This window comes from Macaca thibetana, chromosome 6 (assembly GCF_024542745.1).
Source record: "Macaca thibetana thibetana isolate TM-01 chromosome 6, ASM2454274v1, whole genome shotgun sequence".
Lineage (NCBI taxonomy): Eukaryota > Metazoa > Chordata > Mammalia > Primates > Cercopithecidae > Macaca > Macaca thibetana.
In genome coordinates, this window is record NC_065583.1 from 135,244,737 (window position 1) to 135,388,915 (window position 144,179).

At 41.2% G+C, this 144,179-nt stretch overlaps 4 protein-coding genes and 1 pseudogene across 9 annotated transcripts; 2 read left to right on the top strand and 3 right to left on the bottom strand.

Moving 5' to 3' along the window:
- The first annotated feature begins 5,464 nt into the window (after positions 1-5,464).
- RXFP3 (relaxin family peptide receptor 3) lies at positions 5,465-7,994 on the top strand. Its single transcript, XM_050793848.1, has one exon. It carries the CDS (start codon positions 5,802-5,804, stop codon positions 7,209-7,211), a length of 1,410 nt encoding a protein of 469 aa, XP_050649805.1. The 5' UTR covers positions 5,465-5,801; the 3' UTR covers positions 7,212-7,994.
- Positions 7,995-13,962: 5,968 nt separating this feature from the next.
- On the bottom strand, positions 13,963-53,704 carry SLC45A2 (solute carrier family 45 member 2). Of its 3 annotated transcripts, XM_050793851.1 has the most exons (7): positions 53,213-53,597; positions 51,242-51,418; positions 32,369-32,694; positions 22,196-22,339; positions 21,169-21,292; positions 16,764-16,975; positions 13,963-14,420 (listed from the first exon to the last, which is right to left on the bottom strand). In XM_050793851.1, the coding sequence occupies exons 1-7, from the start codon at positions 53,595-53,597 to the stop codon at positions 14,196-14,198; spliced, it is 1,593 nt and encodes a 530-aa protein (XP_050649808.1). In that variant the 3' UTR covers positions 13,963-14,195. The 3 variants fall into 3 exon arrangements, with proteins under 3 accessions (XP_050649808.1, XP_050649806.1, XP_050649807.1); XM_050793849.1 differs by lacking the exon at positions 13,963-14,420 and having other exon boundaries at positions 15,471-16,975; positions 53,213-53,704; XM_050793850.1 differs by lacking the exons at positions 13,963-14,420; positions 16,764-16,975; positions 32,369-32,694 and having other exon boundaries at positions 21,024-21,292; positions 53,213-53,704.
- On the top strand, positions 39,206-40,988 carry LOC126956703 (26S proteasome regulatory subunit 10B-like; annotated as a pseudogene).
- A 2,512-nt stretch (positions 53,705-56,216) lies between the features above and the next one.
- On the bottom strand, positions 56,217-79,672 carry AMACR (alpha-methylacyl-CoA racemase). Of its 2 annotated transcripts, XM_050793853.1 has the most exons (6): positions 79,283-79,672; positions 77,398-77,541; positions 76,235-76,395; positions 70,104-70,290; positions 60,571-60,962; positions 56,217-57,598 (listed from the first exon to the last, which is right to left on the bottom strand). In XM_050793853.1, the coding sequence occupies exons 1-6, from the start codon at positions 79,527-79,529 to the stop codon at positions 57,524-57,526; spliced, it is 1,206 nt and encodes a 401-aa protein (XP_050649810.1). In that variant the 5' UTR covers positions 79,530-79,672; the 3' UTR covers positions 56,217-57,523. The 2 variants fall into 2 exon arrangements, with proteins under 2 accessions (XP_050649810.1, XP_050649811.1); XM_050793854.1 differs by lacking the exons at positions 56,217-57,598; positions 76,235-76,395 and having other exon boundaries at positions 60,332-60,962; positions 79,283-79,612.
- A 12,381-nt stretch (positions 79,673-92,053) lies between these two features.
- C1QTNF3 (C1q and TNF related 3) lies at positions 92,054-115,736 on the bottom strand. 3 transcript variants are annotated; one of them, XM_050793855.1, is made up of 6 exons: positions 115,099-115,736; positions 107,881-107,992; positions 105,506-105,660; positions 100,861-100,990; positions 96,260-96,359; positions 92,054-93,100 (listed from the first exon to the last, which is right to left on the bottom strand). In XM_050793855.1, the coding sequence occupies exons 1-6, from the start codon at positions 115,600-115,602 to the stop codon at positions 92,941-92,943; spliced, it is 1,161 nt and encodes a 386-aa protein (XP_050649812.1). In that variant the 5' UTR covers positions 115,603-115,736; the 3' UTR covers positions 92,054-92,940. The 3 variants fall into 3 exon arrangements, with proteins under 3 accessions (XP_050649812.1, XP_050649813.1, XP_050649814.1); XM_050793856.1 differs by having other exon boundaries at positions 115,318-115,725; XM_050793857.1 differs by having other exon boundaries at positions 105,607-105,660; positions 115,138-115,234.
- Between the last annotated feature and the right edge of the window lie 28,443 nt (positions 115,737-144,179).

Sequence of the window (144,179 nt, forward strand, 5' to 3'; positions counted from 1 at the left end):
TACAGCCCCTGCTTTTTTTCCCCTACATTTCTTTTATTTCTTGGCTTCTATGTGTGAAAGGAAAGTACCTTGGGCCCCCAAAGTCACTAAGGAAAACTCAAGCTGGAAACTGCTTAGAGCAAATCTGCCTCCCTTTCTATTCAAAGTCACCCCTCTGCTCACTGAGATAGATGCATACCTGATTTGCCTCCTTTGGAAAGGCTAATCAGAAACTCAAAATAATGCAATCCTTCCTGTATCACCTGTCTGTGACCTGCAAGCTCCCTCCCCACTTTGAGTCTTCCTGCCTTTGCTTCAAGTTGTCCCGCCTTTCCAGAATGAACCAATGTACTTCTTATATATATTGATTGATGTCTCAAGTCTCCCTAAAATGTATATAACCAAGCTGTGCCCCCACCACCTTGGGCATATGTCATCAGGACTTCCTGAGGCTGTGTCATGGGCTCGTGTCCTCAACCCTGGCAAAATAAACTTTCTAAATTAACGGAGACCTGTCTCGGATTTTCAGGGTTCACATGTCACAGGCTCCTAGTTTTCCTCCTTTCTAGCTCTAATTCTCATTGTCGGAAACAGTGAGACTAGTCATTAAATATACATGTAGCAATGATCATCAACAGGCCTTCCATCCTCTGCCAGACAGTCCAGTCTCAGAGTTCCCCCAGGTTTAACAAGAGATTCCTTCTCACTCTACACTTTTTCTCTAGACAGTCTCATCAATGTTAAAGTTTCAATTATAATCTATATGCTGTGGACCCACATATTTTTATCTTCTCTGAATCACTGATTCACGTATTCAACTGTCTTTTTGACATCTGAATTTGATTGGGGCGTTCACACTCTCCTATGTCCAGTCTGAATGTGTCATCTTCCCCCACCTCACTTGCTCTGCGTATCTACCTACCCACATGCTCAGGGTAAAAACTTGAAAGCTTTTAATTTCTCCTTACCTTCACCCTTTCTTTGTATGCAGTCCACCTCCAAGTACTGTCAAGTCAGTCTCTTAAATGCCTATTTAAATCTTACTCTGCCCCGCATCCCTGTAGACTGAAGTACAATCATCTCTCTCCTGAACTATTGCTATAGCTTCCTAATTGTCTTGATTTACATCAGCTCTGCCCCTTCCAGTCTACTCATCACACTACATCTAGAGTGATGGTTTGATGCAAAACTGATTGCATTGCTCCCCTGCTTAAAATTTTCCAATGTCCTCCATTACTCCAAAGTCATAGATCAAAATTCTGCAGTTGGAAATTTTTTGACACCTGCCCATGTCACCAGACTATCTAGTACTATTTACTTTGTCTCCCTGTGTTGTAGGCACTTCATCTTCTTTCTGTCCTACAAAAGCATCGTGCTCCTTCCTGCCCAGTGCCTTCACTCAGGCTGTTCCTTCTGCCCAGAGTCCTCTTTCTTCCCCTTTCCTTACCCTCACCCCACCCCCATTTAACCTTTTGTTTACAGCTTTCTAGAGAAAAAAAATATTATTAATTAAATATACATATAGCAATTGGAAATCCATATTGATCTTAAAAATCTTTAATTTGAAAAGACGTGAATCTTATAATTAGGTAAATATGCTTGTAAATAGTTGAAAGTTAGTTGCTTGCACATGGTTTTATAACTTTCTATTTTACTCTGTTTTCCTTCTTATAGTAATTATAATCATAAAATTTATTTGAATTTTTTTTAAATTTTTTGATATGGAGTCTTGCTCTGTTGCCCAGGCTGGAGTCCAGAGGTATGATCTCAGCTCACTGCAACCCCCACCTCCTAGGCTCAAGCAAGTCTCCTTGCTCATCATCCAGAGTAGCTTGGACTACAGGCGTGTGCCCCCACACACAGCTAATTTTTGTATTTTTAGTAGAGATGGGGTTTCACCATGTTGACTAGTCTAGTCTTGAACTCCTGACCTTAAGTGATCTGCCTGCCTCAACACCCCAAAGTGCTGAAATTACAGACATGAGACAGTGTGCCCAACCCAGAATTCAAAATTTTAATATGTGTCTCTCATCTGTTAGAATGTGAGTTCTGGTAGATAGTATTTACCACTAAATCTCTAGTACATGACATAGTATCTAGCACAAAGTTGGTGTTAAGATTAACCAACATGTTCAAATCAGAATTGCTCCATTTCCCATTAGGTAATGTTCAAACCAGACTTGTGTGCCCACCCTGTGCTAGCTTCCATTGCTATTATAACACATGACCGCAAATGTCATGGCTTAAAAGAAGGCACATTTATCCTCTCACAGTTCTGGAGATCAGAGGTTCAAAATCAGTTTCACTAGAGTAAAGCCAAGATGTCAGAAGAGGTGGTCCCTTCTTGAGGCTTTAGGAGACAATCCATCTTTTTGCTTAGTTTAGCTTCTAGTGGCTGCAAAGTTCCTTTGGCTGTATAAAGTAACATCCAAGGGCTTGGGAAATGGGATGTGGACATATTTGTGTGTGTGTGGGGAGGCATTATTCAGCCTACAACCCACCCCTTTGTCGAAAAACAAAAATGTAGAAGACTTAGATCCAAACTGGGAAATGGAGCATGGATCAAGAGACATCGCATAAGAGTCGAGACCATGTTTTAGACCTGGTATGGCTCCTTCCTAGTGGTGAGATCCTTGGTAAACTCCTTCATTTCTTCAAGCCTCCTCTGCAAAATGCTGGACCAAAGCAGGTGATTTCTTCCCTTCTCATGGGCTCCCAGTGGTTACATGCTACAGTATGATTTTATGCTATCCTCATGGCTTCCCATGGCCCACATGGCTTCAGGAACACAAAAGAAGCCCAGGAAAAGGTTTCAGGATCCCATACTCTTCCACTGTGAATGAGAGACAATTTCTTGCTGCTGATTTTCCTCCAGGCCCCCATCACAGTCTGGTTTCAATTTTGGTAAGAAGAGGGACAGAGAAACAGACCACATATGTAACATAACAAGCTCTGCACCCTTCCTCCTTTATGGTTTCTTTAAATACCAACATAGAAAACCCCCTCCCAAAACACCTAAAACTGGAATATCCCATAAAAGTATAACGATTTATTACCTATCCACTCCTTAAAAAATATAAAAGGGAAATAGTAAAAGAGCTAAAATTATTGTCCACTCATCTGGCATGAATCATTACATTCTAGACAACTTAGTCATCACAAAACTAAACAAAAAAATACGGTCCTAGACACTTGTAGATTGCACACTCATCTAGATTAAGAATCCCAGAGAGGATCAAAATAGAGGATTTATGTCTTTCAGCCTGTCTCAGTGCCTGGCAAGAGTAAGTGGCCAATGAATGTGAGATGAATTGAATCAGGCCCCTATAATTTTTTCACAAAGTATGAATGTGTACATGTGATTTGGAGCAGATCAAGTAGATATATTCCTGGATGTGTCTAGAAGCACTGAGAAGCTGTGTATGTGTGGGATGGAGGTCATTGGTGTGAACATACCAAAAACTTAACAGCAGAGAGCTTTCAGGGTATGCCCCAGCTTTTCTTGTGTTTCAGTAGCCCCTTGAAATATTAGAAAAGAGAAACAGAGACAGAGGTGAAGAGAGAGATAAATTTTATGGAGAAATAACTAGTTAAAAATAAAGTCAAAACTGAGTGTGAAAGTGAGACTTAAAATCAGGGTAATAGTCACCCAAATAACTTGTGCTTCGGGAGGAATCCTCAGGGAAGGGGTCATCTCCAGATAAGAACTGATCAAAGGAGATAGTTTTCGTTTGGTTAGGTTTTTACTAAAGCCCTGACTCCCTCTAGTGGGCGGACAGAGCAGTGCAGCATCCGTAGCAAGGTGTGTGCTCTTTTCAGGGCTAAACGTCCTTTGGAATCAAGATTCCTTTTTTCTTTTTCTTTCTTTCTTTCTTTCTTTCTTTCTTTCTTTCTTTCTTTCTTTCTTTCTTTCTTTCTTTCTTTCTTTCTTTCTTTCTTTCTTTCTTTCTTTCTTTCTTTCTTTCTTTCTTTCCTTCTTTCTTTCTTTCCTTCTTTCTTTCTTTCTTTCTTTCTTTCTTTCCTTCTTCCTTCCTTTCCTTCCTTCCTTCTTCCTTCCTTCCTTCTTCCTTCCTTCTTTCTTTTCTCTTCTTTCTTTCTTTCCTTCTTTCCTTCCTTCCTTCCTTCTTTCTTTCTCTCTTTCTTTCCTTCCTTCCTTCTTTCCTTTCCTTTCTTTCTTTTCTTTTCTTTCTTTTTCTGTTTCTTATCTCCTCAGCTTGAAGGTTGCATCCTCTTTATCTCCTTAAGTAAAGCTGGGAGTTCTGTAGGACTCCAGGAGTGAGGACAATTATGCTTAAGACACTTTGGTTTCAGTTTAGTCCCAGACCAAGGGAAAACATTTCAAAATTTTAAAGTAAATCCTTAAAAGTGTAATTTACACCAGAGCGATTGACCTGGCATTTATGTAGACTGTAGTTTGAGAAATAATTCAAATGGTTTCCACTCATTCCCTCGGAAGAGTCCTTAGAATGTACTTCCATTAGTCTGAAAAATGTCTGAAAAAGAATCCTGATGCTAACAGTACTGGAAATAGGAGGGCTGGTGGTTCACGATCAGCCCGGTGGTATCCTCCATTCTATTTGCATCTAGGTAGAGAGACTGTGGGCAGTATGTGATCAGACAATTTGCTGAAGCGCTTTGGGCCTAGGGCATTTAATTTCTGTGAAGTAGGCTCATCAGTTATTCGCTCTGTTTTTGTGTCACCTCTCAGAATACATTAATGTAGGGGCAACCCTTGAACCCAGACTTCTGCCATGTGAAGACCCTTTGAAAATCCTGACAAACACAGACACTGCATAAGTGGTCAGCTAATTAAAGCTGGGAGGTGGAGCTGTCCTTTGTGTATCCAATAAGTACCCATCATCTCATTTGAGCATGAAAAGAGGCCACTGTTATTACTTTAAAGAAGGAAAGTAAGCAGGATAGCTCATATTTTTGGAACCATTTCTCACCAAATGGAATAATTCCAGTGATAAAGTGGGAGTGAGGAAGAAAGAAAAAAAAACTTCTAATCATAATGTTTGGGAATAAGAAAGAGGAAACTCACGTCAAAATCGACTTTCTCCTGCGGGTGCAAAATAAAGGCTTAAGACTGCTCCTGCTGAAACTTTGGGGAGGAAAACGGGAGCTGGCGGGTGGGCTTTGCCTGCCACTCAGCTCTCCCTCGCGGCGCGGGCGCGGCTGGGTTCAGCACCTCGGAAAGCGCCGCTCGCGGCGCCCCCGGATTACGCATGCTCCTTGGGGCCCGCCGCCTCGGCCATGCAAGTGCCACTGCAACTGGTGAGCACCGCTGGCAACTCACCCGGAGTTGACAACCGCAGAAAGACGCAGACACCCACTGACCTCCAGGCAACAGAGCGAGGTGGATGGAACTCTACGATCTCTTTCCCTCCAAGGACGGAAACCTCATCCAAGCAGTCCCAGAGGAAACCGACAAAGGTATTTGAAAGGGAGCAAGCGGCCCCAAATCGCAAAATTGAGCGACTGTGGGAGTTATGCGCCAATGCCCCAGTGACAGCGGGACACGGAGAGGGGAAGTCTGCGTTGTACATAAGGACCTAGGGACTCCGAGCTTGGCCTGAGAACCCTTGGACGCCGAGTGCTTCCCTTATGGGCTGCGCTCCTCAACTCTGCTCCAAAGCAGCCGCTGAGCTCAACTCCTGCGTCCAGGGCGGTTCGCTGCGCGGCAGGACGCGCTTAGTACCCAGTTCCTGGGCTCTCTCTTCAGCAGCTACTTTGAAAGCTCCCACGCACGTCCCGCAGGCTAGCCTGGGAACAACACCGAGGTAAACCGTCCCCAGAACGTGACCTAGAGGTACCTGCGCATGCAGATGGCCGATGCAACCGCGATAGCTACCATGAATAAGACAGCAGGCGGGGACAAGCTAGCAGAACTCTTCAGTCTGGTCCCGGACCTTCTGGAGGCTGCCAACACGAGTGGTAACGCGTCGCTGCAGCTTCCGGACTTGTGGTGGGAGCTGGGGCTGGAGTTGCCGGACGGCGCGCCGCCAGGACATCCTCCGGGCAGCGGCGGGGCAGAGAGCGTGGACACCGAGTCCCGGGTGCGGATTCTTATCAGCGTAGTGTACTGGGTGGTGTGCGCCCTGGGGTTGGCGGGCAACCTGCTGGTGCTCTACCTGATGAAGAACATGCAGGGCTGGCGCAAGTCCTCTATCAACCTTTTCATCACCAACCTGGCACTGACGGACTTTCAGTTTGTGCTCACCCTGCCCTTCTGGGCGGTGGAGAACGCTCTTGACTTCAAATGGCCCTTCGGCAAGGCCATGTGTAAGATCGTGTCCATGGTAACGTCCATGAACATGTACGCCAGCGTCTTCTTCCTCACTGCCATGAGTGTGACACGCTACCACTCGGTGGCCTCGGCTCTGAAGAGCCACCGGACGCGAGGACACGGCCAGGGCGACTGCTGCGGCCGGAGCCTGGGGGACAGCTGCTGCTTCTCGGCCAAGGCGCTGTGTGTGTGCATCTGGGCTTTGGCCACGCTGTCCTCGCTGCCCAATGCCATTTTCTCCACCACGGTCAAGGTGATGGGCGAGGAGCTGTGCCTGGTGCGCTTCCCGGACAAGTTGCTGGGCCGCGACAGGCAGTTCTGGCTGGGCATCTACCACTTGCAGAAGGTGCTGTTGGGCTTCGTGCTGCCGCTGGGCATCATTAGCTTGTGCTACCTGCTGCTGGTGCGCTTCATCTCCGACCGCCGCGTAGCAGGGCCGGAAGGAGGGGACGCGGTAGCCAGAGGAGGCCCGGTCGGAGCCAGCGCCCGGAGACTGTCGAAGGTGACCAAATCAGTGACCATCGTTGTCCTGTCCTTCTTCTTGTGTTGGCTGCCCAACCAGGCGCTCACCACCTGGAGCATCCTCATCAAGTTCAATGCAGTGCCCTTCAGCCAGGAGTATTTCTTGTGCCAGGTATACGCGTTCCCTGTGAGCGTGTGCCTGGCACACTCCAACAGCTGCCTCAACCCCATCCTCTACTGCCTCGTGCGCCGCGAGTTCCGCAAGGCGCTCGAGAGCCTGCTGTGGCGCATCGCGTCTCCTTCGCTTACCAGCATGCGCCCCTTCACCGCCACTACCAAGCCGGAGCCCGAGGATCAGGGGCTGCAGGCCCTGGCGCCGCTCCGAGCGGCCACGGAGCCGGACCTGCTCTACTACCCACCTGGCGTCGTGGTCTACAGCGGGGGGCGCTACGACCTGCTGCCCAGCAGCTCTGCCTACTGACGCGGGCCTCAGGCCCAGGGCACGCCGTCGCGGCAAGGTGGCCTTCCCTGGGCGGTGAAGGAGGGGAACGGATTAAGGAGGGTTTGGGGCAGAGTCGGGCGGGGGGGAAGCATTTAAGAAGTAGGTGAGAGGAGAATGGACAGAGCATGGAGGAGGAGCCTGTGGATAGGCTGGAGGACCTTCTCTGGAGAGGGGATGCTTCGAAATCAGGTGGAGAGAGGAAGCTGGCAAAGGGGCAGAGATGAGCTCTACTGGCCAGACCGCCAACCTCCGCTCCGCACCCCACAGCCTTTCCTTACTCTTCCCACGCTGGGCAGTGTGAAGGCGCCCAGAAGCGGAGAGAAGCAGCAAAAATGTAGATAAATTGGCACACCGAGCAGGGCTTAGCCAAATGATGCGCAGACAATTGTGCCCGTTTATTCCTGCGACTTCTGCGGAGAGTGCAGCCGCCGCCACAAAGTCTCCTTTGCGCCTTGGCTAACGAGACTGCAGCAACACCAAGGTCCTACTTGCTGCGGGGCTGCCCCAGGAATCTAGAGCTAGGAGGCAAGAAACGTTTTTGGAGTTAAGAAAGAGAACTGACCATCCTGATGCGTCCCCAGGAGAAACGGCAAAGGAAAGCCACCTCCCATGGAGTCATTATGACGATTATCATTCCGGACTGGGCCAGCGGGAACACACTGAGCCCGACCTAGCTGCACAGCCCCGGAGCTCAGACGTTAGCAGGGGGATAACACCTGTCACCAGCTTGGGAGAGCGATTCTCTGGGGAGTGGCGTCACTGAGGGAGGGAGCGGACGCAGTGTAATTAGAAGGGCTGGTTAAGGAAATTTATTCAGGTTGCTGCCCCAAAAGGTAAAAGGGGGCTCATATGCTCACTTGGTAGCAGAATTGGAAGTGGAGTGCTGGAGCGTTGCGAGGAGGAAGCCCAGGCGCTCCAGTTCCTCTGAGAGCAGGCTGGGTGCCTGCAGGTACTCTGGTCTGCGTGCTGCCGGTGAGCTGGGCCCAGAGGCATCTTGAAGAGCTCTACTGGGAAGAGTGGGGGCACTTCTGTATTTCCTCCCTTCCCACGCTTTGGGAATCAAGCTGTTCCTTTGATTGAGGCCCTGGACCAGCGAGTAGAGGGATGGTTCAGTATTTTTTTTTTTTCTAGTAGGCTTAGATAGAAGAGCAAGAAATGCCGCAGAAATGTGCAAGGGGAATTGGGGCGGGGGGGCAGGGGAAGCGGAATCTTGGAAACCAAATTCCTAGAAGCTGGGTGGGATCTCTCAAACGGAGGTGTGGGGTAGGAAAGAAAATAGTAGGTTCAGGTACTATGTTCTAAAGGGAACAGACTACTGGAGAAACTGTTCTGAGGGTATCACCAGAATTTCAGATGTAGGTTTCTTTATTACTTATATTATTGACAAGAGAAGGTAGGAAATAGGAATTCCCATCGGACAAAACCATCACCAATTTTCATTTATTCTAAAGAGTGCTTTACATATTGAGCATGCATGACAAATTCTTTTCCCAGCCTCCAGACAGTTTATGGAGCTGTCTTTAAAGATTGCCTCACATGTCTCATGTCAACTCTGTTCTGATCACAGGAGCTTAAGATGTTAAACCCTCACAAAGTCCTTTCTTGAGGCTCTTCTGAGAACTGGGATCAAACATCAGTCTGCCCACCCATCTGCTGGCTTTGATAGAGGTACTGCTACTCTCTTTGGCAACCTGGTTTGGGGTCAAGAAACCAATGATGCAGGCACCCACTGGGGTGGTTGTTTTAATATAATAAATAGCCATTCATAAAAACAGGTCTGTTTAAAGAGCCTCTTGAACAGTAGAATTGTTTAGTAGTGTTGTGAAAAGTTTTTCTGCAGTATCTGAGATTCAGGGCTCAAAATGTGAGATCTACAACTCCCACTTTCCCTGATCTGCTTTTTGTGATTGCAAAACACACTGAAATGACTAGACATTCATGGCTTCTCACAAAAGCAGAAGGTGCCAGTCTGGATTCTGAGCAGTCTTGTGAAGTCAGCTCGTTTAGAAAACTGAACGGTGTGTTTGTTTTGAAGTAGTCCATTTTCTTTTTCACCCTTTGGGAAGAACATTTATTGATATAGACATTGAATAGCAATTGGGCTAACAAAGACTGAAATGTAAGTTCCACAAAAGTCCCCCAAATACAAAATACATGAAAAAGTAAACACGGGAAAAAACTAACATTTGCATAGTAGGAGATCCTTCTATAACACGGATAATAGACTCTTAATGAGAGATTCTTATCAAAGCAAATTGCCATTTCAATTTTAACAATAGAATAATATGTGGGTAGCTCAGAATTCTTAGGAAAGGGTGTTGAAGTATGTGCATCTGCCACTAAGAGCACTAGAAAAACAGAAGAGAAGGAGCTGGAGGAATAGAAAAAAAAATAACCTCTATAAAAAGGGTCACTTTGTCCAAATCTCAAACACGGGGCTTCTGAGAACGTGGCAGGAGGGATCATAGATCATGACTTTGATCTACCACAAGGACAAAAGGGTCACCAAGGAAATGGTCAGATCAATTGTAATCAACAATTAGTTTTTGAGTGGCTGTTGTGTGCCAGCCCCTGTGCAGGGTGCTGAGGTGATATGCATGAACCAGACATGTTTCTGACTTCCACATGTAAAAGGACAGACAGCCGTGAGCACAAGCAAGATAAGACAGGGAATGACGAGCTGAATGTCAAAGTAAGGCTGAAAAAAAGAAAGACAAAAGGAAGGAAAGGTTGATCCTGCTGGGAGATCAGACTTTCCGGTCAAAATAATATTTGAGATAGGTCTAGATATATGGGCATAGTTTAGGCAGAATGGCAGTGGTGGGTTCGGAGGCAGAGAGGATATTCAACGCTAATAAAATGTGACTAAAAGCTTTAATGTTGGAATGTCAGATGCTTGGTTGGAAACATCAGAAGCAGGAAACAAAGTAGTAGGTATTCTCTTCTCTTGCAGGATTTCCCAGGATTTCTGTTGAGAGTATGCGTCCTTGTACTAGTTTTATTTGTCTGGGGAAAGGAAATTTCTCTTGCCAGAAAGAATATGTCATTGGTATACTGAGAACAAATACTTAGATTCCCAAATGTGGTTAAAGGCTTTGAAAATTGGATTATATTTACTTATTCAAACCTCAAGGGAGCTGAGTTCAATGAGTATTTGCATATTTGTGTGTGTGTGTGTGTGCGCACGCGTGCGCGCGTGCATGTATGCCCTGTGGTTGGTTAGGGATGACTACATTTGACTTCTTGGGGGTTCAATAAGATGGCCCTCAGCTATGGATCACCTTTCCAGCTGGCCCATCTATTCATTTCAAATCTTCACACATCAGAACAGTTTTTGGAGAAATGGGCAGGAAATAAACACCGAACCCCGGAGAGGATTCCATTTCTAAACCTTGCAGAGGCCAAGTACAAGTAGGGAAAGTAAGAGAGGTGGCTTGTCGCTGTTTCTTTCCTAATGCTAAGAGCTATGTGCCGTGAGGTTCCCTGAGCATTTACTTACCCTCATCCAACACTATGGGGTTGGGAGCAGGCGTTTTCCCTGATGGCCTAAGTGAGTCATGAACTTATTTCTCCAGGATGGATGATGGCCGGGGGATGGGAGGGTGGAGTAAGAAGAAGTGGTAGTTTTGTATATATTCTATAAAAGGAATGAGATTATTTCATTTGGGAGTGAATGTACTAATACAATACAGGAGGACTTGATTGGGAAGCAAAAAATGAGAAGGGAGCAAGGCTTGGAGGGTGATAAGTAAAAGAGTATGCTCAAGCCAGAGAAGACAGCCTAGTTGGGTCTGGAAGGCACCAGCGATCTGGAGAGAATGGGACAGACACACTGCAGGAGCCTGGATAAGGAAGCCGTATGTCCTGCAGGTGACGAAGTTGAGCAGGGGGCAGGAAGAAGTGGCCACTTTAACATAAACCCCTGCCCTCCATTGTTCTCCCAACATATACACCAGAAGTGGCCAGATCCACAGGGGTGTTTCAGATACCTTGCTCCACACCACTAGCACTGCCTCAGTCACAGGTATAAGAACCAGGTAGCTGCAGAGAGTGGGTTCTTCAAACACAAAGGAGGCATTGGTAGAATTGCAGCAACAAAGTGGAAGCCCAAGTAGCAGAAGGAGAAAGAGAGTGCGTGTGAAATATCAGGGATACCACTGCCTTTTGAGACCCTTGGGGAGGCTGGGAAGGAGAAGGAGGCTGCAGCACAGAATGACAACAAATGGCTCTGTGCTCCTAGGCTGGCTGACTTCGGTAGATACTGTCCTTAGACCTGGGCAGCCAGGGCCCCTGGTCTGGGTGTCATCATTAGAGGACCCTGCTCTGCCCCTTCACCTCCCCACATGGCAAGGAACCCACAGGGCCTTCTGGAGTTTGTGCCCCACCAGTCCTCCCACCTGCTCGATTATGCTTGGGTATCTGAGACCTTGAAATTTCTTGTCCAAATGGCCCTGAGTCTATTTACAAGGAATCCATGGGTTCTTTCTTGAGTCTATCCTCCAGAGGGAATTCCATGCCACTGAGTCTGTCCACCCTTAGGTGACTAAGGGTTGCCATTTGCAGGAGCGGTAGAGGGTGGCGGCAGGTGGGAGACTGTGGATGTGCTGATGCTAGCATGCACACAAGGACTCTACACTGCCTAGGTAGAGAGAAGAGTGGGGGAAGCAGTGAAGAGGGATGGGCTGTGGATCATGTGTCTCCATTCTTGCTCTTGCCCTGGACCCTGCAAGGGCAGTAAATGTACTAGTATAATACAGGAGGACCTGACTGGGAAGCAGAAAATGAGAAGGGCTCCTTATCCAGGCTCCTGCAGAGTGTCTGTCCCATTCTCTCCAGATCGCTGGTGCTTTCCAGACACAACTAGGCTGTCTTCTCTGGCTTGAGCATGCTCTTTTACTTATCACCCTCGAAGCCTTGCTCCCTTCTCATTTTCTGCTTTCCAATCAGGTCCTCCTGTATTATATTAGTACATTCACTCCCAAATTTTCCCTGTGAGAAGCTGTGTGAAGGAAGACCCAAAGCCCAGCAAAGAAACAACCAGAGCAGGCCTACTCTTCTCAGGATGGCTACAAATAAGCTGACACTGCAGGGGCCTGGCCATGCTACTGAATCCACTCATTCTCCTAGGCACGGGACGCACAGAAGCAACACACCAAGTCCCAAATTTCCCATTTCTCAAAAACAGCTCATTTCCCTTCTCCAAATTCCCTTCCAGCACCAAAGATTTTGGTCAGTTACAAGTTGAGCTGAGGCAATGACTACTCTACTAGACCCTAGATCAAGTAGGAAGAGGAACCACACAATTCTTCTAACTTATAAAAACATGTGGGCAGATCTGTATTCTGCACTGGTCAGGTACATCCAGGGTTGTGTAGGCAAATACTTAAGACTGGGGAACAGGACAATGAGCTTTTAACACTAGTGACAATCGCTAGCTCCGATCAAGTGCCAGACACCAGGCTAAGTGCTGTCCATACAGGAAGCAGCAGAACCAAAGTGGCAGGGTTCAAAGCCCAGCTCTGTCACTTAATAATTATGTGGTTTCAGATAAGTTATATCTTTCTGCCTCCATTTCTTTATCTAAAAACTGGAGAGCGGTAACAGCACCCACTCCCACAATTGCTGTGTTAACGTTAAAACATTTAGAATAGTGGTAAAGACTCCATAAATGTCATGGTTTGTGTTTTGATGTTTGTTTGTCTGTTTGTTTTGAGTCCAAAACTCACTTTGTCTCCCAGGGTGGAGTGTAGTGACACAATCACAGCTCACTACAGCCTCGATCACCCAGGCTCAAGCAATTCTCCCACCTCACCTTCCCCAAAAGTTGGGACTATAGGCATGCACCACCATGCCCAGCTAATTTTTAAAGTATTTTTTGTAGAGAGAGGGTCTCCCTATGTTTTTCAGGCTCGTCTCAAACTCCTGGCCTCAAGGGATCCCCCTGCCTCGATCTCCTAAAGTGCTGGGATTACAGGTATGAGCCACCATGCCTGAACCAATGTTATGTATTATTAATCATCACAACTCTCTGAGATAGCAATTCTTATCCCAAATGTATAGATGAGCAAGTGTGCCTTGGGGAGATTACATAGTTTGCTGCTGAGTGGCAAAGCCAGGATTCAAAACCAGCTGATTCCAAAACATGATTTTTATTAAACCATGCTGCCTCTCAAGGCTGTTGAAAACCTCATCATGGGGAAAGCAGTCGAAGGGGTATGATTAGAGAAAAACTGCTTAGCTTGGAGAAGAGAAGATCACAGGAGAAACAGGGGGCTGTTTTTTGAAAGACTTTTATGTCAAATCCAGAGGACAAAACAAAGGTGCAGACTAGAGAGAAATATTTTTACTGTGTCAATGAAATGAACTACTTTAAAGCGATGAATCCTCCAGCATGGATGTTGAGTAGACTTGTCAGGGGTATCATAAAGTAATAGGAATTAATTATGAGCAAATTAAATATGAATAAATTAATATCAGAGAATAGATCACTAACAATATTTTGAATATCTGTGAATTTGATGAAATATATGACTCCCCAATATATATGAACCCTTGGCTAAAAATAAATCAAATCACTTCATAGAACACATCCAAGCATCATATGTGGAATTTGTCTGCTTCTCAGGTCTCAGAAAGACCTGCAATGCCCTCTGAAAAGCAGCTCCTGCCTCTCCCCTACCCCTGCACTGAGACGCAATGAGAAAGGCGTGTATAGGCGCTACCACCCACACTTACCCCTTGCCGCCAATGCATGGAGGCATAGTCCAGACAAACGTTGTCTGAAATATGGGGACCGTTGTGCAGAGGATTGGTTTAAAGTGAGAGGTGGGCAGATTCTATGGCTGAAATCACAATACTGGGCGTCCAATGGGCAGACCCTAAGATTCGGAGCTGCAGGAAATGTTAACTTCCTGCCATGTGCTTCTCTGTGTCTGAGGTTAGGGTCATTGTCTCTTTATTGACCTAATTCACGTATCTAACAAAGAGAGCCACAAAGCAACAGCCTATCAGTGCCACCGCAGATGCTGTGATCACCACAATGACGACGCTCCCAGCTGTGTTGACCAGAAAGCCCAGGCCACCTCCGACTAGGATCTGAGCCAGCTGCACCATGCAGGTGAGGGTGGCGCAGTCCATGCCCTTCCCTCTCACGCTGTTGTCTGGATGCCCTCCTGGAGCCCGCTGCCTCTGCAAAGGAAGCACAGAAACACCATTTGACCTACAAAGAACTGTCATTTAAGGGCACAAGTCAGCAAAACTTTTCTGTGACCAACCAGTTAGTAAATACCTTTCGCTTTGTGGATTATACAGCCCTGGTCATAACTACTCAACTCTACTCTTGTAGTGCAAAAGCAGGGGCAATGTGGAGCTGAGTTGCCTTTCCAATATAGATTAATGGACATTATTAGCATTTGATTTCAGGGAATTTTCATGAATTGGTGATGTGGAACTGAACTGAATATTGATGGCTATTAGCATTTGATTTTATGCAATTTTCATGAATTGGTGATGTGGAACTGAACTGAATACTGATGGGTATTAGCATTTGATTTCAAGTAATTTTCACTTGTTACAAGATATTAAGCTTCTTTTGAATGTTTTTTCAATCATTTAAACAATTAAAAGGAATTCTTAGCTCACAGACTGTACAAAAACAAGTGGTGGGCCATAATCAATACAATGTAGTGGATACTTAATAAATATCTTATTCTTTTCCTTTCTTAGTGTTAAAAATTCAAAGATTTTAAGAAGGATGTTGAATTGCTGATGTCCTTAAGAGAAGCAACTTTAAAAGGCATTTCAATCTTTTAAAATATGGTTGCTACTTGATTAATATAATGTTTGGTTAATATTTGATATTTGGTCTGAACTGGTTGATAACTTTGTCATTTGTGGCATATCTCTTATGTGCTGGGCCTGGGTTTTTTTTACTTGTTACTTTATTTCAACCTCAACACCTCCCTAGATGCACATGTTATTATCATTCCCCCCATGGTAACAATTATAATACTAGCTATCATATTTTGAGTCTTTGTCAGGTGCTAGGGGGCACCACACTAAGCTTATCCACTATCTTGTTTGCTTTTCTCTAAGGTAAATAACATTCTTTCCATTTGCCTCATGAGGAAACTGAGGATCTGCAAGCTTAAATGATGATTTCCTACACTATTAGGCAAAAAAAAGCATTATGCTGAAAAACTCTCATCTTCGAATAAGAAAGGAAAATAAGAAAACAGATTTACATTTGCTTGGTTTTTATTTTAAAATGCTGGAAAGATTAACAAAAAACCTAGTAAGAGTGGTAACACATTGAGGTTGGAGGGAGATAGTAAATGGTAAAGGGAGCACGCAGTGTGCAGTTTTGTATATCATTGTGAATATATTATCTCACTTAAAAATGAACTCATTCTAAGTGCTACCTAATAAACAAATAAATAACATCTCCAGTGTAACGCAGCTTCCAAGTGAAAGAGGCAGGATTTGAATCCAGGTGTCTCTGAGCTTGAAGCATAGGTTTTCTTCCCCCAGTACCATGTAACACTCTCCTTGGAGGGACAGTTTTTTATGATAACTATCCCATTAGCAGCAACATCCCTGTCATGCACTAAAACCTTGGTGACAATGTTTGCCAGGGGATGAGGAAAGCCACAACTCTTTTTTGAAATGTTTTTACTCCTGGTGTGGCTCTGCCCTGCTGCCAGATCAAATGATGAAAAACATGGTCAGAATTATAGTCTCATGTTTACGTGTTCAGTGTTTTTGCAGTTTCATGCTGAGCTGGATTAAACTTGGAGTTATCTCTGTAGCTTTTATATCATTGCTCCAGTTAAGGAACTATAAGCCTATTTTCATGGGAAGAGAGTTGCAATTTTGATAAGAAGAGGTGGTAATTTTAGAGTGGAAATACCAACTCTGTTATAGGCATTGATTGCTTAGGTGCTTGTTCACTAGTTGAGTTCCAAGGTTTAAACGGCGCAGGTTCTGCTCAGGGCAGCAAAGTGGGGATTACCACCCATGATTCCAGCTTTCCTTCTCGCACAAGGGGTCTGACTTACTAAAATCTGGAATCTATTGCCTAGGACTTTCCTACCCTCAACAAATAATGCCGAGAAATTCTACCATGCACCTCTGCAGGTAGGAAGACCCTTATTGTGGGTATCCAGAAATGCTGCAGGTGCACCAGGGAGACCTATGAAGTGGTTATAGAAGACCTGGGTCCCTCTTTTTTGTCTCTGTGTAATTGTAGGCTGGTTTCCCCACCTCACCAAGCCTTCTTTTTCTAATCAGAAAAATGGGAGTAACACTCCTTGCCCTACAGCTCCCTAAGTGAGCAGGGATTGAGAGTAAGGACCAGAGAGCTGGGCTGCCCTGGGCATGCCTGTACCAGATCATGATTGCAATTGGTTGGGCTTTTGACTGCTGCCGTTTCAAGAACCCTTATTTTCCAGCTCTGCTCTACACATTGAAATCCTCCCCAGCCTTCAGATGAGTCTGGATGTTACCCAAGGCAGAGGTTCAATGACAGCACACCTCCTTTTCTTCCTCGCGGTGGTACTCAGTAATGAGGTTAAAGGGCACGGTGTACAGGGTGCTGGACATCACACCAAACAGGCTGCACAGGACCAGCGTGGAGTAGACATTGGGGAAGAGCCCAATAAATCCTGTCCCCAGGCCAAACAGCAAATATCCCGTGAAGTAAAGACCCTTTAATCCAATGTAAGATACCAAAAATTTCTGAAAGTCTGTGGGAAGAAGAGAGGGAGAAATTACAGCTGGCAGTGCCTCACAACATTTAACAATTTCAGACAATCCTTTATTCTGAAGATTCACTTTTTTGGACGTCCCTTGATACTGAGCCAGGAACAAAAGAATCCCCTTATCTGTGGGTTGAAAACAGCTGGCTTTTGGAACCATTTTAAAGACCTTTGCATAAAGGACAGCTTGAAATTGCCTTGCTAGGCTGATTTTTTTTCTACAAAGAAGAGTCTGGCACTGTTTAGCAGACAGCTGGATAGCAAAAAGAAGTCAGAAAGGTGGTAGAAAAGCTGACCTAACTATGGGAACCTGGGGCTGCAAGAAAAGTGTGGGTTATTCTGAATCAGTTGGGCTGTGGCCCCATAGGACCAAAATAATAACACAGGCCTATCTTGGCCCTATGACCCAATGTCAGGTTGGGGAAAATTGAAACAACCAAAATTTACAGAATGATCTAAGCCCCCACCTGAATGGACTCTGCACACCTGAGAAGGAGGTAAAGGATGTGCAATTATCTGAAGACACTTTCCCTGACTTGCCAATCCTTCCCAGGCTGGTAAGGGGCTCCCACAGCACCCAGCATTTCCTCATTGCTGGCTCCCTAACTCTTCGTAAGCAAGTTCCTTGACTTCTCAAAACCCCAGCTTCCTCATCTGAAAACTGGGAATAATAAAACCATCTTTTGGAGTTGTTGCCAGGATCAAGTGAGATGAAGTGTCCATGAAATCACCCAGCCTAATGCCTAGCATGTAGAAAACATGCAATTAATGTGGCTATGGCTATTGCAACAAAGACAGGCTGAGCTGGAGATAGCTGACTCTTAACTGGATTTCTCTTCTAGCAGGTCAGCTTGGCTTGCTTGTATCAGTATAGTGGTAGAGCTAATTTTTAAAAGTGAAAAATTCTGCTTTAAAACATTTTACAAGGTTTTCCACAATGGCAAGAAAAATCCCTAAATTGCTTTTATCTTCCTTTCTTAATCGGTTGTTTTTAATTCACACATTCCTCATCTCTCCCCTGCGCCATTCTCCTGGAACACAAGAATCAGGGGATAAATAACAGATACTTGAAATGTGGCTATTCAAGAATGAAACTTTCCATATCTATTCATATAATTATTGGACTTACAGCTTGTAGACAAGCAACCTTGTTTGCAGTACATTCGAATCAATTATGAAACTAAACACTATCTCACATTGATTGAAGACAAAGCTCTGAAAATGACAAGTGGGCAACATTGCTTCCTCTATTAAACTTATACCACGCCTGGAGGACTGTTGTTAAGGTTGAGAATAAAAAAATGAGAATAAAGCTAGATAAGTTTCTGCTTGCTTAATAATTATATTTATATAGAAAATGTAATCTAAGGTGTCTCAATACCTAAAAGATACCATCAACACCCATTAGGGAAATGCTCTTATCCAAGTGTGTATGCCAGCAGAGGAGAAGGCAAAGTAGGATAAAGAGGTACTTGGAAACATAAATAACTTCAATACAAAGACTGAAAGTCTGGCAAAGAATACTTTATTCACAAAGATAATCCAATGAACTTCAGGGCCAAGCTTGCATTGCCCTCTGATGGTTCTGATACCCAGTGGTAGTCATATCATCACACAATGCCTCTCTTCAGGACTGGGGGGAAATTATAGATTTAAGCACCAGCTATGACTAGTAATGTATATTATGGTATGAACAATTGGCCATGTCTTAGTACCTAGTGTTGTTACTCTAATTGGTATACGTGTACCTACTGTCTACAAAAGGAGCTTGGAAACAAGTCCCTATCATCTTTCTCCACCTTAGCAGCCAGATTGTCCTGCCAACCTCCACATGGATAGAAACTGAATCTGCTCCTGATGTTATGTGATGAGTCCAAAATAGGGGGTAATATCATGAGCTCTGGAAGGAGAGGAAAGGATTGATTCTGCCCAGAGTGGGTTGAGGTGCAGGGAGAAGAAAACTTGAATGATTTCACTGAGGAAGTAATATTTAAGTTGGGTTTAAAACCATTATTGGAAGTTGTCTAGTTGGGGAAGTAGGAAGAGCAGTTCAGGTAGAAGAAACTAAAAGCAGCAGCAAATACACAGAAATGAGAAAGTCTGCATAGTGGGTCACTGACGGTAGTTAATTGACATGGGAATGAAAGAGGGCAAAGTATGAACTAGGCCGAACTGTGAAAAGCTCAGGAATTTGACTTTATCCTTTGGGTATGGAGAGCCCCTAAAATCCTTGAGCAGAGTTGGCTTGTATTTTATAAATAAAATGTTGATTTGAATTTACAATGGTAGGGATCCAATAGATTTATACATTAATACAACTCTGGAAAACTATTCAACTAATAATTTCTTTTGTAACTAGAAAGCCTTTTAACTAGAAGTGACCTAAAAATAACAGGCTTTAAAGTTTCAAATGGCATAAAATTTATGTAGACAAGACTGATGGAATGTAATCTAGTAGGGATTCCTTGAGGAAAAAGAAGTTTAGATTGACACATTTTTTTGTGTGTCAAAAAAAAAATTACAAAGATGAAGGTAGGGCTGGATGTAGTGCCTCATGCCTGTAATCCCAGCACTTTGGGAGGCTGAGGTGGAGGATCACTTGAGTCCAGGATATCGAGACTAGCCTGGGCAATGTAGACCTTGTCTCTCAAAAAAAAACAAAAAAAAATAAGTTAATAAGCCAGGCACAGTGGCATGTGCTTGTGGTCCTGGGTACTCAGAGGGCTGGGACTTGCTTGAGCCCAGAAGGTTGAGGCTTCAGTGAGCCATGATCACGCCATACACTCCAGCCCAGGTGGCAGAGTAAGACTTTGTCTTAAAAAAAGAAGAAAAACAGACCAAAAAAAAAAAAAGGATGAGGGTAGTAGTAAATAGTCCCCTCAGTCCTTGAAATCATGAAGGACGTAAGATGGAAAATTTACCAAACCCTTTTAGTCTAGCATTCTTTCATTCTATTTTAAGTGCTTGAAATCTTCCTCCTGGAATTTTTCTTAGTTTGCATACTCCAAGAGGAAGAAAAGAGTTTGCTAAATAAATGTAAGCTTTAAGCACTACTATTTGAGTATCATAAATTTTAACATAATGAAGGTTGTGGTTATGTGATTATTGGGCTCATCAACTTCTTGCATGTTTATATGAGGTCCCCTTTTCCCAATTGTGCTCACTGTTTAAGAGATCTTGAGGCAGGTTTCCTGCTGTGCTATGGCTGGGTAAACGGAAGGGGAAGGGGCCTTCACATACATCCGCCCTTTCTCCCCACAAGAAGCAGGCTGACGGTGACAGAGTGAGTCCCCCTGAGAATGGTAACAGGGATTCTCCCCATCTCTTCTCACTTCCTTCACCCAGGCCATATCCTTGCTGTCCCCTGGACCTGTCCAAAGCCCAGAGCCCTGAGTTGGGGGTCAGTTATTCTTACAATCTTGCAGAAGAAGAGCTCTTTATAATTAGGAGAACTGCATATGTTTTTCAGGCCAGACTTTTCACTTAATTCAATGTATACAGAACTTGGAGATATCCACACACAGTAACAAGTACAATGCAGCCTATGAGATGCCGTGGAGTTGTAGCCCAGCCACTTGGACTTATGCAAAGACAGTAGCAGAAATCCCTTTGTTCAGTGTCTTTATAGCTGCAACTTAGGTGAGTGGAGGTTAAGAGGCTCAGAAAAGCTGGCACCTGGGAAGGAAAGCCAGATGTCCCCAATCCTGGTGTGGTGCTCCTATAACCTACCCAGCTACACATCTGAGCTAAGGTCATTTGCATGCTGACTTTGTCACCTGTCATGTTAACATCGCTTCTCTTCTGTGTCATCTACAAATCTGATATGCCTGTCTATGAAATGCCACCAACGATCTTGCTCCAGTAGAACATGAACCTGCTGGGACTCATCCATCCAACACTTCATCTTGTAAAGATTCCCTTTTATTTCCCAGAGAAACTTGATCAGGAACCCACTGATTCCAAGTGCAAAGTAATCAGTGAGGAAAATGACCCCTAGAATTCATGATGATAAAAGGATGCTTCCTATGGTCCTTTCTAAGGTAATAGTTTTCCCTGACGTCCATAGATTTATTAAGAATCTGGTATTTTAAACAGTAGAGAATACACATAGAAATATCAAATCCAAGTTGTGCTAGACCAGAAACTTTTAGAAGACATCCTTAGGAGAGAGAGAGCCTTACAAGAATAAAGTGAGGAAAACACGGAGTTGATGCACAAGCCCCAACATCCAACCTCGACTCCTCTTTCGTAGATGAGAAACTCTGTGGAGTTGTGGGCACTATAGGGATCCCCACCGTACACAATCTGAAAGAGAGGTTGGAGGCTGTTGAGGTACAAATGCAATGTAGTAAGAACCCATTCTCATGCACTCTGCTTCTCCACCCCTGGGGAGCAAATGTCCCTGCCTGAGGGACCCTTTCTAGAGTACAGAGCTGATGCTGTCATGACCAAGTCGCCCCTTCCATCCTATCACATCTTCAGTCAAGGACCTATCAGAAATCTAATGCTTGCTGCATCAGGTCTCAGCAACACTCTCTCGCATCCTTAACATTCCTCCTTCCATCTGACAGCTGGTCCCACCTTACTTAGGTAATCCCACCACTCATCTTCTGCTACAGTCAATCGGCTTCTGACTCACCTCCACATGGGCCATTCCTGTTCCTGCTTGGAATGTTTTCTCCCTCTCTCATACTCCTCTAACTCCTACTAACCCTTCAAGGCCCAGACCATACTGCACTTTTTTATTTGTATTTCTTATTATATTTTATTTTTTAAGAGACAGGGTCTTGCTCTGTCACTCACAATGGAGTACAGCAGCACAATCATAGGTCACTGCATGCTTAAACTCCTGGCCTCAAATGATTCTTCCACCTTGGACTCCGAAAGTACTGAGATTACAGGCATGATCCACCATGCCCAGCCTGAGCCCTGCCCCTCCTTCTTGAAGCCTGCCATGATTGGTACGGCTCACATCAATTTGCCCTATTTGTTGCATTTGATTAAATACTGGCAGGCTTCGTAGTGTCCTCTAGTTGTCCAGGGTATAGTGGCATGTTTCTAGACCTGTCTGTAAGCCAGCTTCTTGATGGTACTCTTTCCTACATTCTTACTGTGCCAATCTTAGAGGATAACCCAGAAGAACCTCAACAGGTATTAATGGAGTAAATGATGTGTAACAGTGAGTGTGTGCACAGACACGTTCATTACCTGGCCCATGAAATCTGTGAAGAAAAGCATGTTGGACAGGAAGGCCGTCCATCCAATGAGGTGGCTGATGCAAAGGTAGCGGTAGTGAGAAGGCATGCTCACCAGTGCTCTCAGCAGTGACTTTAATGTCATTTCCCTGCAAGTCTGAAATAAAACATGAAACAGAGGTGTGACCTTCACTGCAGAAACTCAGCCTGCTAAGGCAGCCAGAGCGCACAGCCATATTATGTATTTGTCAGTCAGCCATCACACAAAGTGTCACTTTTCCTGGACATGGAACTAGGTTTCCCTGGAGTAGACTCACAGGAGGTATTCTGTTAACTGTGAGTGACGGCTTAGCAGTTTCAGGCCCAGAATGAGGCTTTGGACCCAAAGGCAAAGAGAATGAGAATGACGCTAGCTTCAGGCCAAGGTGTAGGAGACATTGAGCATCCTATCTCTGAATGACAGAACTGCTACACAAGGACAAAGCTCACAGTCATAAGCCAGCTCTTAGATGATTATAATTCTTGGGTCTCTTAACTATGAGAGCACAGTAGGCAAATCCAAGATGTCTGTCATGATCTTGGTCCCCTAATGTCATCTCTGTGATTATGTGCTGTTACATGGCAAAGGGATTTGCAGATATATTAATAATTAAGGTAACTAGTCAGCTGACCTTAAGTTAATTGAAAGGGAGATTATCTGGGTGATCCTAACCAAATCCCATGATCCCTTGAAAAGTACAGAATTTTCTCCAGTTGGTAGTAGAAGGGAAAGTCAGAGCAACTCAAAGCATAAGAAATGCCTGCTTTGAAGGTGGAGGAAGCCACATGAAAAGGACCTGAGAGTGACATTTAGGGGCTGAGAACAACTCCAGGCCAACAGTCCACAAGAAAGCAGGGACCTCAGTCCTAAAACCACAGGGAACTGCATTCTGCCAACATCCTGAATGTGCTTAGAGGCAGGCTTCTCCCACTGAGCTTCCAAATGAGAATACAGCTCTGCTAACACTTCGACTTCACACTTGTAAGACCTTGTGCAGAAAACCTAGTGCAGCTCACCCAGGCCTCTGATCTACGGAACTGTGAGATAATAAACTGATGTTGTTTTAAGCAGCTAAGTTTGTGAAAATTTTTTATTTACTAGAGCATTAATACAGAGAGCCAGTCAGCTCCCTGTTCTTAGCCAGCTGTCTCCACCCGGGTTATTTCTCTGGATTCTAATGATAGCAGAAATGTGTTAATGAGCCCTAATTGAGTTAGAAGTAAGAACAATGTAGAACTCAAATATATATATTTATACACACACACACATGCGTGCGCACACACACACACACACACACATGAGGGGTCTTCAATATGTTAACGGAAAATGCATACTATGAAAAAATTATGTACGGATTTCAAAAATATTTTTGAAGCAAAATAAACTCATACTAACTTGCTATAGTATGTCTGAAGAAGATTTAGTTTGAGGCACCAAGAAGGATAAGACATCAGTTTGAAAACAGCCCCTAACAGAGCCACGTGAATTCTACCAAAATTGAAGCTGGAATAAACATCACTTATGGTGAAGCTTTGGTGGAAGAATGGTGAAATCACATATTTTTTTTTAAGTTTATGAAGACAATGTCCCAAAGAAATCAGCAGTTTACAAATGGATAACTCATTTTAGGAAGGAACCAGATGGTGTTAAAGATGAAGTCCTCAGGGGCAGACCATCCACATCAATTTGCAAATAAAAAAGTTAATCTTGTTTATGCCCTAATTGAAAAGGACTGACAATTACTGGCAGAAACAATAGTCAACACCATAGACATCTCAGTTGGTTCAGTTTACATAATTGTGACTGAAAAGTTAAGGTTCAGCAAACCTTCCACTCAATGAGTACCAAAAGTATCGTGCCCAGATCAACTTCAGACAAGAGCAGAGCTTTCAGTGAAAATTTTAAACATGTAGGATCAAGATCCTGAAACTTTTCTTCAAAAAGTTGTAACAGGAGATGAAACATGGCTTTATCAGTATGATCCTGAAAACAAAGCACAATCAAAGCAATGGCTACCAAGAGATAGAAATCGTCCAGTCAAAGCAAAAGCAGACAGGTCAAGAGAAAAGACCATGACAACAGTTTTTTGGGGATGCTCAGGCATTTTGCTTGTTGACTTTCTGAAAGGCCAAAGATTGATACTATCTACTTACTATGAGAGTGTCTTGAGAAAGTTAGCCAAAGCTTTAGCAGAAAAACACCCATAAAAGCTTCGCCAGAAAGTCTTTGTCCACCATAACAATGCTCCTGCTCATTCCTCTCATCAAACAAGGGCAATGTTGTGATAGTTTTGATGGAATGTCTTTAGGCATCAACTCTACAGTCCTGATTTAGCTCCTTCTGACTTCTGTTTCATAATCTTAAAAAATCTGTGAAGGGCACCCATGATTTTTCAGTTAATTATGTAAAAAAGACTGCATTGACATGGCTAAATCTCCAGGACCCCCAGTTCTTTAGGGATGGGCTAAATGCCTGGTATCATTGCTTACAAAAGAAAGCAATGAACTCAATGGAGCTTATATTAAGAAGTAAAGTTTATTCTTTTTAAGTTTTATCTTCTCATTTGATTTTTCCATTGACTTTAGGAAGGCCCATTCCACACACATATATGTAAAAAATGAATATATAGGCCCCTGATTATTTAATTTAGATTTAAATTAGGTTAAAACCAGAAGCTATAGTTTTTTTGGTTTCAGAAACATGGAGAGAATGAGAAACTTTAAACTATTGATACAATTGTTTTGAAATACCAAGAATGATAATAGCCTTTAGCATCTTGTCATATAAGAGAAGAAAGAAACCTTGGGAATATTAAGTGATTAGCTTCCCTGAAGACACTGATACCATAAACATCAGATGAAATTTGGTAATGGGTCTTTCTTGTCATATTTTTATTTATTCTGAATCATGACATTGAGTACTGGCTAGTTTATAAGACAGTCTACTGAGATTTTCTATTTTAACTGTAACAGCATATTTTTTATACTTCTTAACCTTATACAATCATGCATTTTACTTCTTTGTTGTGGAAAATTATATTCACCCATTTTAGTTCTGTTGTGTAAGTTGATTTTTTCAAATTCATCAGTCTTGCAGTATCTAGCCCACTGACCATAACTATAGTCATTTTCTGATAATAAGTGTTAAACACTACAGGCATGTCCCTGGATTGAAGGAAAATAACTGTTTTTCTGCAAGTAGAATATGGTACCTGTAAAAATAAATGATTATAACAGAAATGAAGTTCAGAATTACTACTTTTTCCTCAACCACAGAAAGAAGCAGCTAACAACATAGCCCAAGAAACAACAGCCTGGTTTTCATGCCTCCAACTAGATGGTTTGTCTTCACTTTCCTTCCTCTCTTTCCAAAAATGCAAAACTGAGAAAGTGAATCTGGCCAACAAGTATTCAGCCTCATTCTAAATATTAATATATGCTTCTGACTTATACATAATTTTCAGCCTGCTTTCATTGTTAGCCTAATTTGTCCTTTCTTCTAAAAATAAATATGAGCTTTCAAAATGTGCCTAGTGTTTCTGTAAAAGCTGGGAGTGTAAATATTCAAAGCCCCTTTGTATATTGTAACTCAGAATAAAAACTCAGCTGGCATATTATTCCTGACTCATCAATTCCCTTGTAAAACCCTTTTAATCATTCTGAAACCTTGGGAGTTGTTTTACTGCATTTATTTTGTACCACTGTCAGCTGTAGACTGGGTGGTGATGAATTTACAAGCAAAAAAGGTACAGAGTCTATCAGGGAGAAAGAAAACTTCACAAATGTGCCCTCAAAAGGAGACTATTTAAATGTTAAAGGGAGCAACTGATGGCATGGAGGAATTGGAGATAGATTTTATGAGATCTGGTTTAAACTTGTGAAATAATTCAGCCCTCTTGCCATTAAAAAAAAAAAAATTTTGTTCTTAAATTACACAGCCACCCTTATTTTGGAAAGCAATGTCTTTGGCAAGCAATAACAGCCCTGCAGCCTTGGCCCTGACCCTGGAAACATGCAGACTTCTTTTGCTTGACTGGAGACCTCCCAGGGCACACATTTGGAAGAGAAGTGCAAATCCATGGCTTTGAGAGTAAGATGTATTACTCTGTGCTTTATTCTTACTTTATCTTTTTGTCTTATTTTATTTGCTTATTTATTTATATTTTTAGAGGTGGGGTCTCACTCTGTTGCTCCGATAAGTGTGCAGTGGCATGATCACAGCTCACTGCAGCATCAAACACTTGGGCTCAATGCATCCTCCCACCTCGGCCTCATGAGTTGCTGGGACTACAGGAATGAACCACTGCATTGGTATCAATTTGTTTTTTAAACCAAATAATGAAATCATTCAGAGCCTGCAACATTTTTTATGTGGCCCCTACTAGAAAGTTCGTAGTATCTGTTGTATTTATTTTTGTACTCGTGTGGGAGTTCCATGCCTTTCAAAAGGCTTCCACTCAGTTGATTTCATTTGATCCTCACAGTAGCCTCTGAATGGGTGAGACAACCCCTGTTTATGCAACTCTTGGAGGGGGAGTCCCAGTCTATCTAAGGGGACATCAAAGAGGCAGATAACCTATCAGGGTGTTATCTGTTATCACGTATATACTTACCTTTAGTAAAACTCCATCTTGTTTTGTTCCCCAAACCACCACATTATTTTAAAATTTTTGCTTTCACATTATTTGATTACTTTTTTCCTTATTTTTTATCTATTATAGAAATTTTGGATGTATTGCAGAATTTAAAAATAGAAAATTAGAGCTTCCTGTGAGCCTATCATCCAGACTTTTCATTTTTGGTATTATTTCCTTTCCATTTTTCCTCTATGTATACAGCTTTGTTTTCTCCCAAAATAAAGATTGTTTTGTGTATGTAATGTATATTTTACCTGATACATTTTTATTAAACCTTCAGAAACATATATTTTTAATGACTGCATGAATTTTATCATATAGATATTCCATGATTCTCTGGCTGTCCTGCATAAATGCACAAAGGGCTCCAGTCCAACTAGGAATATTAGAGTTCTGGTTTGTTGGTGAAGGAGGGGCAAGGAGTATAGGTATTATCCACCAAGCAGCCTGGTGTCAGGAAAGAGGGTTGAGTCCAGGCATTAGGACACCTAAAATCTCATATTTTCTCCACTTGTGTGATCGAGATAAAATGAAGGCTTTATCCCAATGACCTCATAGTTCCTCCTTGCACTCTTATAGTTATGGAAAACACTGCACTCATCCTAAAATAGGAGCTACTGTTGGAATCAGATGAATAGATTACTCTCTTCAACTGCATTCTCCTATCAAGTGGCATGGGGAGAGGCAGGTTGATGTGCTGTGGCAACTCAATTCCAAGGCAGTCACGGTGATAGAATGAGGCCTTCTTTCAGCAGATCATACTCAACCATTTTGCCAATTCAAACATAAGCAGTGTCGAAGTTTACTTTTGCATTTATTTTGGAAAAATGCTAAGCAAATGAACAGAGTAAACAATACTGGAGGAAGCGCTTGATCTCAAGGAAAAACTACTTACAGAATTTTATAACTAACAGCTAAGATGTATTGCTTTTATTCATATACATAACTGAATACAAAAAAATGAGGTTTTCTACTGCTATACATAGCAAAAAAAAAAAAAAAATCCTTAAAATACCATTAAAATAAAGTACAGTTTTTAGTTTTGTAAACCACTTAGCTAAATGTAATGTGGTATCCTAGATTGGATCAGAAAAAGGATATTACCAGAAATGGGATAGCTGGATCAAATGGTAGTTCTACTTTCAGTTCTTTTTCTTTTTTTATTGTACTTTAAGTTCTAGGGTACATGTTCACAACGTGCAGGTTTGTTACATATGTATACGTGTGCCATGCTGGTGTGCTGCACCCATTAACTCGACATTTACATTAGGTATATCTCCTAATGCTATCCCTCCCCCAACCCCCCACCCCACAATAGGCCCTGGTGTGTGATGTTCCCCTTCCTGTGTCCAAGTGTTCTCATTGTTCAATTCCCAGGTGAGAACATGCAGTGTTTGGTTTTCTGTTCTTGCAATAGTTTGCTGAGAATGATGGTTTCCAGCTTCATCCATGTCCCTACAAAGGACATGAACTCATCCTTTCTTATGACTGCATAGTATTCCATGGTGTATATGTGCCACATTTTCTTTATCCAGGCTATCATTGATGGGCATTTGGGTTGTTCCAAGTCTTTGCTATTGTGGATAGTGCCGCAATAAACATACATGTGCATGTGTTTTTATAGAGCACGATTTGTAATCCTTTGGGTATATACCCAGTAATGGGATGGCTGGGTCAAATGGTATTTGTAGTTCTAGATCCTTGAGGAAATGCCACACTGTCCTCCACAATGGCTGAACTAGTTTACAGTCCCACCAACAGTGTAAAAGTGTTCCTACTTCTCCAAATCCTCTCCAGCACCTGTTGTTTCCTGACTTTTTAATGATTGCCATTCTGACTGATGTGAGATGGCCATCAGGGAAATGCAAATCAAAACCACAATGAGATACCTTTCAGTTCTTTAAGGAATTGCCACACTGTTTTCCATAGTGGTTGTACAAGTTTACATCCCCACCAGCAGTGTAGAAGTGTCCCCTGTTCACTGCATCCACATCAACATCTATTTTTGTATTATTGCCATTCTTGTGACATATATATATGTGTGTATATATATACACACACACACATATATATACATATATATATATCACAGTTTTTTATTCACTCTTTGATTGATGGGTATTTAGGTTGGTTCCACGTTTTTGCAATTGCGAACTGTGCTGCTGTAAACATGAATGTGCAAGTATTTTTTATATATATGATGGAATAGTACTCAGCCATAAAAGGAATGAATTAATGGCATTCACAGTGACCTAGATGAGATTGAAGAATATTATTCTAAGTGAAGTAACTCAGGAATGGAAAACCAAACATTGTATGTTCTTAGTCAAAAGTGGGAGCTAAGCTATGAGGATGCAAAGGCATAAGAGTGACACAATGGATGTTGGGGACTCAGGGGGTAAGTGTGGAAAGGGGATGAGGGATAAAAGATTACAAATTGGGTGCAGTGTGTACTGCTTAGGTGATGGGTGCACCAAAATCTCACAAATCACCACTAAAGAACTTACTCATGTAACCAACCGCGACCTGTTCCCCCATAACCTATGGAAATATTTTTTTTTTAAAAAAAGGACATTAGTAGAAAAACGGTGAAATTCAAATAAGTCTGCTGTTTACCTAACAGTACTGAAGCAGTGTTAATTTCTTAGTTTTAACAAATGTACATGGTTGTCTATGACGTTAACATAAGAGAGAAGCTGGTAAAGCATAGATAGGAACTCTCTCTACTATCTGCAACTTTTTTGTAAATCTAAAATTATTCAAAAATTAAACTTTGATTAAGAAAACAAAATAACACATAGGCACGCTTTGCTAGGTGACAACTCCATGGGGTAGAACAAGGGCTCTGGTGTTCACTACAGTCTTCTGATGCTCAGCATTGGGTCTGGCAGGGGTAACTAATAACTATTGAATGAATAAAATAATGTACAAGTGAATGAACCATGCACACAGTGCAACCCATTCCAAGAAATCTTATTGTTCACCCAAATACACCCTCCTCTTTATTCCCTGTAGTCAGTAGTCAGCAGCCAGATTAATATCAAAAACAAAAAAGACCAAAAAAAAAAAAAAAAAAGCTAACATCAGTGAGTCCTCTGCCCCACTAGTTTTGATGGACCTCCATCATCTACCTAATAAAATTTTAGTTCTTATGCTGGCATTCAAAAGCATCCAAAATCTGTCTCCAATTTGCTTTCCTAACTTTAGTTCTAAAGTTACAAACTCTATGATCTACAGTACCACTTACACTTTCTGCAAATATGCTTCACGCTTTTAAAATATTTTTTTTTAATATCTGTGGCTTTGCTGATGCTCTTCTGTCAGAATTATTTTTCCCCCAAAATATCTATTCAAATCCTAACTATCATTCAAGGCAGAACTCAGGGGCGATCACCTCCATGACCCCTCTCTCCATTTATTTAGGCACAATCCTTCCCTCTTTAAAACTAAAAGCAATTGTTATTATGCCATTTGTGGCCACCTTGGAAATGTGCCATTTGGGTCACCTACTGGAGAAAACACAGTTGATCGACAGCTCCGAATTCTGCCTTTCTGGATCCATTGCTCCTGTTCCTGCCAAGGAACTCTGTTCCTGTACCTGTTCCTCCCAAGGTCACCCTTTTCCTGGCTGTTCCCAGATAGTGACTAAGCAAGACGGCGGGTATTAGTGCTAGCCTGTTCCTACAAGAGTTGGGACTCCTCTAAGGAGCAACTTTGGCTGGAGGACTCCCATTTGGCCTGGGTGAAGTTTTCTTGGAACTTCACTGCATCTGAGAGGCTTCCTACCCTATCCTCTTTCCTTTCCTTTCTCCTTTCACAGGTGTTTGACTTACATCAAGATAAGAAGACTTTCCCTTCCTATTTCTACTTTCTCCACCTTATCTTTCATGCTGTTTTCTCCAATGAATCTCTTACATGTCAAATCCTATCTTGGTGCCTTTTTAAAAGATCTGAACTGATACATTGTTTCTATAGAATTTACCATGTTCTATCATGGATTATGAGTCATGATATAAACGACTTATTCCACCTGTTTGGCTATAAATTCTTGGGCATATAGACTGGACATTTGTCAGTTTTATGGTCCCCAAATATCTAGTACAGCACTTTGCACATACTCAGTACCCCAAGCTGTTTGTTAAATGAATAATGATTATAATGTGTTGATATACTTACGTGAAGTTTGAAAAAGTGTCTTTGCATGCTTTTTCTTAGTTGAACATCCTAACAATCCTAGAAAATAGACTGGCCAAATCAACAAGAGAAGCTGACCTCACAGGAAGGTGAGATTTACTGAGCTTGTCTGAAAGTTGTTGGAGTCCAGATTTGTGTCCCCTGTTTGTGTTTAAAGCACTCAGTGTTCTGTCCGGGTCATAATAACAAGACCTAAACCCAACAGCTTACTATGTGGTAGCAAACACTCTAAGTAACTTTACATGGATTAGCCCCTGCGACCTGCACAAAACCCTTGTAGGTAGATGGAATCATTTTCTCATTTAACAGAAATGTAAATGCCCAAAGTCATGCAATCCAGAGATGGTATAGCCAGGATTTAAGCACTGCGCTCTTTATCTTTAGGTTCCCCTACAGTAAGTAGTTATTTGTGATTCATTGAATGAATAACACAGGTCAGCAGCTAGAGGAACCAAGATTTGAACTTAAGTCTTCTACAACCTTTTGTCAATCAAGGAATCCTTTGTTCTATATCCCTGAGGTTTTAGCATTCAATTTTAGATTGAAGGTAAATGCAATTACTTCCTCTGTGTTGTCCAATAGAACTTTCTACAATGATGAGAATGTCTTACATCTGCACCGTCCTATATTTTAGCTATAAGCCTATGGGGCCTTTGAACATTTGAAACGTAGCTAAAGCAACTGAAGAAATGAAGTTCTAATTTTATTTTTATTTTAATTTAAATAGTCCCATGGGATTATTAGCTACTATATTGCTCAGCTTCATTCTAGTCTCTTCTCTGATCATTTCATCTGAACGTGGTCTCATTTCTCTGGCAGTTAGTTGAGTTTTATTTCAGATTTTAAGCTGATGAATTCTCTGTGCAGTTCACTTAAAATGAACTAAAATATCCAGTCAACTCATGACAGGTAAATTCAATATGCCCAACTCAGTCACCAACCCAAGGATGCTACCATTTGGAGGAAAAAATTTCTAATTTATGATCCTAATCTAAGAGGATATTTCTTCTGGCCTAAGGATGATTTTAGCCTTCTCTTGTGGCCTAACCTTTCTTAATTGGCTTCATCTTCCTTGGTTGGATGCTCTAAGAGGAGTAAGAGACAGGATGACCAGAGGAAAATGCAGACATTTTTCTTTGACATATAAAACTTTAATTCCAAGGGATGATAGCTACTGGGAATTTGGGAATTCAGTTAGACTCCACAAAACTCTTCACATCAAACAAACACACAAAACAAAGAATTTTTTTAAAAAAGAAGAGAACAAAGAGCAAGAATATTTTTCCCATGTAAAGAAAAAAATGTTGCATCTTTACCTGTTCAGCATGATTTTTGTTTTTTGCTCCCTGCATTGCCAGCTCTCGATTTACATAACCATTTTTAACTTTCTCGATAGAACCATACTCGTACATTCCATCTGATGACAATGGAGGGTCCTGAGGGGTTTGCTGTGGGGGAATGCCCTTTGCAACATCTGTAAGTGGGGCTTCAGAGATACTGCACAGATGAACAATAAAACACAAAGTGAGCACCAATGCAGAGAAGAAGAACATGACCTGGAATTCTGTACCCAGCAGTCTTCCCAGTTCCAGATGGGCCCAGTCTATAGCACCCGAAAGGTAACCCAGGGCACCTCCGAAACCTGGAAAGCAAAAAAAGCTGTGTTAGCATATTTAGCAAATTATTGTTCATTTTCCTCATGCATAGACACTCCCCTTCAGTGGGAAAACTCCCTAAAGACAGCAGAGGCAGCCTGGAGATGATTGGAAAAGCAATACAGCAAGAGGCTGAAAAACACACAGCCAGGCAATTTGGATTCAAGTTTTGGCTCTAGCATTTACTTGGTGAGACCTTGGGCTTCCTCACCCAGAACATGGAGGTAATAGTAGAAGAGTAACCTACTCTTAGGGTCATGGTTTGAAAATAGAAAGTGTTCAGGATGGGGCCAGACACATAGCAAGGACTTACTAAGTATTGCTACCATCAGAGATACTGTGACCTTTCCAAAGTGCATTCTCTAGACTGTTTTTGAACTTAAATTTCTCACCAGAAAAAGCCCCAAAGAAAACCAATTTATGGCAGCAATAAAATTAAATGACTTGTAGTTTCTCTATTATTAAGCTTCCTGGGATGACGTAAGCTTGCAAAGTTCAAACACCCTCAAAAGCTGTCTTTCTTCCTCTATTAGAAGCTAAAGGTACTTGTTCCCAGTTGATAGCTGGGAACAGGAAATAATGAGAACAAAAGTTTACACACGAATTTTTAAAACTCCTATTCTCATTTCACAGGACTCCAACCTGAGGTCTTTTTGGTGCTTGTTTTATCTTCTCAGGCTTAAACATAGTGTCACTTGAGGGATACTGAGGAAAGGCTCCTCAAAATCTATCCCACCCTAATTATCTGATATTTAAAATCCAATTATTAGTTATTCCTTTTTTGAGTTTCTGTTTTAAAATACACGTGTTCCTGGTATGGGCAAGAAATTACTCAGCACCAGAGTAGTAACTGTTCCTCAGATGTTCCTTCTGGTGCAGACATTAGTGACTTCTGATAAAGGTGGGAAGATAGCATGGTGGGGGAGGGGACAGTGGACATACTACAGGATGTCAAGGGAATTAAAGAGTTGAGTGCCGGACATATCCTCTACATATGTCACAAACTTATGTAGGGCTGATCCTCCTGTCAAAATTCTTTAAACATCAAACTCCCATCATGCCTACCAACCACAATTTATCTAGCTGAACAGATCAGCTTTCATTTTTGTTTTTGATTTTTTTTGTGTGTGTATGAGTGAAGTCTCTATGTTATTTCTCAGATAAGTACAATATCTTCACAAGCTAGAGAATCAAGGAAGAAAACAGAACTAAAGGAGTTCCTCTCTAATCCTAAACATCTAAAGTTACATAAACCCTGACCTCAAGAACACAAACCTGAATGCCAAGTACCATGAATCCTAGTTTGTTCAAATTAGTGAAAGAGTAGACGATTTTGGTCACTTCATATTCTGGTTAGTTTCAATTTAACATAGAGACTATTTATGGAGGATCAACAATCTAATCATTGCATTCCAAAAATAAATCATCCTTAGCATGTCCTGAATGCTGACGTGTTTTAAGGCAGAATTATAAGAAATTGTGGCCCATGGGGCACAGTGAAGTAAGACATATAGTCTCTGGAATCAAGAAATTTATGGTCTAGTTATGTGTGATGAGCATATACATAAACAGAAAATTGACAGATGACGGTGAAGTGCCCAGAATTTGAGAGAAAAAGAAGGTCCTGAAACAGCCATACTCTATGACTGATTCAGAAGAATGTTCTGGGATTTGCGGTGCCTCTGGTTATTATTAGACAATGACTATTCAATTGTGGAGATGCAGAAGGTATCAGAAGTCATGCATCAAGCCAGGCAATCAACCAATAAGAATGTATTAAGTCTGCTCCTCAACCCATTATGACAACAAAAATGTCTCTAGATATTGCCAAATATCTCTGAGGGAAGGAGGTTGAAAAGTGGCCCTTAGTTTAGAACCCCTGACCTAAGTCAACCCTATGACAGACACATTCCTTTTTTGAAACTATCATTTGTAAGCAGATCAAGGGTTTCATATTGCCATTCAATTCTCTTATCACTTATGCCTCTATCCTTCAAATTTTTGTTCAGCTGAGCATTACTGGTTGCCTCAGTTGGAAGAATGTAGAGCAGAAGACCCTGCTCATTTGAAAGAATTGATATGTGAAATAAATCCTCCACTGTGCAATGGAATGGTAGTTTTATTTTATGGAAAAAAAATAAGGATACGCATATAATGATGGATTTATATTAGAGGTTAATTTGGACAATTGAGTCCTATAATTGGGAAGTTTCCTGATGCAATTGCATGTCTACTGGTTTAGTTTAGTTCAATAAACATGCATCAAGCACTAAATATATGTAAATGACTCTACTAACTTCAGGGGATATAAACATAAACAAGACACAGTTTCCCATTTTTTCCCCAGAAGGTGGTTTCAAGTGGGAGAAGCAGATAATGGGAGAAGCTACTTTCAAAATGGTAATAAATGATAAGCTAGAACTCAGAGCTGCGTACTCAGAGTACAAAGGAGTTTCGAAGAGTCGATTATTGGTGCTAGTTAATGGTATCAAAATAATGTCGATTATTAGTAAATCTGACAGGATTTCTCTTCATTAGCAATGAAGGTTATAAGAGTTCAATATATCAATGAATTAAAAAATTTTGGAGGTAAAAGGAGATTGGAAGAATTAGATCAGAAAGCTATGAGTTCTAGTGGCTCTGTGATGGAAGACCACACAGAGGGAAGAAGGGATTTGGAATCGTGCCTGATTTCCATTCCCATTTTTGTGCTTTCTAGTCACATGCTCTTGGGCACTTCTCTGAGAAACGAGGGTGGTGCTGCCTCTCCTCATCTGAATTTAGTGAGGATTAATGCAAATAATCCATGTCAAGCCCTAGTACATACCATGGCAGAACCAGGTCCCAAACTGAGCTCCCTGCTGACTTCCTACAGTAACCCTAATTCCAGAGCCTCCCCTAGAAGCAGGAGAAGATACCTACTGCACTGAACTGGCTGAAGACAGCCTGCCTGGAGCTTGCTGAAAAGACTTAGTCATTTTAGGACTGGTGATTAGAACTAGTGGATCATTCTGAGGGCTGAGACCTGGGCTTACCCCTGACCCTATTGTGGCATGTGGCAAGTATCAAGAAAGTAAAATATATCTCAAACATGGAAAGTGTAAAAAATTGCAACTGCTTGATTTTTAAAATATTCCCCTAGAGCAGCCTTCTTAAACTTTAATGCATCACTCTTTGAGTGGCCAGGTGACAGCAGTTTCCAACTAGTTTCCTTTCTTGAGAAATGGTACTTTGTTGTCACAGGATATTTGACCCACAGTTCATAACTGATAAAGCACAGTGATTTGCAGTCCTGTAAAAGTAAGGTAGTTTGCAGATATGAATAGGGTTTTTGTAGCCTGGTAGGGAAATTACTCCAAAAGTATTACAGAGGGGTTATACTTTTATTGTCTTGTAGAAGATGAACCAGGTTCATATTTAGTCTAACATTTTTTATTTTGCTAGTCACACACACACACACACACACACACACACACACACACACATTTCCTGCAAGAACCTGGGGGAACTCTTCTTATATCTTCCCCATTGGTCCCTTTATTAATATGTTAATTTAAAACCTTGACATATGCTATAACTTAGAGAATTATTAGCACTCTCTTATCTTAGGGAAGGAGGTAAAAAAAAAATACAGGAAAATCTGTCTTATTTGTCCCAAAGCTACTGTTTTGAAGTACTTGTAGCTGCAAGTTACAATAGTACAACAGGACATGCCAGGAAAGCAAAGTGGGCCACTGGGGAATTATCCTAACAGAATATTAAGACAATGGAAAAAAAATATTTAAACTTTATCTATTTGCTGCCTCAGATATGATGAGGGCCAGTAGAGGGCTGTAGGAATTCATTAAAGGCCTTTCTTTTGCTGCTTCTGCTTAAGCCAAGGGTTTTATCTTCAAAGACAATCTCCCCAACAAAACCTAATTGTCTGTGCTATGATAAAGGCTGATAGTTTTACCATTTTACCACCTCCCACACCTACATCCAGACAGTATTTACCTCTGCTGCCAAAATCAGCCTCTTTGAGGCCCCTGGAAGCAATCACCAGGCTATTGGGCAAGCCATAAGCCAGAGCGTTTGGAGGACATCTGTTGCGACATTAGACAACGAGCTTTTACAAAGAAGGGCCGGAAGTCATCCAGCTGGCTCCTTTCTCACAAAGCCAGGCTGTATTGTCAAACTCAGGAGAATAAATGGCTTTAGAAGACAGATGTCATATTTCATAACTAATGATGCAACTTGAACAATGGCACATCCTGGAAGAAGTCCAAATATATAGAAATATGTAAAAAATTTTCTTTAGTCCACAACTATGATAGGTAAAATGGGAAACTGGGAAACTGTCAGTACCAAGAAATCTAAAGGACGAAAGGAAACTCAAGAAAGTCCATCTAGATCAAACTCTGCACCTACCATCTGCCTGTAACTGCCTGCAGGCATCAGTGTGTGGCTTAGCAAGCTCAGCACAGGGCTGGCACAGCTCAAGTCGTGAGAGCTAGTTATGTGCTGTTTGCTACTTCCCTCTGAAGGAGGACAGACTACAGAACTCCCATCTTCCCATGGGGTTCATGAGAAAGTCGTTCTGATTCTTTTCTACATGTTGAAAAAAATAGCAGTGAAAGTATCAGATTAGGTTCATGCTTCCTACCTATTCCCAGCAGGTACATACTAAATCCTGGACAGTTAACATAAGTACCAGCTACTCTCTCTCTCTCATTCTGTGTGTGTGTGTGTGTGTGTGTGTGTGTGTGTGTGTGTTGTCCTTGACCCATTTGTTTATCAATAGAAATTGTTGGAGCACCTAACTTCACCAGGAACTGTGCTAGACACTTGAGATACATCAATGAGCAAGACAGACATGACCTCTGCCCTCTTGGAGGCTGAGTACAGGAAAATCAGTCAAAATGATACATGTGTTGTGTTCCCAATGAAAAGAAAAAATAATTAAAACTAAAAAAATTTTAAAATTAAAATTAAAAAAAAAAAAAAGATACATATGCTCTGGTCAAAGACAAGAGCTTGACCAGACAAGCTGATCTGATATTTCTTTAGGTTTACAAAGCAACTTTTCTCTTCAAAGATGCTAAGATAATATGTTTAAAATATTGTCCACTGTTTCCATCCCCCTGCCTCTAAACCTGGTTCCCTTTCTCTCATTGGGCCCTTCCTTCACATTTAAGCTGGGCCAGGATGCCTCATTGCTTTGAGGACAGGATGTAACAGTACAGAGCAGAGAAACAAGAATGGTTTGTCTTGCTTCTGAGTTCCAAAAGTCCTTAGGCTGCAAAGGCATAGAGAGTAGATTCATTAGGAAATGTGCTTTAAGCACCAGGCTTCCCAGGCTAGACAGAGAATTCATGATGGGTGCATACATATTGGTAAATCCCTTAGGCAGTGTTGGTCTTGCTGCCTGCTTGACGGGCCTAGCTAGAGTTGGAGCCTTCCCCTGGAAGGCTTGGGGGATCCAAGAGCAGAGAAGATAGGTGCCTCATTTCCTGGTCAGACCCCATGGAAGCATTAAGAACTCCAGGAAGAAAAGGCTGTGCAGGAGGTCAGGCATTAATTGGTCTCGTTCTGGAACCATTTATGGCTGTCTTGAGCTTTCTTAAAGTCTACAGAACTAATATTTCCAGTTCTGAGTTATAATGGCTCAGCACACTGTGAAGTATTTTGCAAAATGCTTTAACTCCTCCTAGTGGTGACCAGGGAGCACGGAGCACAAATGCTAAAATGAAAAAGCTCAGGACTAGAAGTCATCAGTTGAGTCAGACAGCTCCTGTGAGCCACAGCAAATCTTCTCGGTCCCCACCTGACTCCCTTGCTCCAGCAGCTGCTGCAGTGACCAAATCTAAGCCAGCTCTGGCCAGCTTTGCACTGGACAAATGCATCTAGATGGTGCCTAACCTGAGGGAAGACAGAAACAGCTGGGGTTCAGGACTTACAAAACCCATGGTACCACCCTTAGTCAGTCAGTACAGACTGGATTAATCTTCCCTCATTCATCCCCTACATGGAGAGTTCTTTGGTGCCCTTCCTGAGCCTTCTCAGAGCCAGCTCTGTAATGCTTATTGTTTGGCTTGTTCCTCTCCACCATTTCCTTACTCTTGCTCTCTAGAATCCCTTCCCAAATAAACCATCTGTATACAAACCTCTGGGGTTCAACTTTTAGAGGAATTCAGACTAACTCATGAACCACATCTTTGGTTAGCTGGTTGGTTGGCTGGCTTGTTGGTTGGTTGATTTTGCCCCTAGTCTATTACTAACCAGCTGTGTGACCTTGGGTTAGACACTTTACCTCTCAACAACACAGCTTAATCATTGATAAAATGAGAATGTTAAAATTGAATATCCATCCCACCAATAGTTTTTGACCGCCTTCTATATTTCAAGTACTATTCAAGATAGTGGTCAATGAACAGGAAACACAATGTTCTTGTACTTGAGGAGCTTATATGATGGTTAGAGAGACAGACAACAAACAATAAAGAAATGGCGCTTCTCATCATGGCAGACCCTAGAGATAAGATGTTTCAGGACTACTGCAAGAAGCTGCCGGAGTGCATGGAGATGGACGGCCATCTTAAGGAGCTAAGGAAACAATTCAAAGAATTTACCAAGCCATATGAAAAGCCTGAAAATGATCTGAAGGCCCTAAAAAGTGTTGGGCAGATTGTGAGTAATGTGCTTAAACAATTAACAGAAGAACAATTCATTGTTAAAGCTGTAGAGGGACCAAGACATGTTGAGAGTTGTTGTCGACAGCTTCACAAAAGTAGCTGAAGCCAGGAACAAGAGTTGCTTTGGATAGGACTATACTAACTATCATGAGATATTTACCAAGAGAGGTGGAGCCACTGATTTATAACCTGTCTCATGAGGATCCTGGGATGTTTCTTATTCTGAGATTGGAGGGCTATCAGAAAAGATGCAGGAATTGAGGGGTTACCACTTAAAAACCCAGTTATTCCAGCATGTAGGAATAATACCTTTAAAAGGCTGTTTGTCATGTGGACCACCATAAACAGGAAAAACACTCTTGGCACACAAGCTATTGTTAGCCAGCTGAACTGCAATTTTTTTCCTTTTTTTTTTTTTTTTGGAGACAGGGTCTCACTCTATTGTCCAGGCTGGAGTGCAGTACTGCAATCTTGGCTCACTGCAACCTCCACCTCCCCAGCTCAAGTTATCCTCCCACCTCAGCCTCCAGAGTGGCTCAGACCACAGGTGTGCACCACCACGCCCAGCTAATTTTTCATTAATTAATTAATTAATTTTTATTTATTTATTTTGAGACGGAGTCTCATCTGTTGCCCAGGCTGGAGTGCAGTGGCATGATCTTGGTTCACTGTAACCTATGCCTTCTGGGTTCAAGCGATTCTCCTGACTCAGCCTCCTGAGTAGCTGGGATTACAGGCATGCACCCCCACGCCTGGCTAATTTTCGTATTTTTAGTACAGACAGAATTTCACCACGTTGGCCAGGCTGGTCTCAAACTCCTGACCTCAGGTAATCCACCCACCTTGGCCTCCCAAAGTGCTGGAATTACAGGTGTGAGCCACCACACCCAGTTTCCCAGCTAATTTTTATATCTTCTGTAGAAATGGGGTTTCACCATGGTATCCAGGTCCACCTACCTTGGCTTCCCACAGTGTTGGGATTACAGGTGTGAGCCACCATGCCTGGCCAGGACTGCAATTTCTTAAAGGTTGTATCTAGTCCTATTGTAGACAAGTACGCTGGTGAAAGTGCTCATTGGATCAGAGAAATGTTTAATTATGCTAGGGACCATCCACCATGCATCATTTTTATGGATGCAATAGATGCTATTGATGGTTGTCAGTTTTCCAAGGGTACTTCAGCTGACAAAGAGATTCGGATAACTTTTTGGAGTTACTGAATCAAATGGATGGATTTGATACTCTGTATAGAGTTAAAGTAATCATGGCTACCAACAGACCAAATACACTGGATCTTGCTTTGCTGCATCCAGGAAGATTAGATAGAAAAAAAAATACATATTGATTTGCCAAACGAACAAGCAAGGTTAGACATATTGAAAATCCATGCAAGTCCCATTACAAAGCATGGTGAAATTGATTATGGAGCAATTGTGAAGTTTTCAGATGACTTTAGTGGAGGAGACCTGAGAAATGTTTGTACTGAAGCAGGTATGTTTGCAATTCATGCTGATCACGGTTTTGCAAAACAGGAAGGCTTCATGAAAGGTTAGAAAGTGACTGATTCTAAGACGCTAGAGCTTAAATTGGACTATAAACCTGTGTAATTTACTTTTTGATGGCTATATAACAGACGTTGGCTTAATGTGAAAATAAAGTTAAAGAAAATAATATATGTATTGCCAATGATCTCATTAAAAGTGTATGAATAAAAATATGAGTAACATCATACAAGTTAATATAGTAATTCAGTAATCCAACTTTTATGGTTGATAAGGAAGAAGTTTGTATGTTTGCTAATATCTCATTTATTGCAGCAGAAGTTACAAAAGAAGAATGTGTTGAAGCTTTTCATATTTGCTAGGTGAGCATTTTATAAGACATTGAAAATGGTTTGAGGTAGTAGGATAAGAAAGTATTTTTTATGACTTATTTTATATCATTTGTTTTCCTCATTCTAAAAAGTTGAATAAGATCTGTTTGATTCAGATCTACAAAAATAAATAAATGAAAAAATAATACCATGTCAGGTAATGATGGGTACCTCTGTGACGGGAGTCAGGGCTGGGGGTGTGTGTTTGTAATCAGAGTAACAAAGCAAGGAGGCCAAAAGTCAATTGCCGATTGGTACCTGGGAAAGCACTTTTGAGCAGAGGAAAGAGGAGGACAAAGTCCCCCAGATTCCCGCTTCTCTAATCTGACTTTGAGATTCTTTGAGAGTTGTGTTGATCACATTTGAATGGAAAAGAGATGGCAATTTGGAGACTCTATCACCCTAAATTGCATAAATCACCCTTATTATCCACAAGCTGAAATCCCTGTATCCTTGGTTTCTGCCCTGGCCACATCCTTTCCAAGTTGCCCGAATGAGGAGATGTGAAACTCTACCATGGGTGGAACTTCAAAGGTTTTGTTTGATGAAACAAAACCACTCATCTAGAGATGATTCATAAATGAGAAAAGATTAAAACAGTCTCACACATGAAATGGCTCCTTTTCACTGTGTAAAAAGTTTAGTCCAAGAGTCCCATGTTTCAATTTCATTTTTAAGACTATTTTCTTAGCCCTTAATCATTTGCTATTTAGAGCATTTGTTGCATGTTCACATTTTTTCTGCATACTTTGAAGTATTAAAAAACAAAAGTTAAAAGAAGCTGATACCTGACAAGTTACCCATTCTTTTTCCAAAGATGTAGTGCGGCAAGTTTCTCACTGAGTCATTACAAATAAAATGTTTGCAGCCGTAGTGGAGATAGTGGAAATCAAGTGAATATAAACATTTGGTGTTTCATCTCTTTAGGAACCCTCTTTATACCTTTTAGAGGGTTCCTTGTGCTGTACCTGTGACCCTTGCAAGGCAGTTAATAACTGACATGGTGTAGAGATTTGCAAGCCTGTGAATGAACGAAAGTTCAGAAATGCTGAGGCTACTCTGCAGTGAATAGGAGGAACCAGGAACTGAACAGGGCTGGCCTTTCCTGTTATGCCTGATCCCAGCCTCCCGCCAAGCAAGAAAGCCCACTGCTAAGAACAGTAAAGTCTTGGGTTCAAGCAGCAGAAATATGCTTGGTTAGACTCCCTGCGTATAAAAGAATTTCCAGCCTTCCCTGGTGAGTACCACTCTGTTAGCTCACTGGATTCCACAGCCTCAGGGGCACCCAGCAGTGAAGGATCTGTGTGGTGAGAAGATGCGGGTGGACCCACCAAACCTACCATGGCTACCACATATGCCAGGGATGGAGGAGGGTAGAGTTGCCTTTAAATATGAAAGACAGAAGCTAAAGGAATTAAATGTCTCCCTAGGAGCCAGTACAGTCTTTTCTCTAGAAAATCTCAAAAAATGTCAGAAATATGCTGGGAAATATTTTGGTAATGAACCCTTGGACGCTTATTTATGAAGCATTTGGAAATGCTGGGCCAGAACTACAGTCCTGAAACAAACAAAAAGAATTTCAATTTACTGGGATGATTGGATTCCTTGGGTGAATAATATTTTGCTGTTGATGAAAAATCAAAATGGGACCTGACACTGAATATGCCTTTGCCAGAAAATGTTTGTTTCAAGTGGAATGCTGTAGTTATCTCTTTGCCAAGGGCGTGTAAATTCAGGAAGTTTGGCGTGTATGCAAAGACAGGGCAGAGTGACAAGGCCCTGCTTGTTATTTTCACTCATCTTTTAATGCAGTTTTTAGTTCAGAGTGAGGATATCACAGTGGGGTCACATATCCCACATTTGACTCATCGGAATTCAACTATTCACACTTTGAACACAGGGAGGAAGAGAGAGATTACAAGAAAGACAAGAGTAACATTTTAAATAGTATGGGTAATTCTATTAATTTCAGGAGTAAACATTAAAGGAGAGATAAATCTGCATATATATATATATATATATATATATGCAGGTTTGTACACACAAAACAAAGCATATTGTATTTTAGGAGTAATCTGAGAGATATTTACGAATAATGTCGACGGTCACTGTCACTGAGTCAGGGACTTTAGAATCAGCCTTAAACAAAGTGAGAGACTCCATGCACTGTCCTACAAGAGGAAGATGTTTTTAAGTTGTTTTTCTAGTCGGGGAAAGAAGTTGCTTTGAGCCATCCACACAACCTCAGCTGTTCCCATATGACCAAAGACATGCACTGGCTGAGGTTTGGGCTTCAGTGCTGGTTATGAGACAAAGGAACGTAATTAAATAAGCATATTTGTCTAATTGGTGCAATTTGTCGTGTCATGTAAAACCATGAATTATAAACAGGGTTATGTAACCCTGGGGTCTCCTTTTACACAATTAACATATTTAAGTGCCTGCTAACAGCAAGGCAATGAATTAGAAGCCATGGGGAATTTGCAGGTAAACCCTCATGGGGGAGTTTACGAATCTTGTAGGAGGGGGAGATAAATACATTGTAAATTACAATACAGGGGAGAGAGTGAACAAATGTGCAGATCAGGTAAAACTGTGAGAAGTGAAGTATATCACTTCAAAATATAATTATCCTTTCATTATTTACTCATATATGGGACTTTAAAAGCTCTGATTCATTTTCTTATAATAGTCTTGGTCTTTAATTATTCTTATTAAGCTAACATTCAACTGTGTTTGTATTTTATGTGATAGGTACCACCTTTGACTATTCAACAGTAATTACTCCTTCCTTCTTGCTAATAGAACCTCAATGTGGTTTAGGGAGATACATGACCAACTCCCCGAAAAACCCTCACTTCAACCTCTTTAGGCCACTGAATGCTCACATAACCCAATTCTGCCTAATGAGAAACAAGCAGAACTATGGGGGAGGGGAGGTTTCTAGGGCAGATTTGCTTTCTTCATTTAAAGAGCTAATGTAGGCTCTTTCCCCTTCCCCATTCCTTCTCCCTGACCCTCCTCTCTGCTCCTCCTGTCTTTAAACAAACAAGAACTATGGACTCGCATCAACTGTGTTGTATCCAGGAGGCAACATATCCATAAAGCAGCCAAGGAAACGTGAAATTGTTGGCTCTGACATCTAACAGCTGACTGAAAGCCAGCAGACACCTGCTTCCAGACTTTTTGTTACATAAGAAAAATAAGCCTCTGTCTTTAAGCCACTGTTTTGTTGGCTTTAGTGACTTGCGACCAACCCCTTCCTAATCATTCTATTCCTTCAGCATATACCAAGTGCTGATAGGGAAGGGGGCAAGAACACGGGGAAGGGCTGAAGGAAATCAACCTGGATTTTAGGGTGGCAGTACCAGTCCCCCCAAAAGATCGTTAAAGTGCACATAACATTGTCTCTCATTCACACGTCCCTTATCCTTTCACTCATTCACATGTATGTTACCGCTGGATAGTCCCCTTCCCTCAAGAAGTTTATGGTGTAATGAGTGTGACTAGAAATGTATTCAAATAACTAACATGGAAGGTGGAAAATGGCAAAGGCCAAGAAAGAGACTATAAGAAAGTAGCCCTTTGGAGCTGAGCTGTTTATTTAAGCTGGGAGGTGGTAAAATGTTTTCCTCAGGGTGTGAGCCAAATTTCCCTTTGCCACCAACTGCCCCTCCCTCCAAGGATGGGGTGGAGGTCGGAGGCGTGAGGGGGGTGGGAGAGATTTTCTTCTCCTCCCTGCAGGAAGATCTTAAAAGGAGCATTCTGCATGAGAACCTGAGAACAGCTAGATTGGAACACAATACTCCAGTTCCATAACTGCTCTTATGAACACAAAAAGACCTTTTGTGTTTTTCTTGTTTATTTCAAAATTCTAGAATATCTTCATTATGCAAAGAAGGAAAAGAAAAGGGATTGGGGAGGAGGGAAGGGAGAGAAAAGCACGTGTGCTCCCTCTACATCCCATCCAAGCTTCAGGAGCTGGACTCAGTGGCAACAAGGGTAAAAGTGAAAGGGCTCAATTATGGACTCAATTGTGTCCCTCTACTCCCCAGATTCCTGTGTTGATGCCCTAACCCTCAATGGGACTGAATTTGTAGACAAGGCCTTTAAAGAGGTAATTAAGGTTAAATGAGATCGTAAGGGTGGAGCCCTAATTCAAATCCAATAGGACTGGTGTTCACATAAGAATAGGAAGAGACAGTGAGGGTGCAGGTGCACAGAAGAAAGGCCATGTGAGGACACAGCAAGAAGGAGGCTGTCTGCCAGCCAGGAAGAGAGGCCTAACCAGAAACCAAGCCTGACAGCTCTTGATCTTGGATTTCCATACTCCAGAACTGTAAGAAAATGAATTTCTGTTGTTGAAGCCACCCAGTCAGTGATATCCTGGCATGGCAGCCCAAACAGACCATAAAGGCCCCAGGAGGAGATGAAAATTCATGATGTATGTGTGATCAACTGCAGCCTCAATGGTCTCTCCCTGATGGAGTTATCTACCTCACTGGCACCTTTATGTTCATCTACTCAATAAACTTTTGTGCTTTGATTATTTTGTGGATCTAGTCCCCGACCAAGTTAGAAATTAAGTATACCTGCAATTTGGAAGAGAATGAGGGCCTTTGTTCCTAGAAAATGAGTGAGCATTTCCAAGCAGATCTCCACAGGTAGAAAAGGGGAAAGAAACCTTCAGTGTGAGCAAAGACCCAGAACCTGAGGAAGGAAAGGCTGGCTCCTTCATTTGTACCACTGGTATTTATTTTGAACACCTACAATATGCCAGGCAGTGGTAGAGGAGTGAGGGATGCAGGGAATAAAACCGACCTGCCTGCTGCTCCTTGGAACATGATGAAAAAGTATTCAGAGCACAGAGAATGTGGAAAGAGTAATGGGAAGTAAAGCTTGGAGAGTAGGATGGGAACAGATTGTGGCAGCTTTGAACCTCTGTCTAGGAAAATATTATTCACCCAGGAGGCACATAAGGAGCCATTGCAGCTCATCAAGCAAGAAAGTGTCCTAGTCACGTTTGGCTTTTAAAAATATGAATCTGGAAGCTATCAGTTGGCTCAATTGGAGTGGGAAGAAACTGGAGACTAGAGAACAGTTAAAGGATGAGTACTGCAAACCAATAATAAAATTCTAAGGCCTCCAACTGACTGAGTGGACACCCCTTCTTGGCCAAGGGGATCCCAAAGAAACCTGAAAACCTAGTTCAGGCCATGATGGGAAGGGAGGTGTTGGACATACCCTGTTATAACCCCTCCCTTTGGAGTTTAGACACAACTAACCAGCATTAACATTAAAACAGAGATCATAAGACTGCCATACAAAACAGACTCTTTGTAGCAATAGGATGCCAAATTCCAACCTGACTCTGGTATACCATCACATGACAGATAACAAACCCTAAAGAAAATTAATGTGTTTTACCCAAAATATATTTATTTGATATATTTTTGAATGCCCCTGTAAAGCCATCTTTTGTGGAGGAAATTTTTTTCCTGTAGAGAACCTCTTTCCCTTAATAGTTTGGTTTTTTTTTTTTTTTTTTTTTTTTAGAGAGCCTGACACCTTCTAAGACTCAAAAAGAGACATTTACCATCTCTTCTCTCTGAAACTTGCTATCTGGAGACTTCATCTACATAACAAGAACCTTGGTTTCCACAATCCTCCTTAACTCAAGCATTTCTTTCTGTTGACTTCAACTCTTTAGGCAAAGCTTAACTCTTTGAATCAATTGCCAATTGAAAGTTTTGACTCTACCTATAACCTGTGAGCCCCTCTCCTCAAGATGCCCCACCTTTCTGGGCTGAACCAATGTATTCCTTACGTTTATTGATTTATATTTTTGCCTGTAACTTCTAGCTCCCTAAAATATATAAAACCAAGCTATAACTCTACCAGCTTGGGCAACTGTTCTGAGGACGTCTTGAGGTTGTGTTCCAAGCCATAGTCATTCATATTTGCCTCAGAATAAACTTCTTCAAATATTTTAATTTTTTTCCGTCAACAGTACTAAAGCTCAGATGAGATGTAGTAAGAGCCTGAATGAAGGTAACATTAAAATTATTGATGTTTGCTGGCACCATACCGTATACTAATATCAACAGAAAATCTCAAGTGTTTATTGTCTTAAACTCATAAAAATACTGTTGATGAAAAGAGTCAAACTCTGTAAAATATTTGAAGAGATATATTCTGAGCCAAATATGAAGACCATGGCCTGTGACGCAGCTCTAGGAGATCCTGAAACATGCGCCTAAGGCAGTAGGGCTACAGATTGCTTGGTTTTATACATTTTAGGGAGACATCAGACATCAATCAGTACATGTAAGATGTACATTGGTTTGGTCTGGAAAGATAGGACAAATCAAAGTGGGGACTCCCAGGTCATAGGAAGATTCAAAGATTTCCTTATTGGCAATTGGTTAAAAGACTTTATCTATAGACTTGGAAGCAATAGAAGAGAGTGTCTAGGTTAATATAAGGGGTTGTGGAAACCAAAGTTCTTATTATACGGATGAAGACTCCATGTCACAGGCTTCAGAGAGAATAGATTGTAAATGTTTCTCATCAGACTTAAAAAGGTGTCAGACACTTTAGTTAATTCTATCCTAAATCAGGAAAATAACTGGAAAGGGAAGAGTGAGGAGTACAGAAGGTAGATTTTCCCCACAAGAGACAGCTTTTCACGGCCATTTCAAAATATATCAAAGAAATGTACTTTGGGGTGTGGGGAAAGAAAGAGAGATCAGCCTCTTACTGTGTCTATATAGAAAGAAGTAGACATAAGAGACTCCATTTTGTTCTGTATTTGAGATGCTGTTAATCTGTGACCCTACCCCCAACCTTGTCCTTGCAAGAGACATGTGCTGTGGTGACTCAAGGTTTAAAGGATTTTGGGCTGTGCAGGGTGTGCTTTGTTAAACAAGTGCCTGGAGGCAGCTTGCTGGTTGCGCAATGTTGCTCTTTATGCACTAAAAAGGTTTATGGAGATGTTTACATATGCATATCAAGGCACAGCACTTTTCCTTAAACTTATTCATGTCACAGAGAACTTTATTCATATGTGTTACTGCTGACTTTCTCCCTATAATGATCCTATTACCCTGCCACTTCCTTTTCTTTAAGATGGTAAAGATAATTATCAATAAATACTAAAGGAACTCAGAGACCGGTGCCGGCATGGGTCCTCTGTATGCTGAGCGCCAGTCCCCTGGGCCCACTTTTTCTTTCTCTATACTTTGTCTCTGTGTCTCATTTATTTTCTAAAGTCTCTCGTTCCACCTAACAAGAAACGCCCACAGGTGTGGAGGGGCAGGCCACCCCTTCATTGGGGTAAAATACTTCTATTTCTTTCAGGGCCCACTTTGTTGTCATGTTGATACCTAATTGCTACAAACAGTCCGTTTTGTCAGTTTTAAAGTTTCTGCTTTAATGTTAATGCTGATCAACTGTGCTTGAACTCCAAAGGGACAGAGGTACAATGAGGCATGTCCAACCAGCCATTCCCATCATGGCCTAAACTAGTATTTCAGATTTACTTTAGGATGCCCTTGGCCGAGAGGAAGGATCTTTCAGTTAGCTGGGGGTTAGAATTTTAATTCTGGTTTACAATACTATCATGTATTAGCCTTGGAAAAGTTTCCCTAACACAGAGTTTTGTTTTCTAATATCAAGGCAACAAAGCATAGGTCTTTTAGCCACATCTAATACAGTTGTAATCTGGGAAGTGGTGGCCACATTGTCCAATGTCCTATAGATCAATAAACTCTTAATATCCAGTTCAGAAGCCAGAAAGGCTCCTATGACTTTGTAATTAATTTCAGCAAATTATAATAAAACAGAAGACATTGTCAGATTCAGGTTAGGGAAACGAAGTTGGAATCTGTTCTGAGATATTCTGGCTATGGACCATGGGCAAGTGACTTAATCACTGAACTTCCCCCCCCTACTCCAATTGGTGGACTTTGGGTAAATATTTAACAACTGGCTCTCCAAGAAAAAAAAAGCCATGATTTATAGCTTTGCCAATTTCTAGAGTTTTAATACTCCCATCACGGCCAGTTTCAAGCCAGCAATGTGATGTCAACAAGTTCACTGAGTTCCTAAAATTTAACAATTGATTCTCAACAAGCCAGCATGAGCCAGCTCTAGCACACCACTGCTTCCAAGGATCAGCTTCCACATATGAAAAATGGGAATCACACCACCTCCACATGGCCGTTGTCAGGACTGAGATAATGTAAGTGAAAATACCTAATACAGGGTTGTTAGCATACATGGGGTATTTGAGAAATGTTTGTTTAGTATTTACTGAGCACCTACTATGTAGCAGACACTTCCAGGAACTGAAGATTCATCAGAGAACAAAACAAGAGGTCTGCTCAGCTAGGATTGATGTTCTAAATGGGAGAGACAACCAGAAAGAAAAAAGAGAAGGAGAGAGAGAGACAGAGGATATAGAAAAAAATAGCCAGTCAGTTAGTCTGGCAGTGATAAGCACTAGAAAGAAAAATCAAATCCAATAAGGATGAGGAGAAAAAGGAGTGGTATGGTAGGTAGGGTATGTCAGGTATGGTAGCCAAGAAAGACCTCACTGGTGAGAGACATCTGATGAGGAATCCGAGTGGAATAAAGGCATGACTATGGGATTATATGGGGAAGGGTGTCCCAGGCAGGGCAAGAGCTCATGCCAAACCCTGGGGCAGGTATGATGGGCTGGGCCAACTCCAGAGACAGAAGGAGGCCAGTGGGGTGGGAGAACCTGAGTGAGAAGATACAGGTGGAAAGTGCAATGGGAAGGGAAGAAAAGAGCAAAGGTGAGGCGGGGGAAGTCTCAAGCCCTAGACATGTCTTAGGTGCCTTTAAGCATCTGGAGACATAGTGGGCAGGGGCCAGTGACAGACAGGGCTGCACTCCTGTCCCTCTGCCTTCCCTACACAGAGGAGGATCTACCAACTGTGCTCCAATGGCCTCACTCCTTCATGTTTTCAACTACTCAAATGTTTGCTCAAATGACAAATATTGACTCCAATGGCTTCCACGGGCAGGCAGCAGTCTTAGCTCTAGAGACAGAAACTGTGAGCAAAACTTGAGCTCTTGCTTTTCATGGACCTACCTGGCCATGGAAGAAGACAGAATACATCAAAACATAAATAAATGCATTGGCTGGGCTACGAAGACAATCAAACAAGGTGGGCTGACAGAGTCCCCCTCTTAGATATAAAAATCATCTTGAGCCAGGATCCTCTTGTCACCTTATATTTCAATGCCTAGTTCTAGCACAGTACTAACTGGTGCTCTGAGTAGCATTGCTCTAAACAATTGACAAACAGTAACCAAAGTAGGCTGGCAACAGCCCCAAGAGATCAAGAGAGCCCCCATTTTCCTCCTGGCATGAACTTTTTCAAACCACAAGGCTGAGGAAATGCCAACCCTTTATATAACTAAGAAATCTCTAAGACATGGAGCTTTTTGTTTGCTTGGTTTGTTTCTCTTTTTGTTTTTTAAAATGTGGTTCTTAGGACACCTGCCACAAAATCATCGGGGATCTTTATTAAATAAAATACAAATGTCTGGGCCCTGCATCAGACCCACTGAATCAGAATAACTGGAGAAGGAGCCCAGGCAACTGTATTTTCAATGACCTCCTAAGGAATGTGGATGCTACATTGCTGATGCTTGAGATCCACTGCTCTAATGCAAATGCGCAATCCACAAGGCTTCTTTTCATTTCAGTTGTAATTGTCTCCACAAAGCATTCTTAAGAAAGCTCTTCTGTAAACTTCCTTTGCAGAAACTGCAGCACCAGTCACAAGCTGATTGTTCAGAGAAATGCACAGGGAGACAGGGCCCGCGTGACGGGAGCAGCCCATCAACTGACCCATTCATTCGAAAAACTCCACGTGTAGAGACACTGGATGGCTTTAGTGGAAGCACCTCATTGTCTGGGGAGCTGAAGGAGAGACTTTCTGGAATATTCCCTACCTGTGAAGAGGGCATGGTAGTGGAGACCCTTCTCCTTGTCCTGATGGGAGCAGACATCAAATAAGTAGGCTTTGATGGGCCCATCAATGAAGTCAGCAGCAAAATCAAAGAGAACCACACCTATCATGGTGACACTTACGGCCCAAACCAGCTTCCTCCTTGGGTTAGCAATCAAAGCTAAAAGAAAAATAAACATTGGTCTCCTAAATCCTGTTTTAGAATCCTCCGTGTTTTGTAATTTCCACCTAAACTTCTTGCCATGAAATCATCTTCCTTGCTTTTGTTTTGCTTTTTTTCCCAAATAAAAATACCTTTTTTTTTTTCAGGTTTTAAAAATTATGCAACAAAAGTCCGTAAAACACAAATCTATGGAGACAGAAAGTAAATTAGTACTTGCCTAGGGCTGGTGCATAGGAGAAAAGCTGACGTGACTGTTGATGGTAATGGGTTTCTTTTTGGGGTGATGAAAATATTCTAGAATTAGAGAGTGGTGATGGTTGCACAACCTTGTGAATATACTAAAAGTCACTGCATTGTACACTTTTAATTAGTGAAATTTCTGGTGTATAAAATATCTCTTTAAATAAAAAAGTATGCATGCTTATCGCAAACAATTCCGATTATATAAAAAAAGCTGAGGGAGATGCTTCCAATCCCAGCCCCACTGAAGGTCAGGCTTTGAGGCCTCCTTTTACTCACTTCTGCACATGCAGACACAGGTGTACAATGGTAGTCGAATGCAGTGCTTCTCAAAGTTTGGCATGTTGAACTATCACTTGTATGTCTTGTTAAAATACAGATTGCTGGCCCCATTCCCAAGACTCTGATTCAATTCGTGGGCCTGAAGTGGGCCTGAGAAACTACATGTCTAACAGCCCCTGCTGATGCTGAGGGGCAGGTCAGCGGCCACATCTTTGAACAGCACTGACGCAGTAACCAACTTTCTTCATATAATTTCAGCTCCTCACAATTTTTAATAGCTGGATTTTCATTCTATGGATACCCTGTAATTCATTTACCCAATCTCCTATAAAAGATACATTGTTGTTTCTCTTGTTTCAGGTTGTTTTTTAAACTTAAGAATAGCATAGATTATCTACACGTTTTAAAAATTACAGTATAAAATTAAATGAACAATAAGACTACCCGCCGCTTCTCACCTCCAGTCCTTTAGTAATCCTCCTTACAGTCAATAGCACTTGCCAGCTTTTTGTTCATTCTCCCGGAAATAGCCTACATTTGTACATTTACGCTTTCTTTGAAGTATGTACAAATCATAATTGATTATCCTGCCTCATAATCATCTATTCTGCTGGCTTGAGAGTTAATGGTCTAAAAATGTGTGCTATTTTTAGCGATCCTTTTTGCAATGCAACTTTATTGTACTACCATCAACTACTGATTAATTGGTAGCTGATTAATGGCTAGAAAAAATGCCTACCCTCAGGTTTGATTTTGTCCAGAATTCACAATGCCAGAAAGGTCCTCTTGAGCTGATGGGCTTATGCCCTCTGCCTATTAAAATGCTCTACATAAAACTATGAACAGAATTAACTCATTTGGATACACAGGTGATTTATTGTAAATATTTATGGAGCTATTTGGCAGCTGGTCAATTTGATAAGAGTATTAAATAGAGCATAATGGGCTCAAAAAGTAACTCGATTGATAAATATGTAAAAATATTCAATTTGATAAAATAGATACAGATTTGATAAAATAGATACAAATTTAATCCTATTTTTAAATCTTCACAACAATGAAAGATATTTATTTAGATATTTCTAGAAGTAAAGGCTCCCCTACCACAGAATCTGGGCCAAATTTGTCAAAGGGGAAGTTCATTGTAACCTAGGAGAGATCGATTGTATCAAATTTCTAGGAAAGGTCAAACAAATTAATATTCTCCTCCTGCAGAGGTACACAGTAGGACACATATCCCTGCCTGCCCACCTTGTGCAGCCGACTTACCTGCTACAACAGTGTCCCCATTGAGGTACAGAGCCATGCCCACGAGCATCATGACTCCCAGGGTGAGGATGTAGGGTCTCCGGCGGCCCCACCTGGACCGGCAGTGGTCGCTGGCCGATCCGACCACGGGCTGCAGCAGGAATCCCAGGATGGGGCTGAGGAACCACACAATGCTGTACAGACTATTGGGCAGACCCACGCTGAGCAGGACTGGGGTCACATACGCTGCCTCCACTGCGTAGCAGAACTCTCGTCCGAACATGGCCATGCTGTGCATAATGAGTCTGCTGGTGGGTCTTTTAGGTGGCTCCACAGAGTCAAAGGGGCCATCATCAGCCAGGGATTTATAGATGTGGCCACCAGCCTGCCCACTGTTGCCACCCATGGCCACTGGGAGAGGAACCTTCCTGCGAACCCACCACCTCCTGTGTGGTGCTAGGGTCTGTGCTTCAAACTGGGTTTGCGGAGCCTGGCTGAGCAACCAACAGAGATGGTCAGGCTGGGGGAGGGGCTCAAATTCTTTCCTGCCTCTAAGATCACAAGTTATGATGAGAGGGAGGGGGTGGTGCTGGAAAGCATGACAGAGATTAGCAGCTGTGAATGAGCCCTCTGGCTCCTTAAGACGTTGGAATATTTTTCTAAAGGGATCCTCCTTTGTACTGTTCCCTCTCTTTCTTTCTCTCTCTCTCTCTCACACACACATACACAATTACACATGATCACACACGGCTTCTCTCCCTCTCACACACACGTTATTACACGTGATCACACACACGGTTATCTCAGATGGTATTACACATAATCACAAACACGGTTTCTCACACACATTATTGCACATGGTCACACACATGGCTTCTTTCAGACGCTATTACACATGATCACACACATGGCCTCTCTCACACACACATGCTATTACACATGATCACACACATGGCCTCTCACACACATGATATTACACATGATCACACTCATGGCTTCTCTCTTACACACATGCTATTACACATGATCACACACATGGCTTCTCTCACACACACATGCTATTACACATGATCACACACATGCCTCTCTCACACACACGTTATTACACATCACACACATGGCTTCTCTCTTACACACATGCTATTACACATGATCACACACATGGCTTCTCTCTCACACACATGCTATTACACATGATCACAATATGGCTTCTCACACACACACATTATTACACATGATCACAGACATGGCTTCTCTCTCACACACATGCTATTACACATGATCACACACATGGCATCTCTCACACATATGCTATTACACATGATCACACATGACCTCTCTCTCACACCCATTATTACACATGATCACACACATGGCTTCTCACACACATGCTATGACACGATCACACATGGCTTCTCACACACACATGCTATTACACATGATCACACACGTGGCTTCTCTCACACACACATTATTACACATTATTACACACATGGCTTCTCTCACACACATGCTATTACACATGATCACGTGGCTTCTCTCACACATTATTACACATGATCAAACACATGACTTCTCTCTCACACATGCTATTACACACGGCTTCTCTCACAAACACATGCTATTACACATGATCACACACATGACTTTTCTCACACACACGTCATTACACATGCTCAAACACGGCTTCTCGCTCTTGTACACACGTTATTATACATGATCACACACATGGCTTCTCTCTCTCATACACTATTACACATGATCACACATGGGACTTCTCTCACACATTACTACACATGATCGGACACATGGCTTCTGTCACACACACATGCTATTACACATTATCACACGGCTTCTCTCTCACACTCATGCTATTACACATGATCAAACACACAGCTTCTCTCTCTCACACCCGTGTTATTACACATCACACAAGGCTTCTCACACACACTTTTTTTACATGATCACAAACATGGTTTCTCTCATGAACACACAATTACACATCACACATGGCTTCTCTCACACACATGTTATTTTACATGATTACACATGGCTTCTCTCACACATGTTATTACACATGATTACACACATGGCTTCTCTCACACACACACGCTATTACACATGATCACACACATGGCTGTGAGGTAATAAAGCCTTATTACATAGAGGTTATGTCAAAATGTAAATAAATTGATATCTTTTTATAAACTTCTTTTTATAAATACAGACATTCTATTTTTCCCTGACTACAAGTTTTCTACACACATAGCTCAGGAGTGAAATAACTAGATTTAAAATGGTAGTAGGTCACACCCTTCTTCAAATCATTAGCTGTCAGATCGCCCTGATATTTCTCCTCAATGTACTTAATACATTCTACAATAAGATAATTCTGAGTTTATTCCATATCCTGTGTTTGTCTTTGATTTCCTCAAGAGCAGAGAACAGGTCTGTTTTGTTCATTATGTCATCCCCAGGAAGTATCATGATACCTGGCACCTAGTAGATCCTCAATAAATATTTTCTAAAGGAATTACTGAGTGAATAAAACATACACACTACATTTTGTGCTGCCTGTCTGCTCAGATCTATTTCCTTTGGTGGTCTTTATCTTATGGGGCTACATTTCCAGGGTTCCCTTGTTTTCTGGCTTCTAGGTAGATTTGGCTAATAGGATGCACTGGTAGGAAGACTAGGGGAGAGAGAGCAGGAAAGAAGCCAGGATATTTCCCTAGATTTCTTTCTTCTCCCTGAGGTATTACTGGCAATGTCTGTGTCTCCAAGGTGGGTGCAGCAACTTTGGCTTCTGGGTCCAGGTAACACCAGCTTTCCCATCACCCCTGCATTCATAGGAGTAGTCCTGGCTTCCTAGTTTTGTTCATATCAGGGTTGCCTCGATATCTCCTGGGCTTCTCTGCTCTTTAATCACCAGTGGAATTCTTTATATTAAATTTCCTCCGTTTTAAAGATTTTGAGTGGGTTATATTTTCCTTACTGGACCCTGAGTTCAAATGAAAAGTCTGAGTTGTAGGGAAAGCAATCTTTTTATTATTTAGTTATTTATTTATTTAGAGACAGGGTATTGTTCTGTTGCCTGGGCTAGAGTGCAGTGGCGCAATCCTAATTCACTGTGGCCTCAAACTCCTGGGCTCAAGTGATCCTCCTGCCCCACCCTTAAGTAGCTAGGACTACAGGCACACAGCTCCATACCTGGATAATTTTTTTATTTTTATTTTGTAGAAATGGAGGTCCAGCTATATTCCCCAGGCTGGTCTTGAACTCTTGACCTCAAGTGATCCTCCATGCCTGGGCTGGAAAACATAACCTTATGGGAAAGTTCCTAAAAATGGTTGACGAACAAGACGGAAGGCCAGAATATGAAAGCTTAAACTCTGATTCTGCCTCTTCCTAGTTGCATATTCCTGAGCAAATAATTTCTAAAACTGTGCCAAGGCACCCAGGGCATTAGAGTGACCTCACAAGAGTATCTCAGAATATTTAAAAATTTGAACACATTAACATAATGAAACTCAACATCTGTCAGACATCACATGAACTATTAATGAGGTAGTTCATGCCTTCAACAGAAGATTGCACTATAATCCTTCTGATAATTTCATATTCTTGTGAGACTGGGTTTCCCAGTCAGTCTGATAGAAAAGCAAGTACTATATGGACATTAACATGTAGCAGAAAGTGATGGCAGCAGTGTCCAATCCCATTCCAGGTGAGGAGTTGCACACTGTCCAATAGGTGCATACATCTCCTTAGTAAGTAGTTGTGATTAACAATGAAACAGAAATGAAAAATATAGTTTCTTTTATGTGTATTATATATTTAAACAGCTAATAAGTTGGTAGGACATAAATATTTAATTTGTTGGGACCTAATTATTTATAAATTGAATGGTTACATATTTAATTTGGCCTAAGCCACCATGAAAAAATTACCGAGGCGCTAAGGGAAACATGAATTAAGAAACCCTTCTGAGTCTCTGTTTTCTCATCTGTAAAATGAAGAAAACTGCCCCACCTTCCCCTTACAATTGATTGCTGAAGGACAGTTGAGATCCTGCGCATAATGAACCTTATTGATGGCCTACGCAACATCCATTCTCTACTCCCTCTACTCTGATGGCACCTGGATTCGATTGTGGAATCTTCCCCTTCATCACATTGCCTTTAGGAAGTTGAATCCAGGGAAGCTCCGGGAGCAGGCTGGTTTTATGTAAAGACATAAAACTAGGTGCTCATTGTTAGCTTGTCTTCTTTTTCAAAGATTGGTATAAGAAAGGCTTCTAACTTAACTCAGTCCAAGGAGACACAAGACGACTCACTGGGGGCTCCTGAGATCTTTATTTCTGGATATTGCTGTGTGTGGGTATAAGATCCAGAACTTGCTACTAGCCTGAGGAGAAATCAAACACATGGAGAATGGAAAGCTGACAGCCCAGAAAACCGCAGGGAAACAGGCCCGAGTGACTAGACACAGGCAACCCTAAAACTGACCGTCCCTCTGGACTCTAGGTAGTGAGCCAACACGTTTCCTCATTATTTTGGATATTGTGTTTTGCAGTTGAGGGCATTCTGATTCAATATAGGTGAAACTATTTTGCAAATTACATAGTGTGATGCAATTGTTGCTAAAGTTCGAATGTGCTTACAGGGATATCATGAACACCAAGACTAAAGGCCTGGATGCAGCCTATCACCCTGTTTCATGTGACTTTTATTTATCACCATACAGTTTGTGGCATTTCACCATTTCCTACATTGTAGAATCAAGAATGTAAATAAGCGTATATCAATGTCTTCAAGAATATATCATTCTTTCACTAGAATTTGCCACCTTCAACTGCCTCCTTCTCTTCCACTCTCCTTAAAACTTCCTATTTTCTCCTTACCTGTCCCCTTTACTTATTTCTAAATCTACAGCTTGTCAAAAGTTAACTGAAAAATAGAGGTGTAACATTTTTTTGCACAGGGTCTTAGACTCTTCAGAAAAAGAAAGTATGGGTCACTAACAAAAGCTACTAACCTTGCTTTTATATATTCACCCTTTAAAAGTTCACAACCTACAAAAACCAATTTTTCATTTGAACATTTTGTGTAAAGTCAACTAATTACAGAAATCAATGCTCTAAGCTAGCCTGTTTATTTACAGATTTTTTGCCAACTTGCTTTTATCCTTTCCCTCACTGGTCGATTGAACAGCTATTTTTTTGAGCACCTATTATAAAAGTAACCAAGGTTAAAAGATTTGGTTAATATCCATTAGGATAGTGCTACTCAAAGTGTAGTCATTGAACCAGAATCATAATCACCTGGAAGCTTGGTGGAAATGCACATTCACGGTTCTTACCCTAGACCCATTGCTGTAGAATCTCTGGAAAGGGGCTCAGGAATCTGTTTTAACAGTATCTCCAAGTAATTATTTTGCCTGCTAGAGCCATTACTCTGGGAACATATGGCCTAGTGAATAATTTTGTAAAGTATAGTAAAGGCAATTACTATCCTTGCAGATGTGTATGAAGTGAGATGGAAACATAGGAAGGGCCTTAACAATACAAGCTAACACTGAGCACCTAGGATGTTTAGGCACTTCACAGGCATTGTCTTAGACATCACAATGATACAGTGAGATTTGAACCCAAGGCCCTTCTGACTCTGCAACTCATAATCACTGTACAAAACTACCCTAGGGCTGAGAAGCACAGGAAGTTTCACAAAGAAGGCTGTATTCCAGCCCAGTCTGAGTTTGCTAGATCAACAGACTGGAGCAAAGGGGTCTTGATAGTCCTGGAAAATAATGGTGCAGTATATAGAAAGGAATGGAAACAAGAGAGACCATAGCATAGTTAGGAATTTCAGGTAGTCCAATGTAAGTCCTGGGGAACAGGAGGACAGGGATGGGCCTGGACAGCTAGATAGAAGTCTTGTTGTAAGTAAAGGTTTGATATGCTACGTAAACGAGTTTATATTCTACTTTGTAGGAAAAAAGACCACCAAAAGATTTTTGCAGGACTGAAAATTCAGTGTGGTATCAAAAACATACCCAGTGGAGTAACATGATAATAATAATAAGGCAATGATACTAGAGGTCAAGGCTGATAGGGCAACTGAACTGGAGTCTTGGGAAGAGATAAGAGGGGCCTGAATGAAAAGTGCAGTGGGGGATAGGCAGAGGGAATGGATTCAAGTGCTGTTAAAGTAGAATTGACAGCACTTCATTCTTGAGATGTATTCATTTAATACATATTTACTAAGTTTCTGCTATGCACTTGGCACTATTCTAGGAACTAGGGATTTTACAATGAACGAAACATACAAAATCCCTCATAAAGCTCCCATTCTAGTGTGTGTTGGTGGGCGGGCGGGGGTGGGAGGGGAGACTGGGGTTAATAAGCATATATGTCAGTAGTGATATATGGTACAAAGAAAAACAACATAGGGAGAGGGGATGGCAAGTGATTAGGTGGCTGCCATTTTAGACAGAGGCTAGGAAAGGACTCTCTGCAGGGGGGCAATTGGGCAGTGGCCTCAGTGAAGTAAGGATAAGCTGAGGACCTATGAGGGCAGAGATAGGCATGGTGGGAATGGAAGCAGGAGACTTGTGAGAGAGAAAGACTTGCCTGGCAGGACGCAGATGATGGCACAATGTGAGAAAAAGAGGCATGTCAGTGAGGCTGACAGGCAGCTGCACAGAGAAGGCCGGCTCTCAGCAGAGAGGGTTAGACAGAGGGGTGGGAGTTATCTGCCAGAAACCCGGAGATCATCTGCCAACATTCCCATTCAAAGACACTGACTGAATGATTTCCTGTCAAATGAAAATGGTCAGACTTCTCTATTTAAGGACATTCATTTTGGTAAACAATAGAGCCAAAGATATTTCAAAGATTCACAAAATGCTATTTAAATGGTATTTAAAGGGTTTTCTTAGAAGCGTTACAAAATCCTATTTAAATGGTATTTAAAGGGTTTTCTTAGCGTTGTACAAACTTAAAAGGACAAGTACACTTTAGGGAAAAAGAAAGCTTTATTTCATAAATTACGATATATTAACTCATTCAAAATATAAGTCAAGAATCTTAATATCAATAGATTATATCAAGCAAACTGGAAGGCAGAATAACTACCACAGTTTAGTATAAATACCCAAAGTATTTATAAATCAAAAGCCCTAATGATAACCATTTTTAGAATTCAATCATCACTGTAGAATCAGGGTCTGTAATTCTTTTCTTGATTAGAGTGGTAGGACACTGCAATACTGTTCCTCCATGTTTCTATGCATACAATGTTATGTGTTACTCTACACTTTAAATGCAGTATTCAAATTCACTTGAGCTGTGGGCCTGGAAGTTAGAGGCTAGCTTTTACCTTATTACTTTCAATGATTTTATCTGACTTAAGCTGATCAATCTCTTCGCGGCTGAATCCAAATTCGTCAAGTATCTCCTCAGTGTGTTCTCCTACAAAAGGATCCCTTTTGAAAGAAGGGATGGCTGGGGTGTTTGACAGCAGAGGTGCAGGGCGGGGGCTCATGCTCTGCTCCTCATTGGTGATAAACGAGCCCCGTTCCTTGCTGTGATCATGATGAACCACCTCCTCTAAAGTCAGAACCGGAGTCACACAGGCATCTGTGCCATCAAAGATTTGACACCACTCTGCCTTTGTCTTCTTTGCAAATACAGCTGCAAACTTCTTCTTCATTTCTGGCCAATCACCCATGCTCATCTGATTGGGAAGTTCATCAGACTTTAGTCCAAGTCCTGAGGAAAAATACAATTTCTTAAATTATCATGCTTTGAACAGAGCTATTATCATCAATAAAAATGAATGCTGAGCCCACTGTACTATGCAAAATAAAATGTTCTATAAGGGCTTCTCAAATGAGTCAAGAGAAAAAAATGTAAAGTCAGTTTAAGGTTGGAGTCAAAGGCTGGAGAGGGCAGAGGTAGTCAGACTTGTCACCACCAAGATTTTATTATTCATATTTCATCAGAAGTGGTCTGTTCTCAATGGTCTGGTTTCCAGAAATTGATTTCCTACCTCTGAGTAGATTTTGAAAAAAAATTTCCCCAGGATGTTATTAGCCAGTCATACTGAGTTAAAATAACTCCCTATTCTCTATAATGTATTCAAACCTTATAAAAAATATGAACAATTTTATACATGACCATCTCAGTTTCCAAGGAAGAAGCCTGAAGACAAATTATTTAATTCAGGATTGCAATTTTATAAATACATTCATTTATCTTCATTTTGTTAAAATAAAAGAGCTAGAATGGCCAGGAGTGATGGCATGAGTATAGTGAAAGCTACTCAAGAGGCTGAGGCTGGAGGATTGCTTGAGCCCAGGAGTTCAAGGCCTAGCCTGGGCAACACAGCAAGACCCCCATCATCCATCATCCATCCACCAATCCATCCATCCATCCATCCATCCATATATACATACATATATACATATATACATACATTTTTAAAATAAAAGAGCCCCAAAGGGCTTTGTACTAGGATAAAGGACTTGTAAGGTAACCAAAGACTCATGCAAATTGTTCCTATAACAAACAAAACAGAAACTTATTAGCCAGCCAGTCAACAGTGGGGCATGCAGACTCCTCTCCGGCATGAAAGGAACTTGAAGGGCCCATCAAGACCACAGTGCAGAGATCATGACAGCAGCTACCTGGGGATTTAACAGGAAAAGTGGCCTCTCTAGCTCTTGACCCCGTCTGTGTTTCCTTTACTGACTATGTGGGCCTACCCCTGCAGACATGCCCAAACTCTAGTGCTGATTAAATTATACCCAAAGAGCAGGGCCACTTTACAATAGTTGGTGCAAATGTCCCTTTTCTTCTATAAGCAGGTTTTTAAAAGTGCATGGCTAAGTGTCAAATGATAACGAAAGGCCCTTTCTTTATGCATAACACTGTGTGTAAGTTTAGCCAAGTTAATTGAATAATCCTCACCTATAGAATACCTTCCTTCTCTAGCATGTTGACAATCAAGGCTAATTTTAAGTTGCTCTGAAGATGGTAAAGTCCCTATAGAGGTAAGAAGACATAAATACTGAAGCCTCTTCTTAAGGTTTTGAGGACTATGAGGAAATAAGAAGAACTAACACAGTTCCAGATTTTTGTAAGCAGTCTCCTGTGGAATATATAAGTACATTTTCTTCTGTAACCACCAGTCCCATTCAAATACCAGGATGGATAGGAGGCCATAGTTTCAGGTTATCACTATAATCTACAGGATATCTTTCACTTGATGTTCTTTCTTGATTGCCCTGAACTCTGTGAGTGAAAGGCACATAAAATGAGCAACGAGCAAAAAGTAGTGATCTTCACATGCTTTTAAAACAGTTGCTTTTTATCAGACTGTGATCAGAATCATAACACTGAGTAAAGCTGCAGCCAATATGTTCTCTCTTTAACTTTATAGTTGAGACTACACAGGTCATAGTTTGTATGCTAGAAAAATACTAGAAATCAAAAGTCCCCAGATACTACCCTACCTCTAACACCCCAATTCTCCCATTGTCTACCATGGCTTCGCAGCCCACCATCTCCCATCCTGCCCATGACCCTGACCAAGGCCACAGGATTGAACACCAGTGGTTTAGGTGAGCTGTTTGCTGTGCTCCTGACACTCCAATATGGAACTTGGAATCCAGTCCCAAGTCTCAGAATCCATAATTGTATAAATACAGTTATAGATTGTGGCTAGTTGTTATGGTAAAATCACTATGAAATTTCTGGTATTTTAAGTCAAATAGATTTTCAGGAACTAGCCTGGGGATTCAGACACCATTTAAAACTTGGGAAAGCATGTTTTGATTTCAAAAAATCTACCCCCCGCCCCCGACACACGACTACAAAAAATGCTTATTCTTTTAAGTACATGCCATAAACTTTACTGCTTTATAATATTAAGTATATAGTAAGCAGTCAAACTTCATGTTGTAAGTATTCAATGATATATGTCCAGGATGGCAATTGTAAACATTATTTTATAATAATTATTATTATTTTTGAGACGGAGTTTCACTCTGTCACCCAGGCTGGAGTGCAGTGGCGCGATCTCGGCTTACTCGAAGCTCCGCCTCCCGTGTTCACGTCATTCTCCCACCTCAGCCTCCCTATTAATTATTTATTTAAGACGGAGTCTCCCACTATTGCCCGGGCTGGAGTGCAATGGCACAATCTCGGCTCACTGCAATCTCTGCCTCCCGGGTTCAAGCGATTCTCCTGCCTCAGCCTCCCAAGTAGCTGGGATTACAGGTGCCTGTCACCATGCCTGGCTAATTTTTTTGTATTTTTTAGTAGAGATGGGGTTTCACTATGTTGGCCGGGCTGGTCTCAAACTCCTGACCTCGTGATCTGCCTGCCTCGGCCTCCCAGAGTGTTGGGATTACAGGTGTGAGCCACTGCATCCAGCCATAAACATTATTTTTATAACGAAAAATTGGAAAAAAATGTAAATGAACTTGCATAGGGAATTGGTTATATAAATTTTAGTACAGGCAGATAAAAAATATGATATGGCTGCTATAGAAAATGGGTGAGGGTAAAGATCTTTTGTACTGACATGAAAGAACGTCTTTGCTATATTGTTGTATAAAAAGCTATAAACTATAAATTTATATAATTATATATATATAAATTATAAATTGTAAAACAGAAAATAATTGCTGGGTGTTGTGGCTCATGCCTGTAATCCCAGCACTTTGGAAGGCTGAGGCAGGAAGATCACTTGAGCCCAGGAGTTCAAGACCAACCTGGGCAACACAGTAAGACCCTGTCTCTACAAAAAAATCAAAAAGTTAGCCAGGCATGGTGGCACAGGCCTGTGGTCGTAGCTACACGGGAGGCTGAAGCAGGAGGATTGCTTAAGCCCAGGAGGTCAAGACTGCAGTGAGCCATGTTTGTGCCACTGCACTCAAGCCTAGGCAACAGTGTAAGAGCCTGTCTCAAAAAATAAAATAGAATAGAATAATTGTGCATTTGTATATGTACAATAAAAATTCTTGAAGGCCACATCCCAAATTTTCCCGAAGTGGAAGAACAAAGGAAAATTTTCCCTTCTTACTTTTTAAAATCTGTACTGCTTATTTTTTTCCTAGCAAACATATAATTTTAAATTTTTATTTCATTTTTGAAAATTGTGGTAAAATATACATAGAGTTTACCATTTCAGCCATTTTTTGGTGCACAGTACTAGGGCATTAAGTACACTCATACTGCTTTATAGATATCACCACCGTCCATCTGTACCACACAACTCCTGAACTTTTTCATCTTTTCAAACAGAAACTTTGAACCTATTAAACATTAACTCCCGCTCCTACCTCCCCACAGCCCCTGGCAACCACCATTCATTCTACTTTCTGTCTCTATGAATTTGACCACTTTAGATAGTTCACATAGTGGAATCATATAGTATTTGCCCTTTGGTGACTGACTTATTTCACTCAGCATAATGTCTTCAAGATTCATCTCTGTTGTAACGTGTTGAAATTTTCTTGTTTTTTTTCAGGCTGAAACACATTCCATTTTATGTCTGTACCACATTTTATTCACCCATTCATCTGTTGATGGACACTTGAGTTGCTTCTACCTCTTGGCTATTGTGAATAATGTCACTATGAACACAGATATACAAATATCTGTTTGAGTCACTGCCTCCAATTCTTTTGGTTATATACTTAGAAGTGGAATTGCTAGATCATACAATTCTATGTATAATTTTCTGAGGAAATGCCATGCTGTTTTTGACAGTGGCTACACCACTTTACATTCTCATTGGTAGTACACAAGTGTTTCGTTTCCTCATACCCTTGCCAACAATTGTTATTTTGTATTTTTTAGAAATAATAATTTGAAGGCCAGGAGTGGTGGCTCACACCTCTAATCCCAGCCCTATGGGAAGCTAAGGGGGAGCAGATCACTTGAGGTCAGGAGTTCAAGACCAGCCTGGTCAACATGGTGAAACTCCATCTCTACTAAAAATACAAAAATTAGCCGGGCATGGTGATGGGCACCTGTAATTCCAGCTACTCAGGAGGCTGAGGCAGGAGAATCACTTGAACCCAGGAGGCAAAGGTTGCAGTGAGCCGAGATCATGCCACTGCCCTCCAGCCTGGGTGACAGAGATCACCCAGCTTTTGAAAACTATCTCCTGATAAAACAGCTTTTGAAAATTATCTATTGCTTACCTGATTGTACTATAAGAACCTTGCTATCTCAAAATGTCATAAAATTCTCAGTGTTTTCAGATTTTTTTGTCCTAGAAAATAGCAGGGATGCAGCAGAGTATGTACTTTAAAAAGACTTTGCATACTTATGTTCAGAAACTGAAGATATAAATTAAAGTATGGTCTCAAAGATCTAAAACACAAAGGGAAGTAAATTAGGTATGTAATTAGTACTACCTCAAAAATTATTATTATTATTGTTGTTGTTGTTCTGATACATAGTCTCGCTCTGTCACCCAGGCTGGAGGGCAGTGATGCGACCTCAGTGTACTGCAACCTCCCCCTCCCAGGTTCAAGTGATTCTCGTGCCTCAGCCTCCCGAGCAGCTGGGATTACAGACATGTGCCACTACACCTGGCTAATTTTGTATTTCTAGTAAAGACGGGGTTTCACCATGTTGCCCAGGCTGATCTTGAACTCCTGACCTCAAGTGATCCACCTGCCTCAGCCTCCAAAAGTGCTGGAATTACAGGCATAGCCATCGCACCCGGCCCTCAAAAAATTATTACAGATGTGGGGGTTTGTCCAGTAGGACTTGAGAGAGAAGAAATGCATATGTGATTAGTAAAAGTAGTATTTTTGTAAATAAATCTTATAAAAGAGAGATAATGCTGAGGCATTTTGGCATGGACTAGGTAGATAAAGTGCAAGGTGATTTAACATGCTATCTCCTAGAGCACAAGCCATCTGTCAGCTAAGGATCCTACGTAAACTTTGAAGGGAGATGAGGGTTAAGGATACCATAAAAGGCTATGGATGCAAAAAGAGGGGGCTGTAAAAATATCAGGGGAGTTACAAAGTTTAAACTCAGCAGAAGAACACCCAGGAGAAGGTGATCAGGAGTTAAGGCGTTGGCACGATGACCTTGCTAGAAAAATGTCTTGTTTCATTTTCAGTGTTTCCAGAAAGGCTTATTCATTGAGGTGAAGTGTGGATGTGAAAAACGAGTCTGCTCCACACATACAGCAGTCCTTCTTCATCTGAGGTTTGGCTTTCTGTGGTTTCAGTTACCCACAGTCAACCGTGGTCTGAAAATATTGAATGAAAAATTCCAGAAATAAACAATTCATAAATTTAAACTGCATGCTGTTCTGAGTAGCATGATGCATGATGAAACCTCGCAGCGTTCTGCTCTATCCTGCCCTGGACATGAATCACGTCCATCCTATCCACACTGTGGGGCTACCAATCCATTAGTCACTTAGTAGCCAACTAGGTTATCAGGTTGACTGCTGCAATATTGCAGTGCTTGTGTTCAAGTAACCCTTATTTCACTTCCTAAGGGCCGCAAAGGTTGTAGGTGAAGGTGATGCTAGAAATGTGGATATGCCAAAGAGAAGTCTAAAGTGCTTCCCTTAGGTGAAAAGGTGAAAGCTCTCAGCTTAGGGGAAGAATAAAACTTGTAAGCTGAGGTTGCTAAAATTGATGGTTAAGAATGAATCATATTCATGAGATTATGAAGAAGGGGAGAAGGAAAAATAAATTCATGCTAGTTTTGCTGTCACAACTCAAACTGAAAAGTTATAGCTATAGTACATGGTAAGTGCTTAATACAGATGGAAAATGCATTAATTTTGTGGGTAGAAGACATAAATAGAAACATCTTCCAATTGACAGCAATCAGGTTTAGTACTATCTGCAGTTTCAGGCATCCACTGGGGATCTTGCAATGCATCCCCTAAAGATAAGAGAGGACTACCGTATATGTTTTAAAATAACAGGATACATCAAGGAAGGGAGTTAACTTCCAGAGTGGCAGAATGAGAGCCTTCAAAAACCTGTGTTAAAGCAATGAGAACGCTAACAACAACTGTGAGAATTAACTTTTTCATAATTCTGGAAATTAAAAGCTTGTAGCAATCCAAGGAGCATTTATTCAAGAAAAACAGCTGAATCTCAGTAAGACCAGTGAGCTTTGTGGTGTTAGAACTTGTGCCAATTTCATCCCTCTCCCTGTGGTAGCCTTGAAAAGCAACTTCCCCTCAACTCTGGTCAGTTCTGAAAACCAGCAGGAGAAGAGACCCGAGAGGAGGAAAATAAGTTTGGAGCTTCCCCCAAAAACACCATCCCCAGAGAACTGTCATTATTTAGCCTGTCGGGCAGGTCCCTGAAAGGCTCCATTCTCAGGGCTTGTCTTTCTGTGATCTAACTCAGAGCTCACTTTGCTCTAGCCCTAAAATGCTGATTAAAAAAAAAAAAAGGGCATTATTTTATCACAGCTGTCTTAGGTGGTATTACTTATTGCAGCTAATGAGATGCTGACCAAAAAACTTAAAAGGAAAAAACTGGGGAATGGTATATCCATAGGGGGCTTTGAAAAGCTCCAACATATTCCTGAGAATTTTTTTTACACCTCCTGAGAAGGCCACACACATGCCCACGTGCAAGACACTGTGAATGCCCGGGAGAGATCTGAAAAGGCCCTCCTCTCTCACCTCTGGCTGACCTTGAGGCTCTTCACAAGCAAGAAGTTAAGGCACGTAGCGCTTCAGAAAAAGATGGGAGATTTATTGGTTCAAGGCATTTAAGGGCCACAGTGGCTCGTGCCTGAAATCCCAGTACTTTGGGAGGCTGAGGCAGGAGGATCGCTTGAGATCAGGAGTTCAAGATCAGCCTGAGCAAAATAGCAAGATTCTGTTTCTACAAAAAATAAAAAATTAGCCAGGTGTGGTCATGTGTGCCTGTAGTCCCAGCTACTTGGGAGACTGAAGCAGGAGGATCGCTTGCACCCTGGAGTTCAAGGCTGCAGTTGGCTATGATCACACCACTGCATTCCAGCCTGGGCAACAAAGCGAGATCCTGTCCCCCAGATTAAAACAAACAAGCAAACAAAAAAAAGGCATTTAAGGACATTTCTGTCCAATCATTAGCTGAAGCTAACACAGTTGACTTCGGTGGCTGCACACGCCAAAGAATATAGATTTAATTTAAGAAAATCATTAAACAAACAGCAACAATAACAAGTCCAGGACTGAGGTCCTGAGGAGTCCTGGGAGGTTGTCACATTGAATTATTTAAAATGTGCAGTACTGTTTTAAAATTTTACATATTTATTTTCATTAAAACTTATTTAAGTCACTTTGGACCCAGCATGTCCTTAGGTTTTACCCATTCATCCAACTTCTCTGCTGTGAGACAGCCAAGTTCAACGGCAGTCTCCTTTATGGTCGATCCATTTTGGGGTGTTGTCTTAGCAATCTCTGCTGCTTTGTCATACTCTATATGAGGGTTGAGAGCTGTCACCAACATTAGCGACTTCTTCATTAGCTTCTTGATCCTTTCTGTATTGGTCTGGATTCCCTCTATGCAGTTTTCTGTGAAGGAAACTGAAGCATCCCCCAGCAGCCTGAGTGTAACACTAAGTTTTTAATCATCATTGGCTTGCAAACATCCAACTCAATATGGCCACTGCTACCTCCAACAGTTACAGCCACACCGTACCCCATGACTTGGGCTGCAACGATGGTCATCGCTTCACACTGAGTAGGGTTTGCCTCGCCTGGCACGATACTGCTTCCTGTTGCATTTTCAGCAAGGTCAGTTCTCCCAGACCTGGCCAAGGACCAGAACTGGTCTGCTGTCTTCGTCAGACTGCAGTTGGTAGTGTTCATGGCTCCACAGAGCTCCGCCAGAGCATCATGAGCAGCCAGAGCTTCCAATTTATTTGGAGCAGTGACGAAAGGCAAGCTTTTTAATTTCTGGACAGAGAGGTACCCTTTTTGATCTAGATAAACCATTCTGTTCTTCTATAGTTTTTCCAACTATATTTGAATAGATGAAGTTAGTATGTTTAATCATAAAATGCTTTCAGTTGCTTGCAAACACAATTATTCCATCAGATGAGAACACATCAAAAATTTGAAAAATTAAAAAAAATCATTCCAGCTATATACAAATAACTTTTAGTATATGCATCTGAAAAGCTACCAAACATAACAATGAAACCTGAAACTTGTAGTAGAAAGGTAAATGCACTGTGATCAGCTTTCACACCACTTCAGAGTATATTCTGAAACTTCTTAGATTCTACATTATTTATAGAGCGAATTTTAAATTCAAACATTTCTCAGGAACAAAATGACTCCCATCCAATTACTTAATTAGAGAAGAAGAGATCCCAAATTTTCTTGCTAATTTATGGCAACTTGCCAAGAAGGCAAGAATCTGCAAGACAGGTAATCTGCAAAGGCATAGTGATATAGTAACATATTCTAACAGAATCTCTTTTGCCAAAATCTTTCCATGCTCTGGTGACTTCTGACATTGAAGTGCCATAAGGGACATCTACCAAGGAATAACAGCTGGTAGAATATTGAATGGAAAGCAACCAATGTGGGCAGATCATTTCTAGGGAAGAGTAAGATCTGGGCACACACGGGCAAGATTATCCAACACAAGCAGTGAAATGAAAGCACCGAACATCCTACAAAAGGGGTTATTATTTTTAAAACCCTCAGCCATTTTATAGACTAGTAAGACTGCTGGTCAATTTAAAAGCCATGGAAAATGCCCCACATTATACTGATGGCTATAATTAGATTAATTTGAAAGTGGCTATATAATAAAAGATATCATAGATTCCAAAAGTCTTTAAAATAGAACCAAAGAACATCTACAGCAAAAGGGGAGCTGAGGGAGACACATGAAGTTTACTTACCTTTGATCAGCAGCTCGTAGAACTGGGGTTCTATTGCTCCAACAGCCATGAATTCCCCATCTGCTGTCCTGTAAGTCGTATAGAAAGGTGCTCCACCATCCAATATGTTCTGTCCTCGAGGTGCTTCCCACAGACTTGATTTCTGAGTTTTCCACAGAAAAGAACTTAAATATGCTGTTCCTTCCACCTTTGAGAAAACAGAATACAAAACAAATCCAGATAACTCAAGTGTCAAAGCATGAACAATTTCTCCTATTCAAGTTAAAAAAAATATTTGCATAAAAATTCTTATCTTAGAGCATACGAAGATTCTACTTAATTATACAACTTCTCTGGTATTTCCAGAAAGTGAGTTAGAGCAGTTTGTATTAGAATAGCAATTGGCTGCACTATTCAGTTCTGAAAATACTGTAAGACTTAGAAGGAATGACTTTTGTTCTCCATTTCTAATAAGATTGGCAAAATGCTGGTAATTTTTAGCTAGGTGAGGGTACATGGAAGATCACTGTACTATTCTCTCTACTTTTTACAATGTTAAAAACTGCCAAGATAAAAAGTTAAAAATTAAAAGAGCTTTTTAAAATGCATCTCCTGATCTCCATACCTATAAACACACACAGATATAAGAACCATAGCACATTTTAAAGGTAAATCTCATAACAGTAAAATTTGGCTTGTTCTAGCTCCATTCCAATCCCAAGAAAACTGTATTTGAGTATTTAATATATGTTATATTTCATAATCACTAGAAAGTTATAAAATAAACTAACAATACGGATGGCAGGCATGTGCATTTTCTGAGTCCAGGTAAACCGGTTTGGGAATGCCACCTTCCCACTGAGTCCTGAAGCAATTACACGGTAAAGTACAATTACCACAAGGCTCAAACTCAAAGGCTGGAGGCACTGGTCTATTTGAAGAGGACCATGTTCTGATCTTTATGTCTTTTATAAGCCTAATGTCTCCAGCATCCAAGGGAGAAGGCCCTCAAAACATCCTTGTCTCCAAAGTTACCAACAGAGGAGACCTCGTTCCAGCTGCTAGCAATTTCTCAGTTACTGGCTGTGAAACAACCACAAAATGTATCTTTGGATATATCCAATTTTCCCTTTTAACTTGAAACTTCATACACAACTGAATTTATGGCTATGACACTTATTATCACCAAATAGCTGAGTTCATGTAAGTGGCCTACGGCAGTGCCTTTCTTTGAGGCTGGATTACAGAGATTAATTAGAGTTCCACATTTATACACATACACACACACATATATACACATATGCATATATATGTGCATTATTTTAAATATATTTTATGTTTGTTATTTAAGCACATATTTAAATGTATCCTATACCAAATTCTGACTCATCAGAGCCTCAACTCATTAACATTTGTTGCTAGACTTTAAAATACAGCTTTTCGGCCGGGCGCGGTGGCTCAAGCCTGTAATCCCAGCACTTTGGGAGGCCGAGACGGGAGGATCACGAGGTCATGAGATCAAGACCATCCTGGCTAACACGGTGAAACCCCGTCTCTACTAAAAAGTACAAAAAACTAGCCGGGCGAGGTGGCGAGCGCCTGTAGTCCCAGCTACCCGGGAGGCTGAGCCAGGAGAATGGCGTAAACCCGGCAGGCGGAGCTTGCAGTGAGCAGAGATCCGGCCACCGCACTCCAGCCTGGGTGACAGAGCGAGACTCCGTCTCAAAAAAATAAATAAATAAATAAATAAAAAATAAAATACAGCTTTTCCTTCCAATTTTGCATAAATATTACCTTGTATTTGAAACACTATTAAGGAAAACTTTTGCTCTGCATGGTTCTCCTCCCCTCTTAATTTGTGCTTACTCATACAAAACCAACAAGTTAGCACCTTCAACAAGCAAGTGCCTGCTTTCCGCTCAAGCTTTGTTTCTCTCAGAGCCTAATGCCAAATCAATAGGGCAATAACAGATGAACTGGAAGTGAGCTAGCTTGTCATACAGTGCAAGAGAGAGTTTCAGCAGAGAGTTCTGAATACTGTTTATTTGACTTTCATGTTCAGGCCAAAGAATGTGAGAAGTTTTTAGACACTGTAGTGAGTTGACCTGGAAAGAAAACGTTTTTGTTTTGCTTCATCATAAATGAAATGCAATCTGAAATTTTAAGCAAGTTTTTAAAAATGTACGTTTTTTTTTTTTTCTTTTTTTAAATGGAGTATCACTCTTTTGCCCAGGTTGGAGTGCAGTGGCACAATCTCAGCTCACTGCAACCTCCGCCTCCAGGGTTCAAGCGATTCTCCTGCCTCAGACTCCCGGTCAAAACGAAATATAGTAATAAACTGAATACTGAAAGTGATGAGACAATCACCCATAAACTCTAACTTCCAGTGCTCGTGTTCAGAACAGCTTCACTGGTCTGACAAAACAATATATAAATATTGAGTACGTAAACATAAAATGTTTTATGCTAATAAAATACCCCTTTAATCTCTTTTATATGTTGAATGTCCTAATGAGATTGCTGAAAAATAGACGTGTTAACAGTTACAGGTCCAGTTGGGCCTACTCAGGACACAAACAAGCTCTGGTCCAATCCTTAGCATCAGCGTCGGGTACAGGCCAAGAAATACAGCAGGAACTCTCCTCGTCTCATCCTAAGGCCTGGCAGTGGCTACCCTGGCACACGGCTTCTCTTGCCCCATTACTCATACACCATGCAGGCCACAGTCGAGAGCCCCCTGACACAGGGAAACTGCAGCCTCAATTTGCCACCAACCTTTGATACTGTTAAAAGAAAAACTTTAGATAAATTAATTGAAGAGTTTGAGCAAAGAATGACTCACGAATTGGGCAGTCTGTGGAACCAGACTAGGTTCAGAGTGACTAGTGTAGTCCTGTGGCCAGAGAGGACTTATGGACAGAAAATGGAAAGCAATGTAGAGAAAACAGAAGTGAGGTACAGAAACAGCCAGCCAGACTGGTTACAACTGGGCCTTTGCCTTGTTTGAACACGGTTTGAACAGCTGGCCGCCTGTGATGGGTTGAAGTACGGCAGCTGTGATTGGCTGAGACTTGCTGTTTATTACAAAAGTAGGTTACAGTCTGTTTACACATCCAGTTAGGTCACAGCTCACTATGTAAGAGAAACCTTTAGGTGGAACTTAAAATATGTAAGGGGGCAGCTTTATGCTACAGTTAATTTAACAACAATGTGCTCATCATGTGGGCCCAGATCGACTGTAAATACAGCAAAACACACTCCATATTCCAGAGTTATCTTAACCACAGTTTCCAAGGAAGCAGCACTACAATAAGGCAGACTCCAGCTCTTCACAGGCAGGCCCAGGTCTGGAATTGTGCTGCTAAACAATGTGAAAACTTCCGGCCTATTAGAAGGTATCTGCCTCTCCCAATCAGCTTCTACCATTGCCTGTGCCACAACGGTTCCTAGTGATGAAGTAATGACTATGATTTACTGATTCTTTTAGCCTTAAGTAATTAGCAAATACTTGCTATCCCCTAATGGAAATATGAGCCCAGAAGAAAGATGCCAACATTTTCACATACCCTAAAACCTTACTAACTTCTTTATATTATTTATTTATTTTGAGGCAGGGTCTTGCTCTGTTACCCAGGCTGGAGTGCAGTGATGTGATCTCGGCTCACTGCAACCTCTGCCTCCTGGGTTCAAGCAATTCTCATGCCTCAGCCTTCCAGGTAGTGGGACTACAGATGCGTACCACCAAGCCCAGCTAATTTTTTGTATTTTAATAGAGATGGGGTTTCACCATGTTGGCCAGGCTGGTCTCAAACTCCTGACCTCAGGTGATCCGCCCACCTCGGCCTCCCAAAGTGCTGCGATTACAGGTGTGAGCCACCATGCCCAGCCAACCTTACCATCTTCTAATCATTATATAATTCTGATTAGCTACATTCTGCTGAAAGCAGCAATCACCTTTTATTTATATTTGATGATACTCAATTGCATCTCTTCAGTAAATTATTCAAATTATTACTAGAGAAGTATCTAGCCTGAAATTCTCCTTAACACTCCCAAGGTTCCATTTCTGCTCTTAGTTCATTCCTTTTGGACCCCAGGGACCATGCCCATGGGGCAGCAGGGGAAGTTGTTGAAAGCAGTGGCTTTAGGGTCCAGCCGCCTCAGGCAGTGCTTTGGACCCTTTCCCGTCATCTGCTTTAGAGGAAGGCAGTTAACCTCTCCAAGCCTTCAAGTCTTCAATGCCAATGACAGTAGCACGTCTCCCTCAGGAAGTTGTGTGGATCACAGAAGCCCTGTGGAAGGTACCAGTCTTGAGTTTGGCGGGTACTGGTATAAAGCCGGTGCTGCTATCTCATGCAGCGACTAGGCCATGACTACGCCAAGAGCTGGCCCACAAAAGATAAACCACGCTCCCCTGCCGCTGGTATACACTTCAGAGAGGGCACACAGGAAAGTGTGAGATGTGCCCTGATGACAGTGTCCCAGAGGTACACATTCAGTACAGGGCGGGTCATGATTCACCATGAAGAGAAGGAAGTGCAGGCTGAAGCTTTGGAGATGAGGGGTTTCTGGTAGAAAATGGATTTTGTGAAGATCATCAAGGACCCAATTCAGTTGACACTCTCAGTCTCTAAACTCTTGAGGTATCCACCAACATCTGACCCTCTGACCATTCCTTTCTTTGGTTTCCAAGACAACACTCCATTCTGCTTCTCTCCTTAGCTGTCCTCAGCCCTTGCTTCTCTTCTCTGCCTACGCATTCCTTAAATGCCAGTGTTCTGTCCCCTTTCCTAGTGGATCACATAGTCTCATATGGCTCCCAAATGACTCTGAAATCTGTTTCCAGTCCCTAACCTCAAGTATCCCACCTGGATATCTCAAAGGCACTTCAAAATTGAAATGACCAAAACTGAGTTCGTTTTCTTCTAGTGAAAATAATCACAATGACAAACTTTAACAGAGGGCCCACTGTACGCCAAGCACTGTTCCCATACTGAACAATGGATGAACTCATTGAATTCTCTAGCATCTAACAATGCTATGAGGAGGATGTCATTATTATCTCATTTTACAAAGGAAACTACAGCACAGAGAGGTTAAATAACTTGCCCAAGATCACAGAGCTAGTAAATGGCAGAGCTCGGATGGAGGTAGTCAGCTGCCACTCTATGCTCTGACCACTGTGTCCAGCAGTCCTCCTTCAGGACACTAGCAGGTCATCCAAGCCAGAAACCTGGGAGCCAGCCTTAACTTCTCCCTCTTCGCTCGCTGTCAGTCCACTACCAATTCCCAGCAATTTTACATCTCAAATGTCCCTTCAATGCAAACCAACTCTACTATTAACTGCTTTAGTACTTGCCCTGATCTCTTCAGCAATAACCCAGTAATTGGTCTCTCTACCTCCAGTCTTGTCTCCTCAAATCTATTCTCCGTCCTACCTCCAAATTTCTGTGAAAATGCAAACATGCAGTGGTGGTGCTGGAGTGGGCTCTCTTACCCACTAGCTGTGAAATCTTGAGCAAATGGCTATGCTTCCGTTCCCTCCTCTTTAAAACAACAATGCATTACAAATGCAGTTTTGAGAAGAAGAAGAAATCACACAGGGAATGTGCTCAGCAGAACATGAGGCAAGCACTCAGTGGATGACAGTGAACAAACAGAAGCGCTATGATATCAGAGCATCCCCTGCAAAACACAGCAGGAACGTTTAGACGGGGAGGTCCATTTCACCTCAGCATCACTAAGAATTTTCTCTACCTGTTGAGGGAGACTTCTTGAACTTTGTTTGAATGATGACTGCTTGAAAATGATATACTAAGCACAAGAGATACTTGGGGAAAATTGCTGAAATATTTAGGTTGGCAAATACTTGGCAAAACCTGCAAGTACTTTTGCACCAACCTAAAACAACATAGGAATCAGATGAGTCGCAGAAAGTTTACAGAACTGACTCCTAGATGATCAAAATATGACATTCTAACAGATACATAAAGGACACGAGGCTATTTTAAAAAGAAAAGGATATCTTGGTAACTTGGATTGAAACTTCAAATGTCATTTATCTCTTGTCTTCTTAAAAAAAAAAAGATTTTAAGCATCCATATCTTAAACTTAGGGACAAGTGGCAGGCATCTACCCCAATTAATACTTACCATATTTGCATCAATGACCTGACCCTTGCCAGAGCGTGTGCGTTCAAAGAGAGCCATCATGATGCCCAACACGCACATAAGACCACCACCAGCAAAATCAGCCAGGAGATTCAGCGGGGCATACGGATTCTCACCATTTCTGCCAATTTTTGAGAGAACACCTACATCATTAAAAACAAATTGAATGTCTCTTTTAAATTTAATCTCTTCTTAAAATAAATATGTGAGCATCTTAGAGGAATAAGCAATCTCTCCAGTAGATAATCTAAGTGAAAGCTAGTATACATCACTTTTCCAAGAGCTTAGTCAGTAAACTTATAAACAGGCTTTCCCTCAAGACGGGATCCTTGCTTTGTTGTTTTCCTTTCTAAAACCTCTTCCAACCAAAATTTTCAAATATTGCTAAGTTTTCACTCACTCACTTTTGGAAAAGAAAATGCTTATTTATTTTGTGGTTTTAAACCAGTAAATGCACTTTCATTCTTATTAGAAAGAAATGCAAGAAAATACTTGTACACAAGAAAAGGAATTTAATTTTTAAATAGATGTGAAAAGCCAATTCTATTACCCATTTCTTTCCTCAACTTTTAAATGTGTACTCACAGAAAGTCTGAAACGTCCTATAGTCAACAACACACAGTTCTTAGAATTCTGGAATCAGGCCTATCTCACATGTTGTCATAGGCAAACACACTAATAAAGTGATACTAGGACCTGAAAACCATGGGCTTCTTCTAGCACTCATAGAAGTCTGAAACAATGACTCAGGCAATGATTCTCAAAATGGTGGGTAGAGATTTTGGGGTGGGGCGAAGTAGCTGTCAGAATCGCACTATGTCAACACTTTCAAACTACAGAGCAACCATCCCTAGTACCCAGTAAGCCTCTTAATTCCTAGCCGGGGCTTGTCTGAGAACTGACTCAACAAATGTAGTAAATAAATGATGGTAGCGGGCATGTATTATCCTTCAAATATGTTAAGGGGTGGAGTGAGGGAAGGTTGAGAATGATCGTTTCAAGACCCAAACCAATCCATTTTAAACACCCATGCTCTCCTGATTCTGATAAATATTTAAATCTTCACCTTTAAAAATTATTGTTAATCAACATACCTGTAGATCTTGATGGAATAAAAGTATAGACTAAATTTTTTTTCAACATACCTGACAAAGCCAAATAGTTGATATCATGGCCAGCTAACCCGGAGAAGCTTCCTGACTGGCCAAATCCAGTCAGCCTGGCATAAATAAGCTTTGGATTATCCCGCTGCAGAATCTCTGGGCCGAGTTGGAGTTTCTCCATCACACCTTAAGAGAAAAGTAACAATCTTCTTAAGAGAGTATGAATTGAGGATGGAGATAATCCCTTCTCTGAGACAAACAAAATAGCACTATTGCAAGTAATATTAATAACATTTGCTGTGGGCTAATGGCATGTTTACAGCAGTTAAGGCCCCAAAGACTGAAGCCACCATTTCTGGAATGTGTGGCTTCTTTCCAGGATGTAATTTCTCCCGGTACATCCCTGTTTCCCTCTAGGTTTATCCAAGCCTATTTATTCAATCCCCAGAGCAGGGTCTCATGCCTTTAGTAAATCCCTTTTCTCTCTTTCTATACCACATCAGTGTTTACCACATCCCACCTCAGCTGCACTTGCTTGTACATCCATACACTTATCTTCCCTATCAGCTCATGATCTCCTCCTGCAGAATTCACACCTGATCTGTTTCCACAGGCGCTAAAGTTCCTAGCATTAGTACCTTCACGAAAAAGTTTAGCACCCATCTGTAGAAAGAGAGGTTAGTGACAATAAGACCTGAGAGTTTTTAAGCTATCAAGTATAATATTTATAGCACAAACCCCAGGTAACCTGCACCTGAAGGTTCCTGGAATTAAAAGTAATCAAAATTACATAATAAACTCACTGTCTTTACCTTCCTAAGGCTAAAATGAATCACAGAAAACCTCTGGTCATCTACCTAGATAAACACCAGTCACAATCCCTCACCCAGAGGCTATATCCATAGTCCCAGCCAACCTTCCTCCTAATAACAAGACCTTGGACAAGCCTCCTTCATCTTGAATGGAGCATTCTTAAATTATTACATAATCTTAATTATTAAATCATTATTGTTACAAGCCTCAAATATGGCTATGAGGGTTAAATGAGTTAACGCATTTAAATAAGCCTGGTGTCCCGTATGTCAAGGCAGTTGCAGCAGGGATGGAGAGAAATAGTCCGAGTGGGCTAAAGAGCAAAATGACTGTATCGATAATCATTGAAATTGGATGTGGTGAAAGGAAAACTGGAGTCCATGATGAAGTACAAGTTTCGGATTCAGGCATTCACTGAAATAAATAATACAGAAGGTGGAGATGCTGTTTTAGAAGGAAGAAGGAAAGGCTCAGTTTGGGATTTGTAGAAGCTGCCTGGCGGACAGCCTTGACGGCGATGCCCAGGACCTGTGTATGCCAGTGTCTGCGGTTCTGAAAGGGAAAGTCTACAAAAAGGTGAAAATGATGGGAATGGGTAACGGGGCTCCAGGTAGCAGATGCTGCGACTTAGAACGCCAGCGTTTCAGGCAGGGAGCGTAAGCCTGGGTCCGTGGAAGGCTTGAGGGTACAGCACTCCAAAACTGTAGCCGAAAAACCGCCTATATGCAGTTTTCCAGGAGGGGAATCCTATGGCTTTCATTAGATTCTTCCAGGGTTCAAGACCCTCAATTAATTAAGAAAGGCAAATACAGAGCGTTTCTTAGCAAAAAAAAAAAAAAAAAAAAAAAAAAAAGGAACTTGGGAAGGAGTCAGAGAGGCCAAAGGAGAAACCCAGCAACAGCAGTATCTCAGAACTCAAGTTTTGGACAATCAAGTTGGGGATGAATGATCACTAACAATACCCTAGGAGGCAAAAACATCTAGAAGGCTGGGGCCGACAAGGGTTCTTGCGGCAACAGGGCAAAGGTGTGGCGGGTGCAGCCTGGATCGAATGGCCAGGCCCCCTCCCCTCCGCGGGAACTTCCACAGAGCAGCCCGCGGGGCCCGGGCTCACCGCTGCGGAAGGGCTCCAGCAGCACGTCCGACCGCGCGCACAGACGCCGCAGCACAGCGGCTCCCCGCGGCTGCTTCAGGTCCAGCGCCAGCGAGCGCTTGCCCCGGCCCAAGCGGCTCACGTCGTAATGGGAGCCCGGCCGCTCCACGCGCACCACCCGCGCCCCGAAGTCCGCCAGGACCATAGCACAGAACGGGCCCGGGGCCAGGCCGGCCAGTTCCAAGACCAAGATGCCCTGCAGTGCCATGGCGCTCCTCAGTACGCCCTGAATGAGACCGAGCAGCCCCTTGCTCCCACCCAGCAGCCTACAGGAAGCCCTCTCCAGGCGGGGCGCCCCGCCCCCAGCCCCGGCGCCGCGCCCCAAATGCGCCACCCCTGCCCCTCTTTTGTGCGCCTGTGCGAGCCCGCGGAGTCTGCGCACTGGCGCGCTTCCCGCCCCGTCTCCCGGTACTGCCAGTGGCAAATACGCTAGGTTACTTTTCTTTTTCTGCAACCTAAATTGCTGAGTCCTAAATTGCAGGGACTGACCTTTGGAGTTCCTGCCTGTTACCGTCCTCTCTGGACGCTTTTATTGCCACCATGGCGATCCCCAGCCGTTGTACCATTTGAGCCCCAAGTCCTGCCGTGCTCTAGGGAAATATATAACGTAAACACATAAGAACAAGGCAAAAGCGTTTTCTTCCCTAGGCTGCAGATTGTCTTTTTCACCGCCCCTGCTTAGCTAGCTAGCTAGCTGGCAATTTAATCCAGAAACGGCTTGCGATCCCTCGTAGATGCACTCATTTTGAGTTACAAACTCTGGATTACGTGTCTTTTTAAAAAAGTTTAGACTACACTAGGAAAATTATTTTAGTATCAGAAGAACATCAGGGGTGTGGTGCTCATCAGAGCTAAATGAGAACGCTTTAAAAATGTTAGTTTGTCTTCTGCCATTTCTACAGAAAGCTGCAATTGCAGGTTTTCAACCTAATACGTGATATTTAAGAAAAAAAAAAAAAAGCAATTGCACATAGCCCCACTGCTTTCACAAATCATTTTCTCTCTACTAGATACAGCCTGTCAGGTGGCCTAACGTAATTTTTGACATCTCTAGGAATTTGAATAGAATCAGAAATAGGTGCCAGAGACATGCCTGCACTAGTCTTGAGTATGGGTTTATGTATTTCTCAAGCAAGTGATTAAATCAAAAGCAAAACTTGGCATGATTGTAATCAAGATCTTTTAGGCAAGAAAGTCATGATGAGTTTCAGAATTATTTTAGGACTCTGTGGCTTTCTCTTCATAGAAATAGAAAAAAAAAATCCTGAAATTTGTATAAAACCACAAAAGATCCTCAATAGCCAAAGCAACACTGAACAAAAAGAACAGAGCAGGAAGCAACACACTACCAGAATTCAAATTATGCTACCAAGGTGTAGTAACCAAAACAGCGTACTATTGGCATAAAACAGATGCAAAGACCAATGGAACAGAATAAAGAACTCCAACGTGTATTTACAGCCAGCTGATTATCAGTAAAAACACCAAGAACATACATTAAGGAAAGGACATTCTATTCAATAAGTAGTGCTGGAAAAACTGGAAATCCATATGCAGAAGAATGAAACTAGACCCCTATCCCGCACCACATACAAAAATCAACTCAGAATGGATTAAAAGACTTAGATGTACAACCCAAAACTATAAAACTACTATAAGAAAACAGATAAAACACTTCAGGACATTGACCTAGGCACAGATTTCATGACTAAGATTTCAAAAGCATAGGCAACAAAAACAAAAAATAGACAAATGGGACTATGTTAAACCAAAAAGTTTCTGCACAACAGAGGAAACAACAGAATAAAGAAGCAACTTATTGAATAGGAGAAAATATTTTGCAAATTATTTGTCAAACAAGTGACTAATATGCAGAATATACAAGAAACTCAACTCAACAGCAAAAAATCAAATAATCTCATTAAAAAGTGGGCAAAGGATCTGAACAGACATTTCTCAAAAGACATACAAATGGCCAACAAGTATATGAAAAAATACTCAACATCACTTATCATCAGGGAAATGAACATCAAAACCACAATGAGATATCATCTTACTTCAGTTAGACTGGCTATTATCGAAAAGACAAAAAATAACAAATGCTGGCAAAGATGCAGAGAAGAGGAGCTTACATACACTGTTGGTGGGAATGTAAATTAGTTTAGCTATTATGGAAAACACTGTGGAGGTTTGTGAGAAAACTAAAAATAGAACTACTATATGATCCAGCAATCCCACTACTGGATATATGTCCAAAAGTATCAGGGGAACCTGCCCTCAATATTTCAACATAGGTTCTTTTTATTTTCCCTAAGTGTCGGCCAGTCTGAGAAATAAAGGGAAAGAGTACAAAGAGAGGAATTTTACAACTGGGCCACCGGAGGTGACATCACATATCGGTAGGTCCGTGATGTCCACCTTAGCCGCAAAACCAGCAAGTTTTTATTAAGGATTTCAAAAGGGGTGGGGGGTGTAAGAACAGGGAGTAGGTCACAAAGATCACATGCTTCAAAGGGCAAAAAAGAAGAACAAAGATCACATGTTTCTGAGGCCAATAAAGATCACAAGGCAAAGGGCAAAGCAAAGATCACAAGGCAAAAGGCAAAATCAAAAACTCTTGATAAGGGTCTATGTTCGGCTGTGCATGTATTGTCTTGATAAACATCTTAACAGAAAACAGGATTCGAGAGCAGAGAACTGGTCTGATAAAAATTTACCAGGCTGGAATTTCCTAATCCTAGTAAGCCTGAGGGTACTGCAGGAGACCAGGGCCTATCAGTCCTTATCTCAACTGCATAACACGAACACTCCCAGAACGGCCATTTATAGACCTCCCCCGAGGAATGCATTCCTTTCCCAGGGTCTTAATTATTAATATTCCTTGCTAGGAAAAGAATTCAGCAATATCTTCCCTACTTGCATGTCCGTTTATAGGCTGTCTGCAAGAAGAAAAATATGGCTCTCTTCTGCTTGACCCCACGGGCAGTCAGACCTTATGGTTGTCTTCCCTTGTTCCCTGAAAATCGCTGTTATTCTGTTCTTTTTCAAGGTGCACTGATTTCATATTGTTCAAACACACGTTTTACAATCAATTTGTACAATAGTGGTCCTCAGGTGCCATACATTCTCAGCTTATGAAGATAACAGGATTAAGAGGTTAAAGTAAAGACAGCATAAGAAATTATGAGTATTATTTGGGAACTGATAAATGTTCATGAAATCTTCACAATTTACATTCAGAGATTGCAGTAAAGACAGATGTAAGAAATTATAAAAGTATTAATTTTGGGAACAAATAAACGTCCACAAAATCTTCACAATTTATGTTCCTTTGCTGCGGCTCCAGCCAGTCCCTCCATTCAGGGTCCCTGACTTCCCGCAACACAAAAGAAATGAAATCAGTGTGTCAAAGGAACACCTGTACCCACATGTTTATTGCAGCACTATTCACAATAACCAAAATATGGAATCAACTTGAGTGTCCATTACTGGATGAAGGGACAAAGAAAATGTGTACATATACACAATAAAATACTGTTTGGTCATTAAAAAAGGATGAAATCCTGTCATCTGTAGCAACATGGATGGAACTCGAGGTCATTATGTCAAGTGAAATAAACTAGACACAGAAAGAAAAGTATCACATGTTCTCACTCAGATGTGGGAGCTAAAAATTTGGTCTCATAAAGAGTAGAATGATAGGGGGCAGAAATGAAGAGAGATTGGGTATGAACATGTAGTTAGATAGAAGGAATAAATAATAGCTAAATAATAGTATTTGATAGCACAGTTGGGTACTATAGTTAACAACAGTATATCGTGTATTTCAAAATAGTGGCCAGATGCAGTGACTCACACCTGTGATCCCAGCACTTTGTGGGGTTGATGCAGCAGGATCATTTGAGGCCAGAAGTTCGAAACCATCCTGGGCAACATAGTGAGACCCCATCTCTACAAAAAACTTGAAAAATTGGTGAAACCCAGTCTCTACTGAAAATACAAAAATTGGCCAAGCATGGTGGCATGCATCTGTAATCCCAGCTACCAGGGAGGCTGAGACAGGAGAATCACTTGAACCAGGAAGGCAGAGGTTGCAGTGAGCTGAGATCGCACCACTGCACTCCAGCCTGGGAGACAGAGCAAGACTCTGTCTTGGAAAAAAAAAAAAAAATTTGAAAAATTATCTGGATGTGGTGTACACCTATAAATCTACATACCCATGAGGTTGAGGTCTGAGGATCACTTGGGCCCATGAGTTTGAGGCTTTAGTGAGCTATAATCACACCACTGCATTCTAGCTTGGGAGACAGAGTGAGATCCTATTCCAAAACAAAAAACAAAACAAAACCAAAAACAAAAACAAACAAAAAGCTAGAAGAGAAGATTTGAAATGTTTCCAACACAAAACAATCATAAATGTTCTGGGTGATGAATATCCTAAAAACCCTGATTTGATCATTACACATTGTATGCATGTATCAAAATATCACATGTACTCCATAAATATGTACAAATATTATATATTAATAATAAATCAATAAAAATTTATATGTTGAAGCCCTAACTGTCAGTACCTCAGAATGTGACTGTATTTGGAGATAGGGCCAAAATGAAATCATATGGGCAAGCCCTTATCCAATATGACTAATATTCAATCCTGGTATCCGTAGAAGAGGAGATTAGGACCAAAAAAACACAGATCTAGGGGAACCATGTGAGGACACAGTGAGATCAAGTGAGGACACTTGCTGTCTTCAAGCCAAGGAGAGAGGCTTCAGAAGAAACTAAACCTGCCAACATCTTGATCTTGCACTTTTATCCTCCAGAACTGTGATAAATTAAACTATTGTTTAAGCCAACCAGTCAGCGGTATTTCGTCATGGCAGCCTTAGCAAACAAATACACCCTCTGCCCCACAATTACAGATGAAGTCTCTAACCAGGGTCTCAGGTCACCCAATAGACTTCATTTTATAACTCAGATAATTGCTTTAGCTATGGAATCATGCTTCCTAGATTATGGGTTTATTTACCATAAATAATCCTTTGGCCAGGGACATCTTGTAAGTGCATTCAGTCTTTCAATTCTCTTCTCCTAGACAATATCATGCATCTATTTACACAAAATCCAGTTAATATGGAGATTCACTTGCCTTTTTCTTTCTCCTACAGGGCATCCCTGTAGTAAGGGGGTAAATGCATCATAATGCAAGCTGCTTTTAACTCCTTCCATAGCTAAAGTCTTTAACTTCCACCTGTAGCTAGATTTCTTTGCCTTCCCACCATAGCATTCAAGAGATAAACACGGCCAGGTGCGGTGGCTCATGCCTGTAATCTCAGTAATGTGGATGGCCGAGGTGAGTGGATCACTTAAGGTCAGGAGTTTGAGACCAGCCTGGCCAACACGGTGGAGCCCCATCTCTACTAAAAATACAAAAATTAGCTGGGCATGGTGGCCCCTGTAATCTACTCCAGAGGCTGAGGCAGGAGAATTGCTTGAAACCAGGAGGTGGAGGTTGCACTGAGCTGAGATCATGCCACTGTACTCCAGGCTGGGTGACAGAGTGAGACTCAGTTTTCAAAAAAAAAAAAAAAAAAAAAAAAGATAGAGACAAACACTCCCATGATTTTGATGTCCTACAGTCCATTATATCTATCTGCAGACATAACTGTACTATTTATATACTATATTTTCTTTTTTGTTTGATAAAGTATATTATATTGCATTTATTTTTCTGAACTACCTTACCACTCAATTTTATGTTAACTGTCTTCCCATTTCTACTACTTCCTCTTAGATCCATCAGGATTCTTGGCATAAATACAAAAAAAAGTTCACTGGAAGGATACCAAGTAGCTCATATAATTGCTGGGAAAGCTAGAATTCAGGCAATTGGCAGGGCACAGAATAGTCTGGGCTGCTAGAGTCAAGGTTCAAGGTTGCAGCATGAATGTCTGGTTAGGATAGATAGTCTGCACAGAGACTCCACTCACCCCTGCCCTGCTGAACTCCTGCCTGCTGTGCAGGATCGACACCAGCCTAAATCTGACCCAAAAGGGCAGAGGGACTAACTTGAAGGGCCTCCCCCTGACAATTAAGATGGAGCCGTTAAGGTGGAATAATGACTGTGGTGGATTAAAACACATCAAATATTATGAACATTCATGAGTTCACAATAATGGTTTTTAAAGCCTTCAGTAATCCCTGTTGGAGGTTGTTAGGGCACCAACTTTTTACTGTAAAAGTTGAATATTTGTCTTGCCCTCCATATGAATGGTATTTCAGGATAACCAAATAGCTAATGAAAGACTATCTGTCTTTAAAACTTCCACTATTTTGCAACCCCAAATGAAATAGCAGATTTAAGCTATAATCCTAAGTGGCTGCTGAAAACATTAGGCAAAAAGCTAAAGGGGGAAATGTTTTAGTCTCTTCAGCTACTGTAACAAATCCCCATAGACTGGGTAACTTAAACAGACATTGATTTCTACCAGTTCTGGAGGCTGGAAAGTCCAAAATCTAAGTGCTGGCAGAGTCAGTTTTTGGTGAGGGCACTCTTTGTGGCTTCTCATTATGTTCTCACAGGGTGGAGAGTGGAGGGAGAGAAAGAGACAGGCAAGCTGTCTTTCATGTCCCATGAGGACACTAATCCCCTCATGAGAACCCCACCCTCCTGACCTATCACCTCCTGTATTAGTCTATTCTCACAGTGCTATGAAGAAATATCTGAGACTGGGTAATTTATAAAGGAAAGAGGTTTGACTCACAGTTCAGCGTGGCTGGGGAGGCCTCAAGAAACTATCATGGCCCAAGGTGAAAGGGAATCAAGGCATCTTCTTCACAAGGCAGCAGGAAGGATAAAAGCTAGCAGATCTTGTCAGAACTCTCTCACTATCATGAGAACAGCATGGGGAAAACTGCCCCTGTGACCCAATTACTTCCCACTGGGTCACTCTCACAACACATGCAGATTACAGGAACTACGATTCAAGATGAGATTTGGGTGGGGACACAGCCAAACCACATCACCTCCCAAAGGTCCCATCACCAAATACCATCACACTAGAGATTAGGATTTCAATATGTGAATTTTGGGGGAATACAAAGATTCAGTCCATATCAGGGAACTTTATAATGTATAAATTTGGCTTTGACATCCTGAATCCACTGATCAACTTTACAGGAGGTACTATGTACCTCACTGTATGATGCAATGGACAGAACCACCTATGAATTTTTTCTGCAAAAATCTGAAGCCTAAATTTAAACAAGCATCTTATTTATCTACTTATAGGAAATATAGAGGATAGAGGATAAACCAAAGGATATAATTGGCAAAATCCACAATGTTAGAAAGTAAATGATAAAAAAGCAAGAAATTATTGCACATTTAAAAAGACTTAGATACATCAATCGAATGTAATATACAAATATTGTTTGAAATCCTGATTTAACCAAACATACAGTAGGAAGATATTTGTAAGACAGTTGGGATATTGTTAAACACTGACTGGATACTTGATAATATTAAGATTTTTTTTCCTTTTGAGATTATTGTTTTTCTTTTTGTGGTTATCATATCTTTTCTTTTTTTTTTTTAATAGAGTCAGCCAGTCTCAAATTCCTAGACTCAAGCAATCCACCTACCTTAGCCTCCCAAAGTGCTGGGATGACAGGCATGAGTCACCTCGCCCTGCCCATGTTTTCTTTTTATGGTTGTTTTTTTAAACTAATCTCTCTGAGATATATGCTGAAGTGTTATAGGCCTTGAAAGCTAATGAAGGAACTTATAATTTCTGACTAACTGGGTTTAAGAATTGCTATGAATCTTTGGTCTTTGTCACTCTCATTCCCTTCTTTTGTGAATAGAAACTTTTATACCTGTTATATGTATTTTCCTGTCCTACTATTTTATTAGATGTGAGGGGCCAATAACTTTTCTTTTTGGTTTCACAGGTTAGCAAATCAAAAGGAACTGTACTCAAGGAGCTGGACTGAAGAATTACGTCCAAAAAGCCTTGTCCATATCTGGACATGATGCAGAGGATGAAATTCTAGACTTTGAGATGATGCTATGATGATGATATGAGATCTCTGAGGACCTTTCAAGAAAATGACTGTATTTTGCATGCGGGAAGTATTTGGGTCGTTAGGGGCTGGAGGTCAATCTAAGGTTGACTCTAAGATGGCCCAGTTGATCCCCTCCTCCTGGAATTCATGCCCTTGTGAAACTCCCTCCCTTTGACTTTGAGCTGGCCTGGTGACTTGCTTCCAGCCAATAGAATACCACAAGGTGAAGGGATGTCACTTTCATGATTAAGTTCTAAGCTGTTGTGGCTTTTATCTTACTAGCAGACTTTCTGCATTGTATTCTCAGTTTCCAGCTTTGATGAAGTTAGCAGTTCATTGGACAAGCCCGTATCATAATGAGCTGAGAGTAGCTTCCAGACAACAGTTAGCAAAGAACTGAGGCCCTCAGCCCAACACCCTCAACAAATGGAGTTTTGCCAGCAACCTTAGCGAGCATGGAAGCAGAGCCTTCTCTAGTTGAGCTTTCAGATGACCCAGCCCTCGTCTATGACGGTAGCCCTGTGAGAGCTTCTGAAGCAAAGAGTCTGGCTGAACCATGGCTGGACTCTTGACCCACACAAACCATAAAATAATGAATGTGTGCTATTTTAAGCTGTTAGTTTGTGGTCAGTGTGTATCCATAAATAATTAAAATATGCAGTAACTAATTCTCTTAACAATTCTTTGAGGTACATGCTAGTAGACAACCCAAGTTTACAAATGGGAAAACTCAGGCACAGACATTGAGTAACTTGCCCAAAGTAACTCATTTACGCCAAGAGGGGAGAGACTTCTTTCTTATTCCACAATATTGCTGTGAAGCTAAAGAGTCAAGATGAGTGACAGTGGGTGTGTTTTGTGGGGTTGCTGCAGGGGAGATAAGGGTAGAGAGTAGTTTTAAGGCATTCTGCAAAGCATGGTGTTGCTATGTCCATTCCACCGGATTAACACTTACCATCCAAACAGGGGTTGTGCCTCCTTACCTTGCACTGTCCAATAAACATTTGGAGAAGACATGGTGCGGGGGTGGTGGGGAGAGGGTGGGATGTATGGTCAGCATTAGCTAGCTGTGAAAGTTGCAGACATCACGATGAAATCACTTTCATCAGACTCAGACAAAATAGAGCTGGTAAAGCCCAAAAAAGAGGATGCTCATGCTTATATGTCTGGCATAAGAAGAACTGTTTCCAAGAACTTTCTAAAAACCCTTTGGTTTATGACTAGACATTCTCCTGGACTGCAATAATTCAGATAAGATATTCTCAAGAACACTTGCCCACTAACAGCGTCTCCATCAATAAACTGCTAACAACTCTGGCTTTCAGCTTCTAGAACCAATGAACTCTATTTCTAAGCACCTTATGTAAACCTTTTTTTGCTAACAAAAGTTCCCCTTGCCCTTCCCTCACCAAAGGTACTCGTGGTTTGCCATTCCATGCATTCAGATTATAATACTTATTTCTATTACCAAGTAAACCCAACATATTTAATTTTTTTTCTAGTGTCTTTTTTTGTAAGGTTGACATAATCAATGCTTGTCTTTGAAAGAAAAAAAGAAAATGTGAGCACCTCAAAGCCTCCGATTTTCAGTAGATTGATTTTCCTAAAACTTTGACCTGGTTACCTCAAAACATTGATCACAGTTTAACAGTGATTCTTTAGCTGCTAATTTAAGTACAGATCACACCTTGGCATTGAAAGCCTATGGCATTTCTTCTGTCTCCCTTTCTAGCTGTACCTGCTTTAATGTATTGCTGATGTACACTGCATCAGCAATTCATTCCAGGCTGACTGCACACTACGCTGTTGCATACAAAGAGCTTGCAGTTTCCTTGCCTCCTTTTTACCAAACTATTTTTCATTGCATAGAACACTTTGTCGCCCATCCTCATGAATCACAATCTTACCTATCTGCAGCATTTCTGGCATTCTCAAATATTGCTAGTAGGAGTGCAGATTTCTTGGAGGACAATTTGACAATATTTATTGGCAATGTTGAACCTTACCTGAGCCCTGTGTTCTTGGAAAGGCACTTTAAAAATCCTCCTTCCCTTTTGTTCTGGGAAATGGCTTGCTGCAAGGAATCATGCTTGCTCTTATGACTTAAAACTTTCTTGTTTACGTAGGACATGACCAGGCACAGACCCTCTAAATTCCCACTTTTTTTTGTCTTATAAATGTTAACTGAAGTGTTTGTTGAACTGTTCAATCTGGGCAAAATGCAAAGTAACTTAACTTGACCAAAGTTTAGTAAAGCTTTTCCCCTTTGCCCAGGCACCTAAACTTTGGCCCACTTTGGGCAATGGAACATGGAACCATGTTAAAGTCAACAGCCCCTCCTCCAGGGAACTGGCTGAACTCAGGAAAAAGTGTTCCCTGGTCAATGTCCCATCATATCTGTCACTCATCCCATCTCCTGCACCCAGTTCTTATTTACTTCTCTCCATAAAGGAAAGCCTATTTGTGTCTGATCTCTGAGCTACAGATCTCATAGATCTCAAAGCCTTCTCCCTATTGTCGTAGTCACCTTCCCCTTATGGCAATAATCCTATTGAATAAAGTCCCTCCTTACATAAGTTTAAGCTGTTTTTTTTTTTTTTAATTTGACATTACTAACAGCTTTTAAAAATATCTAGGCTTTTTGATCAAATAATCCCACTTCTAGAAAATTAATCAAAGGAAATAATGATAAAGCACACATAGTTTACTTTTTTAAAAAAGTGAATGCTCATGACATATTATTTGTAATAGAAAAAAATACTAGAAAAGCAAAAATATTTTCCCAAACAGGAAAGTTAAATAAATTATGTAGCCATTAAAAATATGTTTTCAAATTGTCCCTGGTAGCATTTGAGAGTGTTCTTAATGTGTTAGTCCAAACCATTAGAGCAAGATACAAAAATATATAAAAAGCTAATTTCAAATGGTTTGTCTTATTACTATGTTGAAAAATAAAGGCCATAAATACATGTAGGAAAAGACTGAAATAAACACTTTAAAATATTAATATTATTTAATATTTGATGAGGTGATTGATTTTATACTAAATATTTTGGGGAATTTTACAAATTTTCTATAGTGAGTATTTTTTTGTAGTCAAAATATTATATATATATTTAAATATAACACTTCAAACATACCAAAGCAAGAAATTGTCTCTGGCCATCAAATATTATCTTTTCTAGAAGCTTTTCTTATCAAAATATTATATATATGTGTGTGTGTGTATATATATATATATAAAAATATATAAATATATAAATATAACACTTAAAACATACCAAAGCAAGAAATTGTCTCTGGCCGTCAAATATTATCTTTTCTACAAGCTTTTCTTATGCTCTCAGCTAGTTACTGTTTCTCTCTCTCCTGTGGATTCCTAGTCCTTTGCCTTCTATGGATGTAAAAGCATTCTAGTTTATGTTATGTTATCCATGTGCTTATTGCCTTTAGCCTATTGTCCTCTACTAGGTTGAAAAATTAGAGAAGGTAAGAATTGTATTTTAAATGCCATAGGAGTGCCTGGAATAGCACAGTATCTTTCATAAAGTAAATGTTTATTAATTCCAGCCACATCGTTTAGAGTTTACATTTGCATATTCCATCCTCTGAATTATTTTTTTTACATTTTGACTTCAGCTTTTATTCATGATACATTCAATAAAATTCCTTCAGTATAATCTCTTTGTTGTCCAAGGGTCAAATATAATGTTTTCTACCCTGGAAAATTATCAAAGCTGATCATTATGTGAAACAGTTCTACACCGTATTACATCCCTGAAGCAAGCAGAAACTCATGTGCTTTGTTTGCAGAGTTGCTTTAAGATTTAGAATTTGCCACCAGGCGCGGTGGCTCACACCTGTAATCCCAGCACTTTGGAAAACCGAGGCAGGCAGATCACCTGAGGTCAGGAGTTGCAGACCAGCCTGGTCAACATGGTGAAACCCTGTCTCTATTAAAAATATAAAAAATTAGCTAGTCCTGGTGGCGGGTGCCTGTAGTCCCAGCTACTCAGGAGGCTGAGGTAGGAGAGTCACTTGAACCCAGGAGATGGAGGCTGCGGTGAGCTGAAATCATGCCACTGCACTCCAGTCTGGGCAGCAGAGTGAAACTCTGTCTCAAAAAAAAAAAAAAAAAAAGATTTAGAATTTGCAGACACCTACCTACTGTTTCCTTTTTAGCATCTCAGTTTTGGGACACTTGTGAAATTAATCTTCCAAGTATAATTCTGGTCATAGGTAAATTGTGAAGGCATTGGAAATTGTCTGCACCTTTTCCCATCTCTGTTGTAAATCAATTTCCCACACACCTGGGACTTATTGCCTACAACCAAACCTTGTGTGTCACTAAGGTGAAAACTTAGAATTTAAGCATGAACATTACAAAGACTTCAGGTATGTGATAAAAAACCTCTTTCCTCAGAGAAATTCAGATTTTATTAGTGAGCCCTCTAAACATCAATGTCTTAAAGCGTTGAAATTATAACAATGGAATAACTGAAAAGTGAAGTTTTCTGGAGTCATGTGACCCTGCTGTGTGCCCAAGTCATCTATTCGTATGGCTGTTCACGTCACCTGCATGAAAATATTTTCACTTTGTGTTAACCATAGTGATTTACAATTGTATGACTATTAAACTTTATTAAAAACAAGTTTAGAAAGTATCTTTAACAAAGGTGTGTTTATTTCCATATATTGCTCATTACATTTTTCTTGCCATAGTTTTATCTAAAGCCAAGTCAACATTTTTCTCTAAGGTATTTATTAGTAGTGTGTGTTCTTCAGATATAAAATCCCTCTGGTCAACATGCAACATTTGAGTATCTATTGGTACTGTATCTCTATGAAATATTTATGACATTTGTTAATAGCAAACCTCAACCTCCTGACCCCACATCCGAAGTTGGGGGCGATGTGGGGGAACATAGACAAAATTACAAAAACATTACTGGTCAAGCACATTGCAGCTAAAATCTATTGACTTTAAAATAGTATTGTATGTGAATTCAGAGTTTTAACATATTTGTGGATCTAAAGGAAAGGATCAAAGGCTAAGCTGAACACAGAGGGCACTAAATTAGCTAATAAGGCAGCTAGTGTCCCTGTTCTTGCCCCAGCCCTGTCATATCACTGCATCTTATTCTCTCAAACGTTATAAAGAATGATGAACTTAAAACTTCACGGGTTCCTGAAAATTGGTATTAAATTAAAAGCAGAGCAGCCAAAATTCTTTGCAAATGACTTCTCTGATAGAAAAAAAAATATTTCCAACCTGCTTCAGAGGAGAATCCTCTTTTAGGTGCCAAGGAAAGAGTGATAAAGATGCTGAGTGTATTAGTCAAGGTCATCTGAGAAGACTACTTTGTGGTTGATTCTTCTGAGCCCCTGAGTTGTCCAACATTATTGGTGTACCTGTAGCATGAATAGCATTGCAACCAATAACTTTTTGAATACAGCATGTAAAACCCTAACTTGAATGTTCATCAGATCATAACAATATCAGCTCAGCTACAAGTCTTCCCCAAAGTGGAGCTATTCTAGTCATATATTTACTTAGTTTCAAAGAGCAGGAATCCTGCAAAGGTGGAGAAGCGTTGGTGGTCCCCATGGAGAGCGCCATTGCCCATTCGCAGCCAAACTTCATCCCCTTTGGCTAGCTTCAGCACAGCATGGTTGCTGGATGTATCTGATTTGCCCTTCATTTCATAGCTGGAAAGAAAAAGAGGATCAAACTACTTAGTCTTTGCCATGAACAGCCAGCTCTTCACCAAAGTCTGTGCTCCCCTTTTCCCCTTCCCACAGGTATAATCCTGTGGCTAAGTTCTCGAAACAGCCTGTGAGCAGAAATGACCTAAGGCTGGCGAGTAACACTCTCACAAAACCCCTCCCTGATCCTTCTTATGACTGTCTGGAATGTTCATGACAATGACCAGAATGATCTTAGAAGCCATATGTTGAGTACTGGGTTCTTGGAGACTGTGGAAAACAGCTTTCTCTCTTCCCTGCTCCAACCCAGAACAACCCTGGACTGTTTCATGAGAAGGAAAGAAAGTTATAATATGTTTGAGCTATTCCACTGGGTTTTTGTTACAGCAATTTAGCTTCCCCTAACTAGCTAGAATTTGGTACAAAAGGAGACTGCTCCATAATGCAAACAAAAATAGGCTTGCACTGGCTCATGGTCAGGCAAGGAGCAATGGGGAAACAAATATCACGGTCTGGGAAAGCAGAAGATCCATGTTACACTGTGCAAAAACATTTGGGAAAACATGTTAACTTGGAAGATCTAATGCCTGTAGGCTAAGAAAGGGAAGTGACTGGAAAAAGCCAAAATACTCTGCTGCTTTTAGAAAGATGTTGCTACAGAAGATGAGCTTAGGCAAAACTAACTTGTTTGAAGAAGAAGAAGAAAATAGTGTCTATATGGTTGGGGCCTAACAAGGTTAAAAAAGCCGGGTGTTTTTATACCTGGAAGAGCAGTGATAAAGTTGATGTTTTCTCCTTAAGACTGCTCATTTAGCAGCCATGAAAAAGAATGAGTTCATGTCCTTTGTAGGGACATGCATGAAGCTGAAAGTCATCATTCTCAGCAAACTAACACACACAGGAACAGAAAACCAAACACTGCATATTCTCACTCATAAGTGGGAGTTGAATAATGAGAACACATGGACACAGGGAGAGGAACATCACACACCAGGGCCTGTGGCGGGGTCGGGGGAAAGGGGAGGGAGAGCAAAGGGGAGAGAGAGCATTAGGAGAAATACCTAACGCATGCAGGGTTTAAAACCTAGATGATGAGTTCATAGGTGCAGCAAATCACCATGGCACATATATACCTATGTAACAAATCTGCACATTCTGCACACGTATCCCGGAACTTAACGTAAAATTAAAAAGAAGAAAACTAAAAGAATACTCATTCAGTCAAATAGACACAGCTGTGGCACAATCTGATGGATTAAAAATATTGCCTTTCTACCCAAATCTATTGCTTTACAAGGCCTCAGGGTATTTCCATTAAATTGAGAGAAAGCCATGAAGACAAGGAATAGCAGGCTGAAAACTCAAGACAAGTACATGGAGTGTGGTTTAGTAACACATGTAACTGACTTGACTTAATCTCTTTAACAAACGAAGTAAAAGCCAGCTAAGTAAATAGAGTAAATAGAGTAAAAAATAGAGTAAAAGCCTGCTAAGTAAGTTTCTGAGGAAATGGGTTTACCAGAGACCCAAAACTGGACTCAAGAGGCTTGGGATGTTTGACTCAGTCTTCAAATTCGCACCAGCAGGAAGTGGGCTGTGAGAGAGCCCTGAGGAGGGCTTGCTCACCTTTCAGATGCGCTACAGAGAAAAGCAGACAGAGAAGACCCTCCTAGAGGACAGAAGCAGGAGCCAAAGAGAAAAATAGCCAACAAACCAATTGATGAAAAGTACTGCTCATTGACTAACTCAGGGCTTTGAGCTGGATGCATTATTTGTGCTTTACAGGCTGTCTCTCATAGGGTCAGAGCGATGGGCAGACATGTATTCTAAGTGTAGGAAGAAGAGTTCAGCAGATATTTGGAAGCCAGAGGGCAGAGAAGGCTAGCTGTTCACCAGAATCCCCTTTCCTTTCTTCCATTGGCCCTACAATTCCATGTCACCCTTGCATTTGTTGGGTGGAAAACAATGTGACTAAGTTCTCTGAACAGAATTCCTGATTCATAAACAGTTCCACAAGCTTGCAACAGGAACCTTTTTTCCTTCTGGCTCTGGCAATGACAATGACCAGAGAGAATTTCAAAGTCAGTTTTTTTTGTTGTTGTTTGTTGTTTTTTGTTGTTGTAATTGTTTTTGAGATGGAGTCTCGCTCTGTGGCCCAGGCTGGAGTGCAGTGGTGCCATCTCGGCTCACTGCAAGCTCCGCCTACTGGGTTCACGCCATTCTCTTGCCTCAGCCTCCCGTGTAGCTGGGACTACAGGCGCCCGCCACCACGCCCGGTGAATTTTTTGTATTTTTTTTTTTTTTTTTTTTAAGTAGAGACAGGGTTTCACCGTGTTAGCCAGGATGGTCTCGATCTCCTGACCTTGTGATCTGCCTGCCTTGGCCCCCCAAAGTGCTGGGATTACAGTGTGAGCCACCGCACCCGGCTCAAAGTCAGTTTTATAGATAGCAGGGCTGCTTTCATCAGCCTGGCTTCCTCAAAAAACAGGAAGAATAAACCCATTTCCAACCTGCACCCCTCCTACAACTCCTCATTCTTTCCCAACCTGAAAGTCTTCCCTGGACTGGTCAAGAAAAATCAACTTCTAGTGTGTTAGAGCTACTGGATCTCTTAGTTGTAACAATTTCACCTACCCTGACTCATCTTTCTGTCTTTTGGCATTTCACTCAGGTTAGGCTCCAGAAGTAAACACAGCAATTATCACACATCATCAAAAATAACAGAGAAATGCTAACAGCCACAAAATATTTCATAGATAACTCATGGCCCATTTAATTGTAAGAAAGGTGTTGGCTCTCTGCCTCTCTGCCACATTCCAAGCTAACATCAGAAGGTGTGGGAGAATGGGAAAGCAGAAAAAGGGGCAGAGAGAGAGGAGAAAAATAATGATTTATAAAAATAATCCAAATGATTGGTTATGGGGAGTGCTGCTAGTAATAAATGCAAGGCCTCTTATCAACCTGCTGATGCTCAAGTTCATCAGATTTATTTCTTCCCAAACAATAATGGTGATAATGTGGCCACATTGGTGCATGAGGGCTCGTATTGAGGACAGGGCCATGTCAGGCTCTATTGACTCCTATACACTTCCCTGTCATTAGGTGTTCCTTGAACAAACAATGGCAGCATGGATGAGACCCGTGATAGAAAAGACCACTCACCTATACATGCTGAAGACTGTATTGCCATTGTGCATTAGGTACACATACACTTCCTCAACATCTTCATGCTTCATCATGCTGAAGGTGAAGAAATACACACCTGAAAAAAGCAGGTATTTATCCATGTTGATATTAACATATTATACACTGAGGACCTGGAGATACCTGGAGATTTGCCAAATGCTTTCGCATGTCTTTTATTGATATTCTTTGTAGTATGGTGTTTCTCCTTGGCCTTGATCTGCAGGAATGTCCCTTTACTTACTCCCCTTCCAAGTGCTTTCAAGTGTTTTGAGACTTTCTCAATGTGTACACTGTGTATCCCGAATAAGACTTGAAAGTCTTTAAGGGAAGAGGCCTACCTCATTCTAGCTGTATCTCACCACCTTGTGCCCTGACAAAGTGCTTAGGGCAAGGTAGGTGTTGTTCCTGGGCATAGGTTAGCTATCATCCGCATCTACCACAGAACTCGTGTTACCAAGGTACAGAGAGGTTTGTGGTTGAACAACGATGCTCCGTAGCTTAAGAAAATGAGCAACTATAACAATACAACAGACGAGTATACTCACCAAAGGGGTTAGCCAAAGATAAGGAAATCCTGGAGCACAGAATAAATGTTTATGAGTTATAAAGATATGGTTCTGGTAATTTCTTATGCTATTCCTTGTATGTTGGTGAAATTATATACAATAAACAGAAAGACCCAACTTAGACTCAGTGACAGGACCTTGTCACTAAAAGTCTGTATCCTCTTCATTTGAAAAAGACCAACATATATTTTTGAAGATTTGAGTTATTTAATAAGAGCCTAGGGCTCCTAATTGAAAGCAATATAATATGACCTAATATACTCTAAATGCCAGCACACAGGATACTTTTACTGAATGATTAAGAAGAATCCAATAGCACACAGAAAAAACAAAAGGAAAATTTTTCAAACTCTAAATGATCTGGGATTTTGGTGTGCATTTTGGAAAGGTGAATGAACATAAGTCATCAAGCTCTTACTGATTTCCATGTTACATTTTAAACAAATGGCCTTTCAAGACAGTAACCCAGAAATAGCTTTAATAAAAGATAGTTCTATTTCTTTCTCAAAGGTGCAATCAAGTAAGATGAAAGTTGTAAGGGTGCCGTGTCAATTCACCTGATTCTAAGTCAGATTTAATGAAGAAGTATGATGGTGCTTTGTCTAGTGCCGAGAACGCATACTCAATGTTCTGGGAACAAAGGAAATGGCCTAAAAGTTTATCATGCCTATTCATATGCCTAGAGATTGGCCCACAGATGAAAAGTAAAGGCAGATAAAAATTAAAAGCCTCAAGGAAAATAGTTTATATGTGTTTAGTTTTTCACGTTTTACAAAATTTCATATTAGACACATACACGTACATCATTTTCAATACTTCAAGAAGATAAAGCTGAAATCAAAATGACAGGAAAATATATTAGTTTTTCTTACAAAATCATGACAACTGTTAAAAATAGATTGCAAAAACATGTTAGAAAGAGTAGACTAAAACACCAGATGGTGAATAAATGAAATGCCTGGAGTTGGAAATACCGAAGTTAGTATGTATTAGACCCACATGTGACTTTCCTGCAAGGGAAGCTACTGAAACCAGAGGAGACACACTTGCACTACAGTTTGGTGGTCTTTGTGTTGCTGTAATTTCAAAAACCAGCCTTCTCTGTCTCTTCACTCCCAAAGCTGGAAAGGATAAAATGGTCTTTTTGCAATCTATCGCAAAAATGGAGACTGAAACAGAAAACTGTGAGGGTCAAGTGACAGTGGTATCGCTAGAAGCTGAACGTCTGGCAAGAGAGCTCTAAAAAACTAAATTCTTACTTAGGCTTCAATTATAAAGCCACTTAATTCCATGGAAATGTGGACTAGGTATTTCTAGTCACTAATATAATCTGTGGCACAGATAGCATTTAACGGAATAGTTATAAGAAAATTACCACGTAAACCTTCAGAGCAGAAAATCACATAAGAACATTTAAAGATGATTTTCATGACATTAAGGTGTAATGAAAGATTGCTTCTATCATTTCATATCTCAGTTCATTTCTGACTTAAGTTGAGAAGAGAAATAAATCAAGGTGCCATTAAAAGCATTTGTGAGCATCTGACAGGGCCACTGCCTCCATCAGAAGTTTCTTCCTTTTAATTCTGGATACCATATAGAGAAATGAAAAGAACTGGAAAACAAAAACCAAATAAGTATCCACATTCTGCAACACTAAGAGACTGGAAGAAAATCAATGAACTTCAGAAATACCTGTAAGTGCTGCCAAATGCCCCTGAGGGTGGACAGAGTCACTTGGAGATAACACAAGTTTGGGCTGGGCTCTGAGGAGGCCAGGTGACAGCAGGTGTCACACAGTGCCAGGAGAAATGCACTCTCTTATAGTGAGGGCCATGTGGAAGTGCAATGCTGAAAACAAGCCGCTGTGAACAGGGCCAAGCGGAAGCAAAGGCTGTGTTTGGGGTGATGGTTGCTAGATACAGTGTAGGATGTGGAAAGAGGATCTGCAGTGAGTGGCCAATCTCAAAATTTGCCAGCAAAAAATAAATAAATAAATAAAATAAAATAAAATAAAGAAAAAAAAAAAGAAAGAGAAAAGAAAGAAAGAAAAAAAAAGGACTCCTGAAGGCAAGGGAACCAGGAAGCATAAGACTGGCTTCAGAAGCTTTCATGGACCCAGTGCAGTCTGGAGAGGCAGTGGAAGTGTGACCAAGGAAAACACACATCAGGGCCGTACTTAAAAGAATCCGTTAGTCCCCTGGCAGCAAGGGAGGGAGCCTTTGAGTTATCTAGTCTAGAAACTGCCCTGGTCCTTTCTTCACCAAGAAACTAGAGCATATAGCTGGTCTAGGAAAATCCAACTCATTCAATCATCACTTAATTTTTTTAAGTAGAAAAGAAAAGCAAAAATGACCCTAATGTATTAACTATACTCTCCAAGAAAAAATGTTGTCATGTAGTGGATGAAAAATGTAGCCATGAATTTATACTAATAAAGCAAATACCTCTATGAAAGAACATTATAGAACAAAAGGTGCGAACCCATGGTAGAAATGGCCAGACAATAAAAGGAATTAAAAGTTGGGGGCATCAGAAAAACCTGGTGAGATCTGAATAAAGTCCATAATTTAGTCATAGTATTGTACCTAGATTCATTTCTTTATTTTAATAATTGCACTTTGGTTATTTAAAACGTTAATAGTAGGGGAAGATGGCTAAAGAAAATATGATAACTTTGTATAATATTTTTATAACTCTCTCCTATAAGTCTAAAATTAATTCAAAGTAAAATGTTTGTAAAATGGGATTTTCTATTTATTGACTGTCCAGAAACTTGAAAGCACATTTTGTTGATAAGGCTATCAGGAAATAAGTGTTTTCATATCTTAACAATTTAAGTATATTGGTACAACCCTTATAGGGAGCAATTTGGCAAAATTGATAAAAATTATGGATATGTTTATACTGATAACATTCCTAAAACTTTAGCCTACAGATACACCTGTAAGTGATCAATTACAAAGTGGTATATTCTTGCCGGCATGGTGGCTCACACCTGTAATTCCAGCACTTTGGGAGGCTGAGGCAGGCGGATCACTTCAGGCCAGGAATTTCAGACCAGCCTGGCCAACATGGTAAAACACGGTAGTCTCTACTAAAACTACAAAAATTAGCCAGGTGTGGTGGCCTGGGTCTGTAGTTCCAGCTACTTGGGAGGCTAAGTGGGGAGGATCGCTTAAGCTTGGGAGGCAAAGGTGGCAGAGGTTGCAGTGGGCCGAGATGGCACCACTGTACTCCAGGCTAGGCTACAGAGTGAGACCCTCCCTAGAAAAAAAAAAAAAAAATCCACCACCACCACCAAAAAAAAACCAAACTGGAAACAACCCAAATGTCCAGCAATAAGGGAATCATTAAATATACTTTGGTACATCCAGCTATAAGAAAGAAGATGAAGTAATGATGTGAAAAGATTTCTAAAATATATTGTTAGTTTTTTTAAAAAGCAAAACACAATCAGAATGTAGACTGTCCTAGCTTTTATATAGAAATGTGAGAAGATATATTTGTATTCATTTGCATGAACAAACTCTTTTAACTTTTTAAATAAGTAAATGTATTACCTGCTCAATTTCTTTTAATTAAAAAAATAGGATCAGGCACTCCTTGAGGTGGTGGCAAGGGGAGGAAACAGTTATGACACATTTAAACTGACAATTATGTTTTAAGGACTTTTAAAGTCTGAGGTAACTATGTCCTCTTAAGAATTATTTAGCTCAGTCTAGATCAGAGTTAATAATATTAATGACTGTGGCCATATTTTAAAAACTATTTTTGTGTTTTCAGATTCTAATTCATTTACTTTGAAATCCAATAGAAATCTATATGAGCTGTTTGGTTTAACTTGAATCAGAAAAAAATAACTACCTTAATGTCTTCCTTTATTTCATACTCCCTTCCTCCTTCTTTTCCTCCCTCCCTTTCTCCATCCCTCCCTCTCTTCTTTCCTTCCTTCCTTGTCTTTATTATTACATTGATTAACTCAATCTTTATCCAATGTTTCCATCTCACCTGATACTGGGGCCCCAAATCTACCAGTCATGACATCAAAGAAGTTTCCAATGTTGGTCTCAACACTGCTGAAGATAATCCCACTGTTCTGATTGCTGAAGTGTGTTGCCAGAGAAGCCATGAATGCAATCTAGGAAAGAATTATTGGTCAATAAATAGGCAATTTATCTTAAAGAAGTCAAGTTTTTATGCAGATTAGTGTGTTAAACATTATACATAACAGCAAGATTGGGAATAAACATCAATCTATGGAGAAAGAAATAAATAAATTACGGTAATTCCTAACACTTGAATGCTATGCAGCCGTTAGACTGACAATGTCTGAACATAGGTTTCAAAGATTATTTGTCTTTCAAATGATTTTTGAAATATTAAAATTCTGTTATCAAATAATGCCAGAAAAATTTAGATGAAATTTTCCACTTACAGCCGTGAAATGCACATCAGCAAATTCAAGGATGTGAGAAACCCTATAGCCAAACATTTTAATTTTGGTAACCCCACATTATTTTTTCCCCAAGAGATACCTATTAATTTATTGTTTTTCTTTATATAGACAAGTTCTCACTACGTTGCCAAGGCTGGTCTCAAACTCCTAGGCTCAAGAGATCCACATTCCCTGGCCTCCCAAAGTGCTAGGATTATAGGTGGGAGCCATGGTGCCCAGCCTATCAATTTCTAATGAAATTAATTCTTTGAATACACTTTGAGAATTCTTGATGCTGATCTAAATGTGCATCTATATGAAATGAGAAAATATCTTCAATACACTGTTTACTCAAAAAGTAGACAACACAAGATCATTATTGTCTGCTACCAGACTTTATTAACTGTGTCTGTGTAGATGGAGTTATTGTGTGGGCAAATTCAGAAAAATATCTGCAAGAATATTCTTGAAATTATTAATAGCAGGTCTTTCTTGGTAGAAGTTTCATGGGAAAGTTTTCCTTTCTTCATTACACTTATAATTTTCAAGTTAGCATGTATTAATTTTATATTCAGAAAAAAAGATACAAATTTTAAAAATACAGAATTTTACTTATTTACATGAACAGACATTTAGGATAGATTGTCATTCATGAAATAAAGTAATAATATGTATATATGTTCCCATCATATTTAAAAGTAACACGTATATAAGTACGCATAAATCTGAAAAGTTATGTAACTGTATGTTAATAGTAATCATTTCTGGGCATGTTTTATTATTTTTGGCCCAGAAGTTTTCTAATTTTTTTAATGATGAAAAGATATTACATGAATAACCTTGAAAAGGTAAAAAGGAGTGTTTGCGGTTATCTAAAATACAGAAAAATGGTTTACTAAAATTAACAATCTTTTTTAATATTAGAACAGCAAAAATTTTTCGGCATGATTTTGGATGAAAAAATGTAATATTGGAACTGCAAAGTTTAGAGATAGGGGAATCTGAGAAGTCATTTAATGGTCAACACCCATTTCTGGGAATGGTTACAAATACTTTATGTGTAATCTTTTAAGGGACTTTGAAAGCCTCTGCTCAATCGGTAAAAGATCAGCAAAGAGAATTAACTTAAGAAACCAGCTCATATTGGCAACCAAGATGCTCTATGAGTTTGGGAATAAAGCTGTCTACTTGGGCCCAAAGATATGAGATTAAGGCCCATCTCTCTTAATTCTGTCACTTGGCAAGTCATTGAGTAATTGAGCCTCAAATTTCTATATCCCTTAAGTGGAGAATGGGGCACTACTCTTCCTCCTCCTGGCACCACTACTACTATTGTTACCACCTCTATACTACTAATGTCCAAAGACAGGGTTGAAGTTCAAAATACAAAATGTTAACAATAATTTTAAAAGCCTTGAGACAATTCCACCTGTCAAGAAAAGCTTTTGTCACTATTCACAATAGCAAAGACATGGAATCAATATAAACTCCCATTGATGATAGACTGGATAAAGAAAATGTGGTACATATACACCCATGGAATACTATGCAGCCATGAAAAATAATGAGTGTCCCTTGCAGGAACATGGATGGAGTGGGAGGCCGTTATCCTTAGCAAACTAATGCAGGAACAGAAAATCAAACACCGCATGTTCTCATGTATATGTGGGAGATAAATGATAAGAATACGTGGACATATAGAGTGGAACAACATACACTGGGGCCTGTGGGAGGATGGAAGGTGGGAGGAGGGAGAGGTTCAGGAAAAATAACCAATGGGTACTAGTCTTAATACCTGGTGATAAAATAATCTGTACAATAAATCCCCACGACACAAGTTTACCTATGTAAAAAACCTGCACATGTACCCCTGAGTTTAAAATAAAAGTTTTTTTAAAAAAGAAAAGCTTCTGCTTAAACTCACCATTGAAGAATGACTTGTGAAAGTCAAAGTCAAAAAACAAAACAAAACAAAAAAATATACCCTAGAGATCACTTACTGTATAGAGATAATCCCCATTTTACACTGCAGTGTATCATTATGTGCAGAAAAAAAAAAAAAAAAAAAGAAAGTCAAAGTTAATCCTTCATCCAAATGAGTCATTGAAACTGAGTGTAAGTTAGATTAATAAATTCTTTAACTTGCTGGGACCTTCAAAGAATGTGAAGTTCCCTCCTTCACAATCTGCCTACCCAAATGATTGTACTGTGATTTTAGGGTAAAATAGCTGATGGGACAAATTTAATAATTGCCCAGAATGTTCTCTATCAAACTGGCTACTCTAGGGCCCCTTCTCCATGGTTTACCATTCATAGGTTCTGGGTTAGAGTGTCTAGCTTTGAGATGTGTATCTTCTGTCTTATTAAATACCTTAACGTGGCTGAGTGGCATCTCTAGCCTTTTTGTTTGTAAATTTATACTGGCACATGGATCCCAGGTTGCTGAAATTATTAAACAGTATTTGGCTAGGCACGGTGGCTCACACCTGTAATTCCAGCACTTTGGGAGGCTGAGGCAGGCGGATCGCTGGAGGCCAGGAGTTCGAGACCAGCCTGGCCAACATAGCGAAATGCCGTCTCTACTAAAAATACAAAAAAATTAGCCGGGCATGGTGTTGCGCACCTGTAATCCCAGCTACTCCAGAGGTTGAGGCAAGAGAATCGCTTGAACCCTGGTGGAGGCTGCACTGAGCCAAGATCACACCACTGCCCTCCAGCCTGTGCACACACACACAAAACAAAACACAAATAGCATTCATTTAAAAGTTGCAAAACCCACAAAAAGCAGTGAGAGTAACACACTCACTATTCAAGTTATTTTAAACTTGAAAAACCAGAGCCCAGAAAAATGATGGAACTTATACAGGGTCAAACAACCACCATACACGCACAAACAAAAGACAGTTTCCCCCTAATTGATCTTTCAGGCAAGAATCGTTTTATAGTGTAGTTCTTCAAAAATCTCTCATGCTGCAGGATTTTATCTCAGTTACTTTATTTTTATCCACAAGTTACTTTTTTTGGGAAGACACTAGCCAGAAAGAAACTTAATTTTTTAAAAATGCTAGTTTTCAATGCTGATAGCAGTCCCCTGGAGGGGATCTATTTCAAAATATTAGCCCTCCTCCACCTTCCAGAAATAACCCAAAATTAGTAATTTTTCTTGTGACCTAACCTCACATTTACAAGTTTAAGATGTTGTTGGCAATAAGAACTTTAACAGTCATTTAAAAAAGAGATAAAGAATAGATGGGTACTTGAGCTTGGGATAAAATGTACACTTTTAACCTCATAAATTGATTTTTTAAACTTTATGCTGAAATGAATGTAATCTGGTCTGGAACACTGAGTGGATGACTCAAAACCGAAATCTTCCATTGATAAAGAAGATTCTGACAAGAAAAACTCAAGTAAAATTTATACCGCAAGGTCAAGCGTGGTGGCTCAAGCCTGTAATACCAGAACTTTTTTGGGAGGCCAAGGCAGGCAGATCACTTCAGGCCAGGAACTTGAGACCAGCCTGGCCAACATGGCAAAAACCTGTCTCTATTAGATATACAAAAATTAGCCAGGTGTGGTGATGCATGCCTGTAATTCCAGCTACTAGGGAGGCTGAGGCAGGGAATTGCTCAAACCTACGAGGCAGAGGTTGCAGCGTGCCGAGATCGTGCCACTGCACTCCAGCCTGGGCAACAGAGAAAGACTCTGTTTCAATAAATAAATAAATACAAATTATACCACAAAATCTGAGTTGAGAGAAAACATATATATCAATATTTATGTATGCATTAGTATATGTAAATATAACAACATTAATAAATAAAATATTATAACCAGACATTTCACCATTCCATTTATATATTTAAATGTTTTATATTTGAGTTGGCCCTAACTCTTATTACATCTTATTACATTCTTAAAAAAATCTCATTTCAGAAAACAGGAGATTAATTTATATTCAGGGTTGCCTTGGATTTGGTCCTATGTGGGTCTTAGATCTCACTCTTCATAAATGTCTCCCTAAGAATAATATCAAAGTCCTCCTTTTGGACAGCATGGGCCTTATGCAAACATCCTGTGACGTAGAAGAACAAACTGAGACTCAGATTTACTCAGGATTGGGGAAGACTTGAGGAAGCACTCGAACATCCTGATTCCTGGCCCCTCGTGGTCAGGGAGGTTGGAAAGCCACCAGGAGATGTACCGAGGATGGTTTACCTGAAGTTCTGGTGGAATCCCTGGGTAGCCCTTCTCTCCTTTGGGGCCATGCTGCCCCCGCTCCCCTCGAGGCCCCAGGTCACCTTTGTCGCCCTTCTCACCTTTGGCTCCTTCATGGCCGGTGGCTCCATTGTTGCCATTGTTTCCATGGTTTCCTTAAACAATCAGATATTATCACATGAGAAAACCCAGTCGCTCATACTTACCATCCATTTCTAGACAAACTGTCCAAACTCACTTATGAAAGGGGCCCATTCGAAGCAATCCCAACTATAACCAAGGGATATCATCATCTAAATAGGGCGCCAGGCTCTGAAAGAAGCCTTAGACACCGTAAAGCTCCAAAGCCTGTTCATCCTTTGAAGCAAGGCTTAGAGGAAAAATTGTGTAGAATTCTAATTATGACATTATCATTTAAAATAGCCAAGACTGGAAAGCACATATATAATCACCAATACTAGGAGGGCATGATGTGTTCTAGAAACTATGTTATATAGTCATAAAAAAGAAGGCTGAAGAAAAACATTTAATGATATAGTGATATTCATGATATTTTTAGATTTTAAAGTTATAAGTGGCCAGGTACCGTGGCTCACACCTGTAACCTCAACACTCTGGGAAGCCATGGTGGGAGGATCACTTGAGCCCTAGAGTTTGAGACAAGCTTGAGCTATATGGCGAGATCCCATCTTTACAAAAACAGAAATTAAAAAATTAGCCAGGTGTAGTGGTGCGCACCTGTAGTCCCAGGTATTTGGGAGGCTGAGGCAGGATGACCTCTTAAGCATAAGAGGCCAAGGCTACAGGGAGCCTGGATCATGCCACTTCACTCCAGCCTGGACAAAAGAGCCAGACCTTGTTTCAGGAAAAAAAAAAAAGTGATGAGTAAATAGAGATAACATGATACTCTCTTTGTTTGGAAAAAGATGTATTTATGTATTATATCCATAGGGAAAAAAAGACAAGAATAAGTTACAGAAAAATATTCACGGAGATTCTTTTCTAAATGTGGAACATGAGTAATTTTCATGTCATTCTGTGTATTTTCCTGTCTCTGAAGTTTTCTACAAAAAACACATACCACTTTTACAACTGAGGAAAAGGTAAACTCATTCATTAAACAAATTACAGCAATGATTTTGAAAGCAAGAGTTGGAAAATAATTTTAACTTTTCCCTTTGCCACCAAGAGACAATTTCTACACCTCTTCTTTATTTTTAATGTTTGCTAAATGTCAGGCTTTTTGCTGTTTATTTTGCATGCTACTCTTGGTCGGTTATCATACCAGGCTTACAACCTTTCCAAATGCTCAATACTAAATTGAGCTAATTAACATATGCATGAACTTTGACTGTGTTTACAAATTAATGTGTTCAGTGACAAAGCCATTTCCTGGTTAGAAAACATTTAACCAAGGCCAGCCTTATGTGTAACCTCAGAAGAGTTAAGACCTGAGAAGATTTTACAAGGGTCGAAATAGTCCCTACCCTACATCATTGCACCTGCTGGCTGCTGTCCTTGATGGCCAATGACATAGATCCCAAGCCAGTAAATGTAGTTTAAAGTTTAACATAAGATTTTCTTGCTGTAAATTTGTTTTTGTGCAAGAAGCTACTCAAAAGTAGAAAAAAATTTGAACCACATTTGATCAATATTAACATCAATGAGAGTAAGTCACAGAAGAGCCAGTGGACTTTGGCCAGACCCTGAGATGAGGTCCTACCCTAGGGATTAACCTGAGGATGAAGACAATAAAACCCAAGGTAGGCTTGAGAGCCCCAAATTGAGGGGACCTGGGCTACCCTTTCCTGGACTGACCCAGGTACCAGCAGGCCCGCGGCACTTTCCTGTGCCTGGCGGCCCTGGTACGGTACAGATGGCTGAACTGTTGGCCTAGTGGGGTCTGATGTAGCTCCAGAGCCTTCCCCATGCCACTACATGGTACTGGAGCCTAAAAATGTTTCCATGAGGCCAAGAGTGGCATGAGAGTCAACTACGAGATGACTGAACATGGAGAGACCCTGAGACTGGAGGAAGAAGCACTTAGCTGGACCTAGAGTCACACAGAAGGATGCACAGCTCAGTGACTGGCATTGAGATGGCTGTAGCCCAGACCGGTAAGCTTTCGGCTATACTCTGCCCTTCATAAAGTGCGCTGTGGCAGATATACTGGAAAGAAGACTATGACCTGATCGTTTCAGACTTAGTGCTGGTGAGGAGACTCCCAGCCTATGAACGTGGTACTCCAGGATGCCATGAGTCTAGTGGATCCTTTGGATCACACCGAAGTGATCCCAAATTATTTAGGTTTGCCCTTTCCTCCTACTTTAGCTCAGGCTGCAATTAGATTGACAGCGTGTCTTGCTCATCCTTACCTGGAATGCCAGGAGGGCCCGGTGGCCCAGGGGGGCCTTGGTAGCCTCGAAAGCTGTAGTCTCCATGACAACACTTACTGCAGTCTGGGGGTAGTCCTCCGGTTTGTGGAGACTAAAAAGACAGAAAGAGAAGCTTCAGAACAAAAGGTACTTATGAGCAATTAGGATTTCTAAATTTTCACTGACCTTGACCCTTAGGCAAGCTTAACTCCAATCAATCACAGCAAGATCAGAAGAGATGGGATGTGGCAGAGATATCAGTGGCAAAGGGTCAGGGAGTAGCTAAGGTCAGTTGATGATCAAAGGAAAAGGCAACAAGAAAGTCAATAGAGGAAGATGCTCTTTGAAAAGGTGTGTAGGTGGAAGTGGGAAGTTGGGTCCTATTTCTGGAAAGTGCCTTCCTGTTGCTACTGTAACAGCAAAGGAAGAAACTCCTTCAGAAGTGGACTTGGAAGCCTTTTTTCTTTTCCAACTGCCATAGCCCCAGATGTAGCTAAATTGAGTAGATGGTCCTCAAATTACAAGAATTATCCACTTCAAACACGATTTTTAAATGCTTACTATATCCATGATACTAAGTTAAGAGCTAGACTAAGATTTCCTGGAAATTCTGAATAGTAACACTAGTTTTTCAAACAGCCATAGAACACTTAAATTGTCTTAGAAAACGAAAGAAATAAAGTATTCTTTAGTCCAATACATTTATTTATTTGTTTAACTGACAACTAGAAATTACATGTATATTTATCATGTATAACATGTTGTTGTAAACTAAGTACACAGCGTAAAATACTAAATTGAGCTAATTAACATATACATTGTCTCATATACTGTTTTTGTAGAGAGAGCACTTAAAATCTACTCTCAACAATCTTCAAGAATATAATACATTGCTATTAGCCATAAGTCCAATACATTTTTATTAATTATCTACATCTTGAAACAACTTTAACTTTGTAAGTAAATCAACTATTTAACATGATTTCTATTTCCCACATTCCACTTTAAAATGTGAAATAATTAGGCCAGGCATGGTGGCTCACGCCTGTAATCCCAGCACTTTTGGAGGCCGAGGCAGGTGGATCACCTGAGGTTGGGAGTTGGAGACTAGCCTGGCCAACATGGTGAAACTCCATCTCTACTAAAAATACAAAAATTAGCCAGGCATGGTGGTGCATGCCTGTAATCCCAGCTACTTGGCAGGCTGAGGCAGGAGAATCACTTGAACCCAGGAGGCAGAGGTTGCAGTGAGCTGAGACAGCACCATTGTACTCCAGCCTGGGTGACAAGAGCAAGACTCAGTCTCAAAACAAAAAAAAAAAAAAAAAAACAAAAAACAAAAAAACCTGTGAAATGATTATCCCACTCTTTGAACCAATATTTTATAAGCATTTAATGGGTACTAAATATGCTCAAGTATGATGCCGAGTGAAATGCTTATTTACACAAAGATAAATTTCTAAAATATATGCTGTCTAAGAGCTAAAGACTTAGTGGAAGTTGATTGGCAGAAAAGTTAAAGTTGCTTATGAAATTTGAACTCTCATCTAAATTGGCAACTTGCCTTTTAATTATGTCATACAAAATACTCGTGGAAATGTTCTTAGACATCAATTATAATTCAATGGTCTTTTGAAAACAGCATGTTGTTGCTAAGAGATTCATGAAAAAAACGAAGTAAAGGAGGGAAAAAGGAGGACAGGGAAGAAGAGAAAGAAAAAGGAGACACAGAGGGAGGAAAAAAGAATTTAAAATTCAAGTTGCATTTATCACTAAAAATTTAAGCAGAAAACTGGGTCAAAACTTCACACCGTTAAACATTTAGACCTTACTTTCTTTTCTTTCTAAAAATGGGCTTGGATTTTGTTCTTACTCTCTCACTGCTTTTTCCTAAAATTTTCCACAAAGCTATTCAGGGAAAACACTGAACAGTATCTGTAGCACAAGCATTCTCCTGCAACAGCTCAGAACCCAAGTCTTGCTGATCAGGAGCTATAACTTAGAGCTAACTCCTAGTCTTGTCTTCAGTCTACCAGGCTGAAACCTGGACAAGAACTAACTAGAAAGTATGAAAACCTTCTGTCAAATTGGTAGGGGAAGAAAAAATCAACTAAAGCCATTGGTTTGAGGTGAGGGATTTCATCTCAGTGATTTTATCTGAGGGATTTCAGGACACTTGGAAAGTCAAAGACACCACGGCACGCCCCACTTTCTAATCCAAAATTGTAATCTGAGAAGGAAGGATTCCATATTTCCTGTTATGGTTTTGCTAATGTGAAATTCAGCCTTTTAAACCTCAGAAAATCCAGGGCTCTGCCAATGATGAATTTTAAGGATGGAAAAGGGAGGAGAAGGAGGGAAAATCCTCAAGTGGAACCATTGATGTAGGAATGGAATGGAAATTCTGAAATGCTTAGGAATGTTGAAACACCCACTGGATGTAACTAGAATTTCCATCATGGTGCTGCGTGACCTTAGAGAAGTCACTGTTCTCCAGACATCTTTTTTGTTTGTTTTGTTTTTGGCTATTAAATTGGAGGATTGGATGAGGTGGTGTTGGTGCACAGAAAATGACTCTTTAAAATACGTGCTTCCACGTGTTGAGTGCTTTGGAAATGGAAGGCTTCAGAAATAAGCCATGAAGATAAGGTGAGCACAGGGAGGATGGAAGGCTCTGTGGAGCAGGACAAAAGCTCACTTGACCTTGATTTTCAGTATGAATGCAGATCATGAGAGAGGGGCCTCATGATCCTTCTGACCTTTAGTGTTTTAATAAAGAGGTGTTGGAAGAGCTATCATAGGGAAAACTGGCTTGTGGCAAATCTCTTATTAAAAAAAAAGAAGAGAAAAGAAAGAAAGAAGCCTCAGATCCAAGGTCTCTCTCTGACCTTTCCCTGCCTCCCAGTCTCTCTGATCCTCTTTCCAGAAGTGCCGGGAGGGACTCTGTCTGGAATTTCTTTATTTGACTAAGGAAGTGTCTTTCCAAAAGAAATGCAATTGTCTTACGACCCCCTCCTTAGGAATCTCATCAAATAGCCAGGAAAGATCAACCACTGGAGAAGCAAAGATACTGGGAGTCATCACAAGGCTCAGACAGGCTTTTCTTCTATTTCCTGAGGGCAGCTAGAAGCCATAATCTGGGAAGCTTTAAGACAACCTCTGTTCACAGTAAATTTCTCTCCCTTCCCTTCTTGACACTGTTACAGTAGGTAGCTACTCAGACACGAGCAGGGTAGGGGAGGGCTCTACCTGACCAGGAATGTCAGGTGATCATCAGGTGATGATCAAGTGGCTTTTAACTGTCTCTAAAATAATAATTGGTTGCAGCCAGTGCCAGGGAAAGGCAGTCTTCGTAAAGATAGAAAAAACCTGAAACTGGTTATCAGCAGCTTCCCAATAAGATCTCAGGAGTTGGGCAAGTGGGCTCAAGCATGTGCACTAAGAGGCAAAATGGCAGTTTAAGTGGCAAATGACCACCTAGGAGCATTTGGCTAGTAAGGGAAGAATACCTCAAGTGAGCATGCTTACAACTCCAGTAAACACACTGTGCATGCTCACCTCCCAAGTAAGTGCTGGCAGGCCACTGCACATGTGGACAACCCACCCCAAGGGAAGAATCAAGGCAGAAGTAATGCAAGACCCCATGAGTATGCCAATGTAAAAAACCCCAAGTCAAAAGGTCAAACCGTGCACTTGTCTTTCAAGTTGCCCATTTGGCCCTCTTCCAAGTATACCTGCCTTCCTGTTGTTCCTGCTCTAAAGCTTTTTAATAAACTTTCATTCCTGCTCTAAAACTTGCCTTGGTCTCTCCTTCTGCCTTATGACCCTCAATGAAATTGAGGAGCCAAGAATTGACGTTGCCGCAGACCCACATGGATTCACTGCTGGTAACACCACCTCCCCCAGGGCTCAGAGGAACTTTGTAATTTACTTCTACATTCCCCAACTCCCCGCTACCCTACATGGAAGGGTGTGTAAGCATGCATACTGCATTGGGCTATTGGGAAATCATCCCCATGTGATTCCCATGTGCTATGCACATTAAGTAAATCTGTATGTGTTTTTCTCCTATTGATCTGCCTTTGGACAGTTCATTTTCAGAGAATCTTCAGAGGATGAAACAGGAGATTTCCCACTTTTTCCCTACAATTGTCTTGCATTTTTTTCCAGCTCTACAATGCAAAGATACTAAAGTATTTTCCAAAGCTTCAAATAATAATTTAGAAACATTTTGTTTTTAAAGTCTAGTATCTAGGCACAAGAATTCAGCTGCAGGAGATGAGGTTGCTCAATGCTAAAGTCAACTAGGATTGGAAGTGCAAGACCAGGCTATCTGAGGGCGCTTTAATTGCACAGAGCTGCCACCAGAACAGTGAGAGACTTCTGGTTGCTACTAATCAGGCGCCTCATGAGAACCCTTCAGCAACATTGCATTACAGGTTCCTTCCTCTGGCCTTATCTTTCAAAGTTCAGTCGAATGAAACAATGCTTGTGAGCCTTTTGCTGGAGCTCTTAGAACAAGTTGGACAGGATGTGTTAATTCAGAAGTTTTCTCCTAGGTAAGGGAAAATTACATGTAGGTAGTTGCTATTTATGATCTCCTTAAGTTTATCATCCCCTTTCCCAAAAGCGGGTCAAATTTGTATGCAGAAGGCCTGTAAATCTGCAGCATGGGAGAAAGAGTTTCTCTCTAAGACACGCTCCATCAATTTTGTAGATGGAGGCCTAGGGGTAATGATGCAGAATGGAGCTCTACTGCTAGTAAGTGACTTCTAGGAAGGAGAGTCATAGCTCCTTTTTTTAAACCTCCTGCCCCAAAAAAGGGAAAAGAAAGAAGAGGAAGGGAAGTGGGAAGAGGGAGAAATGGGTATCCAGGAGAAGGAGGGGAGATTGATAAAGGTGAATGACAAAGAGGCTGCAGAGAAGAAAATACCAGGAAAAGAGAGCCCAGGTCTGCCCACCCCAGATCTCTGGCCATTGTACTCCACCATGAACCCACAGCCAGAGCATCTTTCCAGACCATATATCTGATTACCTCACTGTCCTGCTATGAACAAACAAAGCCTAGCTAGCAAAGCAAAATCTAAGCTCCTAAACCAGCTAGCAGAATCTTCCTTGGCACTAACATTGTGTAACACCCCGTCCCCACCAGTCCCCACCCCTGCATCCCTAACCCAGGAGCTTCAGCCACAGCCAACCCCTCACAGGCTTTCCAGTCTCTGTTGCAGCACTTTTTTTTAAAATCTGCTGTGGATAGTCATTCTTTTAATCTCATCTTTTGAGATCCAACTCAAAGACTATCAGTACTTTGACACTTTTGCCCAACTGCCTTTTATGTACTGACTTTATTTAACACATGGCATTTAATTAAACTTAATTTAATTAACAAAAATTTGTCTCTACTATAGCACTTCAGGATTGTTTGGACATGGGAGCTCAGGCAAATTTATCTTTATATATCCCTGGCCCCCCTTTTAAAGTTTGGTACAAAGTAGAAACACAAGAAATGCTTGGGAACTGAATGAATAAGAGGAAAAGTGAATTGTGATCAAAGAAGAGGGTCAGGGGAAGTAGGGAAAGAAGGAAGAACGTAGCACAATCCTCAATTCAATCTGTGGTCTCCACAGCCATTGGTAGAGGAGTTGTATTGAAAAATTCCAGAATATCAGTAACTCTAAATATCCTCAATATCTCCTGTTGGTGGTTTGTTTGAAAATACTTCAGGAACCTAGAAGCTAGAGTGAAGGAGAAATGTGATTTGGATTTCAGTGGCCTGCTGGCTGTCGGTTGTCAGGACATAATGACCAAAGACAACCTTTAACTTCCTTCTGCTTCCTCTGGGGGAATCACACTGCCATGGTCAGGAAGGATACCATCTGTAAAATGGAAAGTCCAGATCAAGTCTTGGACGGAAGTGAAAATATCTTCACCACAAAACAAAAACAAACAAAAACCTACACGCAAATCAGTGTTAATCATTACCCTTCAGCCAAAAGATTGTCAGATGCACAGACAATCTCTAAAAGTGGCTTTCAAAAGATAGGATCATATTTAGAGATTATCACTTCTTCTATGGCTCCTTAAAGAAGCAATTTTCTCTGGATACATCCCCCACAGAATGGTTTGGACAACTGCATTGTGTGGTCAAGTTAAAAGCTCTGGGTTAGTTTCAGATCTGCAACTGATTCTGTGTATGATCTTGATCTGATCATATAACCAACCAACCCACCCAAACTTCTGAATCTATGGTAGGAAGGATTTAGATTTCAATTACATGAAATTCTTCAGGTCCTATTTAATGCATTAAAGTAATCAAATCTTATAGTAAAAACCTATGTGTTCAAATATCATGTAACTCAAAGTAACTCTTCTTGCTCCCTCCATCAGTTTTCAGCACACTACACGCCTAGAGGGTAATTCAAAATATGTCTCGTCATGTACTTAATATTTTAAATTACACTGAGTGTCACCAATTTGCAATTCACTCTACTGAAATCTTAACTCACTCTTGTACTACCAAGATTTAAAGGTATTTCCTTAGAGCTGAATTTATAACCTGAGAAATAGATCAAGTCCTCTGTGATTATCAGGCATCAAATCATGCTATAAGGTTTGCATTTCGAACAGTTTATTTTTTATTTAACTCTTTAATTCTTTTTAAAACAGGCTGAACAGAGAAGCTTAACAATCTAGAATGCTATTAATCAAATAAACAAGACTGCCATGAAATGTGACAGCACACTCACAAATCAAAGTAAAAAAACTTTGATTGCTTTTGACAAACTCAAAGGGCAGCTTCTCCCTGCTGGAAGGGGTTAAGAAAGTCCAATTCTCTTAAGAACAACGAATGATTGTCTACAGTGACCCATCTATCTGCATGGGTCAGCACTCCTTTCCGGACCAACAGAGCAAGAAATAAATCAAGTCCCAGCATAGCAGGAAGCTGGCTGGCCGGGTTCCCCTTTCTGATGGGGTGATGCTACGACCACTATCCCATCACATCATTGCTGCCTCTGCTGATTTTCTAACAGAGACCAACAGTCTCTCTTGTACCGGAGAGCAATCCAGAAAGAGATTCACAAGCAGCTTAGCGAACTTCTCGGAAGCATTCACTGATTCTAAGAATCTTAGCCAAAAAAAAGAACAACAACAACAACAGCAGCAGCAACAGAACTCATTAAGCTTTCACAGATATCCTTAGAAGAGAATTCTGAGTACCTGGCCCCAGAATGGGGTGATCTGGGCTAGGTCATCTACCTCGGGGTGCGGTAGCTCATCTGGTCTCAGGGATTTTAGGTCTGTAGAAGTGTTATTATCCACAGTCCCAGTTTTAGGATGGCTCCGCTCTCTCACTTTCTCCCTCCTGGAGCCGCTACGGCCAGTCTGCTGGTGGCTTTGCACTATTCTTGCCACCACTTTATTAGTTCTTCCGCTCACCTCCATGTATTCATCTTGACACAGGCAAAGAGGGAGGAAAAACAAAGCCAGCAATTGCCAATAGACGAGCTGCCTCCAAAGCATGATTCTCAATAGAGCCTCAGAGCTTCCCTGAGAAGACAGCAGGGCTCCAGGAGCGTGGTCTCCTCGGGCAGATGCCAGGACTGGAGCTGAGAGCTGCAGTGGCGGAGTGGTTTTATACTTTGGTGTGTAATAAATAAGGCTGTAGGCATGCCAGAGTGACAGCAGCCCTCCTCCCCAGGCAGAACAGCCCCCATTCATCATTTTCCCACACCACAGGCAAGAACGATTGTGTGCACAGTTCCCAGTTGGCGAAATTCATAAATGTCACACCTTGGCACGTTTCTGTTGAAGTGTGAAGAAAACATACACAACCAGCTGGGAACAGAGAGCATGTGTCCAGCGGTTTGCTTTTGTGATTAGACATGGAAAGGCTGTGTATTTGCAGTCTAAAAAGCCTTTTGGAAAAACCTACCGTTGCGCTTGCCAGGAAATTCAGGCTTAACTGCATCAGTTTCGTCTGAAATGGCAGTGGGAACCCATTCAGGGCTTTCACGACAGCTCTTGCTTTCTAGTTGTACTGTTAGTATTTCCCCACTTTAGCCCACTTAAGATAACTCATTTCCCCTTCCAGAAGGCAGTGGCAGAAGGCAGTTAGTTGCCTACAAAACACTGAGCAGGATTCAGGTGCAGTGCCTCTGGGTTTAGCGAAGGTATTTCACTATCCTCAGCTTTACTTCTTTTCCCCATGACTTCCCAAAAGCCAAAATTAAATCAAAGTTCACCAAGTCACTTATTGTCAGATGAAGATATAACACTCTGCTTTGTGTTAAGAGAAGGCTGTCTCTGGCTCCTCTTTCTTTTGACATATTCTGATTTAAAATAGAAACGGCACCAGGCACAATGGCTCATGCTTATAATCCCAGCACTTTGAAAGCCCAAGACAGGAAGATCCCTTGAGCCCAGAAATGTGAGGCCAGCCTGGGCAACTTAGCAAGACCCTGTCTCTACTTAAAAAATAAATAAATAATAAAATTGAAGAAGTGGAAAGCACCAAACACATTATTTCGAACACAGCATACCCAGAGCAAGAGGAATCTCATGTTCTTTGCTTTAGTTGCTATACTTTTATTAATTCAGCCAAAAAGCGAATGGACATTCCTAATTGCTTCGGGATAATAAATTAAGAGAATTTAAACAGTCTTGTCATCAAAAATTGCTTCTATTTATATACGATTTTATTTATATTACTCATTCACTGGCTTAAGAAAATGTCACTGGCCTTCTCTTGTGAAAACTGGAGAGACCTAAGACCGTAAAGAGCATGGGTGGCAAGCGTCTGATGAGAAGGGGGCGATGCGGCACTGTGGGAAACTGAGGCTTGGAGAAGCTCAGCCTGCTGATGAAGAGTCAGAGCAGGTGGGAAAAGGGGAGAGAAGAGAGAGCTGCTGACAGCTGCCCCCATCGCTCAGCCAAGGGCCTGAGAACCAAGAGCCATCTCTAGAAATGGCCAGAACTGTCAAAAGCTAGCCTGGCTCCTCCTGCAGCTACCCGAACAGCCGCTTCCAGAGTCCACACTTATACATGGAAAGGGTTTGGTGCTGGGGACGGAGAGAGAGAGTTACTCTGTGAACTAAAAGCTCTCCAGGCCACAGTTCAGGGGCCTTGAAAGTCATGTTCGGTCCGAGCAGTCAGTTCCCACCTAGTAGGGAATTAAAAACTCAGCCATCTCCATGATACAAGTCTACCCTTGAGCATCTAAACCTTCCTCACTGGAGGCTCCCTTGAGTTCTATCATGTCCACCGTTAAAAGGTAGATGTCCCTGGGAAGGGAAGTGCGTCAAACTGTTATTCTTAGTAACTGAGGATTTTCTTCCCAGACCTGGAGCTGGAGCTGGGGAGAGGATGGTGCCTGTGTTTGGAGGGTGAGCAAGTGGATGGGCTTTTGCTGTGGGAAGGAAAGCCCAGAGCAGTGTCTCAGTGGGGGAATGTTCCCTCATCAGGGAGGCCCAGAGAAAATGTCACAAGGAGACCACAAAGCAAGCAGTGGCTCTGAAATCTAGGTCACCCAATTCACAGGTTTTCCAAGAGCTGTCTCTGGCTCTCATCATCACGCATCCCCCACGACGTGGGCCATCTTGCTAAGTAACTACAAATCAGCCTCTGACTTTCCACTGCATTGAGACTTTCCATTCGTGTTTTCAATCCTGTCATCTATTCTAGTGGTTCTCAACCCTGGCTGCATATTAAACCGAGGAGCTTCTAAAAATATTAGTGCCTGGACTTCATCGCAGACCAATTGAGTCAGAATCTGTATTGGGACCTGGGCAGTTTTTAAAAGCTTCCCTCAGATGATTCTAAGGTGCATGCAGGGTTAGGAATCACTGACCCATCCTCTTCTTGATTCAAAAGGAATAAATAATAATATCCATAATTTGTTAAGCACTTATCATGTGTTAGCCAAGTACTACTTTGCTTTATCTCACTGACTTCTGTCAGCAAACCTATGATCCCATCTTATAGATGAGGTAACAGAAGCTTGCAGAGGTAAAGTGACTTGTCTTGTGTTATACAGCTGGAAAGAATTGGGCTCCATCTGTCTTTCCAGAGTGAGTTCTCCTGCCTTCCTGTAGAGAAGGATCTACAGAGAAGGATTCTGCAAAGAAGGATCTCTCCTTCTCTCTGCCATTGGCCCATTACTGATATCTTCCAAGAAATCACTAATGGGTCAATGACAGAGAGAAGGAGGTCAGTCTGAGAGCTGCCAGGGAGCCTGCCCTCAAGCATTGGGGTCAGAAAGTATTATGGGTTGGGTTATGTCCCCCCAAAAGAAATTGAAGTCTTAATCCCTAGTACCTGTAAGTATGACCTATTTAAAAATAGGGATTGTTAAAGTAAATGAAAACGGAGACCAGGCCTGTTAAATCTTACTTGGTTATCATTTCATATATGCTCCAGAATGTTCCTTATGTCTAGTTTTCAAAAATGTGAATAACAATTGGGCATAACTTTTTACCTATGGGTTGAATATTAAAAACATGTAACCAATCAACTATTTTACTTGCTTTATACCTGTGTTTGTCCTGTAAAAGCCTCCCCACCCCTTGTGTTCCCTTGGTAGAGCTCCTGAACCTCTTCTGGTTTAGACTCATGCCTGAGTCATGAATTGCTGTTTGCTCAAACTCTTTAAAACTGTAATGTGCCTCAGTTTACTTTTGAATAGGTCTTTACAGGTGATCAACTTAAGATGAGGTCATTGGGGTGGGCTCTGACCCGATATGAATGTGTCCTTATTAAAAGGGAAAACTTAGACACAGAGGCAGACATGCACACAGGAGAACACCATGTGAAACTGAAAGCGGGGATGAGGGTAATGCATTTACAAGCCAAGGAATACCAAAGTTGCAGCAGACCACCAGAAAGTAGGTGAGAGGCATGGAACAGATCTTTCTTTCACAACCCTTAGGAGGAACCAACACTGCTAACACCTTGATCTCAGACGTTGAGACTCCGAAACCGTGACACAATAAATTTCCCCATTTAAGTCATCTCATTTGTAGCATTTTGCTATGTCAGTCTTAGCAAACAAATACAGAGAACATGTATGAAAACTTTTAAAAACAACAAAACACTGGAGTCTGGAGTCTATGCATGTATGATCTTGCACATGCAGAGATGGCAGTCTGAAAAGGTTTAGTAAATTGCTCAAGTTCATGGGTAGTAAGTAGAAAACTGGACCAGAGAGAAGAGTCCCTTGTCTTTCAATATAGGTTTCTTTTACTTCCCTCCAGTAATTTCTCATTAAATGCATTTTAAACATTGGTTTATTATTAAATCTTACTTGGTTATCATTTCACATATGCTCCAGAATGTTCCTTATGTCTAGTTTTCAAAAATGTGAATAACAGTTGGGCATAACTTTTTACCTATGGGTTGAATATTAAAAACATCTAGAATCTGCCCCAGGCAACCTCCATTTAGGTGATGAAGTCCCAGTTCTGCACAGTTGTCTCTGGTTGTGAAAGTTCACAAAGGACACCTGAGGACATCGGGCTCCTGGATACACTGGGACTGTCACGGCATCCTGCCTGCCCTGGGCCCAAGAGCCCAGTTAGGATGTTGGCACAGCCAGTAGTGTGAGCAGTAGAGGTGCAGATGCATATGAATATACGTGTAAAAGCCAGATCTGTGACTCAGCTTTGCAAGGCAGAAGCAACTTTGCAAGGCAGAAGCAAATATTTGTTTAGCTTTACAAAGGAGGCCGTTATAAGATGTGTAGGTACCCCATGGCCTCCCCCATGGTGCTTTGCTGTGGCCTAAGCCAAAAGGAGATCAGTTATGATCTGGCCAAGGGACAGTCAAGAACTGTGTTGAACTGAACGTGTCTTTGTATCAGTGCCAACTTAAAGAGCAGCTAAAGGAGGCAACTGTTTGCATGATTTTCGAGAGCAGTGGAAATGTGACCCACCTCTCTGAGACCTGCCTCTTCCCAATGAAAAATACTCCCTGTACTAAGCACAGTGAATTCTGAGATTCTAAAATCAAGGCTTAGTCTCTTTGATTTAAACCAGTTAGAGATTTATTAATATACAAATAAAATTAAAATACACCTGGAGATGAGGTAGTTTAGCTGTATTGGTTGTTTATGTCTTCATGTTAAGGGCTTTTTCAGATGCTCTCCAGAGAAATTCTACTGAAGAATAAGTTTTAAAAAGAATCAGAGTGTGTTCAGAAAGGGAACATTGCCTCTAGACATTAGGTATTTCCATTTGAAGAAAAATGGGTTCACGCTTTCCACCAGTACAGGGCAAAATCAGGAATGAATTAACATGAGAGGAAGTTGGTCAGCTGGTCAGGATGTTACAATTTTGGTGGAATTACATGTTTAGAGTCATTATTCAAGTACAGGAAACTCATTGCCAGTGTCCCAGGAATGGATCTGTTTCCATCACAAGAATAAGGCTTTCAGAGACTCATGTACAAAAACTAGCATCCTAATGTATTCATTTATAATGAAAAATATAACGCTCACGTTGGCTACATGTATTACAGATGTTTGCTGAAAAACAAATTCTCTTGGTCGGCAAAGCTATGTGAGAAGACAAATACTAATCAGAGATGTGTGTGTTAAGCATGGTGGTTGTGTGCGTGTGTGTGTGCGTGTGAGAGAGAGAGCAACAGAGAGAGAAAGAGAGAGATAATTTGTTGGATAATGTTAATGGTTGGTGTCATTGAGCATTTGTGTCCATCAGGCTACAAACAGAAAAACAGAAACCACACTAGATATTTTAAAACAGAGAATTTACTATAAGAAATTACATTTTTGCAATCTACTCATCTGACAAAGGGCTAATATCCAGAACCTACAAAGAACTCAAACAAATTTACAAGAAAAAAACAAACAGCCCCATCAAAAAGTGGGCAAAGGATATGAACAGACATTTCTCAAAAGAAGACATTCATACAGCCAACAGACACATGAAAAAAGGCTCATCATCACTGGCCATCAGAGAAATGCAAATCAAAACCACAATGAGATACCATCTCACACCAGTTAGAATGGCGATCATTAAAAAGTCAGGAAACAACAGGTGCTGGAGAGGATGTGGAGAAATAGGAACACTTTTACACTGTTGGTGGGACTGTAAACTAGTTCAACCATTATGGAAAACAGTATGGCAATTCCTCAAGGATCTAGAACTAGATGTACCATATGACCCAGCCATCCCATTACTGGGTATATACCCAAAGGATTATAAATCATGCTGTGATAAAGACACATGCACACGTATGTTTATTGTGGCACTATTCACAATAGCAAAGACTTGGAATCAACCCAAATGTCCATCAGTGACAGACTGGATTAAGAAAATGTGGCACATATACACCATGGAATACTATGCCGCCATAAAAAAGGATGAGTTTGTGTCCTTTGTAGGGACATGGATGCAGCTAGAAGCCATCATTCTTAGCAAACTATCACAAGAACAGAAAACCAAACACCGCATGTTCTCACTCATAGGTGGGAACTGAACAATGAGATCACTTGGACTCGGGAAGGGGAACATCACACACCAGGGCGTATCATGGGGTGGGGGGGGGAGGGGGGAGGGATTGCATTGGGAGTTATACCTGATGTAAATGATGAGTTGATGGGTGCTGACGAGTTGATGGGTGCAGCACACCAACATGGCACAAGTATACATATGTAACAAACCTGCACGTTATGCACATGTACCCTAGAACTTAAAGTATAATAATAATAAATAAATTAAAAAGAAAAAAAGAAATTACACAACACAGAGAAGTAACCATCTTGTAAGGTTGGGGGAACCAAGGGGAGAGGCTGGTGTCATCTGAATTTAGAAGCTAGAAGAAGGGACCCTGCAGGCTTCTGAATAGGGGGCACTGCCCAACTCAAACTGATGCATTTGGCAGGGTACAATGAGAAGAATTCTGGGAATATAGAAAGAAGTTTACCTGGAACCAACTATAGCTACCAGGGTTAAGGGCCATTGCTCAGATGACACAAAAACAACGAGCAAAAAAAAAAAAAAAAAAAGCAAGTGTCTTCTACAGCCATCCAGGACACTCTTCTGTCACCCAATATGGGTTGACAAAGGAGAAAAGTAATTTGCAGAATCTGAGTTCCAACATCCCAGGGCAGAGTTTTGAAGGGTGAGTTGGAGCTGAGAGACAACAACGTAAAACCTAATGCACCAATCTCCTAGGAATGTTCCTGCCACAAGGAATAGACACTCAAGCTCCTGGGGCAGAGCTTGAAACACATCATCCAGGTTGGTCTGAATTCTCCTTTTGTAAATTTTATTCAGATCACCTCCATTTTTCCTAATCATTTCTTTCTTCAGACAGAGGACAATATAATTCCTTATACAAAAGCTTTCTTTTTTCTCCTGGTGTTTGCATCCAGTGTACCTGGATTGGATTTAGGGTATTCACAGACAATCTTTTGAGTCTTTCTCATTAAGATGACCTGCTAACTGTGTATTGGACACTGGTGGCTGTAGCTGGTTCCAGGTCAGCTTCTTTTTATATTCCCAGAATTAGCCTCATTGTACCCTGGCAAAGGTATCAGTTTTAGTTGGGCAGTGCCCCCTCCTCAGAAGCCTGAGTCTCAGCCCTGTAGGGTCCCTTCTTCCAGCTTCTAAATCCAGATAACACCAACCCCTTCCCTTGGTTCCCCCAGCCTTAGGACACAGTGACCTTCCCCAGGGCTAGCCTGCCCAGCCCTATTTTGCTATTTGAGAAACCAAGGTTGACTTCTGTACATGGAGGTCAAACAAGCTTGATCCAGATCATGAAGAAGCCTGAAGCAGAGGCAGCTCTGACACTCCGGAACCCGGTTTCCCAGCGGGACCATGCTATACTGGCCTCCTAGTCATTTGACAAGGCAAACTGTGTTCACACAATGAAGGCAAGATGAGGGTTTTCTTGAAGATCTTGCTTGGCTACAGTGGGATCTTGAAAGATCCAAGCAAATTCCTCAAAATGGGACACTGATTTTCAGGAATTGCTTAATGTGATCGTGAGAGCTGGCAAGTCTGAAACTCACAGGGCAGGCCAGTAGGCTTTAAATTCCGAGTCGATGTTGCAGTCTTGAGTTTAAAGGCAGTCTGGAGACAGAACTGTTTTCTCTTTAGGGTCCCTCAGTCTGTTCTTTTAAGGCCTTCAGCTGATTGGATGAGACCCATCCACATTATGGCGGGTAATATAATTCATTCAAAGTCTACTGATTTAAATATTATCACCTCTAAAGAATACCTTTACAGCAACATCTAGACTGGTGTTAGACCAAACAACGGGGAACCATAAGCTAGCCAAGTTGACACAAAAAATTCACACTATAAAAAGTAAATAAACATCCCAGGAGAGTTGAGAACATTTGATAATCATGAAAAATAATCCAATGATACTTGAGACACTGGAAGATAACTTTCTCATTCTGAAATATTCCAGAGAAGATGGGATAAGACTTTTTGAATGAACCTGCAGAGATCACCTCATTGTCCATATCCCCTAAGTTCCTCTAAGCTCAGCCTTCTTTAGGGTTCCATAAACCTCTCCACCCTAGTTAGCCAGTTACTTCCATTGCTCATCAATCCTTCTCATGTGATCCTCTCTCCTAGTCATTGTCTCTTTGCCTTAAAAGTCCTCCTATTTTACTCCCTCTTCATGAAGTTTATCTAGGCTCATTCAGATAATACCACAAAGGGTTCTTGCTGTTATGGTACATATCCGAGCTACTCAGCGCTTGGCATCATCTCTATGGCAGACACTGTTTGTTGTTATTTCCTTTTTTCCTTTTGTGGAGGCTAAAGCAACTCCACCTTGAATGTTAATCTTCCATATTGACTTCTGATTAATACCTGTCCTGGGAAGGCCTCTAATATTTCCAGTATATTTATTGCTCCTTGGGTAAGATCACGTACTTACTGTAAATCCTGCCCTTCGGTTAAAACAACCTGGATGTTATCATACTTCACTTGTCCTACACACCCCATCTGAATCACACATACCCCTTCCTTATGATATATAAGTTCCTGCTCTGGGGAGTAATGGTGCAGGGATCCATCATCTCCTTTCAGCACTACTTGAGATACAGACATGGCTTCTGTTTCTAAATTCCTACTAAATGTTTCTTTCAGAGAAACTGCGTATGTCAGCTTCTGTCTTCGACCTCTCAGCTTCCTTGGACTTTGGGGTAGGCTTGCATAGACCTGCCCAGCATGGAACACCTTGTAACAGAGTCTTAATTTTGTTCTTCTGTCTTTCAGGTAAAGTGAGTTCTAGTCGCAGGAAATAAAATATGACTAGATTCATCTTTTGGCCAGTGACTATTTTAGTCATGGACTTGACATTATATGATATGAAGAGAATCTGCTGGGGAATTTTGGGAAGGACTCCTTACTCCTGAAAAGGGACATATAGAAAGGAAATGTACCTTTTCTCTCTCTTCTTCCACTGAATACAGTCATGTTTACATACAAAGTGGGACATTACAGCAAATCCTAGGATGGCAGAGCAGAAAGATGGAAATAACCTTGTTCTGGATGGCATTTGTGAGCCACCAAATTACCTAATTACCTAGTCTTCAAACCACTCAACTGTCTTCTATGCGAGATAATAAATTTTCTGTTGTTTACACCTTTGAAGTGGTTCAAAATTATCTTTATTGTGTTATTACTTAATACTCTACGTATCTGTCTTATTTTTCCAACTAGATCAAACATCCTTGAGTGAAACAACAATACCATGATTATCTTTGTATATAGCCTGTTCTGCAACTCATACATAGTAAATACTCCATAAATGCCTGTCCTTGGTAGAATAAGTAAGTGGAAAATATAAACCAAATTAATGGATTAAGTATGTACTGTACTGGCTAGTTAAACACTGCCTGAGCTCAAATAAGGCAATTGTAAGGGAGTTGAAGGATTTAGAGAGCTGGAAATCCTCCACTTATTTGGTTGTCCCAAGATACTTCATGAGGAGGCAGGGTACTTCCTCTACATGTCCAGTCCTTCTTCTGGGAGGTCTTTCCTGATTTCTTACAACAGAAACAATGCCACGTCCTAGACATTTTTCTAGTTAAATTGGCGCCTGCTGACTGGGTTCTGGCCAATGGGTGTGAGTGAGGCAAGCTGTTCCTCAGCTTAGCCTTTGAAAACATTCAGTGAGATCATTCTACTCTTCGTCTCCTCCTTCACTTACTTTGGTGGCCATGTGTTCTACGTAGTGGAGCTATGATGGCAGAGTCTCTGTCAGCCTGGGTCCCTGAGTGACTGGGTGGAGGAGAACTCTCTGTTGACCCTTATAAAACATGTATTCATGGTGCCAGGCACCTGTAATCCCAGCTACTCAGGAGGCTGAGGCAGGAGAGTCACTTTAACCCGGGAGGTGAAGGTTGCAGTGAGCCAAGGTCGCGCCACTACACTCCAGCCTGGGTGACAGAGCAAGACTGCGTCTCACAAAAAAAAAAAAAAAAAAAAAAAGTACTCCGAGTTATGAATAAACTTTATGGTGTTAAGCCACTGTGCTTTCAGAATTAATTTGTTACTACAGATAGTCTATGTACTCTATGTACTGTCCCACTCAATAGACATCCTTAACTAGATATGTTCTGTCCCGTATGATCTTAGAGCACTAAAATGTCTTCTTTGCAGTATTTTCCAAATTAAAATTTATATTTATCTATTGTATTCTTTTATTAATGCGGTTCTCTTCTCATTAGACCATCTATACCATGATGAGATCCTTGTTTTCTTACTACTGTACTTTTAATGCCTAATATAGTGCCAGCCATGTGATAGATGGCAATAAATATCTGCTAATGAATGGACAGATAGATGGATGAATACATGGCTACATATCGTCTTTAGCTACAGACCCACCTGAGTTTGAGTTCCATCTCCTTGACTTTCTAGCTGTTACTTTGTCCTTTCTAAGTCTCAATTTCCTCATTAGTAAAATGAGGCTCATGTTATCTATCTTACACGGTTGTTGTGAAGATTAAAAGAGACATTGAGGCCGGGCGCGGTGGCTCAAGCCTGTAATCCCAGCACTTTGGGAGGCCGAGGCGGGCGGATCACAAGGTCAGGAGATCGAGACCACAGTGAAACCCCGTCTCTACTAAAAATACAAAAAAAAAATTAGCTGGGCGCGGTGGCGGGCGCCTGTAGTCCTAGCTACTCAGGAGGCTGAGGCAGGAGAATGGCGTGAACCCAGGAGGCGGAGCTTGCAGTGAGCCGAGATCGCGCCACTGCACTCCAACCTGGGCAACAGCGTGAGACTCCGTCTCAAAAAAAAAAAAAAAAAAAAAAAAAAAAAAAAAGAGACATTGATGCAGCAAAGCACTTTCTTCCTAGCACAGTGCCTGGCACCCACTCACTGTCAAATGTTGGCCATTATTATAGCTCAGGGATTGGAGAAAGGGGTAGAACTAAAGAAAATTACTAGAAAGAAAACATCAAGTCGGCATAAATTGTTTTGTATTTCCTGCTAGTGATTAAACAATTAAAAACAGGATTTGAATCATTAAACCTATTAAGAGGTTATAGATCACTAAAAACAATTTCTTTTTTTTAATAATTGACTGGGAAAAATTATGCCTCTATTGAATTCAGCTCCAGATACTACAGGGTGTTGGCGTTAAGTTTGGGAGGCTTCTGCATGCAATTTTGAAGATGTTTCCTTAATTTCTTTGATTTTTCCAAAGATGAATTTGAAAAAATAAGGCCAGATTTCTATATAGAAACAGAGATAAACATCTTAAAGGAATAAAGCTGTATAAATTTATGAATAATCCTTATAAAATCTTGAGTCTGCCTTGAAAATTAATCACTGGATTCAGCAAATAATGGAGCTTCTCGGTCTTGCCTGCTTTCATGGTTTGCCACAGGCTGTTCCAAGACTCTGAAAGTATTAAGGAGCAAAATGTTTCCACATGAGTAATGCTGATTTCAGACACTCCACCCGAACCACAAAGGGAGCAGATCTGGGGTTGGCATCCCAAATACATTTCTTTATTCTGAGCCTTAAACTAGGCAGTAAAGAAAAAGCATTTTTGGATTCTAAACCAGGAGTCCACCGAACCATCTCCCATTGGTTCCTGTCTGCTTGTGTGACATGGGGCTCTCATCTTTCAGAGCCATTTGCCTCTGTCTGCATGCCTTCCTACAAATCCAGTCAAATGCTCATGCTCCATAACTGCATCATTGGATGGCCCCATTTAAGACAGACTTTGGCACATAATTATCCAGTTTTTATGCACCTAACCGACATGTGTATCTCTGGAAAGGACGCCTGTGTGATGAGCAATAACAGTACAACAGGATTTTAAGAAAAGCAGAGCCAGCAGCAGCCCATTTAACCCATTTCCTCACCCTGTTATATTTGATGAATAATAGCCCAGAAAAGAGAAGTAACATGCCCAAGGCAATGCAGCTAGTTAGTGGCAGCTCCAGAACCAAAGCAAAAGTCTGCTGACTGTTAGTCCAGGGATCTTCATGCTTCATTATGGGTGATATGTTGTGTATCTAGTACAATGAGATGTTGCTCCTCAGTATTTAACGTACTGAAAAGAGATGAATTAATAATTTTTGTTTGCTGGCTAGATTATCACTCTGGTTTCTAAGCTAAACTCAAATGCTACTAATCCTATTAAGACTTCCCTGATGAGGCAGAGTGACGAGTAGAGAAACAGGCCGAGTATGGCAAGACTTGGCATTGGGTCTCAGCTGTTATAATTAGCAGTGCGACGTTGAGTCCTTTGCTTCTGCACATTGCCCAGAAGCATGGCTTTCAGACTTCCCCAGAACTGGGCCCCCAGACGGGGAGTCCAAAAGGATTAAAGAGAATTGAGCTGTTTCCATCTCTTCTTCCTTGTTTGTTCCTATCCTCTGGGAAAATGGATCTTAGCCATCTGAAAAAGAGAAGACTTCTTGGATTAATCCTCCACATTGGGAAACTTTAGCTGGGAAAGAAGGGTATCTAGGAGAGGCATGAAAGATAAGAAAAACACAGTTCTGTACCTCGGTTCCCAGAGATTCAGATGCTCTATCCAGGGACCAGTAGACTTTTCTGTAAAGGGCTGTGTAATAAATATTTTAGGCTCTATGGACCATAGAATCTCTGTCTCAACTACTCAAGTCTGCCACTGTAGCTTGAAAGCTGCTATGAACAATTCAGAAATGAGTGAGCAGGGCTGTGTTCCAACAAAACTTTATTTATAAAAACAAATGGCAACCCACAGGCCATAATTTGCAGACCACTGGTCTACTCTAAGCCTGATCACTCCAGGATCTTCTTGACTGAATTATGAAAGAGATTGTCGGGGGAGTCACTGTGGTTCCATAATTCAAGAAAAACTATCAACACATGGAAAATAGAATTTTTAAAAGGGCAATAAGTGGTGCTTCTAAACCAACTGTAGGAATCTGAATTTTTTTTTACCTTCCTATCTGTCTCCTTTTTGGTTTTGTCTGTATCTTCTGTATCTGTCCATATTTTTATCAGCTTCTCTATCTCCCCCTTTTCTCCCTCCTTTTCCTTTTGGATTATCATCATCACTACTCTCTGCCATATGTAGACCAAAAACATGTGTATCAATTAGGGATTTGAATGTTAGCAACAGAAATCATCACATGATGTCTTAGGCAGAAAAGTTTTGCATCAAAAAGTTACAAGATGCTCACAGAATTGACTGGCAACTAGAGGACCAGGCTTGGAAAAATGCAGGAAAAACTGCATAGAGGGTCCCACATGGGAAACTAATCAGTGATTTTTCACCAGAAACAGTTTGGCTGTAATGTCACTGTTGGTGGAGTCAGACCTTGTATCCTCCTGAACATCCATAAACCACTATAACTAATTCTTAACTGACCCTTTGTTCTTTGTCTGTTATTCCAAATTCCTGGGTGGGAGTTATCCAATTATCTGATTGGCTGATTCTAAACTACATTCCCATGCTATAGCTACCATATGGTAGAAAGAAGGGGAAAACTCCAAACTTAAGTTCTACACTGGACAGCAGGACATTGAATCCCACTACTATCACACAAAAGGAGGGATTCTCACTGTATGAAAAGTATATAGATGTTACATAACCAACACATTGACAACAGCCAGTCAGCACAGATGAGGCATTCAAAGCCAAAGGTGACCTCTGTGTGAAACATCCAATTAACATCTGAGGACTGACATACAAGGGGTTGATTCTAAATTGACTACAGTATTATTACTGTATTCTGCCTATGGGTTCAGATATGGGAGGGAGATATAAATTGTCAACCTAATCAAATTTATATTCCCTGGCTGTAAAGGATTTTCAATTCATAACAGGAAGTGTAAGGCTACAGATTAATCACTGACATGGATTCATACCCTGATAGGTGCTGGGTGACCCACATCTGCTTTCTAAGTCCATGGGGAATTTAACAATAAATCAAAACTCCAGGGACAGTCTCAACGTCCTGGCAGTTATGCCCATGAAAATCTAATATTTTCCAATATGCAGTGGGAAATCTGCACACATCTGTCTTCAGCTCTGAAACACAGAGCAGCTGGGAGACAGCTGCTCAGCCTCAGGGAAATAGGGTCAATTGTCCTGTGACACTCACCCCATCAAAATCTGGACCCTCTCTTGAAATGGCTGCAATTCCTGGTATCAATCTACTTTAAGATGCATCACCTACCCTAGTCATTGTCACTGGAATTTCAGAAACCTCCCTTCTCCAATTTAGAAATGGCATCGATCAGTTTTATTCTGAAATGCATGATTCTACACTTGCTCCAGAAAAATCTCATTACTTTCGCAGAAAATGTCCTCTGTTTTGATTGAAAATTATGCAAGGTTTTGATGAGTTCCAAGTCATTATTTTACGGTTTCACAATAGACAACACATCAGGGAAGGGAAAGAAGAGGGAGCGAGGGAACACAGAGTCAATATGTGCAATCCTGTATGTTCATCATGGTACAGCACTTTTGTCTTTTCTCTTACTCATGCTTGTGCATATTTTAGTTCACCTTTTATTTTTGACATCATTTTGTCTCTAATGTTTTTACTTAACTTTTACCATGATATATATATGTGTGTGTGTGTATGTGTGTGTGTGTATAGAATATATATATATGTCTGTGTGTGTGTGTGTGCTCGTGTGTGTATACATATATATATAGAGAGAGAGAGAGAGGGAGAGAAAGAGACAGGGTGTCAGCCTGTTGCCTAGGCTAGAACACAGTGGCATGATCATGGCTCCCTGCAGCCTTGACCTCCCGGGCTCAAGTGATCCTCCCACCTCAGCTTCCCAAGTAGCTGAGACTACAGGCACATGCTACCATGCCTGGCGAATTTTTTCTTTTGGTAAAGGTGAAGTCTTACTATGTTGCCCAGGCTAGTCTCAAACTCCTGGGCTCAAGTCATCCTCCCACCTTGGCCTCCAAAAGTGCTGGGATTATAGATGTGAGCCTTGCACCCAGCCATGACTTTTACATTCTAATGAACCAGTCCAGATAGTTGAAACATCTTCTTGAATTGGAAATACAGTGCAGACAGAAAAAATAACAAGAAAAAAATGTAATTTTAAGAAGCACAAATAGTAACCTACTAATGCCATCAGCAGAACCACGTCCTTACTGGAATGTGAGCAGAGGTCAGCTGACCAATGCAAACCTTGGGTTCCCTTAAAAAGTAGAACACTTACAATAATGTTCAGGAATCTGTGAGATAATACTTAATCTTTCATTTCAAAAATTTCCAACTGTACATCCATCAACGTATTTTCCTCTGAAACGAGATTAAACCACCTGCTAACCACTTGATTGACATGTGACAAACAGTGATCCGAAGACCACACTTTGAAAAGGACTCAGCCTTCATGTCAAGTGTCAAGTGATAAGTAGAACAGATGGTGTGGGGATGTTTGGAACCCTAGAATCACTGGCTTTTTAGTTGAAAGGAACTATAAGAATAATCTAGAACAATACTGAAAATTGTGGGCTGTGTGACTCAGAGTCACTTAGGATGAACGTGTGAAACTGAGTCAAGCAGAGGAGAAAGGTGACTATGAAATAGTAATAATAAGATTTTAAATGTCACTGGCTTTGTTACTCAAGAAATAGATTGAGGACAGACAATGCATTGGGACATTCATCATCCCACATGTCATGAAGACAAAGTGTCTGGCTATCTCGAAGACATTTCTTCCCAAAGAAATTATTTTTCCAGTTTTTTTCTCTACAATTCTCATTCCTATAACCAGTTCTCCAAAAAGGTGGACCCTTCACCAGTTCTAGAATATTTAATGTAATATCTAATTATCTTAGCAAAAACCCTTTATTAGGGGACTCTTTTTGGTAACTAGGGTAAGTTTCTCTGAATCAAGGAAATCTGATTTTACGGCAGTGAAGAAGGCTGGAAGCCAGGAGCTTATGGTCCAAGTTGGACAACTTTATTAAGGGGTAATGAGGCATCCTGGCCTGTGAAGTAGGCCAGGAGGTGCCCAAGTTTTTAGATCCCACAGTTCCTCCAGCAGATCCAGGTAAACATATTTCTTACCATTGTAAACATGCCAGTGTTCGTGCCATGTTTACCATGTCATTAACCAGTAAAAGGGACTTTGGTTGTTTTATGGGGCAAAAGACCTGCCTCCCTGCCTTGGCTTCCCTCACTCCAGTCCTGGACCATCCTTGACAGGAAAGAAGAAGTTTGTACTGTTCTGTGAGAGGGCTCCATCTGCACAAGCACGTGTCTACCACACTTGCGGACACTCTGCTGTTACAGCATGAAGAACAGCAGCAAATGAGTCTTCTGGGATGTTTCAATAAGATTTATTTCTCCATCCTATTTATTTCCTCTCTGTGGATATCATGTGAGGCTTTTCAGATCCAATTCCCTACCCCACACCCTTACCTTTGCTCTTTTTCTTTGAAGTACTCTGAAGACCACATGCTCTTGAATTCTGGTTCTGTCACCATCACTTGAAAGTTGCTGATTTAGGGTGAAGAGCGGAGGAGCACAGCAAAGGTGTGGGAGAGAGAGAAAGGGAAGAGGAGCAAGGAGCAAGACGGAGACTTGTTTCATCACTTTTCTGTCATATTTCCTGCCAAGGTCAATATGTTTAACCACGCTTTGCTTTCCTGGCTCATTGGGCAGCCACTCAGTATACAGACACCCAGGGGTCTCAGATAAATGTCATTCTCCTCAAAATGTAATAGCCTTCATCCCAGACAAAAGCCTGAGTCAGACAAATGATAGGCTGGTAAGAGATTTGGCTGGCTCTCAGAGCAGACTGGAGCAAGGAGGAGGCAGAAATGTTACCTGGCAGGAAAGCTCTGAGTTTTTTCCCTTTCTTTAGGAGTGGGTCTAGGTCACAGGCCTAGTCAATGTGTTAGGTTGCACAAAGTAGACTTTCAAATGCCACTATTGGCACCACAAATACCCTGACATGCTGTTTGTCATTCTGCATAATGCACAGCCAACTGTCCTGTCTATTTCTATGGGTAAATCTGAGAAGACACCCTTTACAGCACATGCAGGAGTCCTCTCCAACTCTCTTTGAGGTGGAAGATGGGCACAATTCACTCTCTTTCCCTGTCTGGTCACAGCCATTTGTTCTATCCATAATAACATTATCATATTGCTTTCACTGAATATCACAGGTTTGGACTGCACAGGTCCATTTATAGGTGAATCTTTTTCAAAAATACAGCTGTCTCTCCATATCCCCAAGTTCCCCATCGACAATTAACATGGGTTGAAAATACAGTATTCAAGGGATGCTAAACCCACAAATATGCTGGATCAACTTTTTGTGTATGTGGGTTCTGCAGGGTAGACTGTGGGATTTGAGGATACATTGATTTTCGTATCCTTAGGAGTCCTATAACCAATCCCTCAAGAATATGGAGGTCCGACCATATTTACTCCTCTGAGTTCAAAAGTTCTTTTAGGTCAGAAGCTTAGGCTAGGTATTTTGTTTTCCTAGAATCTAGTGCTGTGCCCAGCACAAAACCAGCTTTCAATGAATATACTTTTAATGACTGCAAAAAGGAATTAGTAATTATCTTCAGCAAGACAGTCACAGAGATGCCCAATTATAGCTCCTCCAAGTCTTCACAATGGAATCAAAGAGTTAGGTGTTGAAAATACAAGTTGACCAAAACATAGTCCCTCCACTCCAGGGACTCAAGGTCAAGAGGAAGAGGTCAAGATGAGAAACAGAGAATTACAGCCACATGAAAAGTTATGGTGAAGGTTTGAACTACATGCAGGAGAGCAGATGCAAAGCTGAAGATGTCAAACAGGTTTCCTCCTCCTTAACAATTGTGTTCATTTACCAAGGCTGCTGTAACAAAGTATGACAGACTGGGAAGCTTAGACAGTAGACATTTATTTTCTCACAGTTTTGGAGGCTGGGAGCCCAGGATCAAGGTGTACAGAGTGTGTGTCTCCTTGGATTGCAGATGACCACCATCTTGCTGAGTCTCTACATGGTTGTCCATGTGTGCACATATCTGGTGTCTCTCCGTGTCTCTAAATGTCTTCTTCTTACAAGGATACCAGTCAGATTGGATTATGGCCCACCCTAACAGCCTCATTTTAACTTAATTAATTTACCTCTTAGTTCCTTCAGGCTACTATAACAAACTGCCAAATACGAGATGGGTTAAAGAACAAGTATTTATTTCTCACAGTTTTGGAGGCTGGATAGTCCAAGATCAAGGCACCATCAGATTCAGTATCTGTTGAAGGCCTGCTTCCTGGTCTATAGACACCTATCTTCTCTGTGCCTTCACATGGCGATAGGGGCTGGGGAGTTCTCTGAGGTCTCTTTTATAGGGGCACTAATCCCGTTCATGAGGGCAAAGCCCTCATGACCTAATCACCTCCTAAGGGATCTCTTGCTAACACCATCAGCTTGGGGGTTTAGAGCTCAACTTATGAATTTGGGGAAATACAAACATTCAGTCCATAACACCTTTTAAAGACTTTATCTCCAAATACAGTCATATGCTGAGGTACTGGGGGTTAGGGCTTCAACATATAAATTGGGGTGGAGGGTTGGGACACAGTTCAGCCCATAACAATAACAATGACCCATAAAGATCCTGGATGCACCTCAGGCCTTAGCATCCCTGGCTCTACCATGTGCTGAGTCTGCCATAATCACCACTGCTTGGGCCCAGGAACTGCTGTCTCCCCAAGAATAGGCAGGCCTCTGAGGGGCATTGTTAAATGATGGGAAGTGGCCACCTTGCTCAGGACCTGACTGCAGATTTACTCATGCCATTAAATTATAGCCTTCTAAAGACACAATCAGTGCATAGAATGTTACTACAGTGTTATACCAGCTTTCTCAAAGAGACCTTTCATGCAAATACTTCCTAATTTAAATGACATCACTGCCAGACTCTGTAAGGCTGGCCTTGAACAAAATAATAGACCAAAAAAAGTAGTCATGTATTGCTTAATGATGGGAATGCATTCTGAGAAATGCTTCGAGAGGTGATTTTGTTGTTGTGTAAACACCTTAGAGTGTGCTCACACAAACCTAGATGGTATAGCCTACTGCACACCTAGGCTGTGTACCATAGCCTATTGCTTCCAGGCTGCAAACCTGTAGCAGGTTACTGTAGTGAAGATCATAGGCAATTGTAACACAATGGTATTTATGTATCTAAATGTGTCTAAACACAGAAAAGGCAGAGTAAAAATTTGTGATTAAAAGTTAAAAATGGTATGCCTGTGTATTAGTCTGTTTTCATGCTGTTAATAAAGACATACCCAAGAGTGGGAGCAATTTACAAAAGAAAGAGGTTTAATTGGACTCACAGTTCCACCTGGCTGGGGAGGCCTCACAATCGTGGCAGAAGGCAAGGAGAAGAAAGTCACGTCTTACGTGGATGGTAGCAAACAGAGGGCTTAGGCAAAGAAAATTCCACTTTTAAAACTATCAGATCGCTTGAGACTCATTCACTATCACAAGAATGGCATGCGAAAAATCTGCCTCCATGATTCAATTACCTCCCACTGGGTCCCTTCCACAACATGTGGGAATCCAAGATGAGATATGGGTGGGAACACAGCCAAGCCATATCATTCCATCCCGGCCCCTTCCAAATCTTATGTCCTCACATTTCAAAACCAATCATGCCTTGCCAACAGTCCCCCAAAGTCTTAACTTACTTCAGCATTAACTCAAAAATCCACAGTCCAAAGTCTCATCCAAGACAAGGCAAGTCCCTTCTGCCTATGAGCCTGTGAAATCAAAAGCAAGTTAGTTACTTCCTAGATACAATGGAAGTACAGACATTGGGTAAATATAGCCATTCCGAATGGGAGAAATTGGCCAAAACAACAAGGCTACAGGCCCCATGTAAGTCCAAAATCTAGTGGGGCAGTCAAATCTTAAAGCTCCAAAACAATCTCTTTTGATTCCATGTCTCATATCTAGGTCATGCTGATGCAAGAGATGTGTTCCCATGGCATTGGGCAGCTCGGTCCCTGTGACTTTGCAGGGTACAGCCTCCTTCACAGCTGCTTTCATGGGCTGGCACTGAATATCTGTGGCTTTTCCAGGTGCATGGTGCAAGCTGTCAGTGGATCTACCATTCTGAGGCCTGGAGAACAGTGACCTTTGTCTTGCAGCTTTACTAAGCAGTACACCAGTAGAGAGTCTGTGTGAGTACTCTGACCCCACATTTCCTTTCCACACTGTCCAAGCATAGGTTCTCCATAAGGGCCCCACCCCTGCAGCAAACTTCTGCCTTGACATCCAGATATTTCCATGTATCTTCTGAAATCTAGGTGGAGGTTCCCAAACCCCAATTCTTGACTTTAGTGCATTCTCAGGCTCAGCACCATATGGAAGCTGCAAGGTTTGAGGCTTGCCCCCTCTGAAACCATGGCCCCAGCTCTATGTCAGCACCTTTCAGCCATGGCTGGAGCACCTGAGACACAGAGCTCTAAGTCCCCTGGCTGCACATAGCACAAGGACCCTGAGCCCAGCCCATGAAACCACTTTTTCCTCCTAGGCCTCTGGGCCTGTGATGGGAGGGGCTTCTGTGAAGACCTCTGATGTGCCCCGGAAACATTTTCCCCATGGTCTTGGGGATTAACATTTGGCTCCTCGCTACTTACGAAAATTTCTGCAGCTGGCTTGGATATCTCCTCAGAAAATGGAATCCTGCTTATCCTGTGTGTCTTTTTCCTACGAGAAGGAGAGCGAGGAGAAAAAGATGGGCTTGCTGGCTTTGTAAGTACTTTAAGGCTTGGCTGAGTGCAAACAGCTCACATATTTGAGCAGACCAATTATTAGGCAATTCTCTTAACTCTGCTTCCACAAGAGTCTCTCTCTCTTCCCCCTCTCTCTCTTTCTCTCTCTTCTCTCTCTCACTTCTCTCTCTCTCCCTTTTCTCTCTTTCTCTCTCCTCTCTGTCTCTGTCTCTCTCCTCTCTGTCTCTGTCTCTCTCCTCTCTGTCTCTTTCTCTCTCCTTGACTTACTCAATTCACTTTCATCCTGATCTATTATGTGTTGTAGACCCAGTTCTAGTTGTTAAAGTACTGGGTCATCAGTCTAACGCCCTGGCCAGGGAGCCAAGGCTTGAAGATTGTATTGTGGGGAGCCAGGGGGAAGTTGGGTAGAAACTCGGGGAGGAGAGCATCTTACACAATGGGAGAGCAAATTTTTCTAGCCATTTACAAACTTGGGGCCCTGGCAAGGGTGGTGAGGAATGGGCCCCACATAGCTGCCCATGTCGAGAGCTGTATACCTAAATTGGGAGGGACACCAGTGACAAGACCCCCAGGGTTCATAACCTAGATGCCTAAGGATGCAGCATAGAACTTCCTTAGATCCCTTTGGAGATACAACTTGCTAGAGGAAATGAAAGTCTGAACCATTAGTACCTAGGAGGCAGGGATCAGAGGAAGTAGATTCAGAGGTAAGGAGAATTTTGGGGCTACACTTTCAAGAAAGTCATGGTCGGGACCCAGGAGGTATGGGTCAGAAGGACAGGTAGGGGCACACACATGGGCGACTGTTGAGTAGAGACTTCTGACTGTGCCATGATCTCAACTGGCTAATGCTGGGAGTTCAGGACGACAGCTTTCTGCCTCTAGTCGGCCCTCAGCTTCCCCAGGAATATGGAAAGTGGAAGCTGGTTCCAGGCAGACCAACACTCCCAACCCAGAAGTATTGGGGGTTGCTAGAAAGCCCTTCCCCAGACAGCCTCACACCTGAGTCTTAAGTCCAGTGGCCATGCTAATCGTTTTTAACCAGCCAACAGGTGTCCAGTATTTTCCTCCAATTCTAAGGAAGGATAGGACAGAATAGCAAGTGAAAGGGATCCAATATTACTCACTGCTTTGAAGAATCCCAGTATGGGCAACCAGATGTTACAGGATGGTCTTTGTTCTTAGAGCTCCCAAGATGTGGTGGGCAGCTCCCAAGATGGGGGCAGGCCACTCCCAAGATGGGGGCAGGCCACTCCCAAGATGGCAGCAAGCCTTTTGTTCTCTGTCCTGGGGTTCTTGGTCTCACAGATTCCAAGGAATGAAACATTGAGCCAAGCACTGAGTGTTATATCTCTATTAGAAGCCATGGGTCATGGAAGAGAACTATGGAACCCGGCAACTAGTGTTCAGCTCAATTAGGACGACCCTGGACACTTAGCCACGCAGGAACAAAGGCGAGCCTTTAGCCTGACCAGGAGCGACAATGGGCACCTCGCTGGATCAGGAGTGCAGCGGACACTCTGCTGGATCTGGAGGGGTGGAAGTCAATGGCGGGTCTGGGATGGTGGTGAACAGCAGTGAAAGCTCAGCTCAGACTATAACAAACACAGACCAGAAGAGTGTGCAGTTGCAAGATTTAATAGAGTAAAAACAGAGCTCCCATACAATGGGAGGGGACCCAAAGGGGGTTGCCTAGTCTTTTCTCTTAAGGCCTTCAACTGATTAGATGAGGCCCATCTACATTGTGGTATGTAAAATCATTTATTCCAAGTCTACTGATTTAAATGTTAATCACATCAAGGATTTAAATGTAAGACTCCAAATTGTGAAAAACCTAGGATATACCCTTCTTGAATTGGTCTTGGCAAAGAATTTTTGGCCGAGTCTCCAAAAGCCATTGCAACAAAAATAAAAATTGACAAGTAGGGCCTAATTAAAGAACTTCTGCACAGCCAAAGAAACTATCAACAGAGTAAACAGACAACCTATGGACTGGGAAAAAGCATTCACAAACCACACCCAATGAAGGACTAATATCTAGAATCCATAAGGAATTTAAGCAAATCAACCAGCAAAAAACAGATAACACCATTTTAAAATGAACAAAGGACATGAACAGACACTAAAGACATATAAGCAGCCAACAAACATGAAAAAATACTTACTACAAATCGTAAGAAAAATGCAAAGCAAAACCACAATAACATACCATCTCACACCAGTCAGAATGACTATTAAAAAGTCAAAAAACAGGCTATGCACGGTGGCTTACACCTGTAATCCCAGCACTTTGGGAGGCCAAGGTGGGCAGATGACCTGAGGTCAAGAGTTTGAAACCAGCCTTGACCAACATGGTGAACCCCTGTCTCTACTAAAAATACAAAAATTAGCTGGGCATCATGGCATCAGCCTGTAATCCCAGCTACTAGGGAGACTGATGCAGGAGAATCACTTGAAACTGGGATCATACCATTGCACCCCAACCTGGGCAACAAGAGGGAAACTCCATCTCAAAAAAAAAAGTCAAAAAATGACAGATGCTGGTGAGGCTGCAGAGAAAAAGGAACACTTATTCACTGTTGGTGGGAATGCAAATAGTTCAAACACTGTGGAAAGCAGTTTGGAGATTTCTCAGAGAACTTAAAACAGAGCTACCATTTGACCTAGCAATCCCATTACTGAGTATGGAAAACAGATCATTACACCAAAAAGACACTTGGACTTATATGTTCATTGTTGTGCTATTCACAATGGCAAAGACATGGAATCAACGTAGGTGCCCATCAGTGATGGACTGAATAAGAAAATGTGATACATATACACCACAGAATACTATTCAGCCATAATAAAGAATGAAATCATATCCTTTGCAGCAATGTGAATGGAACTGGAGGCCATAATTCTAAGCAAATTAATGCAAGAACAGAATACCAAATACTACATGTTCTCATTCAAAAGTAGGAGCTAAACATTGAGCACACATGGACATAAACATGGGAACAATAGACACTACAAACTAGTAGATGGGGAGGGAGGGGTCCATGGGTTGAAAAACTACCTATTGGTAGTTTTTGCTCACTACCTGGGTGCAATACACTCATATAACAAACTTGCATGTATACCTCCTGTAATAAAAGATGAAAATTTTAAAAATAATAATTAAATAAATGTTAATCACATCTAAAAAATACCTTCACAGCAACATCAGACTAGTGTTTGTCTAAACATCTGGGCACCATAGCCTAGCCAAATTGACACATAAAATTAACAATCACACCTACTTAAATGCCTCCAGAAGTTTCCCCTTCTAAACACGTGTTCCATGACCTGTTGATCTGCTTGCATTTCAGCCTCAGCATGAAGTACTTCCACCTCATCTTCCACTCCAGTAAGGCTGACCCACCAGCAACTTTCCTTTTTAGAGCTTTCATTTATTCAACTAATTTAATGAACAAATACTTGCTGAGCACCTCCAAGGTACAAGGCACTCTCTGGGCACTGGAGACAACAAAGTTGACAAAGGCACACACTCCTTTTCTCAGAACACTTACATCTCTCAGTATTGTTGCACTCACCACATCCACAGAAATGGCTATATCTATATGTTTCCCTCACCAGGCAAATCCTATGCATCTGTCTGTATCCTCCACTGCGCCAATAAGCACACACGTATACCTACAGTGTACAAATTTTTCAAGGTCACAAAGCTAATCTGCAAAATCTCAATTTCTTAATTTGTTCTAATCCTAAACTAAATTTGTATTTTGAGTTGTTGTTACCCTTGGAACTGGGAACAATAGGGCCAATAGATGACATTTTTGGCAATTGAGTAATAATTCAATCACTTCAAAAATGAAATTTTTCAATTTCAGGAGGCTACCTTTTCCCATTCTTTTTCCCAGTGTGACAACTAAGTTCTTGGGAGAAAGTTTATACCTGAAGGTTATAGCTAAGGTATGCCCTTAGAGGGGGTGTAGAAAACTAAGGTGGTCTTCTGTGCCCCTCTGGACCTAGGAGGGGCTCAGGGACTCTATTGGGCCTTAACTGCCTGCATACCTGGAAGCCACGTTTATTTTCTGCTGCAGCTTCTTCTCTTTTAATTTGCTGCTTCCTGTGCTTCACCCTAGGAGTGAAACAGAGATTTTCTCTGCTTTCAGAAGGAGTAAGGGAAACAAGGTTGAATGTGGAAGTTTGAGACTGCAGTACGGTTCTAGGGATGTTTGGCAAGGCTGATGGGGAGTCTTCTCATCAAAGTCACTCATCTCAGAAATGGGCCTGCCTGCTATCTCTTCCACACTCAGCCATAGTTGAGGAGCAGCCTGTGGAGAGACTAGTCTCTGCAGGAACCCAGTGATGAATTTCTAAGCGCAGCAGCAGGGGCTGTTGGTCACGTATGAGATAAATAACAAGATCCAAAATATTTTCAAAGCATTGCATCATCCAAATTGAGAGGTCAGGATTTTTTGGGAAAGCCATTTGTAGCTAAGGCATGGTAACAAGATGGAAATAGAGTAAATTTGGTTGCTGGAAATTCTTCATTGGTTCATTTGGCCAGTCATTCCCATTTTCCAGGTTCCAGTTGACTTTATCCCTACACTCAAGAAGTTTACACTTTAATGGGGAGACAGATATTCATTATTAGCAAATGCATAATTACAAATATATTTATGTATGTACATATATGCATATACATTTTTAAGATAATTGAGGCAGTGTATTAGTCACTTCCTATACATTCTCATATTGAATTATTTAATGTAGTGGATTTCTGCCTCTGTAACTAAGAGGTTTGGAAATGATGACAACTAATGTTCCTGTAGCTGTGGAAATTATTTAAAATGCATCTAATGCAGAGCCCAGGTATTGGTTTTCTTGTGATGCCCACCTGTAAGGTGCCAGTAAATGACTGAGTCCCATGATAGCTCAATATAGCTCAATAAAGGTGAAAATCAGCACAGAATAAGGAAGGGCAAAGGGTAGGCTACATCTAAGAAAGGGAGTGTCCATCTGTACCCATATCACCTGTGAGAAGAGGGAGTTTTGCTGTGCAGAGAGGCTTTTGCAAATTGCCTTTCTTAAAGAGACTCTTTTTGACAGTTGAATGTTAGAATCACCACCCTAAAATGTAGTATTGGTGTTGGTTGAACCTTTGGTTTACATGAGGCTTGTTGAAGAAAAGAGTCAAACTCTGAAAAAATATTTGAAGAGATTTATTCTGAGGCAAATATGAGTGACCAATGGCCTGTGACACAGTCCTCAGGAAATCTTGAGAACATGAGCCCAAGGTGGTCAGGGCACAGCCTAGTTTTATACAATTTAGGGAGACATGAGACATCAATCAAATACATGTAAGATTTATATTGGTTTGATCCGGAAGGGTGGGACAACTTGAAGTGGAATGAGGGGCTTCCAGGTCATTCCAGATAGATTTAAAAATTTTCTGACTGGCAATTGGTTAAAAGAATTATTATCAATAGAAAGGAATGTCTGGGTTACAAAAAAGGTTGTGGAGACAAAGGTTTTTATCATGCAGATGAAGTCTCCAAGCAGCAAGCTTTAGAAAGAATAGATTGTAAATGTTTTTTTATCAGACTTAAGATTTGCGTTGAGGTTAAAGCTGGTCAGCTTTTCCTGAATTCCAAAAGAGAAGAAGCCATTCCAATCCCCCATTCCCATCATGGCCTGAACAAGTTTTTCAGGTTAACTTTGGAATACCCTTGGCTGAGAGAAGGACCCATTCAGATGAGGGGAGCCTTAGAATTTTTTTGGTTTACAGGCTAGAATCCTGGGGTTGGTCCAACCACACCACTGTGAAAAAAAGTGGTAGCTGATTGGTTGGCTTGAACATTTCTCTGACAGTGTTTTGGCAAAATGGGTCTGCCATGAATTGTACAAACTCAGTATCTGTTTCTACTTATTAAGGTAATGATCTTTCCCCAAGTCACTATGAACCAATATTTTTTTTATTTTCCCTAAGCACATCCTGTGGTGAGGACTAATATTTGAATAACAGGATTTTTATTTGTCTTGTTCCTTTTCCTGGAGTTTTATGGGTAGAGGTCTGCCTTCTTCATCTCTCAGCACCTAGCTTGGTGACTCCACAGAGTATTGGCCCATTGTCCACCACCACCCAAGACGATCAGAGAAAACCAAAAACCTGAGCTTCCCACAACTTTATGTCAAAGAGATGCTCTTATCTAAGCCCCCTTTGTCCCAAGCCTTGTAATCGGTGGGGCAGTCACAGAAGTTTGTGAAGGAAGGCTCTATACAAATGGGCCTTCTGGCACTCAAATTACAGTCATAAAGTCAGTTCCCAAATAGGATTCCCAGCTGCTCCCTCTGACTTGACCACAGGCCACATGGCAACTGGCTAGCCCCATAGTGCAGCCAAGCCACTCTCAGCAGCTCATCAGTGAATCTTATTCCCCTGGTATTATAGGAACATCTGCAAGATTCATTTTGTCCTGCAGAGTAAGGAAAAGAAAAATGCCACATACTGACTTGCTTGTTAGAAATAAAAGACTTTCCATTGAGCTGAGCCGTTTGCTTCTGAATAGCAATGTAAATAAAGTCATTTTGCAGCTGGAGCTCCTGCAGCCTAAGAGGCCCAGTATGGAGACAGGGCTGTCTGGGGCATGTGTCATCTTGGCAGACAGGAGAATGTAAGGGCAAGCATGCTGAGCAGTTGTTGTCTGTTCGAAACCTCTGAACATGAGAAGATGGGAGAGAGATGGATTATGAAGAAGTTCTAGACTGAAAGCATTGCACAACTCTGAAATAGGTATTTAATACCAAGTATGAAAGGAAAATAAAAACTTGGGACCCCAATTCACACTGCCAAAAGAAAAAAATTAAGCTGAAAGCTGAGTCAAGCAAGAAGCTACCTTTCCTTTTGTTCCTAAGCAGACAGTTATAGATAAAAGGTTAAATATCTCCACAGGTAGCTACTGTATATTCACCTTATCTCATGTAAATTGCCAGTTTACTGAGCTCCGGACAAATATATAATTGACTATTCCCCTACCTACTCCTTTTCTCTTGCAACACGTGGATTCAGTAATGTGACCACACCTTCCCTCTTTCCCTTCCAGCCTGCTCTTCTCCTTTAAATATTGAAGCCCTCCAAATCATATTTGGAGAAGGGTACAGACATGTCTCCCAAGTGCGCTTTCTTAACCTTGGCAAAATAAATTTCTAAATTGATTGAGACCTGTCTCAGATACTTTTTGGTTTACAAATTGGCAACCAATGGAAGGGATTCTGAGTGGAGGTGGTCCTGACCTTTGACAAACCTCCTATTGGTGCTTGATACCAGCTTGAGCTCTTTTTATTGCTCAGACCAACAGGATAATTTGCCAAGGTCCAGGGACTCCACCTCCAGAAAAATCTCTAATTTCCCAAAATGTGGTTACTTTGCTGTATAATTCCTTTTCTGGAGTTTTACGTCCACCTGGGAAGGTCAGATTTCCTGCTTCCTTTATGATGGAGAATAGGCAATTCCTTTCTGCAGTTTCAGTTCACTTCTGTAAATCACAAAGTATCTGACGATGGGTCTCAACTGATTTAGAAGGTTATTTTGCCAAGGTTATGGACAACACCTGGAAGACAGATCTGTGCCTTTCTCCAAAGATGATTTTGAGGGCTTCAGTATTTAAAGGGGAAAAGGCAGATACTAGGGAAAGAAAAAGAAATTTTGAAAAGATGTGGGTAGATAAGAGGCAAGCCAGTTGCATTCTTTTGAGGCTTTGATCAGCCATTCACACTTGAGGAGGTTAGAGGAATCATCACTTATGCATTCATCTAGCTCAGTGAATCTGCATTTTTATATGAGATAAAATAAACATAGGGCAGAGGAAACAATCAGATATGCGTTTATCTCAGATTAGCAAAGGGATGACCTTGAGTCCTGTCCTTTGTCCCATACTTGGGAAGATAAGCTTTCAATTTACATTGTCAGGGTGAAATTCAACAGAGCTGTTTTAGGGTAAAAATCTTGGGGGCCACAGGGAATTTCCTAGGGGGCAAATTATAGGGATTGTAGCTTTAAAAAAAATAATCTTTGTAGCTATCTTTTTTAGAAATGAA

Bases quoted from the DNA above. Each gene is read 5' to 3' on its own strand.
- AMACR (XM_050793853.1), bottom strand. From the start codon at position 79,529: ATGGCACTGCAGGGCATCTTGGTCTTGGAACTGGCCGGCCTGGCCCCG. The intron at 77,542-79,282 runs GTGAGCCCGGGC...TTTTCTCTTAAG, and splicing joins GCTGGAGCCCTTCCGCAGCG to GTGTGATGGAGAAACTCCAA. The intron at 76,396-77,397 runs GTATGTTGAAAA...TTAATGATGTAG, and splicing joins CAACTATTTGGCTTTGTCAG to GTGTTCTCTCAAAAATTGGC.
- RXFP3 (XM_050793848.1), top strand. From the start codon at position 5,802: ATGCAGATGGCCGATGCAACCGCGATAGCTACCATGAATAAGACAGCA.
- SLC45A2 (XM_050793851.1), bottom strand. From the start codon at position 53,597: ATGGGTGGCAACAGTGGGCAGGCTGGTGGCCACATCTATAAATCCCTG. The intron at 16,976-21,168 runs GTAAGGCTCTCT...TTCTTCCCACAG, and splicing joins GTTTTCCTCACTTTATTCTT to ACTTTCAGAAATTTTTGGTA. The intron at 14,421-16,763 runs GTGTGCTGTCAT...CTTCCTTTGCAG, and splicing joins ACCGCGAGGAAGAAAAGGAG to AGGCAGCGGGCTCCAGGAGG.
- C1QTNF3 (XM_050793855.1), bottom strand. From the start codon at position 115,602: ATGATGAATGGGGGCTGTTCTGCCTGGGGAGGAGGGCTGCTGTCACTC. The intron at 105,661-107,880 runs GTAAGGATGAGC...TGATTGTTTAAG, and splicing joins GGGCCCTCCTGGCATTCCAG to GAAACCATGGAAACAATGGC. The intron at 100,991-105,505 runs GTAAACCATCCT...ATTCTTTCCTAG, and splicing joins GGATTCCACCAGAACTTCAG to ATTGCATTCATGGCTTCTCT.